This window comes from Amia ocellicauda, chromosome 20 (assembly GCF_036373705.1).
Source record: "Amia ocellicauda isolate fAmiCal2 chromosome 20, fAmiCal2.hap1, whole genome shotgun sequence".
Classification (NCBI taxonomy): domain Eukaryota; kingdom Metazoa; phylum Chordata; class Actinopteri; order Amiiformes; family Amiidae; genus Amia; species Amia ocellicauda.
In genome coordinates, this window is record NC_089869.1 from 4,380,459 (window position 1) to 4,501,562 (window position 121,104).

Sequence of the window (121,104 nt, forward strand, 5' to 3'; positions counted from 1 at the left end):
GTTGCTATGCTCTTCCTGTCCACTTTCAGAAATGGAGGTTACAACACAATTATGCTCTCTCTCTCGAAAACTCCAGTGAAATGAGGCAGAGTGTTTGTGAAAGCACGGGTTAAGGCTGCACTGTGCAAAAGAGGAATGTAAAGAATTTATAGGCTGCAGCTCATCCCACCACAGGTATGCATTTGAACTTCAGTGCAGGGATCATTGCCACTCCAGTAAAATATCCCCAGAACTAACGTTGAAAGACCACTGATAAACTACTTGGAAATGCATGCGTGAATTATTCAACACACAGAAAGGCAGCCTTTGGGTTGCCGTTTCGTTAAGCGACACGGAAGCTTGTCACTTGCGTACAGACTAGATGGTTTGTCCTCTGGCAGGGAGCTGTGCAGAGAAGATGTCAGACACGGGGAGATTTAGGAAGATGTATGATTCAGGGGGCCTGGCGCATGGAGCAGATGTTACTGCACATCCAATTGAGCCGTTAATTTAACGGGGGTTTATTGAATAGTAATTAGGAGGAGCTCTCTTACCATAATAGAAGAAGGCCTGCCTGTCTCGGTGGCTTTCAGGAGCTAGGGAGTGTTGTTTCCACTTGAGCTGAGTCTGCTACCTCCCCCTTTCTGCTAAGAATAGGGCCGGCCTGGTGTGGACAGAGGTGGGCAAGGCAAAGAGCAGATGTTGGCCTGAAAATACTATTTCTGCTACCGCTGTGGGGTAAAATCAGTGACCAACATCACATCAGGCTGACCAGCATACCAAACCTTTTGTGTTCTTTGTTCCTATCATCACTTAATTTTTGCTGCAGCCTATCATCTAGGCCTTAGTGTAGTAATCAGTGAAAAAAAATCTATGACAATACAAAGATCCACATATTTTTGAGATATGTACATGACCGTTTATCATGTGTTATAAATATCCCATACAGAAATCTTACTGATATCCTGCGTTTGAAATATAAGTATAGAATTTTATGCACATAAACTGTGTCCCCCAATCTAAATGAATATGTGAAGAAAACAACAAGAAATCATATTGTTTTTGCCTGTACAATGCCTGCTCAATCTGCCAGACAAGACATTTAGAGGATTTAAATTGGTTTATGAGCATTGGAATTGTCAGCATACTTTTTTCTTGTTTCTATGTGTCAGTGTCTAGTTTGTCAGCATTTTACTAATATGTATCTTACACTTTTAGTCATTTTCTGCTCATTTATTATTTTAATAGAAGTGATTAAATGTTTAAAATGTATATTTGAATGACATTTCATGCTGAATATTAACAATGTCATATGGGTATATTGTAGTATAATAATTATAATGTAGTACATTGATAATAATATTAATAATAATAATTATTATTATTATAATTAATTCTGTAGGAAAAAACACACCACTTATACATTAAGTCAAATGTTGATAGCTGATCCCTCCTTTTTTGTAACATAGGTGTTGTATTGTTGCAATTTAGTCTGTTTCTGTGAGTGATAAAATAAATCCTTAACCATGGTGAGCTTAAATCTGTGATCTAAAAAGCTTTTGGAAATAGTACTGTAATCAAAATGCTTTAACAATGTCAAAATGTAATTTCATAACATCTATAACTCTTTCTTAGAAGAACAAAAAGGTAGATGGATTAAATGACTTTAACTGATCCATCATTGCCACAACTAACCACAGTGTCTCCACATCCCAAACACATTGTTTTTGTCTGAAAATAATTGCAATAAAGATCTGATATGTTTTTGTATTTAAAAATATTATAGGACCAAAATGTATAGTGGACCCTCAGACAGTTTTAACTGATCATTTCAATGTCCAAATCAATAATAAATTGTAATTGTGCACAAAAACAAAACCTATCAAGTCCAATAAAGAGGATTTCCAGACTTTATTTATGTGCCAAAATCATATAAACACTATAGATTCTCTAGCCCAACAGATCAGTCATTTCTGTCTGGAAGTGATTTGTGGTCACTCCATGGGTTTGATATGAAGCACCTGGCTTTCCCGCTCTGAGGAATATGGCTGCTGCCACCCCTACAGACTTAAGCATACGCAAGCATATGCTGCTATTATTGTGAAAATTAGTTCTGTAGACATGAGCCCCTCTTCAATGAACTGGCATTCTGAACCCCTGGGGAGGGGCCCGGGTCAAATGGAGAACATTGTGATCTTCTTCCCCAGTGAGCCAACCTCAGGAAACATGAATTAGCTCAATCAATGAAGGGTTAACACGGGGCAAAAACAATATTGACCTCTCATGTATTCTTAACTTGATGGCTTTATTCATCAGCCACATGCTAATGAATAATAATAAGAAAACAAATATCACTTGTCACAAAGCTTTGACAAAAAGATTGTTTAACTGCATCAAAGTTTAGGGCTCTATATATACTAAGCTCTGTTTCTTTGTTTGTTTGTTTATGTATTTTGTATTATGGTGTGTATATTTTTTAATAAGAATAAGAAATGTGTTTTTTAAAACAAATTGTCAGTTACTAAGTTCCTCATCCTTGTCAATGCATTTTCATTCTCTGACAAAAACGGAGTTAGTATTACAAAAAATATTTGAAATGGCTAAATTATTGAAAACAGTGGATAAATAATCACTGTATGTGTTTATGTGTTTATGTGTTTATTAATGTTATTAATTGTATAATATATTTTGAAATTCTTTAAATAATATTGTCAACCTAAGATGTGTTTAACACCGAAACTAAATATATATGCTGTAAAAAATATTTTGCATCCACCAAAACAATCGTTCTGCAGTCTCAGAATTATTATTTTAGGTTTACAAATGAATAACCTGTTACAAAATTGATGTGATAGTATTTGAAAATGTAATTGTGATGTTGATAATTATGATTGTGATACTATCAGCCTCGAAGCAGCCTTACACACATGATGAACAATGTGTTGTATTGAAATCATGGACTTTTTAGTTTTTTCTTTGAATGCACAAAACCATTTTTACTTCACTACTAGTAATTCTGAAGGTTGAACGATGAAAGGTGTTCCCCAAATTTTCCATATGATGTATGAAGACCCCAGTGATTTCTTGTGCCTAACCCTCTGAAACACATAGGCCACAGTGGGTCCCTAGATGAAATCAAGTAGCTCACTAGGCTGAGACTGGTATTGGATTTATCCTGGACAAACTGTGCACCTTTTACATTACTTGTTGTGCCGGTGTAGCACAGAACACCACTGGGGACTCACATTCGGCTTGTCATAATAATTGAACTGTATTGCTTATAATCCAGCCATGGTACACTATATGTAACTGGCCAATTACACAAAAATACATAAATAAGATTCTTGTGGTGGGGGAGGGACAGACAGCAGAATTGCATTTTGGAATATTCAGAAACAAATAATCTTTTGTATCTGCTGCTTTGTTGTTGTTTTTTGTGAAATAAAAGTATAATCTTTCACTTCAAAAACTTTTTAAAGGCTTTTTTCATGGGGTCATGCATGTACACATTAGAAATATATGAAAGGTATTTCGTTCTTGGAATTTGCACTTATTGTGTCTCAAAGGGTATCCTTTTAAAAATATTACATAATACATTCTGATTCAGTCTAGTTTAAAAGACAATATCATAATGTTACACAAATTTGGGAAATAAGAGACAAATAAATTGCAAATTTGTTAGCATCCTTGCACAGTCTGTCTGTAAAGAAAAAAAGGCACACCAAATTGATTACACACTTGATAAATTCTAGGTGCCACACTTTCTTTGTGCCACACAAGTAACTGCATGCCAGGGAGAATTCAGCTCTGTAATTACAGCAATAAGTTCCCAAGTTAAAACAGCAGCATGTTTTCAGTGAAAACAGATTTGTTTTTAGTTCTGGCTGTACCAGTCACTTCAAGTCATTTCATGGCAACTTCACCCTTTCTCTCTTCTTCAATTATATACCGTGGTCATTGCAGAAATAACAGGACACTAGAGGCTAAAATGGAAAAAATCGAAGGTTGTGACCTTTAACCTTGATATAATTGAAAGAAAAGGTCAATGTTTGCTTGGTCAGTTGGCTATTTTGGTATGTTACTCAATGCTGCCTCTTTCTCTATCATTCAGTTACCCTGTTTTTGAATTAGACTATATTTTATTTCATGCTGATTAGTGCCCCCACCTCCCCCCAAATCCAGTTTAAAAGCATGAGCATTAAATAAGGTATAAAAAATATTGTCTACTTTCCACACAATATATATATTGGAATATGTAAATTATTTCATTAAATTAAAAATACTAAAAATAATATATATTTACATACATACACATTCTTATCTCCCTCAGTTCTAAGTGTATATTATTACTGAAATCCATTAGTGGTGGTGTGTTTGCTCCACAAATTCAAATACTCCTGCTATGAAAATCTGCAAACAGAAAAACAAAAAACTTCAAATTCTGACTTCAAAAAGTGTCATTTATCCTACCAACATTTTTCAGTTCCTGTGTTTATGACCAGTATAGTTCTAGTCTGCTAACAAGCAGGCAGAGGGAGTTGTAAGATATACAAATGTGCTTTGAATAGAGGCCATGGGCAGGGAATGAATGGAGAGGAGAAGTGCTGCTTTCAGTAGAGCCCTGTGGGTGTCATTTCCTGTGCAACATCACAGAGCGCCAGCACTCCAAGATGCCTGCTGCCCCCTAGTGGTAGGCTGCAAAACCTACGGAGAATATTGTTACTCTCACTTACGTGGGCTAATTCTGTGGGTGCACTGGCTGAAGAGGAAAGATTTTCTAGTTTTGTAGTTCATTACTATCTACTATTGGCAGTGATTCTTGAGCTTGTAGGTCCTTGAAGTGTGAAGGAAATTCTGTTTTTGTACTGCAAAGACCTCGGACTAGTTATTTAACACTTAACGTGATGTAAAAGTATACTAAATAGTTTAGTAAGATGGTCTTATGGGGCAAGGGGACTGGAGGAAATTATGGCATGTCATTCAATGCTTTTTGTTTGCTCTATCTTTCATCACAAAATGAGAAAAAAAATGTAATTCGCCAAAATGCAGAAAGGTTTTTAGTGTAGCTGGCGATCACATTCGAGATACAGCACCTCCTGCTTGAGAAATGTTAATTGCTGTTCCACAGTGTGTTTTCTCTTCATGCCAGTGAGATGTGTGAGGGTATTAACCTCCAACAGTGTCTCCTGCTTCCACTCAATCCTCCAGTATACAGCGAGAAAGAGAAACGGAAAGGTCACCATGCTTCCCTGTAATTCCTCTGTTTATAGTCCACCACCACTGTTTTCAGTCCTTAGCATCAAAGCAATTTCTCTGCAAAGATAAAACTTTGAAGGTTACACATACAGAAGGGCAGGCATTTCAGTTTCAGTCTTAATAGCCACATTTCCAGGTGCTAAAACCATTCCTTTGTCTCCACATTAGTCAGCCGCATATCAGTCTATTTCCATCTCTTTTGCATCCGCAGAAGATTCGATATCTGCATCCGCATTTGTTGGAAAGCTGATCAAAAAGTCGACATCTGTAATTAAAGAGAAACACCCTTAGGAATCGCGCGCGTTAAGTACAGGATCGTGTCTCTCCACTCACACACGGGGAAAGCTTTTCAAAACGTGACATCTTTCCCTGATGTTCTAACGAGAATCTCTTACACAGTCCTAAACCAGACAGTTGGTAAGTGGGCTACTAAGTGGAAAGCGAATTTGATGGTCTACACGCCAACAGGCCATTTTAAACCCACTCAAGCCTGTGGTCTGTATAATAGAAGAGCTTACTCACTCGTGAGAGAAACCCAGTGGCCCAATACAACCGATCCCCTTTTCTCCCTCAACCCCATTATTATAATATTCATTTGTGTATTTATTCTGAATTATAATTCACCATTGGGCAGAACAACATCCCACTCCCCTGAAAGCAGAGGGGCCCTTGAGCGGTGAAGCAGGTTCCACACGGATATAAGTCTCCCTCTGCCGTTTAAGCCAGAGCAGGCAGAGTAAAACAAATGCGGTGGGCCGGCACCGCAAGCCTGGCTTAAGGGGAGCTGCTTTACATTCCTCTCTGATGGAGCCCAGGCTGGAAATCATTCCCATTCAGCCGAGGACACAAATGCGCGCACTCTCTATATAAATATCTCCGGTTCTCTGGATAGCTCTGAGATTTATTCCGCTGCCAAGCCGGCAGAAAATTGACTTGTTTCATGGAGGCAGGCTATTGACACATTACTGTGAGGAGGGTTAAGAGAGAGAGAGGCAAGACCAGCTCCCCTCTATTATACGATAATGTAATCAGCAGTGTGGGAAATAGCTATGAGTAAAATGGCACAGCTGACATTTATATTAGAGGATATTGATGACAGGAGCTGAGACGGCATCCATCCTGCCTCCCGTTTCCATAGATTGACATAGAAGCTCTTGTCGACTCCTTAGTTTAGTCTTTTTTTTTTAAAAGGGGGGAAGAAAGAAAGAAAGCAAGCAGCCAAGCAATACCACAAGCGCTGGCTGTCAGACACAGATAGGTAATTGAAAAATAGATCTGGCTTTTGCCTCTACCTTCTCATCTTTTAAACCAAATCAACTAAACAATACTGGGCTTATTTCAGGTAATTACTAGCCAAATTAGGGGCAGGGAGCCCAAATGAGAGGTTGGGAGAAAATTGAATTGTGCCATGCCTCCTTTATTCTGCCAGGCTCGTCTGTAATAGTAGTAGGGTTTTGCTCTTCTCTCTCCAAGCTCAACGAGGGGGAATAGTGAGCAACGGGGAGAGGAAAAGATGGTGATGTGTGCAGGAATTTGTGCTTGAATCAGCACTTGGGCCTTGACTAGTGAGAGATGGGGGGGGTGGGTGGAGGAGGGGCGCCGGTTATAACTTAGCCTCAGCAAAGCCCAGGGCCCATATCAATCTTAAATAGAGGCCCTGGGTGTTTATTAAAGGGGAATTCGCTGGCGCAACCGTTTCTATACACTTGCCTCATGCTCTAGGGTTATCAGTTCTGTGAATATCCAGTGGTGAATTAAAAACGGACGAGGGAATGTGCTGTCCACCACAAACCAATGCGGAGTGTGAAGGGGCGGCCAACGCATCCATTCCTCTCCTGAATTCCCCACACAGATAGGAGTTTGTTCATTTGTTTGTTGGGTTGGCACGGCTTAGATGGTTTGTCGTGTTGTGTGTGTCACGAGTGGGGCGTGACTGGCCTTATTATTTAATTATTGTTTTTTCGCTGTATTTGAGCATCTCTGGGAGAGAGACGCCTCTAAATCTGTTGCTGCTTAGTGTGAATGTTTACAGTATGGAAAGATTAGTTTTATATCAATAGATATTGTGTTTTATTAGGTTGTTTTATTATTATTTATTTATGTTCTTTGGGTTAGGGTATTTTTGTCTTTTATGCTCCCTGAATATTAAAGGCGGGTTTTAGTTTTAGCTAGTGCATTTATTGCCTGTTATCTTCCCTGATTGTGTGTAATTGCCATTTGTCTTGCACAGCCTATGTGCCTTGTGCATGTTACATCAAACCTGCTTAAATAAAATATTGTTATTATTACTTACCTCCTGCTGTTGTGTCTTGGGGTCTGATCGAGCCTGCCTGGGGAGAGAATTCGAAGGGGGTTGCGAGTTCCTCTCTCGCCCCACAATTGAGGTGGCGTAGTTGGTCACGTGTTTCACACTGAGCCCACCAACTGTTGACAATGTTTTCCATGTTGTGCCAAAGGCAACTGTGTATATATCCTGTATACAATCCTTTATGCACAGCAAGATAAAATTAAATAATAAATGTACATTTCTGTGTAGGGAAAAGAAACCAAGCCAGCCGAATCGGCTTTTATATGTCCCTATTAGATCAGATAATGTAACAGTCCTGCCAATAGATGGAACAACGTTCTGTGGTTCTATGAAAACTGAAAACTAGACACTTTGTGTTCTCAGAGCAGCAATCTTTGAAGTTGTTTGAATGTGACTGTGGACACGTGAATAGCTACTCTGCATTACCGTTGATTATTGTATTGTATGTGGCTTTTCCAGCACATGGAGCGCATTCCCGTTGGCCAGGAATCCGTGTTGCGGCCCGCTTGCTCGCGCCTACAGGGCACATGATCTCCAGTGTGATCCTGGACCTTCCTCAGCACTCGCTGGATGGGCCAATCAGAAAGTTGTGCTCCAGCTAGGGCGTCAGGATTGAAGAAATTCTATGAAGCATCTGGTGGGCCTGTGATCCCTTTAATATAAAACACAACACCACCTTCAACACAGGCTCAACTTTCAGCAACCACCTGTACTCACTGCAGCACTGTGCTTAATCCTGGCACCAAACAAAATATATCACAACTGTTCTGGTCAGCCTTGTGTTCGTCTCCAGAGCTCATGAAATGTAACCCCAACACTTCCCGTTAGTAGATTGCCAAGAGTGTGTAAGTGAGACAAAACTGGACCCTTGTTGTCTCTGTTTATCATCTTCTTTGCTTGTCAGACCCTAGTTGGAAGCAAGGAAATGAAAGTTGTGGATGTACAAAATGAAATATTTGCCTATAATTGAATAAAGCAGGTTGTTATTCTTACATTTGTACATTTCTTTAAGGCCCTTTAAGAAGTTGTTGTCAGGGTTTTTCAGCTGTTTCAACCAAAATGTTGGTCATAGCATGTAACCACAGTCTTATAAAAGGTTAAATTATGGCATGTGCCACCAAGGCCCAGACAGTATATCTATGTTGATCTTAAAAGCATGGGCTCATTTTGTCACTTTTTCTTGTTTTTGTCTTGTTTTTGTCCTGTTTTATTTTTATTTTGTTTTATTTTTTAGCCAAATACCTGTATTTTGCTATATAAAACTCTACAACCCAGTTCACTTTCTATATTATTCACTGCTTTCTTGTTCAGTTTGTTTGTACTATTATATTTCAGTATTGTGCTTTTACATTTCATTCTAATTAGGAAATTACATCAACAACAAAAGGTCTAAGAACAATACACATTTGAGGCAGTTAAACAGAGCATACAGTATTCATATTGTTTGTTGCAGGGCGTGCAATACAGTGCATTTCTTTTGATTTAAAAAGTGGCAGGGGATCATTCAACTTCCAGTTTGGCAGAGCTTCACAATACATAATTGCAATAATGAGTACAACCTGCTCTTTTTTCTAAGCAATTATTGATGAATAGCTTAGTCTGAATATAGTATTGTACCAATAGGTTGTTCTTTGTTTCTTTGACTGTGTATAAACATTTGTACATGAATCTGTAAAACAGGTTTACTTACATTGTTGCTGGCTAAATCATAGTTAAAAAATATGTTCTTTTGATTGTCAGACAAATGTTGCCAATGTGCTGTTTTCAAGGACCTCGGCTTTCCTTGAAAGTGGCCGATGCATGGCAATATGAATGGCAGAGAGGCTTGACCTTTAGCTTTGTCTATTGTAATTCAATCAGTGCTTGAGCCGTGACACTCTAACCCTGTGTGGCAGGAACAAGCCGGACACTGCTGAAATACAAATACGCCTCTAACAGGCGTGACGAGACCTTTCTCATATCCCGCAGCTGATTTTTATAGAGATAATGCAGATTTATTGCTGCCATTTCCAAATGTTTGTCTAAATAATTTTCATAGGGCGGGCGTCTGACATGTTACATTAAGAGAATTAATGACTTGATGTCTACAAGCCTTCGTTTAAAGGGTAATGTGTATCCAGGTTGGGAGTTTTATTACCAGGGACTTAAAGATTTGTGTAAGGAGGAGTAAATCAAAAAGAAAAAAAAAGAAAAAAGAAAAGTATTTTTTTCTTTCCCTTTCCATGCATTTCATCAGAGGAGAGGGAATATTTATGATCGCAAAAGGTACACTGCTTTGAAACTGTTGTCGCTCCTAATTGGAAATGGAATCCGTGAATCATTGCTCGGGTAATTTAAAGCAAAAATAAATGTGCTTCCGTGCTGAGTTGTAATGATGTGGAGATATTAAACACGAGAAAGAGTTGGATAGTGTGATCTGTAAATATCCAATCAATTTGGAGTCGTTCATTCATTCATTTACTCGATCAACTGTGTAAAGAGCGGGGGCTAGACGGTCTTGAGTGTAAAGGGGTCAACTCAAGTTAAATATGTTGTTTTTGTGTTTTTTGCTCCATTCCAATACGCTACCTTGTTCTGACACAGTCCAGTGTATATAGTGGCTTACATTACAGGGAGTTGTTACAAGGTACAAACAGAAACCACCAGAAGATATATATATATATATTTTTATTTATTTTTTCATTTATTTATTTGTTACGTGATATCTCTTTCACAACAAAACTTTCCATTAATAATGTCATAAGATCATTCAGGGAGCATGTAAAATATATGAATTTGAACTATTTTGTGTGATTCTAGGTTCTACATTATGGGGGTTTGGTTGGTGTTTATTGTGAATTGCAGTTTTATTAATTGGATCATAGTTAACTCATGTTGTATATTTATTGTATTTTTGTTGTATTTTACACCATGTTTGTTCCTGTTTTTAATTGTTATGTCTATATTTTTTGTTGTTCCACTCTACAGGATTTGTAACAATGCAACATTTACAATTTTCTAGTTGAATAGGATTTTCCGTGGGATAAATACAATCAACCAAAACCATAAATACAATTTAAAAAATAAGAGAAAAAAATAGGCTTGGTAGTATAACCCAATACATTTTTAGGCCTTAGGTAAATCCTGACAATCCTAACAATCCTGTTCAGTTCCACACAATTTTTCAATCTAACATTTTCACTGTATTGTTAAAGTTGTACTGTCGACCAAGCTTCTTCTGGCACCATTCTTAGCAAATCACCAATTCCTTGAACCCTTGCATTGTTTAGTAAAAGCAGTTGAAGACATAAACACCTAACAGTACTGAGCCTGGCTGTGTCTCTTAGTTAACCAGCCAAATAAACAATAAAACACTTGTATTTACCTTTGGTCAGAAAAGGTCTAGTGAATGCTGTGGTAATGGTGGCCTTCATTGACTGTAATTTCAGTTGGGCAGTTATGGTGTTTGCCTAAATGGATTGTCATTCTTATCTTAGTGTCATCTTTCCCATTCTATGATACTCAACAGTATGATCTGGTTGTAAATAAAGTCAAATAAAATATAGATTTTGTGTTTGAAACTAAACCTTTCAAGCTGTTTAAATCAGCCTCCAAGCGCAGGTTAGCGAATCAACTTGGAAAAATGGCCGTGGATTCTGCATTTGTAGTGGAGTCAGCAGACTGTTCAGCAGAAGAAGAGAAAAATACCCATTTCATGTTTCTAAACTGGTTGTGGTAATATTTCCATCTGTAACATGAAGCCGGCCTTTCAAAACCCCATTACATTTCTCCACAATATTAAACTGGGCAGAGTGGCCTGTTCTGTCTGCTCTTAACAATCCATTCCGATCCCCGGGTCAAAGTTTAACCTCTCCTCATCAATGTAGATCATCCTTCACCTATCAGTCATGTTCAGGTCTCCTCCTGCAGTTCCGCAAGTCTGCACTCCAGCGCATTCTTTCAAAATATTTCAATGTCCGTCTGTCACATTCACTTTCTCCCTTTATAATCTTTTCTGCTCTCTAGTTCCTTTTTCATAGTTTTTGTCCCCGCACTGACACATTTTTCGAACATTCCCCATTCCTCCTACAACTCTTGAAATCTTGCTGTTATGGATTTTAGGGATCTATTTAATCAAAATCAAACTTCGGCACCTGGCCTTTGAAAGTTCACACTGTGTGCCTATATTTCTAGATTCCAAAATTGTGTGAGAGTGACCACCAGTAATTGGGAGCATTTTCATGTGAAATCTAGCTGTAACCTCTTTCTTGGGGAGATGTTCTCCTTGTAGCTGCAGCTGCCACTGAGAGAGATACATTCCAGACTCACAGCTTAACCTCATCTGCTCTGAGGGACACCTGCACCAAGGTGACAATCCCAGACTCATATCACTAAATCCCTCCTCAGTTTTGTTGTGAGCAGGTCCCAAGGCCCCATGCTGAGTTCCACCGTCCGATGAAGCATCCAGATGGAACGGACTGACTGGAGGGCATAGTAATGGCTGTCTAGACTATCACCTTCGGTAAAGACTCTCTGGTGTGGCCCTCACTCTAGGTCTAGACTCTAGAGCATGGTAATGTAATTAGTAGGGGTAATTGGACACTGGCTTTGTTCAACTGACCCCGTGTACCTTTGCCCAGCTCTTTGATTTGTGGACCACGTTCGGCACACCTGTGACCTTTGGGGTTTTCATCGATTTGGAAAGGTTGTCCCCCCTACAGACAGTTTCAGAAGACTCCCTCTCACAAGCAGACAGATTTATTTGGAATAGTTGGCAATCAGCGGAACGCCATTAGCTTGTGATGTGTATGAGTTGTGATTGCTGTGGGAAATCCCTTTCTTGATATGGCACGAGTAGCAGCTTCTCCCGAAACTTGAATCTTCAATTCAGGGAGTGAAAGAAAAAGTTTGTTATAGTAGTGTGGCATAGCAGTGTTAAAAGTTTGACTATGAGTACTTGGCACAGCCAGCCGATGTTAACAGTAAAAAAGATTTGCAGGGAAAACATCCATTTGCTCTTTGGTGTAGATTTATAGTGAAATTTAACGATGGACACTAAAGATTTGTCATTGTCCTGTCATTAGAATCTACTGTGTTTGAATAGTCAACAAAGGAAACTACTTTGACAGGTCAATATTAGCTTTTTTTAGAACTATTACCACAAGAGTTAGGTACCATTTCCATATGATGTCATTTCAAAGGGAAATTAATGTCACATTTGGTTTGCAGCAGTCATCCAAACAGTCAGAATGTCATTGTAAAGATCATTTTGAAGTCAGATTTATCTTACAGACTATATACATAAAGAAACAAATGGTAGAACAAATTCATTTCTCCTGACATTGAGCTTGCATTAATGACAGAGTGGCCCAGACAGTGGAGCTACAGTTTATGAATTTGAGTTCTAAGAGCGAATGGGTAAACAGCAGTAAAAATAGATTACAGTGACGTCACATGAAAATAAAAACTCTGAATTCCTTCTTAGCAACCGTTAAGTAATTCTGCATCCCTGCAGAGGCTTTTTAGGTGCCTGCAGATGACAATTACTCATTCCTGAGGGGAAATCAACAATAAAATAATCCCTTTGACTGTGGAAAAAAAGTTATTGTCAATCTGGTGGCAGATGTTAAAAAAGGGGGAGTTATTATTTATTCTAATAAAGCAGATTTTAAATTATGCTTATTTATTGTTGAAAGCACTGTTTATGATGTCAGCATATTGTCAGCAAGCTGTGTGCTCCACATTTATGACTTACAGTATCATCATCTGTCCCCAGAAATCCTGCCTGCCTCACTCTCTTTTTCTCACGCATCCCCTTTCTCTCTTTCCCTTCAAGCTTTCTCTCTGTTTCAAACAAGGTGAGAAGTAAAGTCCACAATAAAATAAATCAAATATATATATAAATATATATCTTAATTCTGATCCAGGGTTTTAGGATGGTAGAAAGCAATATCCAGGTTTCAGTTACTTACCACTGACATCTAGCAGCAGAGAGAAGCACAGCAAAATGGGCAAAGCTACTACATTCCACTGGAAAAGGTTTATAAAGAAGCTCACTATTGGTGCTGACTCCTGTGGCGATCCTTACAACTCTATAAAGGCAAGATTTATTTAGGTTTATTTCAGAAAAAATGAAATTTTATTTGACGAATAACATTTATTTTGGTTCCTATTGAGTTTGATGGTGCCAAATCAAAAGACATATTCTGCAGTTGTTTCTGGGTACAGCTTCTGGAAGACACTATAAGAAAAACTATAAAGAAGAAATTTGGGGGGAAGAGAGAAATGATTTGGAATACATATGGCAGTCAGATAATAGGAATTATATTGTTATATTAAATTCCTTGTTCCAATTAGAATATTTCTGCAATTCACTATAATATTATACAGTCAAGAATGGACCACATACATAAATGTGCTAAATAAGATTCAACTTACTTTCTTTTTTTGACAATTAAAAATAATAAGAATATAAATAAATAAACAAAAACACATATTGCAACACAAAAAAACAGTATTGGGCTTATCTGAAGAATAGCTGTTACAGCTGGTCACATGACAGAGGGGCACTCGTGTGACACCAAAAAATTTGGATTGTTGTGTGTTTTTGCACCTGTATCGGACAGCAGGTGTGGGACTTTAAAACGTGTGAAGAAAAAAAGGTCACGCATGGCGGATCAACATTCCCCAAGCACCATCTCAGAGGTCTCAGATGTGGCAAAGCTGTTTTGAAGGAGAACATTTCGCATGTGGAGTCCTAGGGACCATGAATCGCCAGGTTTGAACTGTACAGACATGTAAAATTCCTTTCCGGTGTGTTTCTGAATTATGGGGCAGGGGTGTCCAAATCCAGTCGTTAAAAGCCGCGGGCTCGTCTGATTTCCGTTCCACCTGAGCATTTGATTGCTTAATCCGTCCTCTTATTTGAAAAATGCACAAATTCAATCATTTGTGTCAGGCCTCAAGTACTATATTCAATTGATACTTTGTCTTTCTTGAGTTCTGTCTTTTAATTTAAATCATTAACGGCATAAGACCGGGAAAAGAAATAAATGTGTCCGAGAGAGCAAATGATTAGATCAATTAAATAACTGAGGGGTAAAGACAGAATGAAAGTCGAAAGACCCTGTGGCTCTCCCATGCTGCCATATATGACCTTATATAATTTCTGTGTACTAATGTGTCTGCTACATTACAGATTGAAATGTGTCCATTATTAGTGCAATTTTGCATAGAATGGTTGCTGATGCATTAAATATATTTCTGTCATGTTGGCCCAGTGATTGTTATCCTTATAAAATAGTGGTGTTAATACATTCATAAATAAAATATATCAGTCCTGAATGTAACATACATCATATTACCAGTAAATTGATAAGTCTCACTCACTCAGCCAGTCATGAATTATGCCAGAGATGAGATGCTCTATGTAATGGTATTTTGAATATATTTTTTTAAAGGCACCTTGACTGTACTGCCAATAGTTACTTTTATGTTAGTTAAAACAGCTTATTTCTAGCTTTAATTGGACTTTGTTAAGTCTGAGATAAACTAAACAGGAACAGAATTCAGAGACCAACCTCTGTTACTTTAGTTGAAAGTGTACTACAGATGCATTGTCACAATTTTCCTCAGGCCAACTATCAAAGGGATTTAAGCAGTCATTTAGGACAATGATGGATCTATACCTAACAAAAAACCCATTGGTATTATCTGTTGACACATCACTTCTGGTAATGTAGTGCAGATTCAGAAAATGAATCACTTGTAAATATCAGGCACAGACTATCAAACCTGTTCCCTTCACTATCTGGCTTTTCTCGCTCTGTCTTTCACACACACACATTTGTCTGTGGTTGCCCTATCACTCCTTCTTAAGCGAAGGAACCCCATGCCACCCCTGAAGGGAAAGAGATTTGTTGAGGGTCAAAGTTCATTGACATGAGACTCCAATGATAACACTGTGTCCAGGCCCCATGGTGGGATCACATCAGTGAGGTGCAGGAGAAGGCCAGGAAAACACACCAGTGCTACTCTCCAAAGCAGACAATACCCCAGAAGCTGGACAACTGAGTCCACAAGGTCGATATGTATACCACTTTTTACTGCTGGCTCTTTTACACTTCACTCTTTTTGTATAAGATTCCCAGCAAATTTCAACATAGATGGAGAATTGAGAGAGACCAATCCATCCACAAATACAGCTTTTTTGGGAAGGGATGCAGTTACCGTTTCTCCAGGATCTTGGAGTGGAGAAGGCTTTTTAAATAAAGCTGTGAACTACAAAAATCTTTTAACAGCAATTAGGCTGATTATGTTTTCGGTGTGTAGTGACCTCATTATCCACAAATGATTCATTTAGTTTGTTTTTGTTTTTTAATTGTCTATCTAAGGTATTTGTATTCCTTCAGTTATTTCCTGAAACCCATTTTAGATTTCTCCGACTATTTACCATAACCACAAAAAGAGCACCTGCTGAACTCCTGAGTTAAAACCTTGTGCATGTACTCATTATTGCACTTCATCAATATAAACTATTCATACGCAGTGATCAATTATTATAATACATGTTGGCCTCCATTTTCTTTCCATTTCCTGCCTTAAGAGAATCCATATCTTTCCCAAACATTTATAAAACCCCATGTATATCGTTTATACATAAAGACTTTGCCCCCCCGTTCACAGAATGTTAGATTGTGCACTCTGTCTTCCTCGCGCTTCTTGACGGTACATTTCTCAAGACATTTCACCATTAGCCTTTCTGTAGCACTGCATTTTTCAAAAGTGCGCCATAAAGGAGCTAAACCATTCAACATCAGTTATCACAGTTTTGTTGGTCATAAAAGGTGAACTAGCCAGTGCTAATCCCCATGGAACTGACATTTTGTCAGGGTCTAGAGTCTGTGATTTACATGCAAGTAAAACTTTTAACAAATCTTCCTGTATAAATTATAGTGGCCACTAAGCATACTTTATATCTGTATGTTTTTTTTTCTTACCTTCTATGTGCTAGGTAATAGAGTTCCCATTCCTGTTAGTTTTAAGGGCTGTTTGAATTCTATTAGAATATTAAATTACCCTCTGCCTCGCTCCAGGCAAGAGCCTGTATGTTACTCTGACAGATAAGCTGTCATTGGCTGTCCAAGTTAGCCACATTTTAAAGCAAACGTCTTAGTTTTATTGTCGAGGTGAGAATTGACTCCTCTCTTTACAGAGCCCCATGATCCAACATGAATTAGAGAAGTAGTGACAAGCTAATCCACACCGGGCTGAAAAATGGCTCCAAAGCTGGTATTGCTCTTCATGAGTATGCTCCTTATTAAATTTACCCTTGCAAACTGGAACCAAGCAGTTGGCAAAAGTATAAAAAAAAAATAATAATCACGACCGTCAATGAATGGTAAAACATTGCCAGTCATATTCCACACCAGGCTGGCAATATATTAGGAGCCATGATTAAAAGAAAGGGCAAGAGGCTTTGTCTAGTGTGCATTTTTTATGCCGACAAAAGAGACTGTTCAAATCCACTGGGCTACCTATTCTTGCATCATTGTGGCTGGGGTGAACCTTTACCCTGGGTAAATAGTTATTTTAATTATAACCCCCCTACCTTCATGTTTACCACTCAGTTAAACCCTGCCTTAATTGGATAATGTTAAAAGGGTGGCATGGTTCCAAAACAAGGCCTGTTGATGCCAGGGATAATGGTTGTTTATGGTTGTAGCTTGTTCCAACACTATTTGTAAACCTCACAGATGAAAGAAAATAAAACCACTTAAAATACATTATTATAGTTTTGTTTTTCTTATTGGAATGTAAAATCATTTTAAAAACCTTTGCTATAATTATTATTACAGTATTGTCACAGCACCACATTTTCAGTTTCATCTATGGTATATTCAAAACCGCTCCACACCATTTCACGGTATTTATCCAGAAAACGCTGAAATCTCTGGAAGATTTGTGTATTAGAGGATGCATTTCAGAAAAGCTTAACAGGTCTGATCTTTTAAGGTGCTGACAGCTCTCCCTGAATCACACAATGGGGAAATGTAATGGATGTCTGTGCAGAAACATACAGTGCTGGTATTTTGTAATTGTATCAGTGTCTCAACACCAAATATTGTTAAAACAATCATGCGCGTCTCTCCGCAGTTATTCTAGCAGCCACAATGATGACAGTATGTAAATTTCTTGAAATATCACCCTACTTTCCTGTTGCCACACAGTTCAGGGACGCAGTTCCTCAGGCTCCCTCGCACATTCATAACATTCAAATTTATAATGTAATTTCGCCTCCTTAACATATTTATGAGAGAACTTGATGGGTGTTTTTTTCTGCCATAATCCGGAGACAAGAGTCAGCGCATTGCCCCAAACCACTGTAAAGCCGCTTTCGTTACGTAATTGACAAGAGTGCTTTGCTTTCATTACAAAAGATTTAGCGCCAAAAGTCACAGCAGAACTCTGGGATAAACGACTTTCCTGGACCTCTTCATTAACTATTCAGATTGGCTGCTCTGTGTTCATTCCTGCAGCTATGTTGCCCCCTTTCTTTCCCTTCTTTCTTCCGTTCTTCGTGTTTGACGCCATAAAAAAATGCCGCTCGCCATAATGATGGTTTTGAATTATTCAGGCCTAGTTAAGCTGAGATCTCTCGTGACATACAGAGAGGAGATTATAAAATCTGGCCAACTTTGCCATTGAATTATGGCCTTGCCAGCTGCCATCGGTCCGGCAGTCTTTAATCATGGACCCAGTTCTGTCAGCTTGGAGGACATCCATTGTTGATAGTGTAATTGGGTTCAGACAGGGGCTAAACAATGGAAACCTGGCTGGTGTGGCATTTAAGGCCTACTGGATATCAGTTAAGATGTTTTCGTTGATGTTGTTGATGTTGTTATTGTGTTGTAATCAATCATGGCTATACCTTTTTATCATGCCATTTTTTTAAGTTATGAATGAAACCTATTCTGCTGCACTTCACTAAATCTAACTTGAGTCAAATTTTATTTCTGCAATTTACACTGATATGTTTGCACCATGCAGAAGTGTATTTTTTTTTTGTTTTTTTTGTCAAAGCACTTCATATACCAATGCATTATACTCTTGGTCATAGCTTCTCCCGAGTTGACATCCAGTCCTTGAGTTTTAATGAGGATTGAGAAAGAGAATTATTCTAATACTACTGTCTTGTATTTTATTGCACTGTTGTGACATGATTTCTATTCTTTTATGGTCTCTGGGCTGTTGGGGAAATAAGTAAGGATAGGGGGAAGAGGCCGTGTCGCTCATTTTTCCTGAGCGAGACTCTTTTCTCAACATCTTCGAATATTTTACGCATTTCTCTTTTTTCGCCGTACATCTGAAATGTCAAATTTCCTATTTCCTGCTGTTTTCTCTCCCATGTTAAGACTGCTGAATTAATTGTCTCACCCCACCACTTCAACCCCCAGTTGAGAGTAAAGAATTGATGGATGCGGATTCACAGGGATCTGTTTGCAGATTCTCTAAATACGGCTTGATGCAGCGGTGGAAATCAATGCCACACTAAGAAATGGACAAGAATGATGGGTGGAATGATAGTTTTTTTTGTGTGTGTTATTTCTTTAGGTTGTTTTGAAAGGTGTCCTCATACCTCACCGTCAACCAGACACTTTTGTAAGCAGAGGACATTAATCAGTGGAGGTTTTCGAGTTACTGAAAATGTCAAAACAATACGATTATCTTTGGTATGACTCTTCTGCCTCAGTGGGGCTAGCTATGGTGGGGTGAATAAACCCCAGACACCCCCTCACCAGTACAAGTTAAATTTGACAGCAGCTGACAGCTACATGAGCAAGACACAAGATGTGACCCCACTGATACTGAATTCAGGTGGTCCAGCTTCTTACCTGAGATTTGATTTGTTTTAGGGCAAGAAAATGTATTGAAATGGCTGAAAGGAAACTGATCCAGTGTGGCCAAGTTACAGATGTAAATATTTGTTGTAATCTTCAGTCAGATATCAAAGCGTTGGATCAATTAATTTAGAGAATGGATGGTACGACAATGCTGCAGTCCCATAGTATGACTTTTAATTTGCAAAGAAGGTGTTCTGCCATAATTCGCAGTGCCGGGGCTGCTACTCATGCAAACCACATTTCTTCACTTTTGTAATTAAGGAAACTAAGTTAATTAAAACAGGGGTCTTTGGTTGAATCACTCCCGACTGCTAATAACCCCAGGGTTTAAAACCGGCCTACATTAACAACTGCCTCTGCAAGGGTAACATTGTTATGTGTTGCATTTGCGTTTCTTATTCAATATGTCAGAAATGACAAATCGCTTACAGTAAACCTGGAAACCTGAAAACCAGTGCCTGAGCCGCAACGTCCTGCTTCAAATCTCTGTACAGGAGCAGTGATCAGTTACAGCAGCTTCCCAGTCCCTAGCAGGTAGACAGATATGAGGAAAATTGTTGGCGGCCTACTGGAAAGAAATACAATTGTCAGTTTCCTGGGAGGTATGAACAATCCTCTTTCTTGCTCTCTCCTTATTTGTCATTTTAATAATCAATGCATTTCTTGTCACATTTGCTTGTAATTATGTTATATATATATATATATATATATATATATATATATATATATATATATATATCTGTTTAGGAAGAGTGCCCAGGAAAATAACCGATTAAAAAGGTGTGAAAAAAAAAGATCACTGAGATTTGGATATGCTTATGTGCATATATTTTATACATTAAGAAAAAATTGTTTTAATCATTGTATCTAAAATTACCCTAACATTGAATATAAATTACATGAAGCCAAGTTTTGTGACAGGCGGATGTTTTGGGATCAGGTGGTGGCCTACGTCTGCGGGGGATGTTTGTGAGCATACTATACGTGCTTGTTCACAGTGGAACTCAAGGCTGGTGAAAATGTCACTCTCACAAGTGTTTACTTGCATGCGCAAACATGTGGTCACCATCAAGGTAACCCAGAAACTAGATCTCCGTGCTGCAGAAAAGCTTGGAATTCTCATAGACCGCTGGAGGGGGGGAAGAGTCCATATTGGGTAACGCTGCGGCTCCCAAACACAAAGTGGACCTTCATAGGGCTCCAGGCTGATTTTATTTACAATGCGTGATGGTGTGAAATTGCTGCCCAGATCTTCTCTGTGTGGTTCCGCCTGATTTATGACGAGATCGGACGCAATTTTCAGGATGCTTGGGAATTAGCGCAATGTGACTCTGACCGCCTGGTTCGTTACGGGTTGTCAGAGTACAGCCCAGAAGTCAGGTGGTGCTCACATTTAATTTAACTATTTTAAACCAGCATACTAAATCATGTGTAAGCTAAGTCTGCTCTTTTGGCAGGAAGGGGTTTGGAGTATGCAGATACAAAATTTCCTTTGCATAAAAATAAAGTACTGATGGAAAGAACTGAACAAAATGCCAAGAATGTAATGTTCCACGTGGGGTGAGCGTGCCTTGTTTATTATCTATGTGAATGATCTAAGTATTACAGATCAAGTGAGTGGCACTTAATTTAAATGAAAATTGACATTATGTAAGAAGGCTCAATGTGTGCATGACTATATTACAGTGACGCCTGTCCCTTTGTCTGTCTGACATGACGGTCATACGCTATTCCTCCAAAACTGAATTCCCTCAATCAGATCAAGTAAAATGTCACCTACCAATTGTGGGATCAAAGAGCTTGTTATCCGGACATTCACTTGTGTTATTCACATGTTATGCATGTTTATCTTGGGCCTGATCGAGCAATGCCTGAAAAAGTAGTAGTAGAAAGTAGGAGCAGGGAGCCCAACTTTGATTCTGCTATCAATAAGATACATTAATAAAACAGAACATCAAATGATCTGTGCAATTGGAGTACAACCCACAGTATAGTAGGACTCTAGTAATAATCTTTTTTTTTTGTGTCAGCAGGAAAAAAATAACAATTTCATTGAGCTTCAAGGTTTAATAAAAGTGCAATAATACCTTGTTAATGCTGTTTTTTTGCAGAAGGGCAGAGAGCATTTTTCAGTATATTGGAAGGGAATAATGCCACCAAAGTAGGATGCAGTTATTCTGTTTATTCATATGGAGGTCATGAAAGACCACAATCAGCACACAACATTAAACCCTACAAATCAATGCTAGAAAATGATATTTTAAACATCTCTGTTAGATTTTATACAATGATAATATTAGCCTGCAAAAATGCCGAGCACATGTTTGCACTTTTAGAATGTAATGCAGGTGACCGAAAGGTTACCCTATTCGATTTCACCAAATGAAATGTGAAAATTGACATTGCTGTCATTCTTTTTTTTGTCCATTCTGTACATTATTCAGTTTGGCGTGCTCTGCAACAGAAAAATTAAGGGGTTAAGCCAGAACCATACAGACCATCAGTCTTGGTCTTGTTCCAATGAGAGACTGACTATGTGTCAAACTGTGAAGTGTCTTTTGCTTTGACTGCCACCTTCTACCGCAGGCCTCTCATAGTCTGCCAGGTTCATTTCATTCCTGGCTTTAGGCAATGGAAGACTTAAAAGGATAGTGAATGCCCTGCTGGGTCACCTAGACCTTCTGTTGTGAAACCTGAACGGAAATATTAACCTCTAAAGTGTCAGTGTGTGTGTCTGCGTGTGTGTGTGTGTGTGTGTGAATATTACTAGATGTGTTTTAATATTTTCAAAGCCAGTGCCTGCTTATATATAGTAGTTAAAAGCCAACCCATAAAAAAATGATCTAGCAAAAGGACATACCACTGACTGAGAGGGCAAAGACAAGAGGAATGCTTAATAAATCCGTCATCCTCAATCAAATCTGCAGATCGGACACCAAAAAAAAGAAAACATAAACCAGAAACCATAATTGTAATCAAATACGAGACGTTTTCTGCAGCCTCTGCCAAAGTGTGAGGGAGAGAATTATGAGATGCCAAAATCCATCTCACAGTGAACAAAACTGGCAAATTAAGGAGCTGCCATTTAATCCCTTTTATGTAGCAACTGCAGTAGGGACATCAAAGACAGTTCGAGGGTATGCGCTGTGAGCAGTCATGAAAGGTTTAAGTGGAAACCTTGTGGAAAATATATTTTCATTAGGCTTTGGGCACTGTAGTAATTATACTCTAATTCAATCTAATTAACAGGCTCAATTACTCCTGAAGAAAGCTCATTAAGATTACTAGTGGGCACGCAGAGATTAGAAGGAGTTTTTTTAACTCAACGAATAGAGTTGAAGAACAGCCATGAAATTGTGCTTTATTCCCCCTATCTTTCTTTTGTATAAATTGTAATTTTGTTTTTGTATAAACAGGAGCCCCAGAGCCAGATTTATCAAGGTAGGTGACTTTTTCTGGGTCCACTTCTGAAAATCACACTGTTGATGTTATCTTTTTTAAACATGTAACTTTTTCCCAAATATAATGCACTTTTTATTTTTACTGTCAATTTTTTCAGACAAATGCCTACTTGTTCTCCTTGACTGCAACATGTTGCAAAAGCAAGCACAATGCTGTAAAGTAAAGCTATCAGTTGACAATCATTTTTGTATGGCAAAGAAATAGTCAAGCTTTAATCTTTGTGTAGTTGAAAATAAAGCATGCTTTAAAGTTCGTGAAGGACACGCTGAAAACCTTCAAGCAAGTCTTCAATAAAATTCCCTGCATGGGTTAAAAATTGCCAACTTGTTATATTTTACAGCTGGGATGGAGAGCTGTTTTCAGGGAAATTAAAAGCTCGTCTGTTATTGCACCGCAAGGTGTGCTGTGTTCAGCATCTTTGTACAGGCCTTCAGGGATCCTCAGGGTGATGTCAGGGTGATCAGATTGGTCCAAAGAAGTATGGCATTAAATATAGGATCTTATTAAACAAATTTAAAGAACAATTATACTTTAGGAATATTATATTTTATAATTTAGTAAAGCAGTACAAATTAAGATTGTATTAAAATGTGATGTATGTGCTAAGAGAGTAAAAACAGTCAATTCAAAAACAGATGACACAGCAACCCAAACTTTACCCAGGTAATCCCAAAGAAAGAATGTAAATGTCAATATGTTCCCATTTTGTATGTGCCTTAAATTTAGGATATTACTGTCTTCCAATCAAACTCACATACAGTGACATCAATTACAAGAAATTCCACTGAATCTATATAGACAAGCAGCTTTGAAAACGTGTTTCATACATTAAAATACATATTCATTGGGTGTTTTCCTATCTGCTCCTCACCACACTAATAAAGACACTTGATTGGTTGGGTACAGGGTCAGCAGGGAAATGCTGAAATCATCTTAAAAACTTTAGCAACCTATTAAAAACATCACAGCACATCAGGGCATTGCAATAAAAAACATTAAAGTCATCACCCATAACAAGCTGTCCTCTTAAGTAAAACCGTTTTTTCAAACTTACTTGCTGTGTTGTTTTTGTTGTTTGGTTTGGTTTATAACACTGCAACAGTTACGAATTGTTGATGGGAAAAGCTAGCCTTTCACTGCTTAGAAGGATATAACAGTTTGGGGCTTGATCCTGGACCCACTGCAACCACCTGGACAGAAAAGTCCATAACTAGGCATATCCACAGGGTGTACATTAAAGACATAAACTGACTCCCCTAATTGAAGGCTTGCAGAATGGGAGAAAAGGGGCCTGATCAGGAATATAGCAGCCTGTCAGTGTGGGTCCCTGACAAGTCACAGGAGGGGAAATGCCTCAAGACAAATAGAAGAGGAGTGGCACACATTTTCTGAAGAACCGAGGGGGAGCGTTGAGGAGCCCCAAGAGGCAGGAGCAGTCGGCCATGGGTAGGCCAGTCCAGGTGCACAGCCTGGCAGCCAGCCACGGCAGCAGAGACAGCACTCTCTGCTCCCTCTCGCCGCCTTTAATTACACATCTGCGCCACTCACGGAAACTTAATGACAACAAAAACTCAGGTACAAACAGGTGACAAAAAGCGCTGATTCTGTTTAAAGGATAAAGAACGACTCCGGAGAGACTCTCGCCTCAGACAGAGCGAGGATGATAATTGTTGTTCTTGTTGGTACTTTTTTTTTTAAACTTATTTCGGAGCATGATTCACCAATTCCAGGTGTGTGCCTGGGTTGACATCATGGTCTCTCTTTGTCGTCAATGATGTCTAACATCTGGGAGGACTGTTAAGTGCAATGTGTTCATAGTCTCTTGATTCTCAGCAGAGGGGGCAAACATAGAATTTTAAAGCTGTTAATGGTGTAGAGTTGTAGGGGGGAGGCACTGTAAAATATGTGAGTGATTTGGTATGATAAAACATATGATACAATGAAAACTAGATTGATTGTTGTCCCAGGAAGGAGACAAGTCTCATTACTTTTTACTCTCTAAGCCACAGGCACACTACGAACTCTTCACTTTTTGTACATTACAAGCATTTTAAATGAAGAGCTGCATCCTTAATTTTTAAAACCAACCCTTCCTATGGGCTCCAGCAATGCAGAGAAATAGTTTCTTGAGCACTGTACACTCACAGAAAATAACAAAATGAAAAATGAAACTCAGTGCTTGTATTTTCGTGTCGTTTTCCTCTGCCTTGTATTATTATTACTTCTGTCATATCCCTCTAATTGCTTTTCGGCATTGTAACACATGAGCTGTCATCCTTCATTCTCTAAAGAGTGTAAATCTATAACTCAGAGGAACACAGAGGCCTGGTAGCTGTAGCAGTGCACAGAGCAATCCCAGCACTCATCTGGCCCAAGGTGGTTTCGATGTCCATCTTTGCAACCCTATTGGGGGAGACAAAGGGAACCCTGCGTTCTTACCTAGAAAGAGACACAGGCCTTCTCTCACCACAGACCTTGAGCCAAAGTCTGCCTGGCTGCCTGCACTCCTTTGTAATGAGGATAATCGATGGAACAGCCTCCGACAGGAGCTGGGTGAAACGGTCAAGCAGGCGTTACCAGCCTGATAAGAAACATAATGAGGCGTTGCAGATGATAATTTTCCTTTTCTATGTCTCCCGTTCTCTCTCTCTCTCTCTCTCTCTCTCTCTCTCTCTCTCTCTCTCTCTCTCTCTCTCTCGCTATCGCGCTCTCCCTGCAGAGGTAGCACTTGTTTACCATGTCATTTCGACTGTTTTCCTTCACTGGGATCCTAACGTACAGAATGTCACTCCAGGGTGGATCTGGGAGTTATTTCCTTGCACTGTGATTGCAGGAGGAAAGTATGATGGCTCTGTAAAAGATGCCATGCTCTGTTTAGTAGGAATGCAATCATCACGCTCTGGCACTCCCAAAGGCTTGGAGTCATAAAAATGGCAGAGTCAGGCCGGCTTATCATCTCAAAAGCTTAGTGGTGGAGTTTGGTGTCTTAGAGTCCCCCTCCCAGATGCCCAAACTCTGGTTCCTTGCAATAAACACTTACAAATACAATAATATTCAGTAATACAAAATTCTATTATTCATTCTATAAGTACACTTTAACAAGGGGAAAAACTGCCAATTACCTTTTTTTTCCTTGCTGTTGTAGGAGTTCATTCTATATTAGATACAGAATATTGATTTTAATGCTTCTGTCAATTATGGCTTGATCAAAACAATGACTGAAGATGTTAAGTCACTACTCTGAATACAAAGTTATAGTTCCTTATTTTATTGATTTACTGAGTGCAAAAACACTCAAGGAATTGATAGTTGTTTTGTTGTAAGTGTCATCTTTGAGAGTTATATCTTTGAGTTTTAGTAATGAATTTACATCATTTAGTAGGTAAAAAACATTATAATTAAGGTTTTTAACAGGAACAAGGAGGCCCAACGTCATTTAAAAAGTAATTATCTCTCTCTATATATCAGTATATAAGTAGTAAAGTAGTTTTCAGTTTTTTATCTTTATGTATCAACTTAAAAATGTCAAAAGACAAGATATTTAATAAGACCCACACTGGGCCTTAATTAACGCTGCAATCCTTTTTCATCCAAAGGAGGATTGTTTCATTCCTCAGCACATCACAGGAGTTGTCAGTTATCTCCTGATTTGTTGATCCAGTTTCTCCCAGATGTGTTCGGTTGCACGCAGGATTCTGAGCAGGCAATGAAACCTTTTCAATTCTCCTTGCCCCCACTATGTTACACTCCCCGCTTTGTGACATGCTTCTGCTTCCCCAGGTTTACAAGCCGAATATATTGATCACCTGTTCGTGTGGCTCACATAATAAACAAGCCTCTTTCGTTACACATGGTCAGTGGCCAAAGATAAATGCTAGGGAAGAAAAAAAAAAAAAAAACATTCTTGATTGCCTTCAAATCGCTTCTCTGCTGTTGAAGAATTACCCGGCATTAAGCCAGGCTCTTCTCTGAACTAGCAATGAACTTTGCTTTCTACATATAAATACAGCAAGCACTCAGGAGCCAATCAGTGGGCTGGCTCGGGGGCATCATCTCAGAGCGCTGACTTTCACATTACGATAATGCGAATCTCTCTCTCAGCTCCATAATACCGGCAGCCGTGAATAAAATACTGTCTTTCCTTCACTCGTTCGCTCTCCTGGCAGTGACATCCTTTGCATACTAATGAACCCAGAGTGTAGGCCGCCTGGGGAGGGGAGCGCTGGGTTGTGGCGTCCGGCTATGTGCAGGATTGCTCTGACAGGGGTATTTCCGAGCGTAGGGCGCGGCACAGGGTGCTTTCTCATCTGCCCATAGACCTGTCACTCTATGCTCTACCTCAAGGTGTCACAGTTAAGGGGATACCTGAGGAGCAGCTGTCCATTGCTAGTGCTAAAGAGCCCCCTGTGTATTAGCGTGTATGAGAGAAAGAGGGATATCCCAAGCAAGCTGAGTCAGGGCCCTGCTTCTGGGGTTGCCCTTGCCAGTAGCAGACCTCACCCATGGGGCTTTTCAGAGTGCTTACTGATCCACTCTGTTGCAAAACTGTATATGCCTCTTTCCCAAGTTCACCCTTGTATTTTCAAACTGTAAACACATTTTTAAAAAGTTGCTAAATGGACAAAGTTGATAATGAGGAAGTGATGACAGTCTTTTCTCTAATGTAAGAATCTATCATTGCAGTACTTAGAGTTTTCATGACTTTTGTTGACACTGACCAAAATTTTTAGAAGATTTGGGCTTCAAGGCATTCAAGACAGAAAACAGAGGAGACACCTCTTCACACAGAGAGGAACAAACTCCCCAGCGATGTGGTTGAAGCGGCAATTTGGGAACATTCAGAAATAGACTGGATAGGATCCTTGGATCACTCAGTTATTAATGGACACCAAACGAGCACAATGGGGTGAATGGCCTCCTCTCGATTGTAAACTTTCATATGTTCTTATGTTCTTCTGTAGTTTATTGAATCTTCTTTTTCAACACCAGCTGTGCTGCGTGTGCAGGTGATTTCCTTTTGCATATCAGACCTGCTTTCAAATCAAACTGGTAGCATCTGTTTGAGACCTGCTGAAGTCCAGCTCTTTGGCTTGAGGAATTTCCCAAACCCAGCATAATCTAAAATCAATTTGAAGCTGTTCTCTGGTGTGAAGAGCTTTTTTATTTTATTTTGTATCTTTCATGCATGAATTCAATGTGTTTATGTGATACTGCGTTCCATAACATAATTCCCAACTCTAGCATGTGGTCCCTACTAACACTTAATAACCAGGCTGCCCTGCTGGTTGATCACAGGTAGAATATCTGACTCATATGTACAATCAAGCCTGGAATTAATGATGACACGTTTCGTCCATGGTTGCATCATTTTTGAGTCATTCCATCTCAATCACTTGTCCTTTGATTTCAATTGAAGTAAATGTCACTGTGTGAAGTGTCCCTCCATGCATCCTCACCGACATGGCACAGTTACATAAAATACATATTTTCATATGAACTTTGAAACTGTACGTCTTATAACACCCACTGTATGGACACTGAACATTTTTTACACCATGGAGGACTGAGTCGTTGAAATGGACAAAACGTAAGTATGGGTGTGTCCTAAAAACACACAGGGATCTTCATGTTGTGAACGTGCCAGATCCTTATTAATATGTTTTCTTTTTTTTTATAACAAAAAAGAGAAATTGGCAAAGTGCCGTATCACTTCTGCGGGCCTGTCAACCTATCAGAAATGTTATGTGTAACCTTCACTGTGCAGTCTAATCTCACCGCAGTGCCAGAGGCAATGTTTTGACATTTTAAACCCCACACACGACAACAGCACTTAAAGTCACTGGGAATCGGAAACAGTCGGTTCCCGGAAAAATAAAAACAGCATGTTGTTCTTAAATTTAACAGCTTTGGCATGGACAGTTCAGGAACAGGAAACTTTCTCTTGTCTCGATCTCTTATGATTTTTTTTTTTGAGTCAAGGGTGTTACTTTTTTATTAGATGTTCTTATGAAATCTTTATGTTCGTGTGGGGCAGGAGAAGGGCTTTGCTATTTATCTATGGTTATTTGATATATAAGCTCTGCATTGTGATGAGGGCCCACATCTAGAAACAAATTATACCCAGAATCTTAAAAATATATTTTAGAGTGTGTGTATATTGGTAGCATAAATGGGACAACAACAAACAATTCGTTTAGTTTATAAAATGCGATCCATTTATCACCATTGTAGATCAGAGACATTTATTTTTTAATTTTAACCCTACAAAGATTTTTCTTGTTCAGAGGGTGCTGCTTTAAGTCATATAACATTAAAATCTCTGTTACTCAGGACACTATTTGCCTTTGCATTACTGTTGAGAGCAGAATAAAGAATAAATGTCATTTAATAGAATTGATGTCACTGTATCGAAGAGACAATTTATTAAAACTTTTAACAGCACGTGCAAAAGGAAGCATTCATCTTTTCAAAGAAACCAACCAATTCCATGTAAAAACAGCCAACGTTAATATAGCCTTATAGCAGGAAAGACACATCCTGCTCTTCACATTCAATGTAATATATCAGAAACACCTATCAACTTTCCATTGCCAGTTTTTGTTGGCTACAGCTGAAACTGTTGCAATAGTATCCGCACCAAAACAAAAAGTGAGTTAAGAGAAATATCAAATTTGTATCATATGATAAAGCTCTCAAACATTGTTTTCAACTATAAACAGCAAACATGGCGATATGAAACGTCAGGCTACCAAGGTATTTAGCACAAGCCTCTGTGAAATGTAATACTGTTATTAGATCATGCAGTCCTATTATATCCTATGCCTGATTGCACTTCTTTGATTACCAGAAAGTAAGCAATGAAACCCGACACTCACATTATACTTGTTTTGCCACCTTTCTCAGTTTTGTCTTTGCTACGTAATGTTTTGACAAGCTCTCTACCAGTGTTTTTGCACGGGCTGTTGGTTTCCCTCTGAAAGATGGAGTATTATTGTTTCCACATTAAAAAGGCAGAGCAAAAGCAGTGGTGGAATGGCACCGTTCGTTTTGTTCAACTGCAGTCGAGCTTCATTGTCAATCTAGAAGGAATTGACTACCTTCTGCCTGCAGTGGAGTCCTGCCTATACTATAGTAAATTATACATATTCCATTTCCACACAAAGGGACTGTTTTACTGAAGATCCTATTCTGACGAGTAAAATTCTTAATAATAGTAGTACAATTTCAGACCTTCAGGAGGCTTAATTCTGTCCAAGTTAGATGGGAGCCATACCATAACTTATTAATTGTAAACAGCTAGGCCTTCTAGGACTGAAGATAGCAATTTTTGTTTTTGAATTGATTTGTTGGCCCACTCAGTAGTGTAGAAAAATGTATATATTGTCCCCATCACCAGTAACAGTGCTGTACTGGGGCTCCAAAATAGTCTGTCCAGGAAAAGATCCAAATGGAGTGTAGAATGAGCCCTAATTCAAGGAGCTCAGGGGGTTAAAATGCACTATGCTATTCTCTATGACAACAGGACTGGGTATATATTTTTATATCCACATATCCCAGAGAATTATTAGAAAAGCATCAGTCCTTTATCGATAAAACTGGAAACTCACTACCAGAACTTTTTATTCAACCTTTGCTGTGGAAATTGTTCCTGGAGAACTTTGTAATGACATAAACATTTCAAATGTCACACAGGCCGTCTTTACACCTGCAATGCTTTGATTTTGAAAAGGAAAAAAAACAAAAAAACATGTTATAAGAGAATGCATGCACTTTAAAGCAGTTCACATACTCTTGAGAAGAGGGAGGCAATTTAACATTTGGAATGGGAATCCTCATATAGAGACTGGAAAACATAACAAAAAAAGAAAAATCCATTGTGTTGCATATTACCAGCAAATAGGACTTAGTATGGCTTCTAAAGGGGTGATAAAAAATGAAAAACAAGTATTGAAAAGGACATATTCACCAAAAATACAGGGTGCTCATTACAACAGTTACAGTCCTGGAAAGGAGATTGCAAACTTCAATATTTTAAAATGGAGAAAAAAATATATGTTTTAAAAACTGGTTTGTGTTGACTGTATACATTTGTGTTTTCATTGCTATGTAAATCATTGCATTGTGAAATTATGAAGAATGAAAAGTTTCTTAAAAATATACTAATAATCATAATTTAGATTTAGAATTTATAAATCAGATGTTATACAATTATTTAGTACCATTGTGTATGAATCGTGCCCTTTTTTAAGAGAGAGATAGCCATAGAGTTGTTTCTGCAAGACCGAACTGGTGAGAAAGTTAGATAGGTACTCAACATCTCACCATGAAGCATTTGAATGTACTGCTGGTTGGTAAACTATTTGAATTAAAGAGCCTATCTGTGTGTGTGCACCTGTTACATTTCTATCTAGCTGGACAATTAAGGTTCCTCTCCATGGACTCCTCATGAGCTGCCATTAACAAATTGTTGCCCCATCACCTCCAACTATGACAACACATTTGGCTATCGTAGTGGTGGGGGTCTCTGGGCCTTTTGTTTTCTTCAAACAGCCATTTAAAAGGGCACAATTGAAGAAATGCAAGTTCTGGACACTCTTTTACTATTTCTTATAGAGATGGATGAGACCCAGTGTCATATGATCACAGCGTGATTCATATTAAAACTCAATTGGCCTTCAAATTTCCTGGCTCTCCCAAAGTAACGGCTGATGTTAAAGCAATGACTGTTAATAGAAGCCACCTCTGCAGTAAGAGGTCTGAAATTGAATCTGACCACGAAAAGGCATGGCGATATGAAACACTAATGGAACCTGTAAAGAGAGAATGATCCTGAGGTAGCGCATGGTGTGTGTTTTTCAAAGCAGATTTACCAACATCTGGACAGTTGTGTGACTTCAATACAGATTATGTTCACCTTATTTGTTTTGCTGCAAGACAAGAATATGGTAGTTTGAACTTCCTGCTCTTCCTTACCTGTAGCATGCCTCCCTATTCATGTTTATATTCTGTATTGTGTTATCATCTTACTAAACTGAATAAAAATATAAGCACAACATGTAAAGTGTTGATCCCATGTTCATGAGCTGAACTTAAAGATCCCAGAAATTTTCCAAACGCCAAAAAGCTTATTTCTCAAAATGTGTGTGCACTAATTAATGTACATCTCTGATCTCAGCATGATCATTACACAGGTGCACCTTGTGCTGGGGACTATGAAAGGCCACTCTAAAATGTGCAGTTTTGTCACACAATGAGGCAAATGGTGGTCACACCAGATATTGACAGGTTTTCTGATGCACGCCCCTACCTTTTTTGTTTTTAAAGTATCTGTGACCAAAAGATGCATATCTGTATTCCCAATCATGTGAAATCCATAATCCTAATTAATTTATTGCAATTGACTGATTTCTTTAGATTAACTGTAACTCAGTAAATCTGTGAAAATTATGCAAGTTCCATTTATATTTTTGTTCAATGTACTTACCTTCTATTCCGGAACACATGTTCTGTAACAAAAATATCGAAATGTGTTGAGGAGGCAAATTAGACACTAGATTCTGGTCAATTATGCCACACTGATACACTTATCATCTCCTCACAGTCAGGCTTTAGGAATCTTTTCAGGTTCTTTTCTTCCATAGTTATTGATAACAGTGCACTTGTTGGTGCCCTAGGGATTGGAGATTACACCCCAACCAAGTGGTGGTGGCACCTAGCGTGGTCTTTAACCAAGGCTTTATCCAGGCGAGCCTCTTGGGAGCTTTGTATTGTGTGCTACTGGGTTCAGCTGGTGGATTTATATTTTGTGGTGAGTTCTGATTGAAGAGGAGTAAAAAAAAAATGCACTAAATCATTTGTGCAGGTCTCTGTACATTCTGACCAACAACTCCTAAAGCAAGCTTTTATTCCAGGTAGCCTTATAATATAGCTCTCCCCTCCCTCTCTTCACCTCTCTTTTCTTTCTTTCTGTCTCTTCGTCTCCCGCTACCCCTCTTCTCTCTCCCTCTCCCTCTCCCTCTCCCTCTCTATGACAGATGCCTGGAAGCCTGAGGCTGCAGTTAAGGTGACGAGATGCAGAGATTCTTTATTAACATTTCATTCCCATTCCCTACACGACATAAATTAGATGGGGTGTTAAATTCGGCCGATTGGAGAGATATGTCACCGAGATGGCAGCCGATTGGATGGGCTGGGTAATCCTGCGGTGAATTCCATTACCACTTTTATATCGTCCGAATTAGCGGGTTGACAGGGATTCTGATTGCCTTTTGCTGGGGGTGGAAGTGAGATCCAGGAGCAGCGCGGATTGTTATTAACACAGACAATGAGCACGTGACTGTTGAAATCAATACAAACAAAGATTGGCTCTCAGCTGTTGTTATTTTTTTTTAATTCTTTCTTTATTTTTTTTGCTTCATGTTGTCTTTTCATTCTCTCTCTCTCGCTCTCTCTCTCTCTCTCCCCCATTCTTTCCTCTCTTGATGTGCATTGAGTGGAAATCCCATTAAATGTTTAGCTGTCACTATTTAAAGCGGCTTCCAATCAGAGAAACTCCACGGGCCATTTGCTTGTTTTTAAAACAGTTTAAATAGGTTTTTAAAGAGGCAGCCCAAGCAGCCCTGTGTGACTCACTGGCTACAGTTTAGGAACTGGCTAATGAACGGCTCCTTCAGGCAGCTAACCACAGCTGAGGACACCTAACATCACCTACTGCTAGAGAATCAGAAAAAACAATGAACTCCCAGTAGATTGACAGCTAGTGGGGACGAATTTCACATTCATCTTGGATGCCAAAACCCACAGCTCCAAAAATGTTTTCAGAAATGTAGGGAAAAGTAAAGAGATCCTTTGACCTGATCCAACTGTGGGCACAGTTTGTTTCATGCATGTCTCAGTTGGGTTTGGCTTCCCTCAAACAGGAAAGAGAGAGTCCCAACTGAAAGCATACTGCTCTGATTGGAGGCTGGTTTTGACGTTTGTTTTGTCATTCTGGCCCATTTTAGTTTTTTGTTACACCTGTTTTTCATGTATTATTATTATTATTATTATTATTATTATTATTATTATTATTATTATTATTATTATTATTATTATTATTGTTTACTAAAAAGTAGTTAACGGTCTGTATAGCTTGTGATTGATGTTTTTGTAGAAGGTAGAAACTAGAAATTAAGTTGTAATTATTGAAATGATATGTGAAATAACTATGTGTTTCCCCACAAAACTTCTGTTATATTGAGGTTGGGAGCAGTTTAAAGACTTGCTCCAGAAGGTCAATTGCTATAAAATTACAGTAAGTGAATTTTTCTGTTTTCCCCGCATGTTTCACAGGGCATCACCATATGTGCTAAAAATCACTTTATGGTTGAGCTTAAAATAGGTTTTTGCATTATTCTCTCCTTGCCTAATAAGTAACCATGGTAACCCAGTAACTGAAATTTCACAGTAACAGAAGTCCTAATTATGTACTCTCTGAATCATCGCCTATTTTCTACAGCCGATGCTGCTGCTTCACAACAGTGAATGACAATAATGTCACAGTGCATGCATTTCAATCATTTGTGCAGTAGATGCCAAATGAACACTTCTACAATGCATACATGTCTGGCTAATTGTGGAGCTTGTGCGTATATTTCAAGCAGACAGGGAGTTTATTAAATGATATATGGTGAATGATATATAGTGTGATTTCTTATTAATTGAATCTGTGTGTTGTAGAGAAAAAGTGACTTGTAATTATTATAGATTAAGGAAAAAAATTAAAGCTTATAATTTTTTTAACATAGAGTTTACAGCAGATGTACACTGTATACTGACCTTTAACTTGGTTGTAACTGACCCTAAAACTTTAGGTTATGAATAAGCATCTGGGCAATCATGCTGCCATGAAAATGTTAACATTGTAAGTTCTTAAATCAAAGCCATGTTCGGTGACATGGGTGGTCGTGGAAAGAGAGAAATGTTCTGACTCTGAATGCACTGTCCACAATCCAAGGCGCTTGAAATACATGCACATCGGCCCTTCGATGCTGAGCTACAGCAGTCCGCACCATCACACTTGCTCCACCCATCTCTCTAGGAGTGTCAACTCTAATTTGCTTCCCCTACAGGCTTTCTGGCAATAAACTTTAAGAATGCTTTTCAGAAGCTGTTTTTAATTGCCAAGAAACGAACAAAAGAAAAGAGAGAGTATGACAGAAATGCATCGACCACATACAGTAAGCTGATGTATGCAAGGGCTATACTGATGCTGTACGTTATTGCTTTAAGGAAGTTCACAGACTGTCTTTGACTAATAGACATGGACAATTATAAGCAAATGAATCTGTTAATGAGGCCTCAACATGTGAGTGTGTGGCAATATTGTCAAAAGCCTCTGCCTGAGGAAGGAACTCATTTATGGCATTGAGGAATTGTGGACAGGTTGTAGGTAATGCATTAAGTGCTCCTGTGTCTTTAAGCGCTTAATGTATAAAGTAATGAACTGAGATCTATGTTCTCTTGTCTTTGCAGGGGCTAGGAATTATTAATAGAGGAGACCGTTTCAAAGGAAGCCAAGATATTAAGTAGCATAAGGGACTTTCAAAAGTATTAACTATCAGAAATAAAAGACAAAAGGGAAAGCAGAACGACGATAATAGTGTAATTAAATTGAGGCAACATGGTTTCTCTCATCATCTGCTATTTTAATTATTGGTATCATGTTGTCTTTGTCAGGTTGTGTTTACCCCTCTTCTTTGTCTGTTTTCTTTTTAATATTTTAAATATTGTTAATAAAGTACAATTTGCCTTCTGTCTAGTGATAATGCAAGCATTTGTGTAAGCAGTTTTACAGGACAAACTCAAGTAATCTTTAGAGAGAACAACATTTTGTAGGACCAAGAGTATGTCAATCTTTACACACACTCAACCGATTTCATTTTTTTCTTACTCATGCACTCTGAGGCCAAGCCAAAGATCACTAATATACTTTATTTGTGGCCTGCCTTGGGTTCGAGCCTTCAAGATTAATCAGTTAATCTATCTATGGGTATGAGTACATTTGCCTGTGGATTGGTAATCCCCAATAAAATACTCTCAACACATTCTTTCATTTTAACATTGTGGAAACGTTGTTTGTATTGTTTGTGGGCATTTCCTGCAAACCGAAGAAAAGAAAATGCTAGCAAATGAAGAGCTTTCAGGATTTTGTTTTGTCTAAACTGTATATGTAGGTATATCATTTACAATATTCATCTTTAATCTAAAGCTTGCTATAACACTCTATTATGTTAAATTATGCAAAACATAGCCCATGTAAAATTAGTTGAAAGGCTCATTTTCTGCTGCCTCCTGCGGTGAGGTGATTGCCTAACAAATTACATTTCAGCTCAAATTTACAATTCAACCATGAGAGCAAGAGAAAGATATTCTGAGCAACGCAACTAGACATATGCCAAGAAGCTCCGCATTGCCAGGGTTTAATCCCTCATGGAAATGTACACCCCATTTTTCTGCATGTGTGAAGGGCTCTCTGAGTTGAAGCAGTAGATTATGTCCTCCACTTTTCCTCACTTCATTTCTTTCCTTCTGCGTAGCCTATATTTTATGTCCTTTTATGTGAACCCCTGTTGCTGTTTCTGCTTAGGTTGCTGCTTCCAATGCTTATTAACATTTACAACAAAACTAGCTTCTCCCAGGACTTCTTTAACCTGAATGAGAGACAAATCGAATTCAATCCAATCCTGCATTAAAACAGCAACCTTTCTGTAACCGTCTCAAGATGTTTTATAATCAAATTGATCTAATTAAGACTAATTGAATTTTGTTCAATGCCACCACCTGATAACCAAGTCAAAATATCAGTATAGAAAAGTTTAGCACTCTTCATTCAATTTTAGAAGCAAAGAAAACACGTTTTTCATGGTTCTATAATTTATTGGGGCCACTTCAAAGGCGCCAGGTTTTCAGATAGTCAGTTTACATGACATAAAACTATTTAAAACTATAGCTAAGCAGAATCACTGACAAGAAATCACAGAGAAGCCCCTGTCTCATAGGGCATGAATCAATAATTGAAACGATAAGAGGAGGCAGAGTATAGCAACTGGTCCTTTAAGGAATGTAAGTTTTTTTCTGCCAGCACAGAATAACCTCAAGCTATGCTTTGCTGCACTCTAAAATAGACTGATAAGTTGGAAGGGAAATAATGCATATTTTATGCATGGTGTTCAGTGTGTTAAAAAAAAGCAGTGAAAAAAACCCGTCAGTATTTGTCTGTTAAAAATTAATAGGCTGCTTGCCTATGCATATGATAAAGAGATCAGCTGTCAATTGAGTTATTGTATTTTTACAGTTCCTGGTCCATGAGTTCTCATTTCTATGCAAAGGAGCCATTAGTCATAGCTGTGTTCCTGCATGCTGTCTGATGTACAATCGGATTCTTACAGAGGATGAATCTTCCAGTCCAGCTGCTTGGCTATAAATAATCCTCTCTTCTTCTGGCATAAATCAAGAAAAATCATACACCTCATTTTGTTGATTCTTCCATAAATTCATTGATTTTTCACATGGGCTTTCGATACATATTCATGAGCCTTCCAAGCATATTCATAATTTATTATTATTATTATTATTATTATTATTATTATTATTATTATTATTATTATTATAATAAAAAAATAACATTTAAAGCTTGCATAGATTTCTCTATAATAATAGTTTTGAACTGGAATAGCACAATATTTGTAACCAGCCATAATGATGAAAGGCAATGAGGAGAAATGGTCCTCAATATCATTATTTCAGTTATTAATGTAATTTAGCCATTTACTCTCCTGTAAGATAGCACTTATACAACGTTTTATCATACTTGTCTTGCATTACTAGTACTCGTATTATTTTGATTCCCCCTTTGCTCCCTTTCCCTTGGCCCTTGACTGTGACCTAACATCTTGTCTGCACTCATCAGCTTTTACAATCCAGGATGTAAGACCCCATATATTGTATACACTTGTGTAAATTGGAATTTGAAAAATGTATTATGCTTTGAATTGCACTTTATTATGTAAATTGGAATTTGGAATTTGTTTTATGCCTTGAACTGCACTTTGTATTGTAAGTTACCCTGGATAAGGGCATCTACTAATAAATAAATAAATAAATAAATAAATAAATAAATAATAATAATAATAATAATAATAATAATAATAATAATAATAATAATTAATTATATGATATGAAAAAGAAAGAATAATATAGTGAGAATGTAATATTATTATTGTTGTTATCTATGAAATAATAGATTTTAAAAGCTACTTAAACAACTGAACTACTACATTCAGTACTACATTTACCACTACTACTACTACTACTACTACTACTACTACAGGGGTGGAGCCGGGGGTGGCACTGGCCATTTAACCTTGTTTAACCCTTCAGCTCCGGCAGCACTACAGTTCGATCATAGAATATTGATGTGTAAGGTGATAGTGTTAGTGACAAGCCTTTTTAAACAACTATTGGTTGTTAATAAATGACTGATGGCTGTAAAGCTTTCAACCAATCAGGAAGGTTTTATTTCTTTGGGCATTAACAATTAAAAAAGCTAATTTAGGTTGAGATGAGAAGGCAGAGTGTGAGTGAGAGGACAGAATTGACAGGGCAGTGAAAAGACATGACTGCGGGGGGCGATTAATAACAGAAAATCAAGAGGGTGTTTTAGACATTTTCTTTGAAGAAACGGTGACAGCAGAGACGGGCACGGGTCACAGCAGACTGGACATATTCTCACACCTTCTCAAATCACTAGTGTTTAGTTGTTGTTACTGTTTCTTCATAGTTTTATATTTGTACTATATTACCTTGTTATAGTGTTAATATGCATTTTCATATAATCGTGTTTTGTTTATGAAAAGTGAATACTAAACTAAAAACAAGCATGATTTTTTTTTGTGTGTGAAAAAATAATACCAATCGTTCATGTTATTGATTGTTATAAGCTATGTTTTAGCACACCATTGTTTGTGTTTTTTTCTCTGTAAAGCTTTTTTCACCCCCCGACCAGATGTCTGTTCATGTTAATTGCATTGAGTTATTATTATGCACATTATTTAAATAAAACTAAGAAAGAACTTCTATTTTTCTTGATGGGTGTCTCACAGTGTTGTTTGTCCTCTATAATTTCAATTGACGCAGTTGAAAGTATGTGTTCTAATCTTTTACTCTGCCCAATTAAATATAAATGTTCTAGTGTATTAAACAAGTGTAGCATGGCGAAGACACTGTCAGACTAAGCCACTCTATTAATTTGCTTGGGGGGGTCTGGGTCCCCTAAATTCACTTCTATAATACCTTCCACAGGTTCTTTAAATCAGTTACATGGGCACAGAAATGTAATAGTTTTTCTTGAAATTAAATACTTAAATAAGTGTATTTAAAAGAAGCAGTTGTCTCAGTATCCAATATCATATTCATATAAAAGCAATCAATAAAATATATTCAGAAAAGAGTCCAAGTGCTTTTATTTCTTTCTTTTAAATACCTTATTTATCCATAACACTACCAGCTAAAGTATATATTTGTTAATTTAAATATCTCCTTAGTTTTAATTTTCTTTATTTTAATTTGGCACAGGCACAGGCACAGAATCACTCCAGGATGGCCTGCAACAAGCAAAAACAGGAGTTTTATACCAGAGCAAAAAGCTGTTCACAATTATCCAATTTACAATTAATTAAAAGGTTTACTAATTCGAGCAGACTTGAGAGGGGAGTTCACCTAGCGAAATAACATTAAATTGAAAAAAACCTGCAATACACTAAAGTGAATGAAATATAAAACCATTAACTGTGAAACTATGCAAACATAATAAAGATCCCAATTGTAACCCTATTAAACTTGCTTATCTAAACAATGTATATTTTACATTTAATGTGTCTGTCTGTGCGTGTGTTCCAATGAATTCGTAGTTATCCTGGACATATATATAAAACTACAAATCCCAAAATAAACTGAAGCATTATTTTCTGCAGTGGGAGTTGGAGTGTAGTCCGTTGATGTCAGGAAGCTAAGAAAACACAACAAAACTACAACCACTACCATGCATGACTACGTTCGTGTGCCACCCTGGGGGATGTAGTGTGTGACACTGGCAAACACGCGATATTCGTTGTTGCTAAAACTTCATATCCCACAATCCTGTGCAGCTTGGGCCGCTAGGGGTGACGGCAGGGGAACGGATTTTCCTGTCTGCGGCTGCGGTTGTAATGAGACGCAGGTCCCGGGGCTGAGAGAGTAACAGTCCCGGCTTGACTGACGATGGAACCGGAGACGGTTTTGCAAGAGAAGGCTTTGAAGTTTATGGTGAGGAGATGACGGAGTTATGTGTTTTCCAGCACCAGTTAAGACACAGAGACAAGACAGAGGTTTGGGCTGGTCTGTCTCGATCTGTACTGGAAAAAAGGTATACCGGTTGAGATTGACCCACTGCCGCCATCTTGGATTGTGAGGGAGAAATACACTGAGAGAATCAAAATAAATGTGTTTATTTTACCTAATTATTTAGAGTAATTTATGAAAATATGAAATGACATTGAAACATTAAACAATGATGATTTATTAACCGAATCAAATAGCTAAGGATATTGCTACGTTACATTCCTATCTCTAGCCTCGGCCTGTGTTTACATTATCTATTTGAATGATTCGTTACGCTGGACTAATCATCACGTAAACACTCTTATTCTGGCTCTTGAATATTGTTCATTGAAAGATAACCTGAGATAATTTCCTTTTAAATAGCACCTTCAACGGATTGTAACAGTTTGTTTAACCTAATTTTGTCATTCTAATGTTATGATTCTGGTGGTCGTGTTGCAGGTTATGAAATTAAATTGACTAGTGTTGTTTTTTGTGATTCAGTTCGTTTTAACACTGTACTTTAACTAACATAATGACAAGTGATTCTATAGTAAACCACGATAAACCAGAATCAGCATTTTAACTCGCTTTGTTATGATCCTGACATGATGCACAGTTTGTTTTGGACGTAATCTTATTTGTTAAGTGTCACCTGTCAGGTTAGATTGTAGCTTCCTAAAGACTTGTGTGGATACCCTGTACATTTCAGTGCTTTTATGCTTAGTTTGCATGTTGAAACTTTCGTCGGACCCTTTTCTATATCTTTGATCTGTAATTATTTTAGTGGCATGACAACCTCACAGTGATCATCACATAAGACTATGTGTTGCAGTAGCCTACAATTTACTTAATGACGCTGACAGATCGATCAATAGAATGATAGATGATATTCAGTAAGGTATCCTTTGGCTGAGCCAGCACTTTTGAATAATGTTTTCTCTAGGCCACTTATTGTTTTTGTAGCCTATCTAATGACAGTCTTTAAGATAGTCTACTGTGCAGATGCTTGGCTACTATTGTCTGTCGCCACTGGATGATAGTGAGTCTATAATAGTTTAAATCTATATTTTAAAAAGTAATAATTTAAGTGGTGTTGTCAACAGAAGATTTCAATGTGTGCTGTTCGTCTAATTCCTGTGCCTTAATGTGTGATGCTGCTCACTACAGTTTGAAGTTGCCAACAGTATTGGGTCCACATCTTTCTAGGGCCGTCCAGTAGATTTCTGATAAACTGTGGTTTGGGAGGATCAGTGTATGCAACACGTTGGTGGACACGGGAATGACCCCCTCTTAGAAAATGTACATTCATGAATGTAAATGCAGCCGGCCTTGGGAGGCATGCTTTCTTTAACAGTGCTGATAACAATAAGTTATAGATGAGGTAAGGGGATTGTAATTAATAGTGGCAATAAAACATCAATTTCTCACTGTGGTATTTTTCTTAACTCTGCTTTATTAGTGGTGAGAGATGGGGTTGATGAAACCTGTACTGTAGTGAAACTTATTTTTTTGTATATTTGCGGCCTCATCTTTTGGGAATCTGTACTGATTGGCCGTCCTATTTGCCACCTTTCCTCGCTCAATCCCATCTCATGCTTGTCCTCTCTCTGCAGTGCTCTGTGCCCAGGTCACTGTGGTTGGGTTGCTCCAGCCTGGCGGACAGCATGCCTTCGCTGCGATGCCTGCACACCCCAGGGACTGGCACATTGAACTCTTTCCAGGTACTCTATCCCACACCCATCACACTCGCATAACCACTTTCACCAGCAGTTCAGTACCAGCTAAGGCCAACATTAACTCATGGCTGTTTGTTTTCCTAGACAAATAGCCTTGTGCCTTCAGGGAAGCATGAGACCTGACTGCACTCCACTAGTGGGGGGAGGGGGACTTTGATCCCCTGGTGTTTTGTAGACCAGTGTACACTACTTGACATGATTGACATCCCAATAAAGGAGTCAGGTTACCAAAAAGGATCCTACAAAGCCACTGCAGTAATGAGAGGGCATTCACCAATGCTTCTGAACATCATTGTGTACTGAAAGCCTCCTTTTGTGGAGTGCTGTGAACAATACCTTGTGTTCTATGTACATTTTGGCAATGCTGGTAGATGAAGAAGCGTGTTCTATTGGTAGTTATGCCGACATTCCAAGACTCTTCAAAACGCTTTATGCCTTGACCTTTATTTCTGTGCCTCTGAAATGTGTTTTGGTATCTACACGCATCTCCTCCACCATTGGACAAGTACATCTGTTGTCAAGCTGGTCTAATTGTTACAATATGACTGAATGCTATGCAGTTATTGATTTCTGAGACTTGAGTGGGAATGATATGGACTTCAATGACATGAGAGAATTGCTTAACAAAATATAAAAATGCATTGAAACTGCAAAAACAATCTTAGATTGATCGTTCAATCCCCTGGAAGCTCATTGCAAGGTGTCATGCTTTGTCCCCCGTGATGGATTGTGACACATCGGTCACATCAGCCATTGTGAGGAGGACTGTCAGTGCTATCTAGGCATTGTACAACTTGTAACCCAAAGAGCCTCGTTTGATAAGGTTTTGGGTAGCAACTGCTGGAGATCACAAACCAGTCTTTGCACCTGTCCCTAAGGTAATCTCATCTCCTTGCAAGTGCCTGTCAGTTATTAACATTGGAACTGGACACATGCTCCAGCTCAAATACTCCCCGCAAACGCCACCTGTACCATCATTTTATTGTATTCTAGCTTTTTTTATTCCCCCACTCATTTCCTGACCTGTAATTACTCTGAGATTGAATTTACTCAAGACACAACTATAACTGGAGACGTGGGTGTTTAGAACTCAGAAGCAATATGTTGTTTTGAGATGCAGGCTACTTAGTTCTTTAATTTTTTTTCCCCATATATTATGTTTAATCTATATTGTGATGGAGTGAAAGTAGTTTCTTAGATCAGGTTTATTCTGTACGTATTAATCGGAAAATATTTTATTCACAGAATTTTCTAGGTGTCCATACACAAGCATTTCCCTTGTAGCCTACTTTGTGTGCTAGTTATTAAAAAGTTTAAATTAATACATCATTTTACATTTTACCCCATATACATAAGTTCCTCTGTTGTTTTTGATACAAGTTTTTAAATGTTTTATATTGTGTCTGAATATAACTTTTTGTCACAAATAAAATAAGGAATAGTCCTAAACATCCCATATGATGATGCAAATGTAACTACCTATAACTATAACTTACTTTACATCTTATACAGATTATCTTACTTAAAAGTTTTTCTCAGCAACCCTGGCTTTTCCTCACGTGCAAAGTGCAGCTTAATTTTAGTGTGCACACACAAAAACAAAAAACAGTTACACAAGAGTTTCATCTTGATAATGGCATCAATCACCACTTAGTAAGTGTTTTAACATTCTTCAGAATGGCTCTGAATGTTAATTATATGTACATTTAGAAAACACCTGGGCTGATGCACATTAAGTTCCATAAACATAGGCTTTTTCATCATTCATTACTCTGATTTGTTTTATTATCGGTTTTTAAATGGTGTTTCTGTGTCAGTCATAGTGATAGTATTTATACTACTCCTGTGGTACATTGACCTTCTAACAGGGATGTGAAGTATGAGCATATGGGAGAAAAAAAAAAGTTTTTTTTATAACAATAAGTTTTCTTATAAATTACATTGCCTTACATAGAGACCTTGTTGCATTTTGTTATTCCCTTATTTAGATATTAGATTAGTTTTGCTACCTGTTTGTCACATTCAGCTTGGATCAGTTTTTAACATTTATATCTGTTTAGTATTTAACTGCCATCCATGTATTATTTAAGTAGGATCACAATTCGGTACACTAAAATTTTACCTAAATATTGAAGTGGGACCATTATAAGTCATACTACCAAATGGTTGCTGTTATTCCTTATGGTTTTACATTTGTAGTATATATTTTCTTAAGAACTTGTGGATGTGTTTTGTGGAAATGGTAATTTATACTGTTCAGCAGCTAGATTGGATTTCACCTGCAGTACAAGTTTTGGATTGCCTTTCATTAAAATAATTATTTTAAACAATGAGAATAAATGCTAGGAGCTAGTTGTAGTAAGAAGTATTGGAATTGCTTCTCAGTGATCGTTTGCTTTTTGAAATGGTAACGTAGGATTGTGATTTAAGTAATACAAATATTTGTGGTATATTACCAATTTACCAAATTTGTTATATTTAGCTTTATATATGTTATGTATTTATATTGTATACATATTGTTGCATTTGGAACCTGGCCACCCTGTCTTTGAAAACATTGATTTTGATATATCATTTTTTATTTTATTTTAACAAAGTTAATTTTTTTTGTTGTTGTTGTAGAGGTAGATATTTCATTACCAGGAAGTATTAGCCTCAGTCTGTTGACAGAAGATGCATTTCTAATAAAACACAGAGAAGGTAAAATAGCATGTGTAGTTACTTTGATGTGTTGATATCTAAAACCTTGTAAGATGCCAGTTTTATAGCTTGAGTTTGAGTGAATAAGCCCTGAAAAAATAATATAGTATAATTTAAGTTCTTCTCCTGAACCTGCCTGTGCAATCATATAGGCTTTAAACTGCTGAGAAAAAGCTGACAGAGCCATTTCATTTTTCTCTGCACTGAGAAACAAAAAGCAAGCATTAGGACATTAATAACTACATTTTATAAATTGAAAGTCAAAGATTCTCACTGAATTATGAAAGGGCACATTTATTATTTGAGCTTGATACTTCATAGTAAACATAGTGCCAGTAGACTATAGAAATCCCTCCAAACGGTGAGACTGAAAAGTTATAGCAATAAGTACTGTAGTTGTATACCATGGCCAAAGTCAGGGATTTAATTAGCCTAATGCACTTAATTTACTCCATCTCTTCATGCTATAAAGTGCTAGGCATAAGAGAATGTCATTTCTATAAACTATCTTTCAATAAATCTTTCAGCTTGTCAGAAAGTTTGACCATTTCTAAATTGCAAGGAGCATTTTTTGTGAAGGAGGGAGGACATTCTTATGTGTCAATTACTTTAGAAACCTTTCCAATAGATTGTTTTGTAAACACAGAGTGCAAGATCCTCCTTAGTTAACCATTACCTCAGATGACTAGTCTGCCAAGAAACAAAAATGATAATAATAAAGAACATAAAATAAATTGTCAAGAGTTGTTTACTAACCATATGTGTTGTATGGAGAGAACATGTACATTATAAATTCACTCTGATGTCTTACAGTGGTGTTGCTGTAAGAGAATGCATATTGGTGCATCATCATTGGAAGCAGTTGATTTCTTCGTTAGAGGCAGTGTAAACTATGACATACCAAGATTACATCCTTCTACCTGTCGCTCAAATTTCATAATGGCTTTTAATGGATGATACTGCTCACTTTTACCCAGGCAGCCCGAGTAATGTTTTCTTTGGGGACAAAGGAATCGCCAAGGGTGGATAACCCCATTAAAAATGTCTGACATGCTTGCAGGAGATGTTGCATCCCAGTCATTCCACGGCTGGTCACTGCTGTGAAAAAAAGAGAAGAGGTAATTCCTGCAAGAGACAATCAGTTACTTGATTGGAAGCATTCCTTTTGTTTGGTCAGACATAGTATATTGAGCAGTTTTCTCAACTTGTGATGCTTTTATTTGAAGGGTGGGAGGTTCATTCTTTTATGTTTTTGTAGTGGTGTTGTGCAGTCTGTCGTTGTGTTTGTATTGGTTTGTATGTATGCTGAAGATCTTGAAGGTGCTTGTTTCTGTTGTCACCTTCATATAATGACTGAATATCAAGCAAATCTACAGCTTGTATAAAATGAAAAGCTTGTAGCCCTAGTTTGGAATTTAGTTCATAAATATAAAAGGTCATACTGCACAGTTTTCTTTCATAGATTTTAAAACTGACAATAGTATGACTGCAGATGACAAAGGAGTTTAAAGTGTTCTGTAGGTACATTTGATCTGCACTGGTACTAGTCTAGCATGTTGTCAAATTGTCCAGTTACCTTTTCAAGTGTTGAAGACAGCTTGGTAGAGCCTAAGATCAGAGTACTGTGCTTATTTAATTTGTGACCAGTATTGGAACCTGTTTCTCCAGAAAGATCTCTGTTGATTGATAACAAAAGAGAACCTGTTGTAGCATATCCGAAAAGCACTATTTGAACATACTCAAGTGTCAAATAAATATACATCTTATTCCGTGATGCACAATATAGATTCGATATGCAACTGGAAGTTCTATAAAGTTTAGAATGGAGATAAATTTTATTGTTTATGGTGACCTATAGTTATCTTAGTTCTTTAATTAATGTGTGTGTGTTGGGGGGGTGACTCCATATATAGCTGATTTCCTCCCTTTGTGTGTAACTTGTATATAGGGAGAAGAATGGAAATGTACTTTATTGCATTTTGTTTAAACAATTTCTTTCCTAGATGTGTAAGACTTGAAATCAACACCATGCTTTCCCTCAGTTCTGTGGTTTATTTCCACATTTGAAGCAAGTGGGAGTGATTGATCACTGCAGCTGCCTGTGAGAATCGGTGGGACTGGTTCAAAACATTTGAACCTCATGGTATCTTAAACAGATTTTTAAATATATTTAAAAATCTTTCTCTTGGTTGACAGATAAATACAGGGTGCTATATGATCGAATGGATGGATATTAAGTTACTGTCGATTGTTTCTGCATCATATTTTTTCATTTTTACTTCACTGCATCCTTTAAAAAGAAAATGTACATCCTATGTCGTAATGTACTCAGACTTGGGAATTGTGAAGATCAATCCTCAATTTGATGATACTGATGGATTTCATACAACTTCCATCGTACCTGCTCTAATTAATATTGTGCACCTTACACCGGTGGAGTTATAATCTTATCTTGCTCATGTCTTCTCAACCCAAGAAGTATGTACTGTAGTGGTGCACTGTGCGTTTGATTGACGTGACCGGGCAGAGCTTGTATCAGATCATTCTGTCCAGCACGCTCCCTGGTAAAAATGTCAGGACTCTGGGAGCTGAAATGACGGCCCCAGGGCTTCAGTGAAGGCTTTTGTTTTCCGAGATGAAAACACAAATTGGATCTGGGCTTCAATCGCTCAGTCCAAGTGTTTAATTTCATTTCTCCACCACAGTAGCCAAGAAGAGAGGGGGCGGGGGTGAGGGAGAAGAAAAAGGCTAACGTGTCCAAGATTGCCTATAAATGACAATACAGAAGGGAGCAAGGTCATGTTGGCTCTGTGTTTATCCTTTACGAAGGACTGACCTCTATCACTTTCAGCATCTCCCAGTGCTCAGCGCTTCCCCCATGGCATTTTATTGGGGAAGATGGACTTATCTTGGCAGAAGGAGGTGCTGTCAGTCTCCTGGCTATAATACTGTGAACAACAGCTATAGGATCTAATATTTCAATGTGTAAACAGAATGAATTCAAGGCAGAAGTTCATCCAGATAAAATATTGAAATTTGCATAATTCTAGTAGCCATTTTCTGTAATCAAGTTGAATTATTTTATAATAACATTTACAAATCTAAGCATAGTTTTACACCCAAACACTAGCATACTTGCCTGTGGTTGAGATATGGTATATCAGATGAACTTAACAACAGAAAAACTAAAAATGCTGCACCATAAGCTACTTATGGAGGTGTGATTAGTTTGGAAATTCGTATCACTGGACATGCTTAAAATTTGATTCAAGTTATACATTTTTCTTTTGTAGGTATTTCAAGTTTAGCTGTTGCTTACATGAATGTGTTTTTTTTTTTCTGTACATTTTTTTGTTTGTTTGTTTTTGTTTTTTGTTTAAAAAAAAAAAAATGCTTCTGCGTTCTTGGGGCTGTGCCAGACTTCCAGTTTGGGTTGATCCCTGAAGCATGAGCTTCACACTTTCAAGCTGTTCCAACAGCCTGTCAGCTAATGGGATTTGAGAAAGGTACAGTAAGCCTGTCTGAAAGAGCCTGTAGACTGACATCAGTGTGCCATACTAAAGCTGTGAAGTGGTCTAGTATTTAACACTTCACAAAATGTTAGGCCAGTTTAGCTAAAAAGACCTAGCTGTAAGAGCAAAACAATCCTTGCATATGTAGGAAATGTGTAGGTGGGTTAGGGGTCTAAAATGATATGATTAATGTAAATGTATTTTATACATAAAGGTTATTTAATCAAAATTACTAGACGACAAATTCTTAAAGTTCGATATTTACTTTCTATATGTTTGGAGAGTGCCAAGCAAAACACTTTTTCCCTGTGCTTGGATTTTCTTTGGCAGCTTTTCTGTCTCTGTCTCTTTCTCTCTCTTTCTCCCCCCCCCCTTCCCTCTTCTGTCTTTGTGTGCCTGTGTCCTCCTGTTCCCTGTCACTAGAAGTAATTGGTCTTTGGAGATGCAGTCAGCATTATATGTACTGAAGTGACATCCAAGGGCAGGAGTGGTAGATTTTGCTCTGTAGTGCACTGCTATCTAGTGGCCTCTGGAGCAATTGCACAATCTCTTGGGAGTCATACCAAGTTAAAAATCTTCAAATGTACACATCTTTTTCATTAATGGAAACTGTTTTTGTCTTTTCCATCTCTTATTTAGTATTTCACAGCATTTCCCAACTTTCAGCTTGTTAGGCCATATGATCACAAATCAAGTGTTACTGTGTATTGGTTCTTCAGTCACATTGCTGAATGATACAGTTGGCTTTGCTAATTAAATTTTTTCAGCCATCAGATTTGTTCTTAACTGGACATTTAAACTGTTGAATTGTTTGAATTGTATTGATACATCTTCTGCCAATGTGTTTTTTAATTTTGTTCTCACACCCTTCATTGAAAACACTTCCAGAGAGAATAGTTTAATTAATTAGTATTGTTTATTAAACAATGTGTTCTTAGTTTGTTGAACACTAATTCAGCCTAGAGAAATCTAATGATTTTGTTGACTGAAATCAGAGATGGTGGGATGTGTAAATATCCACCTGCCACTTCAATACATAGTTTAACAGTCAATTGTTTACACACCCTTAAATCAATTTTAACTGAGTCCCAGAATAACATTGTCTCAAAGACTACAACTTTATTCCATGAGACCTAACCTTTATGCTTGTGGTTAAATGAAAGCACTTCTAACTCCCTTTAATTTGTTTTAGGGTGACCGATGTGTGCTTGATATGCTCTTTGTTTCCTGTAAAAACAAGGTTTAGTAGTAGTGCACTATTGTGAATTGAATTCGAGAGTGTTCTTAGTCATTGTAGTTGAGAAATAACTTTTATTTTTGTACGCTCAATTGTGAGGAACTGCATGACTTCATAAATCATATGAACTGGGTGACAGTTATTTTTGGCAATAACCACATGCTAATCCTTCAATGTGATTATACTGATGTTTAGAAACTAATGTGTTATGAATATATGTGAAGTTTTATTTATTTATTTATTTTTAAATCCATATTTATGCTGCTGGCTTGAGTGTTTTCACTGGTGTTAGAGCAGCATAAAGAAGTCCATGTCAATATATATCAGTGCTGTAGTGTAATTGTATAGTGAGCAATACTAGGTCCCTGGTATATGAGAGTGTTCACGCAGAACCCTTCCATGTTCCTCACCTCATCTGCTTTAGAGGACTATTTTTGTTTCCTTAAGATTTGTGTGTGTGAAGATGTATTTTGGTAGACATTCACAGAAGAGGTTTTACCCAGAAGAGTGTTCAGCCATGCTGCATACCATATCCGGCCCTGATGTACTATAGGGATCTGTGGATCTATGCAGTGTCTTAGATTATTACCCTAGCACAACAGCTTAAGAATTCACAGCAGTCGAGTTGTTCTGTGTAAATTAAATACTGACAGGTACCCTGAGGGAAACGGCCAGCGTATTTATGGTGGTGTGCTGATCACACAAAATACTCTGCGAGTTGAAAACAGCTGCGGAGAACTAACTCTTTACAATGAATACAATTACAAATACCACATTTCCTAGAGGGGAGTGCACAAATATATTCACTTTACCCACACAGCCTGCAGGACAAAGAAAATCAACCTCTCCTGTAGTGTCTTTGAATAGCAGTTACGAGAAATGCCCGTGCTGCAGAATAGAAAAAAGAATCACTCCTTTAACCCAAATAGGAATACTTTTCCAAGTTGCATGTTTATATTGGTATATGTTGATCTTCTACATAGATAGGAAGAATAAGAACTGCAAGTATAAGAAATTGTCAAACTTCATATTTTAAATGCTCCTTCTTAGTGAATACTGTGAGTTGAATTTTGTAAAATTTCAATACATTGTTAATGGGTGTAAAGCATTGATTAATTCCATTTACTGACCACATCATTTTGCAGCATTTTCTGTTATGTTTCAGAGAATCTAAAAGACATATTAACCCTTGTGGTCCCAAAGTCTAAAATTGAAAATAAGTGTAGGATTACTACAGTAATTTGAGCGATGACAATTAAATACACTATAGGCCTTTTATTGTCCTGTGCTGCATTCAATAAATATACAGACTAAGCAAGTATATTCAAGTTAGATTAGAATGACCGGGAATAATGCCACAAAAGCATTACAGTGACATCCAGAGCATATCATAAGATTTGTTGAAGTATCTAAAATTCCCAGAAAATGTATTTTGTATTGTGTATTTATATATAGATGGCTAGATTGATTTTTAAATGTAAGTCACCAGATTTCAGTAAATATTGATATTTTACTACTCAATTAGTAACAGTACTTTAATAATCTATTTCACCCAATAAGTAGCTTTTGATTTTATGCATAAATACCTATTTGCTACATGCTTCCTGGAGTAATTTGTTAATGAATAAGTCAACCTAGAAATATGACTTCTCTAGATTCACATTAAGAAAATTGCTTTATCACAACTGTAAGCAGCTGTTTAATTTCTGAAAGGATATGTGTATTTTTTTCTGCACTTTAAATGTGAATTGGGTTATAAATTTGAGTGATGCTTTAGGTCATGAGTAATCTCTGCAGGTAATCACTGGAATAATTGATAAACCAGATAAGATTTAAACTCATTGTAGCCACCAGGGACCAGGCACCCCTCGTCAGAATGACATGTGTATAGTGTATCCCGAGATGAAGTGTGGCTTGAATGATCTGTTTTTGTTTGGTTAATGATAGGAAGGGTGTTAAACTCAAGTGTTTAATTAACCCTACCATGGGCTGCCTGTCACAAATGCCCATTCTCTGCTGATTGAGATCTCCCTGTATGTGCGAGGAGGCAGGGGAAAGTGATAATGTGGAGCCACAACGCAAGATTGCTTTTTTATTCCATTTGATGGGTCACTGCTTTGAATTCATTATTGGCTGGAAAGACATTCAGTGGTAAGATGAATGCTTTCTTCTGCTGCAGCTGAGAATCATGTGTGCCGTGGTGATGGAAATTAATACGGAACATCTCTGGCTAGTTTTAATTTCGGCAATAAAATACAGTGCGCTTTACTCCCCAGTCCTGCAGAAGACAGATTTTTCTTCTGGATTTTGCTCAGGTAACATCTCAAGCCTTACAGTGTATTTATTTTATACATCTGTGTTAGTCCTAAATAATTATTTACTGGTTTTATCATATTTAATTCACTTTTTCAATTAACAACGAATACTTAAGCATTGTGTGTTCCAAGCAGTTAATTTGTTTTTTGTTAACAAAGGTTATTGTATGTGTTCTGATTGCATCTGTGTTTTATAAGCAATACAAAACGGGCATAACCTCCAGCAAGATAAAGAGAAAAGCCCACGCGTCTTCAGGATTGGATCTCACCCTCTATCCATCTTGCATATTGATGACTGCAAATATTCCCTGTAAAGGATAATACATTTTCCCTCCTGCCTGGAATTCTATTAGACTCATCTGCTTCGTCAGGTTAATCAATAGGTACCGTATGGCGGTGGGTCAGCAGTCAGTGTCACCGTGCCTTTAGATGGCGTTGGAAATTTGCTTAAAGCCCACACCAATTAACTTCAGGATGATGAATGCCTGGGCGGGCGAGCGAAAGCCTGCCTCTCAGAGGGGGCTTTGTGTACGGGAGAAGCTCAGCTGTCGAGCAGGGGGATCCCGGCGAATAAAACTGACGAGCCGCAGGCCCGCCCACCCTTAATGATAATGTCAATCTCTGCAAATACACACACATTGGAGCTGTCAGGAGTTAATCAATCAAAGAGGGGTTTGTCAAAGGCTTTCGGCGAGATTAACGAGCCTGGAACAATAACAAGTCAGATTTGCATAGAGAATTGCCCTAATCTTTGAGAACTGATGGCGCTAAGGTCGTATTTTTTATTTTTTATTTTTTATTTTTTTTGTGGTGGTGTTGCGGTTGTCGTTCGTGAAAGCAGGCATTTGCCATGTTAGGAAAATGGAGTTACATTTCCTGGAAAGATTTCAGATATGAAGGGATTGTAAGGTTTGTAGGTATAGCTAAATCTGATAAAGCCTTGTTCATTTATGTGTGGAATATTTTAATATTAACATATAGGACACATTCTAGTATTAGCAGAAATTAACTATGAATGACCATTGTTCTCTTGAGTTCAGTGTTCACTTTAGTCTGGGACATGACTGTGATTACAGTAGAGTGTAAATGGCTGTGGACTTATGGTTGAACACTGGTCATTCTAGATTAGGAAGGTGATTTATAAAATGTCCAGAGATGCTGAATAGGGTGTACCCTAAATATGTAAATCTGCCTCGTAAAGGGTTTCCGAATGAAAGCATATGATCATTTGAGATCCAGACTTGCCTCCATAAATATGATGTGTCCCCAATACACAAATGGAGCAACATGTTTGTGTAAGAGGTGGTTCCTCTGCTGTCCAATGCATTTTTTTATATATATATGTATATGTAATATCTGCATCCTGGAATCAATACATTTTAAGTAAAGTTATGTTTATCTATGATTGCGGTATAAAATATAACAAATACTATTTTTTTTCCCCTACAGCCACTTCAAAGGACACCCCCACCCAACTCTTATATTATTTTTAATTAGATTTTATTTTAACTGCTTTCAAGTCAGAGATCAATTGATGAAACCATTTTAAATGGTACTTGCAAGAAGTAATAAGAAATACAATTCCTATTAGGATTTGCCAAGGCTTTCTTGCACTGCTATATTCATGAATGTGGTAATTGTTTGTGCATAACATTGTAAGCGTTCTAATTGTAAACAAATTGGAGAAATCGAGAATGAAGCATAGCTGGCTAGACAGAACCAACAATTATTCTGGTTTCTAATTGGGGAAAGAGCTCAGTACCAAACTGTTTTATTCTGTTGCATTTACTACTTCCTCTTCCATTCCTAATGCAGCTCTTTAGCATCTAACTACTAGGGCTCTATTTGCAACTTTCATAGCCTGTGGGTCACTTTAATGGAACAATATACAACCTCCTTGAAAATAAGACACACTTTAAAAACTAGGAATTAATGTCTGAATTAGCATAGTGATTATGTACTCAAGGCTTGGGAATTGTTAATGAATTTTTAAGTGATCGGCCCATTCATTTACATTGCAAGGTTACTTAATTACAACATTTTCTAATCAATGTGAAAATGGCCATTTTCCATTCCTTCCCTCTGGAAAACAGGGTGCTCTGTATGTTTCTTTAACTGTTTTCCTCTTGGAATTTCAAATAACAATAGGGGAGAAAAGTCCCTACATGTTTTTAATTGTTTTTCTGTGTAGAGTACATTTATATGTACTTGATTGAATGCTTTAAAAATGACCATTTCCACAATACAAATGCAAAATGTATTGTAAATTGGAAGATCATCCTTATCTGTTGCTCTTTATCGTGATGAGATATTCAAGTATACAGCACAGTAGTTTCAGACAGTAGCTAATGTTATAATGCCTTTTACTTTGAAACAGACTTCTGCCGAAAGAGAAGACTGTCATAATGAAGAGCCCCCACGCAAGATTATCCCAGAGAAGAATGCCTTTCGACAGGTATGTTAAAGATGCCTGTTGTCCATTGTTTGGCTGCAACATGCCAGCATGTGTGTCAACATTCATCCAGTCTGCTCCAGAAGGGACACCTCTCATGCCTTTCGACTGCTCTTTCCAAACACATTTCTGAATCATAGCCTTTTCATTGTAATCTTCACAGGCTGCTCATTCACTTTTTAGTGTTTTGGGGTTTGTAAACACAGGTATTTGGTTGAGGGTTTAAACAGTGGCTTTGTTAACATTTCTCCCTGGAGTAAAGGCTGATACAGGGGGTCCTCGCAATTATGCGACTCGTTTTTCGACGTTTCCGCATAATGAATATAGGATGTTTTGTTGATAATCTTGCTTTTTCATCATCTGTCCTCAGAGAGGTCAGCTTTCGTTGTCTGTGCTACAAAGTCACTCCGTGGTCATTGTATCAGCCCAGGATGGTGGCCAGCAAATATTATAAACTGATGTGATTACACTATGAAAATAATAAAAGAAAAACCGGAGCTGCTCCTCATTACATTTCCATCTCTGAACTACTCCTATTGTCTCTTCCCATTCTTATAACTTTCTCCAACTTCATCTAAGCATCTAAGGATATTCCCATCCATGTTTCTTAAGGATATTAATTCCCCATTTTTTGTTGTTGTGCAATTTGTTGCGATCTTCAAGAACACATCCCCTGTGATTTTTGAGGACCACCTGTATCTTTTTGACCATTGCCAAATAAGCAATTTTCAACAAATCACACGCAACTACAACATAATCTCAGGCGTATGCTAATTATTATGCATATTTAATTGTATTTGTACTGGATTTCTAGAAGGTGTAGTCATTTTTGATAGGTTAAGACTGCAACCTGTTGTCCACCTCCATAGATACAGAAAGGGGTCTCCAAGTCACAATTGTAGACTCCTTTCTCCACTTCTTTAGAGGGGACCTTCAGATTGTATTTATTCCAAGGAATTGAAATACCTAAATGTGTTTGAGTATTATTACATCTCCATAGATTTTCTCATACTGTCTAAGGCAGTGGTTCTCAAACCTGTCCTGGAGTACCACCTGCCCTGCTGGTTTTTGTTCCAATCGAGCTCTCAATTACTTAATTGACCCCTTAATTGAACTAATTTCCTAAATCAGAGCCTTTTATTTATTTTTAACAGTAGGGGTTTTAAGTTAAGTGTAACATTTTGTAAGGAAATTATCCTTAAGGAACCAACTTTTTATCACTTACTCAATATAAACAGTCAAATGTAATCAACTTACTTAAATTAAATGTTCAATTAAGTAATTGAGAGCTCGGTTGGAACAAAAACACAGCAGCGTAGGTGATACTTCAGGACCAGGGTTGAGAACCACTGGTCTAGAGTGTTTGATCTTTAAGAGATGACATTGCAGCCCACCCAACACCATAATGAATTTTGATTTGTACATTTAAAATGGGGCCATCTGTTTTCTTTCCTGTTTTTTGTTAGAGGACGAGGTATGGGGGGTGCAGAAGGGCTCCATTGTTTTGATCTGGACATGGACTTATTCTAAAGTGAGTGCTCTCCAGAAGTGTGGTGTTCATCCACACAGGAAGATGGTGTAGTACGGAGGGCCAGTGCTGGGGGGGCCATCTTCAAAAAGGTGAAGGGTGGCTGTGTCCAGGTTGACCCGGTCACAGGGCAGCTGTCCAGAGCTGTGCTGAACTTGATTACTCGGCATGCTCTTAAGTGAAAGACAATGCACACTCCTTTTCCAGCTCCTCCCTTTCTCTTTAATAGCTGACAAAAGAATAAGTCTCTTTTTCTGTCAGTCTTGTCATCTGAATAGATACAAAAAAAAGAAAAGGAGGTCATCGGCGAGGTGACAGGTTAAATGACTGAGGAGTTAAATATTCTCAATCTTGTTGTAATAAATAATTAAAAAAAGAAAGTGATTAATAGTCAAAGTGCTGTATAAACCAAAGAGGAGGTTCTAGGTATACTTGTAGTAAATTATTTTTTTCTTTTCACTTTACGTAGTGTTAAGACGGCTCATCAGTATTAATCCACGAGATGAAGCTGAAAGTGTATTTTTTATTATTATTATAATAGTAGTAAAAGTTAAATTTTCGTAATTTAAAGCAGAATTGGATTTAGAGTAATTAAGACTAATGTCATTATTTTAAATAAACAAAGTAGCAAGTTGAAGGCTAAGTAAAATGCTTGTCACACTTTCCCCAACAAAATCTTCAGTTAACCTACAGCATCTTCAAAATGGTGTCCTTGCTGTATGGGGTATTGTTTTATAATGAGCCTGCTCAGTATGAGAAGTGTCTCGTGTTATTAATATGATTTAAGGTTACAGTTTTTGCTGATTAAATGGTTCCAAAACACCAATTTCATAACCATGGTACTTGCGGTCCACTGTGCTCTACCTTTTCCTTAAAATCCTTCTTTGGGGAATGGAGATGTAATAGTCATTGATATTTTCTGCTGAGACTGCATCCATAGTAACAATCCTATCATACATTCAGTACAGGCCTCAACATAGCAAGGTCTTGACATTCAGGGAACTTCAGGAATTTGGCTGCAACAGAAAAGCTATATCAGCTTTGAAGTAAGATTTTTTTTTTAGCCAGATTTAATTTCCCATCTCAACAGAAACTGTGTGCATTTAGTCACCTTTCCTCAAGTGGATTTCTGAAACGGGGTATTTGAATTATAATATAAAACTGAACATTCCTAATGATGTTGGACATACTTCAGTTATCTTTAAAGCACAGATTTCAGCAATGATCAACTATTTTTCTTATCAACACCAACAGTTTTCTTCAAAGGATTGAGAGGAAAGGATTCTAAGAGCTGTAAGCAACTATGTGAGACTGTTATTGAAAGTTGATGCGTGCGTACCAGCCTTATTATCCATCACTTCCCAAGTTGGACTGTCAAAATAAGTAGGTAATGTCATAAAGACAACTTTAGAGTTTCAGTGTATGTGTTGCTAAGCCTCCTACTGAAAGGGAAATGATAAACAGCATGAGGAAGTCGCCAGATCAAAGCAATGCAGTGGGGTGGCCTTAATGTTGTTAACAGCAAGGAAAGAAAAGCAGTTTAAAATCTTTTGAAATCAAGAAACAGAATAGGTATTCTCTGCCTTTGACAGCATTCATAGTGTTCCCTTCTTTAAAACGGCTTCCTCAATGGCTCCTCTTTAGTGACGCAGAGAGCTTGAACTCCCTCTGGGACCGAAGAATTCTTAAAGATCAGCTCATTTCTTAAGCTAATAATTGCTCTAGCTTTTGTCCGCTTTGAGTCTTTGTGTGCACTCCAGTGTGCACCCTTGCCAAGTGGACAGTGATGGATAAAGTGTCAAGAGTTCTTTCCAGTGCCCTTTTTTATGAAGTGAAGTCCCTGGATTTATCTCTATAGCTTCCAGACCCCCAACCCCATTGATTGTCGTAAAAGCTCCTAGGACCCTGATGATTTGGAAGGCATGGGGGAGGCCAGGGACTATATTAAGCCCAAGACTACTTTTTAACACATCCTCCTGTCTGCACTATGCTACATGGAAACCATCTGCTTTAAGACATAACTCTTCTTTATTCCCTGATGGCAACATTGCTAGGGCACTTCACCTGCAGAGAAGGGGTCAGACTTATTAGAAGAAGTGTTGCCTCCCCAGCAGTTTGGAGGTGCTGACCCACAGAGATACTTAAAACATCACAACATGATAAAAAAAAGTTGCTGCACTGCAGGTGGTAACAGCTGCCAGATTTTCAGCAGCTTGTTTCCAGATTTTATTTTATTGTTTAACATTGTTTTGCATACATAATAACGGTCTAAGAAATAAGTTGCAAATAAACAGCCCACATCTTTGACCACTGTAAGATTTACAAATAAATAACATTGTCTTGTCTCTGGCCAGGTTCCTGTATGACTCACTAGTCTATCCTTTGACTGCAACCTGCAGTTTTCTCCTAAATTGACACTGTCAATTACATCAAAATCAAAATCTAATTTTTCCTTTTAAGGAACTTATGATGACATCAGTAATACACATTCAAAACATGCATGGAATAAATCTCATACTAGTAAAGACAGTCAATATACTTTATATACCAAAACATAAATACTCACATTATATTCAATTCTGTTCCACAATCCGGACAATACCTTACGCTAAGAATCAGGCATGGTAAGTGTTGAGTAAGAGGAGAATCAGTTTGTAAAGATAATGAAAACATTGTTAAAGATAATTAAATTGGTGGTGATCCTCAAGCTGTCCAAAAGAAATGTGCACTAAAAATCGAAAGGGGTAATGTTTATGTGGAAAGTAGTTATATGCTATATTTTTTATCATTATGTATATAATAGGCTACAAGATATAATTTAACGTTATCAGATGTAATGGTGTAATAGGCCTAGTGTAATTATTCAACTAATTGCTGCTTAATAAACCACAATCTAGCCTTTTTGTCTAATTGTTTAGATTGGTTTTGTAAACTCAGTGTGGATAAAGTTAATCAGCAATAAATCTGCCCCTTCAAAGACAAACAGCCACTTTAGTCGTAAATGTAATGAATTATAAGGTTAAAGGGTGATGTCGCAAAAAATATTTTGTTATCAATAAAGACATCATTTTATATATTTACTCCATGGTTCTCTACCAACTTTTTCTGCCTTCATTAGAAGTACATGAAGTGTTTAATAATAATTTCTATCGATTTGCACCAACAGTTTGTCATTTAAAAAAATTGTGATATCAGGAGTGTAGTTTACATCAGACAAGTTCATTTACTTTCCATTTTGAAATGACTGAGGAGCACATAGGTGTTTTGAGTTTGTGCTGAATTTGTGAAAATGAAGCTGAAACCCTCTTCCTCTAACATGGGTGTGTAAATTAGTTTCCTTAACATAAACCAAAATAGTGTCTGTATTAGAGGAATCATGGATTCATGCAATCAAAAAAAACTCCCTATTAGTGGTCTCCCGAATGACTGTTTAGAGAATGCTTTGCTGTCTTGCCAAAAACAACCAGTGTTGACTGCAGAGATGACTGAACTCGGCAACATAAGTAATGAGTTTATTACAGGCATTTATTACATCTTGCTCTGCAATGCATCAATAAAGGAGTCATGGATTATGGATTGGAGTATGATATTTTCTGTCTGCTTTGCTTATGAAAAAGAAACTCAAGGCGTTCCTGGAGCTTGTGGAGGCTAGACATACAAGTTATCCCTTCAATCTAAAACATTTGATTAAGTATCTGTTATAATAGTCTATGTAGAAAAATCACAGCTGTTATCTTGGGGTGGGAAAAATGTCCCTGATACTTTCATATTACACAAGATGTATTCCACACACACTTGCACACAAGTCAACCTAACTGTTTTAATCAGGTCTGTCTGGAAAGAGAAATGGAGGTCAGCATTCCCATTTACTTTTTTTTGTTTTGTTTTTTCTTCGATCTAACAGACTGCCTGTCTCAACTTTGTTTGCCTTTAATGTGCTTTAGTGAATGGTCTCTGCAAGATTATAGGAGCCTTCTCCTTAACAAGCTTTGCTGTCATTATAAATATATACTTTCTAGTAAAGTAGGTAAATGCCTGCAATCAATCCCTTTTAGTGTGTTATATGTTTCACCTGACAACTTAAGTCGCTATCGATTAACCATTACTTTGTTAGATAATCTCGTCACTGGGGCATTGTAAAAAATTAACCTGTTTTTAAAATGCTCTTACCCTTGCAGTGCAGTCGATTCAAAAACCACTTTCGCATAAGAGGGTGGGTTTCATAAGGATGATTGGTCTTGTATTTTCTCTTTTATTGCTGCATAATATACCATCTCTGAAGAAAAGCAATCATTGCATATTTTTGATTATAGTGTCTTTCTACATTAATGTGTAAGGTTGCTTCCATTTCGGGTTACTGGCATTCTGATGAATTTCAGACTACTTGTTCAGAATTAAAATATTGCCATTTTAAACTTCCATGTCCGCACTATATTTAATGTACTTAAGGATGAAGAAAGGATTTTCTGTTGGAGCAGTCATCCAAAAGTCATTAAGGGAAAATGATCTTCATGTTAAGGTTGAACATGACTTGTTGTTGTAGACACTATCTTTTAATTAGGTATTTGTAAACCATGCAGTTTGCATAGATTAATAATGTGAAAGATAAATTGGGAGCTATTTTTTCCATTGATTGTGATTCATGAAGTCGAAGACATTTGACACATCTGAGATTAATCAGTTTACACCTGTGGAATACACTTTTCTCTATCCTTTGGAATGAACACACACTCTTAAATGTGGAAGTAAACTGACATAATGGAAAAGATTAGTTCCCTAGAACCAAAAAAAACTTTTTTTCTCTGCCCCTATTTGATAACTGACAGACAAGCAGGCAGGCAGACAGCTTCTCCCCAGAGTACATAGTCTGGGTCTTGGCTGACTTGGAGAGCTGCTAGCACTTCTTAATTTCACTCACTGTTCCCTTCCAACCTAACCTGTAGCCATGCAGTAGTGTACAGAAGGAAAATGAGTGTGAAATGAGCACTGCGGCTCTGCCCGGCCATGCATGTCGGATAGCCTGCTTGAAGAAACCTCAGTGGCTTGGAAGGGCCAGCGATCAATCCGCCTCGTTCTGGCGCGGTACTTAATGCGCAGACAGTGCAATTGGCGGGGCTGTAATTGCGTTGTTAGGGGCCAAAAAACAAGCCTGCCTCTCCAAGAGACAGCTGGCAAGGAGAGAGAGCGAGGCATGTTGTTAGGAGAGAGAGAGTGAGGCAAGGCAAATAAAATTACTGCTAGGGTTGTGAGATCGGCGGGAGCCCTGCCTGCCTAATCTCACCGATGGGAGCAAGCGGCTGTTGTAATCCAATTATAGCAGCATAAGCAATTTGTTAGACACTCCGCATAATGTAACAATTTACCAATAAACTCTGACTTGTAATAACGTTGTTGAGTGTGCGCATAAATCTAGGGGAATGGAAGTGGGGTTGGAGCATGCAGCTGGGGGCATGTAATTGGCAGCATCAGCGGATTCTGTGTTTTAGTTTGGCCTTTCCAGTGCAGGAATTTTAAGTGGCTTCTGCATACTATTTCATGCAAAGCTGCAGTAAAAATATATGTAAATATGCACTTAACCTGACCTGTTATTTCCCAGTGACTTGGCTAAACTTCAATTCTTAATTGGCCTTTAACCTAATTTTTTTTTTTTAAAAGGTGTAGAGTTTTTTTTTAATTAAAGACTTTGAATTTAAATTCAATCTAAAAAAAAAATAAACAGTTTAAGCCACTAAGTATTTAACCCTACCATTCTCCAAAAAGTATTTTGGGCATGGGCGGGGTTTTAATTCTGCCATCTATTTAATGAAACATCTGTTCCAAATTTGTAATTTAATGCTAATGTGATTACGGGGTTAGAAATGATCACTGCTTTCAATTTAGTAGTATCTCATCCGTTATTAAACAAACAAACAAACAAAAAACTTAACTTTTGAGCAAAAGTATCAGACTGGGGACTTAGGCCTGCCAGTTGCAGATTGAGTTATGGAGAGCATTAAGGGAGAGACCATTACGGAGCATTCGAAGGGAAAATATTTTGGCTTTTTTTTTTTTCACGTCAATAGATTAAGATTGAAGAACCTACTTTTCCTTTATTTATTTATTTTTAGCTTATAGCAGCTTGACTAGTTTCTTATAAATGTTTGGAAAAAAATCAATGGTTCCCAGGGACTAGGTGCTGCAGTGTGTTAATGTGATGCATTGATGTGCGGATCTGGGACTGGAATTCAGCACAGCTTAACCAGACTTTTGAAATCATTTGGATCCGGCAGCTGCGTAGGTACCATGTGAAACAGACATATGGAATAGGCTGATCTTAAAAGAAAAAATAACCTTATTTCCTTTTGGAAAAATGAGCAACCAGCATGCAAGGTCACAGGAACCAGGATGGGGTTAATGAAATGGTACCAGCAGGGGTGTAAAGGAAAGGGGGCGGGGGGGTGTTAAAGTGGTGGCCCAGTTTGCAGCACACTTTCCTCCAGGGCAGAAGGTCACGTGTTTAAATCCTGCTGAGGGAGTAAGTGTGAATGGATAGATTCCATATACCAAAACCCTGGAAAGTGTAAATCCATTAGATGCACTGCAAAACTCCTACCCTCTACAGAGTTTAAAGATCTAATGGTGTCCGAGCTTCTCCAAAACACTTTTATTCCCTTGCCTGCACAATAAAGCACCAGCCGTATTAGTATAATTATGTTTGTTGCGTTTTCTCCCCCCCCCCCCCCTCTTAGTACCTTTGCTAAAATAAGCCAAAATACAGCATGATCCTCAAGGAAGCGAATGTAGTAGCCCTGGAGAACGTGCAGCTTCCTTCCAATTTGAAGTCAACTTCCTTTCTCCCCACTAGTCCTGCTGTGCTGACCTTGCTAAAATATTTCACCCTTATGGAGCCACAGGGACCAAAATAAAGTTGTAAGGATGTGATCCGGATCTTCGATTGATTAAACTGTTAATCCCACACCGCCATTCTCTCCTCGTTCTTGTTAATGAAACGAGCAGTACCGATGCTAATGGGCAGGCCGCCCGTAACGGGGATCCATCATTATTACCCCTCTCCGATCATTTGCAAATATTTTAGCCATGCTTTGCAATCAGCTTTCCACTCCTGAGTTTTAAATTGTGCAGGATAAGCAGAATAACTTACTGCTTGTAGTGGGATACTGTTTTTATCTGACTCATGAGACAGGGCTTTTATAATGTTCTCCTATTTGGTGCTGCTCAAAGTAAGGATTTCTCTCAGGGCTGGAGTGGGGTTCTATCCCACAGGAGGTCATTAAATATTAACTACTTATTTGTTTAAAGGCAATATCTGTATCAACTGCAGACGGTCTGACCATTAAAAAGGAGTGGTAGCTGTTTTGGCCAAGTAAAAGGTATGGACAGCAAAGGTTAGAATATAGTTCTATAGAAATATAAGGTTTTGTGCTGGTTAGAATTGGAAAATGTATTTATTTAGAAATCTACTGTATCTTTGAAGGTTTTCAAAAGCTATGAAATAAAGTGATTTAAACCAGTACGTATTCCTCATTGAGGGTCTTGAATAAAGAAAAGCTAACTTAGCTGAATAGCTGAATTTTAAATAACGCTGAATTGGCAATACCCTGAACTTGTTAAACAATACTGTGAAATTGTAATTAACAAAGCCTGAAATACTCATCTAAGTTGTAAAAGAAAATGTTTAGCTACATGTATATTTAACCCGTTTTTTTTTTTTTTTTTAAACATATATTTTTTTTAAATTTTAGTTAGAAAATATTGAATATCCAGAAGCAGAAAAAGAAATTAATTAGAAGGCATTTTATTTTCTGACCCTTTAAAGTGAAAATAATGAGATGGTATATCAACACAATGGAGGAGAAGACTGCAAACCTGATTAGGATGTTTGCATTTGATGTTTCAACTCACTGCGATACTCTTCATAAAAAGCACTCAGTGTCTGTTTATAACTAATGGCTGATTTTCATCGCCTTGACAGTGAGCTGTGTGTGTTATTTTGTCCTGATATTGTAATAATAATGAGAGCAAATTAGAACAATCAATTTACACGGATAGTTCTTGATTGGAGAAGATGGGCAATATGGCAGTGGGTAATCCATCTTCAGACTCCTGTCACATTAATGTAAGTGCTTCAGACAGGGTGGGCCGGGCAAGGGTGGCAGCAGCCAATCGTAAGGCAGCAAAAACAAACACATGGGGGTATCATTCTGTGATCAACCGTTTAATTAGCAGAACCAGAGACAGATAGAGTGATGTATGCGGGTTCACAGCTGCTCCCTGTTTTAACCCCTTCAGAGACCTACCTTTTTGGATGTTGTTATTTCACAGCACTGAAATGAGTGTTCGTGTACCACAAATGTGAACATTCCTTTGCCCCACCTTTAATTTTTGGAGAGCTACATCCATCCAATTTAAATTTTAAATTAAGGATTGAAAAAGTCATACCCACTTTTGTGCTTGAAATACATTTTTGGTAGGATTTTTGTTTTAGCATGATTTTGCTGCCAGTATGGAAGATCAGCTTATTTTTTGGAGATGTATTATAATTTATTTGCTGACGCCCTGATCCAGGGCAACTTAGTTTACACAGGAGGCATTTTAAACCATGATTACAAAAGTGCAGTAATAAAAATACAAATACAAAATTTGCAGTAGTACAATCAATTCAAAATACAATAAGCATTCATCTTAGTACAATGAGGTAACAAGTGTAGACATGATACTGTACTGTCAATACATAAGTACATTGGAGGATAAGAAAGTATAGTTAAATAAAGTGCTCAGGAGAATAGGCTGCAGTAATTTAGATAAGTTATCTTAGTAGCTTGAAAAACAAATATTTTATTACTTTAGAAATTAGTCCTTCATACATCTTTTAAATAAAACTACCCTGTTCAATGTCCTTTTTTAAATACATATTTTGTTTGTTTTTAAAGACCAGGAATATATGAATTCGATCATTCGAACATTGTTAGTAGGACTTTTTTTTTACTCCCCCAATCCTCTCATCACCCATTTGATTTTTTTAAATGATTAATTCCACCAGATTTGCAATGCTTGGTTTTTGAATTTAGAAGTTTGAGAAGCTGACTGGGGACCACTGTGCTTTGCTGCAAACAGTGTATTTATTGTTAACCTCATTACAGAATTTGCATTCTGTCCTTTGTAGTTTACAGCTAATTTCAAAAATAAACTGGACTTCACAGTTTTGTTACTAGCTGTCTGTCATTCCCAATCTGCGCAAGACTGAGCAAAGCAACATTAATTTGTGATTCTGCATATTATTATAAAAAGTGTACCCACTTCCCAAACTTCTATCAGAAGAATGGTACTCTAAGAACGTGGTCCAACTGCAGTAGTTTTTCTTGTTTTTACACATATTCAGTTCAGCTGCTAGGGGGAGCCCATGTCTTGCAAACGGAGATAATTCAATTATCCCCTAAGAAATGTGTTGTGCTATATTGTCCAGAGGTGGATTCAGTTATGACATGGTGTTGGAATGAACTGGAGATGTTGGTATAGTACTCACCAACCAGAACTAATTGAGGATATGTGTCACTTGCTTCACCCAGATATTACCAATGCAAACATAAAAGGTAAAGCAGTTCAGTGAGCATATTTCAGTGCCCTGAAATGCATTCAGCGTCTGACAGACACCCAATTATGACACATTAGATTGTTTTTGTTAGTTTGTTTAGTATTTTTTTCAGTCAGGAAAGGGAGGGGGCAAGGAGGCAGGGGCTGGACTTGGGCAGGGGTGGGGGTGGAGGGGGTCTAAGAAAAACAGCCTTTCTGTTTTGTCAGGTTTTTACTGTCAGATGCTCTCCTATTATATTTATCTTACAATTTGCCATGGGGTGAAGTTATTAAGTTTCAGCAGTACCCATCGATCATATTCGCACTTAACGCGATAAAGTATCCGCCACTCTCTTTACAATCACAGGGAGAAGATGATCTCTTTCGGTAATTAACTAAATGAGGAAGTTAAATCTTGCTCAGGAGGTTTGAGAGATGAGGTGAGAGAAGAGATTGTCAGCGTCTCCTTGGAAATGAGAAGCTGTTTTCCACGCTCCCAAAGCTCCTGCTCTGTCATATTTTACACAAGCACAGGGAAAAACGTCTTGTAATTAGTGCTGTCATTGAGGCTTTTTTTTCCTCCCCACCTCCTTCCTTCTCCTTGCTCCTTTTCAAATAATTCATCACATTAGGCAGTTTGGTTTGTTTCTAAAATGATTAACAAAATTATATCAGGGAATTAAAACGGAAGCAGTTGAATACTTCCAACCCTGACTAGTGAAATACAGCAGTGTCACCAGATGGGGATTATGTTCCTAGAAGTGGGGGGTAGGCCTACATTTCAAAATATTTTACTATGTTTACAACAACAACAAATTTTTTTTGCAGCCACTGTGTGTAAATATGCTGGTCAGCTAGGTTAGCGCTTCTCGGGTAAAGTTATATGTATCTTTAGTTTGTATTGCTCAATTATTTTGTGCAGTGATGTTTGATAAGTGAAAATGAATGATTGCTGATGTCCAAATGTATAAAATGACAAAACAAATTCTATGCGCCACTTTGAAAATTGTCAAATGGAAGTATCACGTTGAAGTTAATCTTGCAGTACTTTTACTTGAAGCAAAAACCTATGTATAATGAGGATTATTTACCTGTCCAGGCTCTTTTATACTATGGTTATAGTTATCAGTATATGAAAACTAAAGACTTGTTTAGAAGAAGCTTAAACATACTATGAGATGCATTTCATCCCCATTAAAAGTGATGTGCTATGAAGGGTTACGCTTTAGAACTCTTTATTTTATAAATCTGATTCTCTCTGTCTCCTTGTGAACTACTAAGGATATGGGCATTACTGCACTCACTGCTTCCCCAGTCTCTTATCCCAAACCTTACTTGGTAAAGGCATGTGGGGGTAACAGACTTGATGGATTATTTAGATTATGATTTGCATTCGTTTTTCTGTTTTATAATGTCTCTGTGCTTTTGTTTTTTTGTTTTTCTGTTATCAGACTTTAATTTTGTATTCCAGACTAAACTTGCCAACGGTACTTCAAGCATGATCGTCCCAAAACAGAGGAAACTCTCCGCCAACTATGAGAAGGAGAAGGAGCTGTGTGTCAAGTATTTTGACCAGTGGTCTGAATCAGACCAGGTGGAGTTTGTGGAGCACCTCATTTCCCGGATGTGTCACTACCAGCATGGCCACATCAACTCCTACTTGAAGCCAATGCTCCAGAGGGACTTCATCACTGCACTGCCAGGTATTATGCAATCCCAAGTGGAAAGATCCAGAACAGTTTGTATTTTGGGCCTCTTTTAATTTAATTTTTCCAATTCTGTTGAAAAAACACTATGTGGTTCACTCACAGCCTTCCTTAATGATTGGCTAATCATTCAGAGGTTTTAATTAATTGGAAAGATCTGTCTGACACCCCTTGGCTCAGGACACAGTTGTGGTATTGATTAGGAAATTCATTCTCACAGTGGAGGCTTGTTAAGCACTAAAGGATTTGATTTTGCGAAATACAGTATCAATGCCTTTAATAAGTAAATGTAGGATAGTCTTATGTCATTCAGACACATCATATTCTTGGCTGGATTGTACGTTACACCTCATGCAGCCTCCTTTATTGACCTTTTGTTCCGGTTTCACCAACAACCATTCTCTTGCCTTTGTTCTTTTATAAATGTTTGCTCTTTTTTTTGTTTTTTTACAAACCGTAGAAAAGCCACCATTTTACCAGCTTATACAATTACTAGATCTGTAGTACAGCAATCTACTCAGAGAAGTGATAGAACATAAAAGGTAGTAGAATGAAGGATCATCAAGGAAATGTGAAGAGGAGGCGAATAATAGACTGCTGACACAAAGAAAGTTAAAGGAAATGAAGGGAGGCCCAAGGTCAGCCCTGTAGAAACCTTTCATTTGTAGTGTCGGAAAATGTTCAGGAATAGGAGAAATGCTGTGTGCCTTTGTCTAATGAGAGCCATTTGTGAAATGAGTGGCCTTTAAAAAGCACACTGTCACGTGTTTGTGAAGGAGTATCTAATCTATATGAATGATTGTCTTTTTGTTTGTCCATGTGTCTGTAGAAGGAGAAAGGCTATAAGTTAAAATGTTCCCTCTGGATTTGTATTGATTTTTCTGGTTGTTTCTTGCTTTTATTTATTTATTTATTTATTTATTTGTTAAACTGCTTTCTCTTATATTGGAAAAAAAAAATGTGGGAACTATTAAAGTGTCACATCTCAGGTTAGGGTCTATAAATAACCCAACTTTCATTACCATGTGACCCAGACTAACTTCATTTTCCCCTTAAGCTGCAAATGAAATAAGTAGGAACATGATGTTCATTACAAGTGTAAGGGGTCTTTTGTCATTTTTATCCTGATTCACAACATTTCTGTAAAGTGTATTTAGTAGACCGTTATTTTTAAAAACGGAAAGTGAATTAGTTGTTAATATCATCATAAGTTGTATTATTATTAAAAAAAAATATTTCCACAATGGAAATACAATTTTGTCTATGAAAAAACTGAATAACAGCCTGACATTACTTTTAACAAAAGTGTAGATGGTCTTGTTATAGCTTACAAATAATTTACAATTCACGGTTTGTCCATCAAGAAGTATTTTGAATGTGAACAGTTATGTTTAATAAATATTAATCCAATCAACTGATGGTCATTAGAGTAAGTAAACATATGTGACTCGTGGAGTTTTTATTCTTAAATTCATATTTTGAAGGTTTGTATTAGTCAAAACTAAACACATATGGGCTAATATTTAGCATTTCCATGCTACAAAGATTAACCCTGATTCTTGTTGCAGGTAGCCTAAAACAATGTGTGATTTGTGACTTCAACAAATTCTAAAATGTCAATTTTGTAATACACTGAAATGACCTTAGAATGTTTTTCAAACTTGCTGTGACACCTAACATTGTTCCAGCTGCATTTCACAATAAATGCTTTTCTATACTAAGGAAGCACAGATTGATGGTATTATATATTGGATAAGATATGAGTACACATGTTTGCTTGGAGAAGTAATACAGTTGGAGTGCATATCATATTAGTGGTCTTTTTCTGCATGAGTAATATATTGTGTGAACTGTAATAGATTTTTTACAAAGACACATGGTGCCACAGACCATTCCATTGATAAAAGTCAGATGATGGCTCCTTTGACCTGAGTGACTCCTCCAGTGAACACGTGATTGAGAGCAGTCAAGGCTAGTCTAATTAATCCTCATAAGAACTACTGTTGATGCACTGCTGCTACTATCAGAGCACTGAAGAAAATTAGGTTTTCTGAATCACATCTAAGTGTGAAATGTTCTCAGTCTTGTGTAACACTTTGGTTTCATAATGTTCTACTGGAGGAAGAAAGCAGCCTCTTCTCCCTTCTTCTGGAATAAAATTAGACTGAACCACTTATCTGATAAAGTAGTACACAAATCCTTTAAACAAACTGTTTAGTACACCTTTATTATCCATTACAATGAAAGGGAGGCCTCTACAGTTCCATAATAAATGTATACAAAACATAACACTCCTGTAACTGACCTAAAACTTTAATATCTACCTGTAGTATTTGTCATGACTAGGGGTGGGTTTTTTAAATTTTGGATTATTATATATTGCTTAAGTTCAATTAAAAAAGGAGCATGTATTGTTCAGTAGTTCTTTCATATCAGTGTGTAATACCCATATTAAATATGTGGTTACACATTATAGATCAAGGGGAGGTGAAGAGTGCTCGTGTTCTGTGTAGCCGTATGAATCCTTTGCCTTTTGTTTGGTGTTGGCTCTTATTGTTTTATATTGCTACAGGTTCTGTCTTTCCCCTGGCATTTTTGTGAGCTATTCAATTTGTGAAGTATGCCATATAAAATCTTAAGGTTTTCTAAAGTGTGATATGAAAGACCTAAAATGCCTGAAGCATGGTAGTAGATGTAGCTTTGTATTTGTTCCCCATTGTGTCAGACTGTCTCTTACTCTATAATCAGATAGTATGCAGTTTTAATATTGATTTGTCTGTTCTAGATGGATCACGAACTTTATGCCTTTATGAATGGTCTAGGAATGCTTTCACTATCATAAATTTGGTTCTCCCCAGAGTTCAACTGGCAGATAACCCAAATGGAAAGGACTGATCTGAAATGAAGGTGGATTTCAGAAATTTTGAATTTTCCTTCCCCTTGCTTCAGGCTAGGGTTTAACTTTAATTTCCCTTTTCAGCCCGGGGCCTGGATCACATTGCGGAGAATATCTTATCCTATCTTGATGCCAAATCGTTATGTGCAGCGGAGCTGGTGTGCAAGGAATGGTACAGGGTAACCTCTGATGGCATGTTGTGGAAGAAACTCATAGAGAGGATGGTCAGAACAGACTCCCTATGGAGAGGATTGGCAGAGAGAAGAGGATGGTAAGGCAGAGGATTAGCCCTAGACCAAAACTGGGGGGAGGTGGAATGTATCTTTACAGCACTTCTTGAAGTATATCCATCTTTCCCTAGCTTTGCACATTACTGTACTGAGTCAAGCTGAATATCAATTTGTCATTCCAAATATATTTTAAATGATAATTTCATGTAGAGAATGAAAAAAAATGCTAGCTAGCTATTAAGTTAGAACAAGGGGGAGGTGGGCTTGGCTTTGTCTTTGTTATTCAAAAATTACAATGAGTGTCATGTGTTTGGACCCCTGCTTCCACGTTTTATAATGGTTGTTCCCCATGACATTAGACATTATTAATGCCTAGGAGCTCCTAGGAGTATTCCTAAATACAGATGTTACATTTCAGATGTTAAAGGAACACCTTTTTGTGTAATACTGGAAGTGACAATCTTCAAATTAGTTTTTGTTAAGGGAATCAAAAGCATCCTTTATAAATAACAAAAATGTGACTCTCTAAAGTCGTTGATATTGGCTAAATTTTAAATTGAAATTGGAAACTATTTTCCTTCATGCTCAATTGAATATTAGGCTACAGGAATAACTGAAATGAGATGAGATTGTATTTCCACTGAAAGAAACAGTAATTAGCATTTTATTATTTCTTGTGTCTATGTAGGGGCCAGTATCTTTTTAAAAACAAGCCTCCAGATGGGACAACACCACCCAATTCCTTTTATAGAGCACTTTATCCTAAAATCATACAGGACATTGAGGTAAGGATCCAGGAAAATGTATATGTCTTATTGTATACACTATATTACCAAAATGAAGTGGAAAAATCTCCCTTGGTCAGTAAAGGAACTGTATTGTTTCCAGGGCATATATTTACATCCGTCTGGCAATGCACCAATGTATCTGCCTACATGCTAATGCACCTTGTCTAAAAGCCGTGAACAAAAGGAAGATTAGAATTGAAAATATTGAATGCCCTCAGAACACCTGAGATTAACTGGAATTGCAACCAAGAAGAGGATACAGAATCCAGCAACTACTAGAAACTACTATTTGACTGGAATGGCATGGAATTATTGCCTTTTGGAAATATAGTTCAGTTTTTCTCCAATTTATTTTATGTATATATATTCATGTGTAGGTGCCTGTGTGTGTATATGTGTATGTCGATGTATATATGAGTGTGTGTGTATAAATGTGTACATGTATATTAGGGGTGTAATGATTCACAGATTGGAATTGATGCACCGGTTCAGCTGTTTGAGATACGACAAATTCCGATCTGCTCAAATATCAATCTGCTTGTCACAAACTGGCCAACAAACCAATATAGCAATTGCAGATTGGATCATAATGTGTATCTTTTCACTTACAAGTTGTTTTCTCCTATAATGATACTTTTGACCCAGCAGCAATACTGTGTGGGGGTTGGTTTAGCCGTGTGATTTGTGCAGATCAAAGAACATGCTGTGCATGTGTATGATTGGCAGATGAAAAAGTACAAGGCGGTTTACAAAGAAATAGCACAGTGTTGTCAAAAACAAGTCTAAGCTAGTCTTGGGATCTTCATACGGATGTATTGCGCACTAAATAACGATTTGCAACATATAGCAACTTTATAAATGTGCATTTAGTAAGTTTATATTTATGCAAAATAACAGTCGGAACCATCTCCATTTATATTGTAAAACGTTTGTAACTGGGATTACAACACACCAAAAAATCCCATCTTAATCAGTCTCTCCACTGGAAACTTGACAGTGATTTCGCATTAATTTGTATCTAACTTTTTTGCAACGTCTGCTATTCACCCCCAAAACATTAAAAATAAATCCCTACATCCCTCGCACGCGTGCGCGCACACACACACACACACACGCACACATACTTACCTCTATTAATTATACAGTACTCTGAATTGAAACTAGTTGAGGGTTTAATATTCTGCGGTTTTATTTAAAACACACACGTGTTCAATAATAATTGCAAACATTATTACTAATCTGAGAAGAAGCAACAAAAATTAATTGATTAAGCCAAAGTTTGATTGTTATAATTCGTCAATTCCACATTAAATCTTCAGGGTTGAAATCTTCTAGTCCTTCAGTCTTTTTTTCCCTGTCTTTTATATTCACAGAATATAAGTTTGTGGACTTTTAAATGCATTTCTAAATCCAACCACTTTAAATTGAACCGAATCGTATTGTATTGTGCTGTATTGTATCGTTAATTATTCTAAACGTATCTTTCCTGTATTGTATCAGTGTCAGTGTATTTAGATATGTATCGAATCGCCAGAGAGGGAAAGGTACACAGCCCTAATGTGTGTCTGTGTATACATAGAACGAGTTCTCGGTTTCCCATACAGTGGTGTAGAGAAGGATATCAAAGCTGCTTAGTTAAATGGCTTTCTCTATAAGGAAAGGATGCAAACCTAGGGTCAACTCTTAGCAGCACTCTCACACCTGAGGTTAAGTTCCTGTTGTGTTCAGTCATAAGTTGAAGAATAGAACTGGATGGATGATGGTTCCCTTCAGGGTATGGTTACTACAAGAGACATCTGTAGTATCATTCTCTGAACTGACAACAGGCAAGCAGTTAGTGTGTTAACGGTGAAATGTGGTCTAACTCTGCTCAACTATCACCACTTTATCAAATGTAACCTGTAACATATTTTGTTGTTTCTTAATCTTAAACCAAGTGAATCAGTCATTAAAAACCAAGCCAAATTAAAACTTACATGACAAAAGTATGAGCACTGAGAACACAGCTCTAACATTTGAGTTTTATTTAGTATATATTTAAAAACAAGGCTATTTATTGATATATTTATTTATTTCAGACAATAGAGTCCAACTGGAGATGTGGAAGGCACAGTTTACAGCGCATCCACTGCCGCAGTGAAACCAGCAAAGGTGTCTATTGCCTTCAGTACGACGATCAGAAGATAGTGAGCGGTCTCCGTGACAACACCATTAAGGCAAGTCTGCATGCATTAGTGTTGTGGATGTGCCCTTTGTGAACTTTTATTAGCATTTTTGTTGTTCTTCTTAACCATTGTCTCCATTTGTAAGTTGTATTCTGTCTTCCAGATTTGGGATAAGAACACACTGGAATGTAAGCGAGTTCTTACAGGACATACGGGCTCAGTGCTGTGTCTTCAGTATGATGAAAGGGTCATCATCACTGGATCCTCAGACTCCACTGTCAGGTATGGGATATGCATCTCTTTTCTCACCAATAAGTGTCCACTTGTTTGTTTAAGGGTTATGATGCCAAGAGGGTCCATTTTAAAATCTGTTGAGTAACTTAAAAATCAGATTTCGTTTATTTTTGCTTAGCAGAGTTTAATTTTATTTAGATAATTTATAAAACTACAATCAGTTACAATCACAAAGAACACACAGTTTCAGACCATAGCATCTTATGTTGGGTGTTCATCTTAATATCAACATTATTTAAGACTTACTGCTCAGCATAAAATATCCAAGCAATTATGAACAAATTAATCGTAAACCAGAGTTGATATTTTGCCGTTTGTTCCAGAGTGTGGGATGTGAACACTGGTGAGATGCTGAACACATTAATCCATCACTGTGAGGCAGTACTGCATCTGCGCTTCAATAATGGCATGATGGTGACTTGTTCAAAGGACCGTTCCATCGCAGTGTGGGATATGGCCTCCCCCACTGATATCACCCTGAGAAGGGTGTTAGTTGGGCATCGCGCAGCAGTTAACGTGGTGGATTTTGATGATAAATACATTGTCTCTGCCTCGGGAGACAGAACCATAAAGGTAAGGCTGCTTATTCAGATTATATAGATTCAATGAAATATCAGAAATATCATGATGCCAAAGACAATACTTTGTATTTAAAAAGTTTTTATTTTTTTTCTAAAAACTTAGGTTAGCCTTTTCTGATGGCCTGGCTAATTCTTTGCATAATTGTTTTATTGATTGTATTTTATTTGATCAGATCAGACACTTTGGATTGTCCTGCATAAATCATTCTTATAAAATAAACAAATAGAAGCACCAGGCTGGTGTTTAATTAGCCAAATGTGATTATTTGTATTTCAGGTGATATTCATACAGTGTATATATTTACTTAATCTTGTCAGAGACTTCTTAAAAAAAAAAAAAAAAAAAAAAAAAATTGAAATATTCGCCATTTAATTGTTTCTGTTGTTGTCATGCAGGTATGGAACACCAGTACTTGTGAGTTTGTGCGAACTCTTAACGGACACAAACGGGGCATCGCTTGTTTACAATACAGAGACAGACTTGTAGTTAGTGGATCCTCGGACAACACTATCAGGTGAGAAATGCATGCATTTCAAATGTTTTTACAGAAGAGTTTCAATCGAGACATAAAACTTTAGATATTTATCCTGTCTTCCATTTCTCCCTTTAATGTGAATTATTTCCAATTTATTTTTAATTCATTACATGAAAGAACTTGTATCTGTTTAGCTTGAATCCTAGTTCCTGGTGTTTTAAAGCACTGTTCTGTGAATGCTGTTTCTTGTGTAATTGTACTCATGGGGGCTTCATTTGAGAAAATGTGGTCTTCTAATGTCTGAGCTATTATGTATAATTGAATAATTGTTTGTGTGCATGTACATGTTTCTCAGCAATTCCTCAGGGAATAGCACTGGAACAATTATGCAGAAAAACATTAATTGAATACATATTAAACTGTCTGTCTGCCTTTAGACTGTGGGATATTGAATGTGGAGCATGTTTAAGAGTACTTGAAGGACATGAAGAACTGGTACGATGTATTCGCTTCGACAACAAAAGAATAGTCAGTGGAGCTTATGATGGGTGAGTTGAAACTTTTTAAATTTTATTTACAACGACTAGTTATTTTCCAGCTTGCCACTGCCCCCCAGCAGTGAAATAGGACAGCTATAGAGAGAGGGTTTTAGACACGCCGCTGCTTTCTTGCTGCCTTTCCACAGTGCACACAGCTGTGCTTACCTGCTAGCAGGAGGTTTTTATTGTTGTTTGCATGGACAGATTTTGGGTTTAATAAGAGAATGTGGAATTAATTTGTTTATAGATGCACAATATTGGTGTATTTAATGTAGAGGTGTTTCTATTGTGAAGTGTTATCTGTATACCTACTCTTGTTTGTTTTTTCTCTTTTTCACACCCTTCAGCTGATAAAAAGCAGCTTATATCTAAATTTAGGTACAGTACATCTCAAAACATGTACATGGGCCCTGTCAAATACATGTATAAATAAGACATTTCAGTCAAATACCCTGCAGCCCTGGAGGCACACAGCCAGCGCCAAAGTCCCTGTTGCACGGCAAGCCAAAACTCCCCCAGCCAGCTCTCTTACCTTGTTTTAGCAGCATTTAATCAATTTATTACAAACACTGGGGATTTACAACCACGTGCAATCTGCAAGCTCCCAAACTGGATTCAGCATTTAATGGTGTTGGCATACAGATTAGGCCTAGACCTCTACTTGATAAAGAGACTAGGGAAGCCCCTCCCTGAATTTCAAACATTTTCAGATGGTGCTCTTAGTACTCATAGCATCTGTCATCCATTTTCCAGCATCAGTGCACAGGCTGTGTCTTGTATAGTACCATAAAGGTCAAGCTCTCGAAGTCCCAGTGAATGAAAAATACAAACTTACAGACATAGCTTGTCACATTTTTATATTAATGTAATTGTGAATTCTGAATAAAAAAAAAAAAACTGTTTAGTAAATCATGGAGGTTGCAGGTTTTCATTTAAGACTATTGGGCTACTCCCTCTGTGATACTGATACTATGTTATAAGACAGCTTGCACACCACACAGCAAGCTTCTATAGGTGATGTGAAATCATGAAAGAAGTAATTGTTACAATAATGACAAGTGAAGGTTAGTAGGCTTAGGCAGGCACTACACTGCCTACAGCAAAGTAAAAAAAGAATATGGAATTCCATCTGTACACAAGTTCTTTCATACTACATAGTTCAACCCAGGGCGACCTCAGGTTCACTGTCAAGTGCTTTCACATTGTCATTTTCAACCTGACACAAAACTCTGAAGGCGGTGTGAAGTCGCCCTGCTGGAGACCAGGGTTGAGATTTCCAGTGCTCGACTTGGGGTGAAATGTGATCACGTGAATCATAACCCGTGTATTGTAGCATAAGGCCAGTGTGAATGCAAGCAGGGCTGAACTCAGGGGCAATCAACATGGGATCACATAGTGTTGTTAAATCAGCTCTAAATACATTTAGGAATATTCAAATGTTTAGAATGACTGACTATCCTGTCTAGTGAATAAACCTTTCAAATTTCAGACTTTAGACCTTATCCCTAATTGTTTAAGAAACCTGAAGCCTTTGTCAATATTGTCAAAAAATATTCCAGTCCATTAAATACGAGAGATTCTTGTAGCCTCAGACTGGTGGAATAAAATATTATAAATGGTGTAGGAATTAACCTCATAATATATACATTTATGTATAAGCCTGTTAACACTGATATGGCTGTTTCAGCCATATGTTTTGTCCCATTAAGGTCTGGATCCACAGAAAGACAATTCAAGTGACAGATCACTAGAAAAAGGTTTATATATTTATATATTACCATAAGTTATTTTATTTTTTAATATATATTGTTCATTCAGTTCATCGGCAATTTTTTTTTATTTTTTTATTTTTTATTGACAAATATATTCACAAAACACGCGGTAACAACCAAATCGTTTTCTATTTTGGAACGGCAGAAAAATCAAAGTTTGGGATCTAGTAGCTGCACTGGACCCCCGGGCACCGGCAGGAACACTGTGCCTGCGGACTCTAGTGGTGAGTAGAATCCAGGGTGCCCTCCTTCTAACTAATGACCTTGTGTATCGTAGTTTTATGCAATTTTTTAAAATCTAGCCTTTGTATACTAGTAAAAATATTTCTTGTGACATATGTATATATATTTTTGTATTAGTTTTTCTTCCTGCTCAACCATTTGAATAGTTTCCTAACAATATATATTGATCAGCTGTCAAGACCTCCCAATTTTTTAAGTGGTAAATAATATGTAACCTTTCTGAGAGCCATTCTGGTAAGGGAATTATTTCTTCCATCTGAAACAAAACAAAAAAAGAAAGGCTTTGTTATTCTGTGCTCAACAGGAACATTCTGGAAGGGTTTTTAGATTGCAGTTTGACGAGTTTCAGATTGTTAGCAGCTCTCACGATGACACTATCCTCATTTGGGATTTCTTGAACGACCCGACCACACAAGCAGAGTCTTCACGGTCCCCCTCGCGGACATACACCTACATCTCAAGATAAACTATCAATGCTGATCCATACCTCACACTCGCAGAGGTAAGCACAGCACTTTGGGCATAACAGCAGATTAGCCAGCTGTTGAGCAGAATGAGAAAAATTGCACAAAGACACTGCAGAGCTTAGAAAGTTCGAAATCTGGGCCCATAATTGTACAAAATGATTATTCATCAGCAACCCTCAAATTGTCCTTATTGTCACAAGGCATAGGATTTAGAGAACCACAACATAAATAAGTAACCCACTGTATAAAGCAGTGAGTCTAGTTAATCATAGTTGTTATTGGCTTGTATTTAGAGAAATGTCCCAGCAGCTTGCATCTTTTGGATCATAAAATTGCTCTTTATTTTGGTGAACACTAAAAGTTAAACACAAAGAAAACAAAAAAGCAGCATATGATCTGATACCATTCAGATATCCTGCTGGAGAAAGTACTGCATCTGACTGCAATACAGTGCCATGACAAAATAAAGAAACTAAAGATACAGTACAAAAAGTATAAAGATGCTAACAACAAACATGGTATCTTTTATAACTATATACAGTTGGTATGCAAGTTATTTGCCATCTTACATACAGTATGTCATTCAAATGAAAGGGCTACTTTTCTTTGACCTATGATTTAATTTGCCCTTGTGTAATTTTTGTGCTTATGCCTTGTTCTTAGTTTATCATGCCTTACAGTTACATGACAGTGCATAAAATAATATCCCAAGGTTCATACAGTAAGAATAACGGGATTATCATTTTATATAATAAGCATATTTTCTAGGCATGATTTATGAACGATTGCCAAACTTTTTACGCTGGAAGTTCTTTGTAAGATTTAAGAGAACACAATGAATTTTACAATTTCATGTTTAGAATTATGATGTTGATATTTTAGTTAACCTTCTCATTTATTTATGTTTTGTCATTTAAAGTACAGAGGGTTATAACAATAATATGATTGATTATGGAAATCATAATAGATGACGGATGTAAAGATTTAAGATTTATTAGATTTACATCACCCTAGATTTCTTTTCTGTAGTTCCTGATGCATGTGGGAAAACTTTTTTTTTATGTTCACTATGTCCCTTTGATCCTAATTTTCAAGTTCATGGTCAATTGTGAGCATCATCCAATCAGGATAATGCTGTCTATCCTGTGCTCCCTCACATTTAAACCCTCAGTTGTCATTATCAGTGAACATTATAGCCCATCTGATGTCCAAATACATTACCATGTGATTAGTTTAGTTACATGTCAAGAAAAGGATCATGTCTGAGGCACATGATTCCACGTCGGTCTGCTTTAGAAAGCAGACTGTTCATCCGATTCTGCGCTTCAGACTTCTGCATACTGTAGTATTGTTCCAGGACTCTCAGGCATTCCACGGGTATTAACAAGATTTATTTATTTTCCTTTAAATAGCCTTTTCACTCCAAATGTAAATCTGTTCAATTATGGTTAAGACTGCATTTGAACTCAATCACTAGCATTAAAACCAGCTTGTACAATTTCATGACCTGATTTCATTTTTTTTTTTTTTTTTTTTTGCTTTTTACTTTATTCCAGGATTCCTGAAGATACAGTATTTATATAATATTTTGAAGCCAGAAACTCTTGACTCAACGTGGTCTAACTGAAGAAGAGGCTTTATCTCCTGACGAAGGATGGAGAATCTGCTTGCCTTGGGAAGAGCATGGTGTTGACGATCATTAAAGTGCTGCTACTGAGAAATATATATGTATCGTTAAAAAATATGTATATGGACAAAAAGGTCTTTAACATGACCAGTACCCAACCCCAACTCCTTTTATCAAGTATGTAAAAAAACAAACAAAAAAAAACAACATATGAATCGACATTAATTGTTGCTGCTTTTGCATAACGGAGAAGCCTGGTTGTACTTGGATTTGCTTCAAGGGTGAGGTTACAGAATTACGGTCAAGTTATTTTCTGGAAACCATATTTTTCAGGAGTTTTGTTTTGTTTCTGTTTTCAGATCTTTATCAGCAACATTTTTGTTGCCATATATATATAAATATATATTTTATTTTGTAAAGAAAAGTTTAGAATACATGTCTTAAAGTACTGGAAATGAGGATCCCGCAGATACTACCAAACATTTATGTTGTAGTATATGTAAATCTGTATTGTGCAGCTACTGCTTAGTTACGCTTGACCCTTTTAACCGATTAAGCAGATTTGGAAAAGGATTGACAATACTAACGATTCCCCATTGGATATAATCACACATAGCAAAAGAAACATGGATTGCATTGCTGTTTTGCATATGCTTCATACAAGCACATGTGGCTCACTGGGGAATGAAAATAAAGCAGGTGATTTTGCACTTTTAATTTTTAAGCTGGCTGTCAGTGTACAGGTACACAACATATTCAGTCACTCAAAGCATTTTACAGCCAGGCACACTCACACACTACTCCTCCTCCGCACTACAACCAATACACTATTACACACTTGTAAAATTTGCACACCAGCATTAACTTAGTCAGATGTCTTGTGTTCACCCTTATGCCAAATTTCACAGCAATTCTGTTTGTCTGCTGGTTTGGACTACAGTAGAAGAAATAAAACATGAAAAGAGCATCTCTTCAATATTTTGGACACAGCCTTTCTAAGTTCTATTGCCCTGCCCTTATCCACAGGCTGACGATGAGACTGTCTCTCAAAGAGTGTTGATCACTTTGCTGCAGAGATTTGACTTTTTATTTCTATTCTCCGTCGAAAGGTAATTTTCCTGCAAAACTGTTCGTGTTCGTGCTTGTTGTGTGGTCAAGTTGCCAAAATTAACAATTATTGTGAGTGGTTGATTGCTGGCATGCTTTTCTGTCGTTGGACTTGGTATTTACCTTTGGAAAGTGAACTGGAGCTATTGATATCATTTAAACCACGCTGCATGGAAAGGTGAACCTTGTTATCTTGAGTTGTAGGTGTTTCTTAAGATGTTAACTTATTTCCCCCAGCATTTCACCCCCCCCCCCCCCCAAATAATGGCCAAAACTAATTCTTCAGAACCCCATAGTTCAAAAGATGTCATGAATTTTCTGTTTATCTTTAGAATGAAATTTTGAATTAGTGGCATTTCCTTTGTTGGTGCTGTAATATGAAAGGGATAAACAAACTAGTTTTAAGGAGTATCTATGACTTAATGTTCTTGTGGAATGGGAACCAAATATGTTAGTTTTGAAACTGTCATCTGAATATGTTATTGCCTTGTGAGAACCACAAGTTCCGGGGTTCTAATGCTGGAAATCTCAAAGCACATTTATTTTCTTTAGCCTGTTAGGGCCGTTTAAAGAAACCTTGTTTTGCAGTGTAGGACAAATATATTACCACACAAGATGTCAAATTCTTTCTTCTTTTTTGTAGTTTATGTAGCACACAAAATGTATATTCAAAGCAAAGCACCTACAGATTATAAGCTTAAACATTGATCACAGACGTTATAAATTGACCCTTAAGGTCCAAAGTACTTGAGAAATAAATTTTATTAGAAGGTGTATCTTGTGTATTTAATTCCATAAATTTAAAACGTAATATTCCTGTATAAAATATCCACTTGGTTTTGAAATGTAATTTATGATGATGTATAAAATCTTGTGCAACATGTTTATACCAGAGCATACAAATGTGTACTGTATTTACTGTTGAAGTTGTCATTTCTGCAGAAAACTGACATGTGACCCTGCGTTTTGTTCACCATGCTTTGGAAATGTCCACAGATGGTTAGAGCTGAAGTGATGTTTTGAAAACATTTGAAACTGGCTATCCACCCCCCCCCTCTCAAATTGTTCAGTTTTGCAACTGTATTTTTGGGGGATGTGCCCAACATTTTATTTGGCTTGCATAAGTGACTTTGTACAGTTAAAATATTTATACTAGTCTTAAGAGAGAGTAATCTTTATATGTATTTAATTGATCTGTGAAGTACTAAATCCTTGGAATTATTATTTTTAAAATTTACAATCCTTGTTGGTTGGGCTTTTATTCCCAATAAATTCATGATTTTATTATTAAAATCTTTTATTTTTTTTGTAATGTTTTGTTTTTTAGGTTTTATAAACATAAAGCATCCTTTAAGTATGAAAAATCAAGTCAAAATCAAGACAAATATATATACAGCACAATTCATGCTTTCAGATATCTATGCTATACAAATTGGGAGACCTAAGCATGACAATTTCACTGAACTATTACCTTAAGAATTTAGTCTCTTTCCATTCAGTTGTATGCAGTCCTGCCTTGTTCAATATGAATATGGGTAGGGCATGTGGAGATTACTTTACATTTTAGCTACATATTGCCTTAGTAGATCTTTGAAACCTAAGAGAAAGTGAAAACACTCATGAGGATGCACCAATTCAGGTCATCTGTTCATGCTTAATATATTGCTGAAACAAATCAATTCTGAGGATTTATCTTTTCAAATTCCCACTCTTGACCCCACTTCTTTTTTTATTCTGGTTACTCTCTCTGTTTTTTTTTTTTCCCCAAATTCCTGTATTTGTTCTGTAGATTCTCCAGTAAATGAGTGAATATCCATTTTTGTCATTTTGTTCCAAGTAAAGTGATGTGTAGTTAACGTACTAATATGTTCACATCAGATAAGATTATCTTCATATAGTGTTTTTTAACTGTCAAGAAAGAATAACTTAAAATACAACTATGAAATTAAACTTGTCTTGGTGGTGCAAGGTGTTCTGAAATTATGAGGTACTGTTAATTTATTAAAATATTTTATAAATGTAGCTCTTTGAGAATCATCATTTTCTGTAGTTTCTTTGACTTTTCATACATATTAGTAATGACATTCACATTTCACTGCCAAATATTGTTTAAGCAGGAGGGAGCTTTGAAATAATCACTTACACATGACCCTTCATCATTGCTTAGTGCTGTATGTTGTATCCCATAGAGCACGAGAGAAGCATAATGCATATCCACATTCCAAATGTTCTATTCAGTTGTCCGAGGTTTGAGAAAGAATGAAATGTATCAAACGGCTATTTCTTCCAAGCTGTTGGAGCTTCTTCGTCCAAGAGTTCAGTGTGTTGATAGCACCAAGTAACAGCTTGTTGATTTCCTCTCTGCACAATTTTGGATGATGATGCAGCCAGCAGTTGGAAGGATGTCAACCATTAGATGAATATGGCCCTGATTAAATTCCATTGCAAACCTTTTGGGAACCATTATTCTCCATTAATGGGGTACTTGTGTTGTAAGCAATATATCGGTAAACTGTATAAACAATGCTATTTTGAATTTCTATTGTTTTTTCCAAGTACAGTGATTTATGTCAATTAAATTGTGTTGTGTTCTAGTGACAGGGAATAGGCTCCCAAAAGTGACACACGAGAAAATGCTGTTCCCGGAATATGGCATTTACTGATGCTGAAATGTCTGCTAGGATGTTGGTGATATCAACACAGTGGTAAGTGTGTCAGCCTATATGTTTTATCCACATGTTAGATTGTTACTTAACCGTCACATGTGAAGTACGTGATATGGTTGAAACGCGTGATTCTGGTAAGTCGGACCTCTAGCAGCTTGAAATATGGCATGGAGTCAGAATGAGTTGGCTGCTGTTTCAATTATACACACTGTCATGGTAGGATTCTTAGTGTGCTTATATTGGGCAATGAAGTAATCTAATGCACTTAATGTATTTCTACAAGAGGTGATTTAATCTCAAAATGGGTTCAAGTCTCTTCCAAGTATCCAATGCATATTAAAAAGTAGAAAAATGAACTCTGGGAGTGAATTTAAGGGAAGGAGCATCCCATGACAACAAGATAACATTTAAAGTTTTTTGTACGCTGGAAATATTAAGCATTTTTGATAACAAGGTAATGTGGTGTAAAGGCGATCAGCACAAAGCTGGCTAGATTTCCCCTCAAGGGTCATCTGAACACAGCTGATGATCACAGAAAATGAATGGAGAAAATCTCAATTTAACCTCTAAGCTGGGAGGGGGTGATGGCCCAAGAGTGTTAACCCAGCAGCACTCAGTATATAAGAGAGAAATGTGATCTTTGCATTCCTTACCTTGTGGCATAAGGAACAAAATGCCAGAACTGTATAGTTTTTTTATAAAGGTGGGAAAAGGAAAACTGCATTTGTAAAATGAAAAAATACCACTTAATTTTTGCCTGTTGATTTGTCCCTTTGTGTGTGATGTTACTGTAGTCTGTTTAGATTAGTTTATGTGTTGCAAAGATTGTCTAAAACATGCAGTGCCTTCCAGAATACAATTACATGAAAATGATAATCACGTGCAGCAGTGATACAGCATACCAGGAAACTTCAGATGATACAAACTACGTCTTTGAAACTATTTGCGCCAGATTCAACTAGAACTGTAAAACACTGGACCTGGACTACCATACACAGAATAACACTGGGTAGTCCACGATTGGAGACTTTATTACCTTGGAGGTGTTTATTTAATCTGTCAGTGATTGTGGAAGGGTGTCCAATTATGGGTTATGGATTTCCCTGTAGTAGATCACAATATCAGATTAGCTTTTGTTAACTATGTTCTTGCAGGAGAATATGACACAAATTGACACACATGTATTGATTCAGCAGGCTTTTGTGTTTTGAGCTCTTTCCTGTAACAAAACCCTTTGTTTTTAGAGAAAAAGCAAACACTTTAATCAATGTTCACTGATGCTTTCTCCAAAGAAAGTTAATGCAATGGATTTTCTGTTGTAGATTATAATCAGAGTAGGGTACATGTTTTGTAATGGCATAATCTTGTTTTTAAAATACGTTTAACAGTTTTTCAATGTTGCACAAGAAAGCATGGATGTAATAAACAAAAATAGTTGTGTACTTATCTTAACATTATGTGTACTTGGCCCAGCATTAAGGGTTATTCAGTTCAGATCATTGATAAAGCTGATGTTTCTAATAGTACAGTGTCGACTTTATAATATGATCAGTCCATATGATGTATCTGTTCACCGAAGGCAACAAACATTGTATGACATGTTTACAACTTTGTAATACTTTATGCATAAAAAGTTGTATGTTAAGTATATATATTAGTTTAAAAAACAGTTGGGTTGTATAAGAAGTATTACTTTATGAAGTATACATAGGGTTAATCCGGTAGACATTTCCCCCCCTCTGCTAATTCCAGAAGCCCTGTCTAACTAACCGGAGTAAAGGCTTCCAAATTCAGTTAAACTAATTGATTTGACCCCCTTCTCTCTCAAAAATCACATTGCCTGCCATCATGTGATTCAGTTCGCCTTTCAACTTGGTAATCGGAAGGGACGACGAGGGCAACCAGCCAGCTACTGCTAGGAGGAGACTCTGTGGAGTGGGAGAGCTGGTCCCTGCAGGCACCTCTCTTTGCTCTCATCTGTGTCAATCTCATGTGATCCCGCCCCCTTTGGTTGTGGAATAGATGTATATAAAAGTTTTTTTTGGAAGTCTTTGTCTTGAATTAAACTAACTCTAATCGAGGCCGGGGACCTCTTTTCATGAACAGATTTATAAATGGCAGAAGAACTGTTGATATTGTCGCATGGGAAAATTACAGGGGTAAGTTAAGCCTTTTTCTTAAAGCAGTTTTTGTTGCTTACTGGTACAGCTTTGCTAAATGCGTAAAGCCATTGCATTTCTCTGCTTTAAAACGTATGTACTGGATTTGTGCAAGTAAAATCTTCATTTAACGATTGTGATAGTGTGGTGCACCTTAACCTTTATGTCTCGGTAAAGAGTTACCTTAGAGAACATTGCCCAAACACTGAATATGTTGTCTAACAGGTGTAAGAATTTACAAATAAATACCAATCGGCTCCCAACAAATCATCAGTAGCTCCAGCAGTTTTAGTTTTATGTGTCTGTTTTTATCTTTCATTTCACTTATGCCTATAGTTGAATACACTTTGTCTTCGATTTCTTTTAAATTACTTTTGTTCTCCTAAAGGTTTCGAAAATAATGCATTCATGACATTTTGCATTTGAAATCCTTTGCGACAGCAATGCTTTATTTGCAGGAAACATGCATATGGTTTTAGGGTTATTGCAAAAATGGAGAACATAAATTAAGATATTTAAGATTCACATTTTTTGTGTAGTTTAAATGCACAGCAAACGTATACCCAAGTAACAATTGAACGTTGTAGCAACGTTGTTTGTTACTAGGGTATCTATAATTATTTAACGGTAACTTCTTATTCTGCACCGAGGGATATTACAGTATTTTAATCTCTACAGTTATTTTTGTATAATTTATTGTCAGTCTCTTCGGATTTGCTAGCTTGCCTAATAAATAAATATATGAAATAAGTAAATTCTGGACTAGAGATGTTTTGTTCCTAGTCTTCAAACTGTATACTCTGTGGCTTCATTGTAGGTTGCCCTTTATTTTTTTTGTATTGTGCATCCAGTACCACAATTCAGAAGACATATACTACTGAGTATGTATTCTAGTGTTTTAATGAGTTATGTATGTATATATGTTCACTTAATTTAACGCCAGTTATGTGTAATATGTGTATATGTGTCACAAAATATGATAAACTCTTACAAATATTGGGTATTAAATGCCTTTCACTACTGTAGAGTACTGTATTTATCAATACTCTTAACGTTATACAAACTGTAGGGGGAAAAAGACAAAGCCTGTCTACAATTTTCTACAATTTTACAATTTACGCTTATTAAAATTCAACATGACTGCTATTAACTTTACCAAATTAATGATATACAAAAACATTTTATCAAACAAAGTTTATTGATTACAATAAAAGCATTAAGCCTAATTTAGACATTGTCCATTTAGCAAAACATTTCCCCCTTTTTCACATCAGATGTTACATATCGTTAAAATACATAAAAACATACATTGTTTAAAATATTTTTTCTTAAAAAATGTAACAATGTCAGAGGGGTGGTATCAAGGGGGCCTGTCTGTGTCAAAAGTCGAAACGGATGTGTTCGTGTGGAGTTATTTAACAGAGTTGCCGGATTGGGGGGAACCCCCCATTTATGGGGGAAATTGAAGCCATGGGGGGAAACGTGAGGGGAAAAAAGATATGAATCACAGGGCAAAATTAAAAAAACGGGGGATTCATTTCCTCATTGTAAAATCCCCATAGTGTTCCCATTAAGAGTTCACTTCAACACTACCCCCAAACCAGTCCCAGACTAATCACAGACTAATTTTCATATGTTAAAGATTGATAGGTTTGATTGTAAGTTTTAATGATATGTTTTACTGACTACGTGAAGTAATATTGATTCAATATGGTAGCCTATGTACATGTTTTTAATTACTTTTTTTTATATATAAATTTTATTTTATATATATACTGTTCGTTTTGATCTCCCATTGTGTTAAAATTAAGCCCAAAATGGCATTCCAAAGGTTAACAAACACAAAGGATATGTAGCCTATACTTCAGTGCCACCAAATATACCTGCAAAAATTCAGAATAAGCAAGATCAACTAAATTATAAAACATGTTGTTTTTTAATGGCAACAATCAGCATACTTAGAGAAGTACCTTTGCCAGCTTTTTTTTTAATTAACTCAACTTCAACTGAAACACTGGCAGATATACATTATATGTGTGATTTAAGGGCTCTTCGTTAAAATATGTATTTGAACACAGTGAGCGAACATTTCATTTACTGAAATGTATGTACGTAGACTTGGGATAAAAATATTAATTGTAAACACACCACGTGTAAAATGTACTTTGGAGGGATTATAGGCAGAGGTCGCCCAGATCTTCTATTTTTTCCTTGATTGATTATGCAAGTGACGGAAGTGTTTGTAGGAAATGCATGTAATGTGAGAGCATGTTATTCTGCATTCTTGTTTTTGACTTCCTCTAAAATTGCTGTCCAGTCATAGCACAGTGCCGAATATGAGCTTATAAACCCAAACTACTTATTGTATGAACCAGTTGGATCCAGCTGCAGTGACAGTAGTTACTGATAGAAAGTTTCCTCTGTGATACAGACCATGTATACAGACATCCCAAGAGCTAGAAATGCCCAACAGGTTCCAATTGCTGGACACCGAGTTGGACAGTGACAGCTCTGAGGGTGACAGGAAGGTAGTTGAGCACCAGAGCACCATGGTGCCCACTTTTCCCCCAGAAGATGGAGGTAGTTATAGTAGGAGACTTGATTCTTAGAGGTGTAGATCACAAAGTGTGTTCTAGTGACAAGGAGACCCACATGGTATCTTGCCTGCCTGGTGCTCAGGTTGCAGATCTCCCTAAACTAGTAGACGGGCTACTGGCCAAAGCCGGGGGGAATCCACTGGTCATGGTCCACATTGGAACCAATGACATAGGAAAAGGTAGGACAGAGGTTCCGCAAGACAAATATAAAGAGTTAGGAACGAAACTAAAGAGCAGAACCTCCACAGTAGTTTTCTCTGAAATATTTCTGGTAACTCGTGCATGGCCAGGGAGACAGGCAGAGATTAGAAAGTTTAACACGTGGTTGAAATCTTGTTGTAGGGAAGAAGGGTTTAGATTTATAGAGCATTGGTCTTTCTTCTGGGATAGATGGGACCTGTACAAACCGAACAGTCTACATCTAAACAGAAGGGGGGCTAATGCATTGGGAGAGCGTATGTGCAGAGTACTTGAGAATCTTTTAAACTAGGGACCAGGGGGGCAGGGAGCTCTGACAATGGGAGATGTTTCACTAAGGAAAGAAAACCAAGGGAAACTGCTGGTAGGAAAGTCCTGAAGTGTTTGTACCTCAATGCCAGGAGTATAAGGAACAAGATGTTAGAACTAGAAGCCACAGTAATGACAGGTGACTATGATGTTGTAGGAGTGATGGAAACCTGGCTTATAGAAAATGATGGGGATGAATTCAAGTTGAAAGGATACACACAGTTTAGGAGAGAGCTGGTGGGGTAGCATTATATGTCAGAAATGACATTGAGGCAGAAGAACTCAAATTAGATCCTAGTAACGAAACAATCTTTGTGGGTCAAACTTTTGAACAAGAGATCTGGAGGATTAGTGGTAGGAGTGTGTTAAAGACCACCTAACTCAGATATTCAGAAAGATGTTGCACTGTACAGTGTAATCAGGACTTCATGTAGCAAGGATGTGGCTGTTATAATGGAGGATTTCAGTTTCCCAAACATAGACTGGGACAGCCCAGTGGGGCCTACAGAAGCAGAAATAGACATGGTTGAGATGGTAAATGACTGCTTTCTAACTTAATTTGTCAGGGAACCAACCAGGAAGAGCACATGCATTGATTTGATATTTTCAAATAACCAAGATAGAGTCAGAGAGACACTAGTTAGAGAACCAATGGCAAACTGTGATCACAATATGGTTAGCTTTGAGGCATGATTTAAAAAAACAAGGACCAAGTCTAAAACAATGGTCTACAATTTTAGAAAAGCAAACCTTGAATGTATGAGGCGGCACTTAGAATAGGTAGACTGGAGCACACTGGATACAGATTCAGTTGAAAATGGATGGGTATATTTTAAGAATATACTACTTGAGGCTCAGGAGAAATTTGTACCAAAACTTAGTAAATTGAAGTCCAAAAAACAGTGGCCAAAATGGTTTAATAGAGGTATGCAAAAAAATATCAAGAGAAAGAAAATGTTGTATAGAGCATACAAAAGGGACGGAGACGAAACAAAATACATAGAATATGTTGAGCTGCAAAGAGATCTTAAGAAAGGCTTCAGGAAAGCAAAGAGGGAAAACATAAGAAACATGTTTTCTCTTGGAGCTAAAACTAATGCAAAGAGCTTTTTTCAATACTACAACAGCAAAAGGTCAATAAAGGAGGAAGTGAAACAGATAAAGGGCAAAAATGGAAGTATCATGGAAAACAAACAAGATGTGGCAAATGTTCTAAATGAGTATTTCACAGAGGGTTTTACAAAAGAAAAAACTGATAACATGCCACAGGTTAACAATCAGTCCAGTCAAATCCTAAGGGAGATCAGGATAAATGAGGAGGAGGTACTAAAGGGACTAGCAGAATTAAAAACCAACAAATCACCTGGGCCAGATGGGATATTTCCAACAGTACTTAAAGAAATGAGGGAAATTATTTATAGGCCGCTAACTCAAATATTCCGAAAGACACAAATGAACAGGGGATGTGCCAACTGACTGGAAGACAGCAAATGTCATACCAATCCACAAGAAAGGGGACAAAACTGAGCCAGGAAATTACAGACCAATCAGTGTCACCTGCATCACTTGTAAAATGTTGGAAAAAATTATTAGACAGAAAATAGAGGAGCATCTTAATGAAAACCATATTCTTGGAGATAGTCAACATGGGTTTAGACGAGGCAGATCATGTCTTACTAATTTATTAGAATTTTTTGAACATGCAACTGCAGCTGTAGATCATGTGAAAGCATATGATATGATATACTTAGATTTTCAAAAAGCTTTTGACAAGGTTCCACACCAAAGACTGATCCTCAAATTGGAAGCTGTAGGCATTCAGGGTAATGTAAGTAGATGGATTATGAACTGGTTGATGTATAGGAAACAGAGGGTGTCGATTAGAGGAGTCTCTTCTAACTGGAGTGAGGTTGTTAATGGAGTTTCACAGGGATCAGTATTAGGGCCTTTGCTTTTTCTAATCTATATTAATGATCTGGACTCTGGGATAGTTAGCAAACTTGTCAAATTTGCAGATGATACTAAAATAGGTGGCTCAGCAGATACAATCTCTGCAGCACAGGCTATTCAAAGGGACTTAGATAATATTCAGTTGTGGGCCAACACCTGGCAAATGAAATTCAATGTGGACAAGTGCAAGGTAATACATGCAGGTAACAAAAATGTCCACTATAATTACACTATGGGAGGAATAGAACTAGATGAAGTAACGCATGAGAAAGACCTAGGAGTCTATGTTGACTCCTCACTTTCTCCATCTAAACAATGTGGGGAAGCAATAAAAAGGCAAACAAAATGTTAGGGTATATTGTCAAAAGTGTAGAATTTAAAACAAGGGAAGTAATGTTAAGACTGTTAAGAGCTCATCTGGAATACTGCGGACAGTTCTGGGCTCCACACTTCAAGAAAGATATCGCTGCTCTAGAGGCAGTTCAGAGGAGAGCAACCAGACTTATTCCAGGTCTGAAGGGAATGTCCTACTGAGAGACTGAGGGAACTGAACCTTTTCACCCTGGAACAGAGGAGACTACGTGGGGACTCATAACAGATCATTGTCCAATTCAGTCCAGCATCCTTCATTTGTTATTCAAGTTTTGCATTAAACAGTTTAATCCATTAAATTGATGAATGTAAGTTAGCAAGGTATTGGTTTTCATTTTGCATTTCTTCTATGTTGTTATATGTCCCCATTCCTCACCTTCAGGGGCCTGTTCTACTGCCACCATGCCCCAGCTCTCTCATTGTCAGAGACCAAGTATTAGGTTTTTCTCACAAGCAGTTGCTGCAATTGAAGGATATTCTGATAAAACTCAAGAGTGCTGAGCTTCAGTAGTGATAGCCTGTCTTCTATAAACTTCTTTGCAATATTCTATGGGATTTACTGTCTTAAGGCTAGCTTTAGTGTATACCACTGATGTGTTGATAATGTTATGTGGAAAATTGACCGTGTAATTATGATTACAACACAATGTAGTGATTTAATATTGCACTAGCATAGTTTTCTTTTTATAAAATCTGTGGAAATGGAAAGCTACAGTATTGTACTAAATGTTTGAGTGCAACATTTGAGTTCATTATTTTTTGTTTCCATAAAATGTACCCATCATTCCAGATTTAATTTAGTTACAATTCCAGAAGGGTAAACACTGTCTGATTAAAAGAGATGTAGGTTATTTGTTTTCAGGCAGCAATGTTAAAATCAATAATTCAAACAAAGGTGGACGTTAAAAATGTAAAATAAATGTATAATAACTGAGCTACAAAGTGACTTTTAATCAGTTAACATTTTTATTAGTTATGGAGTGATAGAAAGGGAATGAATACATTTTTGTTATGCATAATGTAGTGCAATTCTGGGCACAATTGTGATCCCTGCAGGTCACCAGAAGTCCATTTCATAATGACAGCAACATGACATTTGTCAGCATTGAACTGTTCCCTTTACCCATGATTCATTTTAAAGTTCTGGCAAAAGTATTTATTTTATTATAATTTCTAGTTGATTTTTAGACTATGCTATGCAGAATCTGAGAGGGAAATCAGTGACTGACTATACTGGCCAGTTTTATTTTTATTTTGTGTTTGCTACCTGTTAAAACCCCAGCATTAAGACCACAGAGTCTGAAACTGCATTTTAATACAGTACAACAGCATACTGTAGTTTTATGACGCCCCAGTAGGAATGATAAATCATTTTGAATTATCCAGTTTGAGTCACAGAATTATGTAAAAGGAGTGCGGGCATTTCTTTGCTCCATCTTCACAATCGGATTAAAGCTGTTCTGGAGAGAGTTGATCGGTGACCACCAGTGAACTCCCTCTATGAAGACATTCTCCGAGGGTGAAGCTAAGATTGACTACATGTCACAAGACCACAGTGTCTTAATGTCCGGTCTCATGTGTGCATGCATAAGTAACCATATCTAACCATGTAACCATCTAAACAAAGTTTTCAGCTCATGTTCCTGTATGCCCTGATTTGTCCCCCGGCCTTGGGAAAATCTGTATTTATTTTTTATTAATCTTTTTTTCTCAGTTGGAGCACAAGCAAAGCCTCCATTCAGTTATTCCTGGGAGTGGCAGTCAGAGCTTTAAGCACACACGTCCTTATAAAACACACCGAGATAAATGCGGAATGAGTATTTCAGTGCACTGGTCGGTCAGTGTTTTTCCCATTTCACTGTGTGGATTTGTTTTATCCATGCTGCCATTCCGTTTCATTATACGAGGAGTTCAAGGCAACCAGCAACCCCTTTTAACTGGTTGACTGTAAAGCTGCCTGTAAACTCCCATTTATAGTCACAGCAGGTGATTTATATCCTACACATTAATTTGCAGTTTGATCTACTATTTGATCCGATTGTGACAGGACCTTCCGGATCACCTGTGGCAGTAGTCTGCTTGGCAATAAGAGAAGTCGAGCTGAGTTATTTGTTGCTGTCACCAATATACTGTGTTTTGTGTGCCCTCAGTGCACTGGTATGTTATAATCTAGTGCAGTCCAGCTTTCTGCAGATAATGTATACGTGCATTGTCTTACATAGTACCAGTCCATTTTGGGTTTGCTGCTTTTGTGCCCTTGTGTCTACCACAGAGCCCTGACTGCCACTTGATTATTAAAAATGTGCAGCAGTCCAATCACTTTTTGTGTCTATTCCCCCACTCAATATCATATTGTTAGCAGTGAACAAATAACAATTGAATCTACTCTAATCTCCAAAACTGCTGGCACAGTAATGTTTCCTGCCAAAAAGGATGGTACATATCTTTGGCCTAATACTTAATTTGCAGCAATTGCACAAACTCTGTCGAAATATCAAATAGCAATAGAAAATAACACTGACAGAATATGTTATTGTTTGAAACCATTTATTAGCAATTTGTTTCTGTTTGCTTCTGATTTACAGCTGAGTGTGTTTTTATTCTTTGCAAGCCTGAAGTAATTTGAGATGTTTTTGTCTTCCATCCCAAACCATTTAATTCCAACACCAGTCCACTCTAAACTCTTTTGATGATGTTATTTATATGATTTTTCTTTCCTCTATTTCTTTTACATTTTTAAAGAAAGTGGACATGAAGGCTGTCATCACTCACCTTTCAGCACAGCCCTGTGAAGCCCCTCTAAGATAAATTGGAAAGAAATATCCTGTTCGTCCTGACAGAGTTAAGCAATATCATTTTCTTCCCTTTTTATGTCATCCATGTGACTGACTACAGTAGGCTTTAATTGAAGCAATTTTGAGGAAGTTGAGGAACTCTGGTTCAGAATTAATTATCAATTTTCTGTCCTTCAGTCAATTTTAAAATTATATTATCCACATCAGTTTATCATTTAGGACAAGCAGGAATCTTTAATGTGGGATTAAATTAGACAATTCTGTGGGAAAGAACATTTGAAGTTTAAGGTTTAAATGAGCACCCAACAGGTTTTTCCAAGATTTCACTCTTCCTTTGCTTTCCGATCTTCATTCCACCACTGATCTGAGAGAAGCAGGAAGGCAGGCAATGTGGTTGGTCTCCTTTACTTTCATTGTCTCTTCATTTGGAAGCAATTGAGTCCCAAGTTTGATGTGAGGAGGTCTCTCCAGTTGCCTTAAAGTGCTGTCCAATGACTTTGACTCCTAATGACTTTTAATATCAGGATTCCATTTTATACATTTTTTTCGACTTTTAGAACAAAGTGCAACTCAAAATGCCTCAATATGGACAAAACGCTGGTGCTCACTCATTCCGTTTGCTGTCCTCCTCCAATATAAGTGTGCAGACTGGATTCAAAAACTGGAAGACATACAATTTTTTTTCTGATCAGCGCTCCCTTCTGTAAAAGTGTTAGAAACACTAATAGAAAACAACTGACAATTTTATGTGCCTGGTCTCCGCAGCCAAATTAGATTATACAAATGTTCGGCAGCACAATGGACCATCTCTTTTTAAGCTATTACGGAGCTACCTTAAGCATTCCCGTTTAAATTTACATTTCAAGACTGACTACAGGACAGAGTCTGTGGTCATGTACGGTGCTAGTTACTCCCTGCCATGGATCTGTAGAGTGGAGCACGAATTTCTGAAGAGTTGTCTAGTATTTTAAAGGAAATGGAAATTTTTCAAGAGGTGAGTATATTAATGTTCTTTGTGAATTGAAAGGCTAATGTATTGTGGCATTTGTATTTTATTTTTGTGATTTCATGCTGATTGCTAAACTCTTAAATTGTTGGTTAGGAATGCAGGGATTTGACTAGAATACTGTTCTTTGTTACAAAATAATTAAAACCTCTTTTAATATGAAAACATGATTGAATCCATTTGAAAGTATACAACAGAACATGTGAGAAGTAGGACAACTGGCCAAGTCAGAAATGTTTTGTGAAATTTAAAAAATGTAATAAAATGTAAAAAATCAACAGCTGCTGAAGACTTGTTTATTAACTGATGTTGAAGTGATATGGAAAGGTCTTTGTTCAAACTTATATAAATGAATGAAAGCTGTTAGTGCTTCAGTAACCACACAAAGGGGACAGTGTCGACTTAAATAGTTGAATCATTAATGTTATTCCATTTGGGGTTTTATTCCTTTTTAATTTTTTCTTCACATTTTATTAAAGGTTAAGGATGTTTGAGGCTGAGCAAATGCTCTGTGATGTGAGTCTGGGGACGTCTCAGTTGCAAACTGTCACAGTCCTCCTTTAATTTGAATGTAATTTTGTGGTATATGGTAGAAGCAAGCACTTGACTGTAAGCTCTTGGATGGTTCAGCCAGTGTTTATCGGGTTGGCAGTTGTAAAGGGATGAGGCCTCACCCAGGCTTTTTTTGGTAGGCTGGGACTATTGCTTGTAGAAATCTTAATGGGTATCAGGAGCCTTTAATTTTCTTTAATGATAAATCTCACTTCAGCTGCACTTATATGAATGATTTGTTTTTGGTCATCTTTGTCTTGTTGTGCAACATTTTCTGTCACTTTTAGGAGAGGGAGGTCAGTGATGCAGACAGGACAGTTATAAGGTGGTTGTTATAGCTTTGGTTTAACAAGACCACATTGTTAGATATCCCTGTGTTGTTTCTTGATTTGGTAACCAATTGGTTTATGTATTGAGTGATGTATTTATTTTCAAAACTAAGTAAATATATGAATTGTATGCAACAGCAGGTGCACCAAAATGTGTGCAAATGCTAAAGCAGCTTCAGTTGCACTGTAGTGTGCTGGAATTTTTATAATCTGTGAGTTTTTCCTCGGCCCATGTGCTGTTTGTGACAGTAAAGCCATGGAAAGACCACAGAATGACTGGACTTCCCCCTCTGTTTTCAGCACCTGACCTCCTCCCTGCTTGCTGTGGCCCTGCTCACCTCGTTTGGCTCCTCGATGCTCTATGGCTATAACCTGGCTGTGGTCAATTCCCCTGCTGAGGTAAGTTATAATGATTGTGTTGTACTGTCTCCTAAAATAAGCAATGACTTATATTCGAGCAGCACTGTATAAATAGGGTGTGTACTATATCCTGACTTTTTTCACTTTTAACTGAGCTGCCCAGAAACTCATTAAGTGAGCAGTTTGGTCAATGTTGTTTTGCTCACTGACTCGAATGAGCTTTGATTTCTTTGATTCTGAATGAAGTTGTGTACAGAAGGTTTCTCCTCACTATTACAATCCTGTTAATGAGCGCAGTTTTATGCAAATGTCTAATTAATCCACCCACTAATGTCTTGTTTTGTAAAAGCCATTTAGACCCTTAATGAGTAATAAGCAGTACATTGCCTCTGCTTTCTGTTTCCTTTTTACTGAAGTCATTTCATACTACTATATATGCTCTATTTTGCTCTGTTATTGTTTCGTATTTCTCATGTAAATGCACAATTACACTAAGAATTAAGAGGGAAAAAAGGCTGAGGCTCCGGACCCCCTCACTGTAGGGGTCAGCAGTACTATTCTCTTGGTGTCACCACACATGCACTCATCCACTTATTGAGAACACAAGCCAGTTGAGCAGTCTTTGCGACTGAAGCTCCTGCCATTTGTGCCCCAATAATGACCCCTCTTTCAAAGTCACGTAGATCTTTTCCTCTTGCCATCTTGATCCAAAATCGAGGTCGTCTAGGCCTGCTCAACATTTATATGCATGCCACAGAGCATGATAGGATGTTAATTGCTTAATTGTGTCATGCAATACACCTGTTTGGAGGCATCTGTATTCATTATGTTCCTCCACTCATTTTTCAGGTTTTTCCTTTAATTTGTCACCTGTCTGTATATTATGTGTTAGGCAGTGTCATCATCAGAGTTCATTTTGTGTCTGTTTTCCAAGGGGGGTTGTCGGCCAGAAATGGGGTTTAGCTCTCTCTTCTCATGGTTTTCTCATTTGCACTCCTTTTTTACACTCCTCGCTTTTCCTCTCAGCACAGTGTTGTTGGCCTTTGGATGGCTCCGTATCATAATTAGAAAGTCCTTTCGCCATCACTTTTACTGGAATCGCTCCTCATTGTAGAAGAAAAATAAATCCTAGAAAACGAGTAATAGGATGCATGCTCCTACCTGAACCAACAAGAGCAGTATTGTTTAGCTGCCTATAGTTTCTCACAGTCTATTGGTAATTTGAAGTCTTAGTGGCACATGTTATAGTCACTATGCTGATTCATCCTAACTGAATTAGCAACATGTATAAAAAGAACAACGTCGCGGAATTAGATTATCCGTATCCTGGGAGAAACGCTGGAGTCACACGCACTGGACCCACCCCTGACAAATCTTCGGCTCCATTACGCCATTTTCTTTGACATGAGAGGAGAGAAGCATGCCTTCTAATACACATCTATGGACTGAACGCTGGCAGTGTTCATCCTCCTTTCCACAGCAGTGTGGTACTAAAGATATAATCTATTAAATGATATACAATTTTAAATCACATCTTTATAAAAGACTTCCAGCTACTATTGTACAAGTGCATTTTATCTGTTTCCTACTTCTGACATCGGCTTCCACTGAGGAGTCTTATTAAGCACGAAAAGTGTCCTAAATCATTAATATATATATATATATATATATTAGCATGTCTTTTTTTTCCACCTTTCTCTTTCTTTAATATGATTGTACAATATTGATGTAAAATTAATCTTTGCTTAGTGACTCAAATGCCATCTCTGAATGTATTCATGTAATCCATACAGTTCTTGCCTATTAGGTTTGCTCAGGAATGCATTGATTGTTTTTCATTTCTCTTTTTTTAGTTTTGCGTTCATTTGCATGCATGCATTCCTGTAATCTTGGAGAAGGATCTGAAGCATGCCCATGTCAAAGATAATGTATTTATCTCTGACATAAAGAAAGACAAATATTGGGGGAGGGGACTGGTGTTCGCATGGGGTGCAAGTAATTCTCTCTGAGTCAGCAGATTGTAATGAAAAATCCTCTCCTAATACAGGGGCAAACCCAAGAGTGTATCGCTTATCACACTCATGAAAGCATCGATTTAATGTTCTTTGATGAAGGTTCCAGCTAGCCATATAGATACAGAAAAGTACCCTTCCCTGCCCATAAAAAGACACTGCTTATTGTCTAACTTTTTATTTTACTGCATTAACTGTCTAATGTATTTCTGTCTGGATTTCGGCTTGCCAGTGAAGTTTAATCGACTTGTCCTTTGATTTACCTTTCTTCTAGTACATTAAAGACTTCTACAACCGCTCGGCTGTGAGTCGCAACAACACAGGCCTAAATCAGGAGTCCCTGACGCTGATGTACTCGTTAACGGTGTCTGTGTTCGCCATCGGAGGGCTGGTGGGCTCCTTGCTGGTGGGCACTCTGGTCACCAGGTTTGGGAGGTGAGCTCAAAAATAAAATAAACCATAAACAATGCAGTTCCTGTCCAGAACTAGACTCTCACCCTTGACTAACTAGTACACTGCGGTCAAAAGCCAGTAAGTAGTGTTTATACAGTGTGTGTTCCCTGCTGACGGATTCTTTTTGCAGGAAAGGGACTTTGGTGAAGTCCACGGTGCTGGTGTTCATTTCTGGGGCTCTGATGGGATTCAGTCGGATCTGCGGATCCCCAGAGATGGTGATCATAGGGCGCTTCATCACTGGGATACACTCAGGTACTATCACCTCTCTGGAAGGCCATCGACATAAGCAACGTCCATATGCAAGTTTGTTAGAATGTTTTTGTCTTCAGAAAGCCCCGGGCAGACATCAAACTACAGCAGCACTATGTTCACTTTTATTCGAAAGTTTCAGAGGTTGTTTGCGGAAGTGGCTTGAATGAAATGTTTGTGTTCTGTGTAGGGATTGCTCTCAGTGTGGTGCCCATGTACTTGGGAGAGATTGCCCCGAAGAATCTGCGCGGCTTCCTGGGTCTCATGCCCAGCATCTTCATCTGCGTTGGGGTCTTCCTGGCTCAGATCTTGGGTCTCCATGAGCTGCTGGGGAAGGTGAGTCTAGGACACTCCTCCCTGCAGGTCCCTGATTTATCTAATGCAACTTCTCCATCCTTACGGTGGCTTTTGTTCTCTTCAGCTTTACCCTAACTGTATAAACTTTCAAGCCACTCAGCAGGTTGCATTTTCAATATACTGTTAGAGCAAAGGTGTGACTAGGCCCTGGGTGTCTTTACAGGAAGAGCACTGGCCCCTGTTCCTCTCGCTCGTGGTGGTGCCCACCTTCATCCAGTTGCTGCTGCTGCCCTGGTTCCCGGAGAGCCCTCGCTACCTCCTGATTGAGAAACGTAACGTCCATGCCACCATCACAGGTACGGGCCAGCTGAGGAGAGAGCCCTAAGTTTGCATTATGTTCAAGGTTTACTTAAAAGTCTGTTTCAAGTCCTTTGAGATAAGTTCAATCCATCATTTCATATTTCACTGACAGCTGTTGATTCAAATGAGTGCAGTGATTGAACCACTGTATTGATCCATCGTGGTTTGCATTTATTTAGCCTGTATTACTGATTGAAAAAGGATTTTTTTTAAGGCTGGGTATTCACTGTAATTTATGTACAACTGCATGATAAATAACATTGTTGGAGAGCTTGCAGGAGGAAGTAAAGTTCCCCTAATTTTGCAATCCTTACAGCAAATATAGAGATGTCCTGAGGTGCACAGTCCATACAGAGTTAAGCAATAACAGGGATAATGCAAAACCACCCCTTAAAATATTTTTCATGGGTAATGTTTAATTAATCATTGTATAATTAATATGCATTTCATATGGTTGTCATGCTGTGATTTGAAACTAGGGTTCCTGTTTTTTTCATGCTAAGAAAATAACAAAATCTGCATTTTTCTAGTTTAATTTTATTTTTTAATTATGACTTTCAGTTCTTCACCAAGGTCGTAGCACTAAATGTAATTGGTATTGTTCCAAGCTATCTCCACAATAGGCTTTACTAGTGGCTTTAAAATCGGTCGACCTCAACAATCATTGTGGAGTAAGTCTGGTAACAGCTCAGTAATGCTGGGAGAAAGGAGGGGGAAAAAATGAAACGAGACTCTTAATTGACTTTGTAATAAATCATTGTGCAAACCCATTGAGCAATACATTCTCTGGCTGTTAAGCGAATTAAGCTTTTAAATGAGTGTGGGGATGGAATTGTAAAATCTTTCCATTAATATAAAAAAAAAAAAAAAATACTCCATTTGTGCCATTTTGCTGTTTCTTTGGTAATGCTCTCTTACAACAGAGCTGTAACAATCAGGTCTTGGCAAGAAAAATGTTATGGAAATATGTTTAACATTTATGGTGATCCACAACCCCCCACCCATCCGATACAGAAACCATTTTCTACTACTCCTGTTCCATTACAGCATTTATTTATGTATTGTATTGTTAATGGAGACAGTTAGATGGACAGTGCTTCCTGATGTTGCAGTCCACTTTTCAGTGTGGTGTGTGTCACCCCACTGCAGCCCTAAAGTGGTACCGGGCCAAGTGTAACATCCAGGCGGAGGTTGAGGAAATGCAGGAGGAGCAGCGCTCTCTGTCCACCGTGGAGACGCTCTCTGTGCCCAGACTGCTGCTGGACTCCTCCGTGCGCTGGCAGGTCCTCTCCATCATCGTCATCAACATCGGCATGCAGCTGTCCGGCATTGACGCGGTAAGACACTGGGCAGCCGGGCCAAAGGCAATTAACTGGATGCTTTAGGCCTGAAATGCATAATTATTTAATTTGGAGAACGTGGCTTTAGATGGTGGATTATGGATGGTCATGTGTTGTGGGCATCTTTTCTGGTGAATAATGTGGGGGGGGATTGTTTAAGCTGAGAAGGCAGCTGCTTTTACTGTTCATTTGCATTGGGTCCCGTTTCAGATCTGGTTCTACACCAACACCATTTTTGAGAACGCCGGGATTGCCAAACCCCAGATCCAATACACAACGGTGGGAACGGGAGCTATAGAGGTCATTGCGGGTCTCATAGGGGTGAGTGTGGAGCAAGGATGCTGCATCTTGGCCAAGTTGGCCTGTCTTTTACCAAACCATTACCTGCAATACTGACAGAGAATTTAATTGAGAATGGGGTCTATTCTAATTGAAGTTGTGGCCCACTGTAGAACTGTATGTTTGAACTTATTTTTTATCTTTGCTTTTTCACCTAAAACCTAAAACCTTGGAAAGATTGTTAAAAGGTATAATACAAGGCTTGGGGTTTTGAGAAGAAATAAAGCTGTAATTTCAAATACAAATATTAGACGGTGGGAGAAGCTATAAAGGACAGGTGGCCGTTCAGCCCTTTGCAATCCTAACTTATCGATCCAGGCGCCTCATCGAGGTCTGCGGTTAATCTAAAACTTTGCAGCCCTTCAATAACCGGAGACCGACCTCAAAAGTGGTATTTAAACAGAATGTAACAAGAGACATATATAAATATGATTCTCCAGAACTGTCACAGAGAGACATGTAGGCCTGTATGGGCACTGTTTAATGCAGTGCACCCCATCCTCTGTGTATTGCACTTTGTGGACTTGCTGGCCAAAGCTATACAGCCCTGAATTAGATTAGACAACTATTAGGGAGAGTTATGTGTCTCGTTTCATCCCAGGAGTGAATGCCCCCCCGCCACACACACACACAAACTGCCTCTCTCTCATAAACAAGCTTGAGGAGCAGTCTATATTTTCTTTTTCTTCCCTTCTTTGTCAGACCCCGGGAGTGTGTGTTTGTTAGCTGGTGTTTAGCGCTGCGTTAGGAAAGGATAAAGTAGCGGCCCTGCAGTTAGTCATGAGAACTCATAGCTCTGTCAGTGTCGATTGGCCCTCAGTGGGCAGGTAAACGGCACCCCAAGGAGGCTGGGAGATTGGTTATAAAATTACAGCGATTCGTTCTGCTGTCAACTTTTTGCTTCCTTTAAGTCATCACATTGCTTTTGGTTTTCCATTCTTACTTTTTCTTTTTTTTCATTTTCTGATTCCATTAGAAAAATAGTTTAAGAGAAAATGCAACTTGTTTTCTTGTTATCATCGGACAGACGTTTCTGTGTATCCAATGGCTACATGGAAATTCCCAATTCCATTCCAGTACTAACCGTAAGATGTCTCCTTTTAGATAAGAATCAAATGGGAAAGCATGCCTATCCCACACTCATATGTGTAACCACTTGTGTTTAATTGTTGGAGCCAATGCAGGTTTTCCATGCACAAATGACTTCAGATCACGTGTTTCTTCAGAGATGAGGATTGAACACTTGTGAGGTTACATCGTCATTGGTGTTAGATAAACAGGACAGGATGGCGTCTGTCCTGGGATTTCCAGTCTAATGTTGTGACCTGCTCCTCCTATCCCACAGTGCTTCACCATTGAGCGGCTCGGGAGACGGCCACTCATGATTGGTGGATTCAGCTTCATGGGAATCTGTTGTGCAGGGATCACGCTTTCTCTGGTCTTACAGGTATGTTTCTGTAAGATGGGAAGACTGTTGCCTTTACATCATCAAAATAGCTCATTGAGCAGATTTCCTTAGCCAAAGCAATTTACGGAGACAGTGGGGGAACGACAACAATAAACAACAGTTGCTGTGCAGTCACTGCCAAAACCTAGCTTCTCTGTCTCAACTAAGTGACACCATTTTATTTAATATCCTTCGCTGTTGTTTGGAGAAGCTCATTTCATGTGGAATCATCACACCATTTGATCTTCCCCTGTAAAGAGTAACCCAATTGTGGCTCTAAGATTAGAGGCTGTACTCTAGGGAGGTACCAGTTTGAAGAATGGGCATCCTTTTCATAATAATGGTAATCTTAAAGAATCAATACTTCAGTTTGGTGCACAGTTATGTGTCCAAGGTGATGGACCCATCCCAGACACTGCAGAAATAGACAAAAGGAGACATCATAAAAGGATCTCTTCCAAGTACACCTACATTATGTTCCAGTGGGTCATGTTTATGACAACTGGTGTGCAGCTTAGAGAGAGAGCCATGCATTCTATTGTTTTAAATTGTATTAGTAGTATCATTATTATTTTTAGAAGTTTGTTACTTAGTGTTTTTCTTTGTTTCCCCTGTTCCCAGAGCCGTGTTTCCTTCATGCGGTACGTCAGTGTGGCCTGTGTGGTGGGAATCATCGCAGGGTTCTGCATTGGCCCAGGTAGGTGACACATTCTGAGATTGGGAACACCTTACCCTGCACTGGAAATGGTATCTGGCTTTATTACGATGAGAGAATCCCAAAATGTGTGGGACAATACAATTCTGTACAGAAAGCCTGTTTTAACTAATCCGTTCTGTTGTCATCACTGTTTGATGTTGATATCCATCATTATAATGGCAGAACAACAGCTGGTTCTGATGTGCTGAGCCCATTCATACAGCTCCAGTAGTTAATAAGAGGTGTTGAGTCTTCTACTCAATGAATAGACACACAGCATGACACGAGGCAATGCCCATTTCAGAAGGAATGACAAGCCAGTTATTTGGGCATGAAAGAAGGTATTTTTCTTTATTTTTAGGCCAATTTATTCTGCTTTATAGCTGGGTTAAACTATTTTCTGTTTCCGTCAATGTGATTTCTAAAAGTCTGCAGGAGATCGAGAACAGAGTATTTCTCATGAAGCTTTTCTGTCTTTGCCATGTTGTATAAAATTAGTTTAGTCCAAAAAAGGCATACTTGTCACCCAGCCATCATTGGTTTACCAATGACCTGAGGGGCTGAAGTCCGGCTCCATTGTTGGCTAGGATTAGGGCTCTCCCTTTTTCCAAGTTTTGGAGGACAAATTACATCAAATACTTTCTCTATCCAGAAGCAAAATCTGCCGTTTTAAACATTTCCTATGGGGGAAAAAGTTGGAAATTAAAGACTAGCTGAAGTGCATTAGCTCTGTTGTAAAAATGATAAATGGGAGCCTGAGTGGTTTACACAATTGATGTATTATCAGACCCTCCAACAAATCTATAATTCATTCTCAGTCGAGAATTTCTATCGCTGTAATTACATCTTTAATTAGGATTTTTATGGCTCATTGTTCATAAACAATGATGAATATGACTTTTTAAGACAAAATCCTGCATGAACAATGAATATCGGACTGGGTTCCTTATAAATTTGACTACATTAAGCTTTGTCTCTCAATTATCATGCACAAATAATGAAGTGGCAGCTTCGCTTGTTCCTAAACTCATTAGGTTTGAAAAAACACCTCGTATCTGCTTATTTTTCAGTTGTAACCAAAAGGGATTAGAAGTTAAGCATTGGAACCATCCATACTTTCAGCATACAGAGAAAACAAGAACCTCATTAAGCTGTTTTTATTATTATTATTATTATTTTATTCCTGTTCACTGATGAATTCATGTATAATCTTTCTGAAATGTAGTGTAACAGTGCATGTTTTTCATAGATGCATTATGTTTCCTATATATTTATCTTTATATATTCCAGTATGATGTATGTTTGAAGTTCATGTCTCTGCTATGTATGCAGTGTGATACAGGCATGTCTCTCCGTTATTCAGGAAAACCCTCTCCATTCCAGAAAAATGCTTTCATGTATTTCAGTTTTTTCAATGACTACAAATGTGCCCACTGTATTCTTATAAAACAGGAGACACTGCAGCTCCAGCCAGTGAGATTTGCAAATGTTTTCCAACACCACAAAAAGCAAAAATGGAGGCTTTGTACTCTCCAGTTTTAAAATCAAACGGGGCAATGTTTGCTCAGTGTTTCTGCTCCCTGGGTTGAGGCTGTCTGTCTCTGGCCACTCTGTGCAGCCGGTGTCCCGTTCCTGATGACGGCAGAGCTGTTCAAGCAGTCGCACCGGCCTGCAGCCTACACGGTGGGTGGCTCCCTCAACTGGATCTCCAACTTCACTGTGGGCTTCGTCTTCCCCTTCCTGCAGGTGAGAACTGTTCCTCAAAGCTCAGATTGGCTGAGCTGTGGTGTTTTTCACCAGCAGACTGATAGTTGATGAGTAGTTGTTTTCTTTCTGTATAAACTTATATGCAGGTAGACCTACCAAGCTTTAAATCCAAGCTTTTTTCTTTTCCTTTCTAGAGATTTTAGGACTGGTAGGCAGAAGGGCTGTAATTCATATTTAAGTTGTTTGTACCTAGTTCTTAGGAATCAGCAAGTTTCAATTCCCAAGGCAAAGTTTGCTCCAGGTGCAGTGCTATGAAAATGTGGTTGCTGTTTATTTTAAAGAGGTTGTTTACATCACTGTTTATTATCCCGCTTGCCATCTATCCCCTTTTAAAATACTATTCTGTGCCATGCTTCTAGACAGATAAAAGATCATTGTGATTGGTTGTGGGGACAGTAGACGAGGCAGTATGTCATGACTCTAAAGCACAATGCTTCCCCTTTGCTTTCAGGATAGTTTCCTGCCTCACCAGACATAGTTAATCGAAAAGAGGCCTCCAGTCAGATGAGCCATTTTGATTTAATACATAGCATGGAAATGTGGGTAGAATAGGAACAAAAAAACAGATTGTGCAATTTGTCTCCTATAATAAAGGGACAAACATTAATTTTCTGAACATACTCAGATTAATACAAAATAATACGTGCCAAGTATTTGTGTAAGTTTGTTTTTATTGCATTCACACAACCACGTTTTTCTTCTTTGTGACATCATACCAAATATTTTGTTCAGGTTAAAAGTTGTACTGTAATATATATTACAGTTTTTTTGTCGTATAGTATAAATATGCTTTGTTTGGGTCATTTAACTGTTAACAAAACCTGCCATATTACATATTTTATAAAGAGGTTAAACCTTATTACACAGCACTAGCAGTTCTCATTTTGTAGTCTAGACTGTGCAGTGCCATCTAGTGGAATTAATCAAAATGTCCTTGAGAGGTCTTATAGTGCGCTTTCCTGGGTTGTCCCCTAAGTTTCAGACTGTTTGCCCCCTCTCTAATGTAGATGTCGGCGGGGGCCTTTTGCTACCTAGTGTTCTGTGGCATCTGTCTAACGGTGGCGGGCTACGTCTACTTCATCATCCCCGAGACCAAGAACAAGACCTTTGTGGAGATCAGCCAGATGTTCTCCTCCAAAGAACCAGTCATCCAGCCCCTGGTGCCCAGCAGCCCTGACCAGCTCAAGCTGAAGAAGATGAACAGCTATGGAACGCTAGAAAATGACTCCCTGGAGTTTGACAGCTCTGTGTCTTACCCCTGAACACAGGGCGATGGGGTGAGAGGGAAAGAGAGAGACGAGCAAGGGATTCAACAGCATGCCAGCGCACAACCTGGCCAGACTACATTTGGGTTAGATAGCACTTTATTCGTTTTCTTTGACCCTTTATATGCTGTATGCTCTTTAGCAGACTCTCAAAGTAAATACTCCCATTGTTGTTAATGAAATAAATTAAAAAAATCTCCCTGCCAACTCATTGCTGCTCCTACTACATCCTTCCTTCGATATCGATACTGACCAGTGTCACTGAATCCAATTTCTTGGAGATCTAAAGTAGATAAAAAGCTGCGCAGACAAACTGGGTGTCTTTTTTTTAATGTTTTAATTGTGCTAAACACAATTTGATCAAAGTTGGATCCTAGTATGTACTTTCTGTTTTAAACACTGTACTGTATCCAATCGAGAGAAAACAAATCATTTAATAAGTGGATAATCATAAATATGAAATATAACCATACATAGTCCATATTTTCAGCTATTGTAGACTTCATAAATGTAATGCTGGTATATTTTCCAACTACTGAGTTTGTCTAGCATTAGTTTCCATATGGGAAAGGGATTTGTGTGCCTTCACCTGAAAACATTTGGACTGTAAACTAGGCCAGGAAAGAACACCAGTAGGTGTGAATAATGTTGTAAGTCTAGATAAAAGATACATATATTTTAGAGTAATGGCAGATTGGGGATCCTGGAATATACTGCTTTTATCCTGTGGCTCAACCTTGAGGTATCCCAATGTGGGAGTCAAATTGAGGATGTTTTAAAATAGGAATCATAAATATTTAGTGCTATAGTATGTGCTTCCTCTTTCTGATTTCCCATTACAGGACTGAATTATGACAATATAATTATGACAAATGTTTGGTAAACAAGTATAGCAGTTTGTGTCAATTATAGCATTCCCAACTTCCAAACAATATTATTTTATGATTTTATGGCTGTTTTTTCCATTGAATATTGTTGTTCAGATTAGACTATGGACTACAGTTGCTTATAGGCAGATAATAATGGGGAATAACCTTAGACAGTAAATCCAGTCATTTTACAGTAATGTATGTAAATATGTGTGTATGTATTATAAAAATTACAGATGATAAAGATTGTATTTCTTAGCATAAAGAATCTGTGGCTCAGTGATGAAAAGCCACTGTCTGCAGTCAGATTCACACAGGTCCATTCACAGTTTAGCCTGGGATTTGTCTTCAATGAAATGTGTGTGCTTAGAAGTCTCAAACCTGCCCTCTGCTGTCGTTGATTATATGACACTTCTCCCAATGCAAAACTTTAGGGCAAATTATATATAGGAAAGAATTACAGAATATCCGATTCATAAAATCCCTTCTTTGATGTCTAGTTGTGCATTATGTTAGTATAACTCTCAAACATGTTGTGGAAGCTGCTCCATGGAAATCGATTAGATACAGTTAAGTTGAGGATGAGGTTGAGGATGTTTACTGGTGTTATTTGAATGTGAGGGACTAATGATCTGATACAGAACGCAACTGAACTGGCATGGCCGCTTGTGAAACTCTGAAATATGCCACTGTTTTAATGGAGGAATATTAAGAGTTTTGTGGGAGTGACTGCTTTTCGGAACATGAGAACTCAATGAGGTGTTTATTGAGGAGCCTAGTTTAAAACTGACTCTGAACTAGAGCTGTGTGGATTGGTAATTGGATCATTTGGATGTCTTTTTTGTGGGATTCAAATGTGCTAAACTGAGGTTTTAAGCTTCTTCAAACGAGTCAGCTGTGTGTGTGGAGGCCCTGTCAATTAGATGTCTATTCTTCACTGGTCCTAGTCAAACACAAAAACTAGAACAATATTTATTCACATGATTAGAATAACATGCCACTAACAGGACTGGGCCGTGAACACAAACTGTAGCTTTATTTATATCGAGGGGCTCCCAAGTGTACTTATTGAAAACCGTACAGTCAAAACTACTACCAAAGTGAATGTGGACTCAACCCTGTAGGAAACTCCTCTGCGTTACAGTTTGTTTTACATTTCTTCACTTATTTGTATTTCTACAGTTCTGGAGATTTGAGCAATCAAGGTCCAGTATGAGCACGAGCAGAGTTTAATGCCTGGGTTTTATATATACTGCATGTATACAAACAATCAAAATAAATGAAAAAATTAAAATACCAAAAAAAAGTGTGTGTGTGTGTATATATATATATATATATATATATATATATATATATATATATATTGTGTTACAAGATATGTCAAACTGTTTTCAATGTGAATGAGAAATAAAATTGTTTTAACACTTCTACACTCACCTAAAGGATTATTAGGAACACCTGTTCAATTTCTCATTAATGCAATTATCTAACCAACCAATCACATGGCAGTTGCTTCAATGCATTTAGGGGTGTGGTCCTGGTCAAGACAATCTCCTGAACTCCAAACTGAATGTCTGAATGGGAAAGAAAGGTGATTTAAGCAATTTTGAGCGTGGCATGGCTGTTGGTGCCAGACGGGCCGGTCTGAGTATTTCACAATCTGCTCAGTTACTGGGATTTTCACGCACAACCATTTCTAGGGTTTACAAAGAATGGTGTGAAAAGGGAAAAACATCCAGTATGCGGCAGTCCTGTGGGCGAAAATGCCTTGTTGATGCTAGAGGTCAGAGGAGAATGGGCCGACTGATTCAAGCTGATAGAAGAGCAACTTTGACTGAAATAACCACTCGTTACAACCGAGGTATGCAGCAAAGCATTTGTGAAGCCACAACATGTACAACCTTGAGGCAGATGGGCTACAACAGCAGAAGACCCCACCGGGTACCACTCATCTCCACTACAAATAGGAAAAAGAGGCTACAATTTGCACAAGCTCACCAAAATTGGACAGTTGAAGACTGGAAAAATGTTGCCTGGTCTGATGAGTCTCGATTTCTGTTGAGACATTCAGATGGTAGAGTCAGAATTTGGCGTAAACAGGATCATGGATCCATCATGCCTTGTTACCACTGTGCAGGCTGGTGGTGGTGGTGTAATGGTGTGGGGGATGTTTTCTTGGCACACTTTAGGCCCCTTAGTGCCAATTGGGCATCGTTTAAATGCCACGGCCTACCTGAGCATTGTTTCTGACCATGTCCATCCCTTTATGACCACCATGTACCCATCCTCTGATGGCTACTTCCAGCAGGATAATGCACCATGTCACAAAGGTCGAATCATTTCAAATTGGTTTCTTGAACATGACAATGAGTTCACTGTACTAAACTGGCCCCCACAGTCACCAAATCTCAACCCAATAGAGCATCTTTGGGATGTGGTGGAACGGGAGCTTCGTGCCCTGGATGTGCATCCCACAAATCTCCATCAACTGCAAGATGCTATCCTATCAATATGGGCCAACATTTCTAAAGAATGCTTTCAGCACCTTGTTGAATCAATGCCACGTAGAATTAAGGCAGTTCTGAAGGCGAAAGGGGGTCAAACACAGTATTAGTATGGTGTTCCTAATAATCCTTTAGGTGAGTGTATAAGCCTGTGGTTTCTGAAATGCAGATTTTGAACAAAGTGGTTGCCAGTGTCTGAGAACAAATTCATGGTTGACTCAAAAGTACTGGATGCGAGATTAGTGTGCACCTCAAAGCCTTGTGGGAGATTTACAGCTACCTATCAATGCTAAGTCTGCATTTCAGAGTTTAAACATTTGTTTCTGGCTCCATCCCTTCTTACCTGGGTTGTCCCACTTTATTCTGACAAATGCTACAGTCTAGTGCTTCAACACAGAATCGCTCATGTGTCATACAAGGTCGGAATAAAATAATCTCTTCTTCTTGCCTGAAGCAAACGCTTAGTTCAGGGAGATTTGGCGGAGGTCTTCAAAGTCCTTAAGACAGAGCTGCCATTTTAACCCTGACATGTACTTCCAACACACCACAGAGATGGGCTGCTTTTCAGAATCGTGTGTGTGTGTTGGGGGTGTTGCCGATGATGCTCAACCAACATCCGAATGAGCATCCAGAATCTATAAAAGCCAAAATGCACTTGTATTCAGTGGGGTAGAGTTCTGCTCCGTTGTGAGAAAAATGGGAAGCTTTGATGATGTTAATTAAGCAAACGGTTTGGCTGAAAAGGCTGATCGTGTTTTAATGTGGGAGCTGAAGGGTTTGCAAACAAGTTAATTGTGGGATATAGATGAAATTACCGATGTGTGTTTAACGAAAACAAAAAAATGGAAAGAAAAACCCTGACTACATCATCCACTTTTATAACATGAGAAAATGAGGGTTTCTAGTGTGCACGGGGGTGGGGGGCAGACGGCGTACTGGCGTGTGTTCCAGGATAAATATGCAAGCATGTGGGTCTTCAGTGTCTCCCCAAGGTTGTGTACAAACAAACTGCGGAGAGACTTTACAGCATCAGCAAGCCGCTTCTTCCAGCCTATTCATGCAGTCAATGTCCTATTATACGGGCAGTTGAGTTTAATAGTCCTGCCATACTTAACACATAACGGCAACAGACGAAAAATAACTCCACACTTTGAAAAGAAACCGACAAAGCAAAACAAACAAACAAACAACCCCCTGCCTTCCCCACATACCCTTCCCCCCTCTTCCTCACATTAGCTGGACACATTTCTCCAGCTAAATTAAAAAGTATGAATCACATTTTAATCCCTCACGCCCCCCTCCCCTCCTAGTTTTCTCTCCATACGGCGGCGTTGTCATGTTCATTGTTCTCGTCATTTGTATGATCTTAATTTACTGTTAATTATGATCTCTATTACCGCAGAACGAGCGTTAGGGTCCCTGTGTGGGGACAAGTGAAAGCCAGAGTGGGAGAGCTGGGAAGGAGGTGTTTTTGCCCGAGGCCTGTCTGAGCCCTGGCTGTGGGGAGTCGAGGAGTGGCTATAATACAGCATAAGGTATTATAGCACAGGATAATAAGATTTTTCAACACAGCGGCTGGTAAGTAAACTGTGTTGTTTCCGACCCCCTAGGCTGCCTGTTCCATCTGTGCATGCTTTGGTAAAAAACCCCGACTGAGACTAGGATAGATAAATGTTGTCAACTGCCTGCCTCTCCTGGTACAAGAAGAAGAATTGCAGAGTAAATCATATCTGCCTTTTTTTTCCCCTCCGTGCTTCCTGTTACACATTTTCCAAGGTCACTGTTTTTTGTGTTTGTATGTGTGTGTGTTTGTGTAGAAATAATACAGATTTAAAATCCATAAGGTGGCTTTAAAGTAGTTATAACTGGAGAGGACTAACATCCAAATAGAACATATAGCATTATGAATCTGCCATATGTTGTTTCAGCTGCTGAAGTAACATCCCTGTGTTTCTTGCTCATTTGTTTTGTTTTACGTTTCGTTTTTTCATTGTTTCCATCCTGGCATTTATTTTTGTGTCCACTCACATCCCTTTCAAGATGTCTGCTTGCATTTGTGCAGAGGGCCATGTCCTCTAGGCTGCTGTCTGTCTGAGGTCTGTCCAAGACTGCCGCAGAAACACCACCTGGAGGTGTGTCTATCAAGTCACATCTCAGAGAAAGAAGTTCTCTAGCAACTATGAGAGATGTCGGACTGTAGCAGCCTTGAGGACACAGTAAAAGGTATGTTGGACATGAACAATGAATACAGAAGTGACAGACATCTCGCTTTAAAAGCTGAGCACCATGTAAATGAATATGTACAGACGGGTGACAAATGAATGGAAAAACTAACACAAAGTATCTCAGTAAGCCAGAATAGCTTCAATGCTCTTGGCACAGATTCTACGAGTCTCTGAACTCTACTGGAGGGATGGAACACCATTCTTCCAAAAGATATTCCCTCATTTGGGGTTTTGATGATGGTGGTAGAGAGCGCTGTCTAACACGTTGGTCCACAATCTCCCATAGGTGTTCAATTGGATTGAGATCTGGACCAGCTCTGGATTTTTATACATGAAAGGATGTTAAGTGCTTAATTGTATCATGCAGTACACCTGTTTGGAGGCATCCGCATTTGTTATGTTCCTTCACTCATTTATTCAGGTTTTTCCTTTAATTTGTCACCTGTCTGTATACAGTGAGGGAAAATAGTATTTGATCCCCTGCTGATTTTGTACATTTGCCCACTGGCAAAGAAATGATCAGTCTATAATTTTAATGGTATGTGTATTTTAACAGTGAGAGACAGAATAACAACAAAAAAATCCAGAAAAACGCATTTCAAAAAAGTTATAAATTGATTTGCATGTTAATGAGGGAAATAAGTATTTGACCCCTTCGACTTAGTACTTGGTGGCAAAACCCTTGTTGGCTATCACAGAGGTCAGACGTTTCTTGTAGTTGGCCTCCAGGTTTGCACACATCTCAGGAGGGATTTTGTCCCACTCCTCTTTGCAGATCCTCTCCAAGTCATTAAGGTTTCGAGGCTGACGTTTGGCAACTCGAACCTTCAGCTCCCTCCACAGATTTTCTATGGGATTAAGGTCTGGAGACTGGCTAGGCCACTCCAGGACCTTAATGTGCTTCTTCTTGAGCCCCTCCTTTGTTGCCTTGGCTGTGTGTTTTGGGTCATTGTCATGCTGGAATACCCATCCACGACCCATTTTCAATGCCCTGGCTGAGTGAAGGAGGTTCTCACCCAATGACGGTACATGGCTCCGTCCATCGTCCCTTTGATGTAGTGCAGTTGTCCTGTCCCCTTAGCAGAAAAACACCCCCAAAGCATATTTCCACTTCCACGTTTGACGGTGGGGATGGTGTTCTTGGGGTCATCCTCCTCCTCCAAACACAGTGAGTTGAGTTGATGCCAAAGAGCTCGATTTTGGTCTCATCTGACCACAATACTTTCACCCAGTTCTCCTCTGAATCATTCAGATGTTCATTGGCAAACTTCAGACGGGCCTGTACATGTGCTTTCTTGAGCAAGGGCACCTTGCGGGCGCTGCATAATTTCAGTCCTTCACGGTGTAGTGTGTTACCAATTGTTTTCTTGGTGACTATGGTCCCAGCTGCCTTGAGATCATTAACAAGATCCTCCCGTGTAGTTCTGGGCTGATTCCTCACCGTTCTCATGATCATTGAAACTCCACGAGGTGAGATCTTGCATGGAGCCCCAGACCGAGGGAGACTGACAGTTATTTTGTGTTTCTTCCATTTGCGAATAATCGCACCAACTGTTGTCACCTACTCACCAAGCTGCTTGGCGATGGTCTTGTAGCCCAATCCAGCCTTGTGTAGGTCTACAATCTTGTCCCTGACATCCTTGGGCAGCTCTTTGGTCTTGGCCATGGTGGAGAGTTTGGAATCTGATTGATTGATTGATTCTGTGGACAGGTGTCTTTTATACAGGTAACGAGCTGAGATTAGGAGCACTACCTTTAAGAGAGTGCTCCTAATCTCAGCACGTTACCTGTATAAAAGACACCTGGGAGCCAGAAATCTTGCTGATTGATAGGGGATCAAATACTTATTTTCCTCATTAACCTGAGGCAAACGTCAGTGGGAAAACGTACAAAATCAGCAGGGGATCAAATACTTTTTTCCCCTCACTGTATGTATATACAGCACTCGGACAGTCTAGCTTTAACGTCTCACCATTCAAAATCTTCACATAAGATTAAATTACATTTCATTCTACAATGATGAAGCTGTTGACACCAATGTGTTGAAAGAGCTCAGTATCATGAATGCTCATTTTTGTATTATCTATTCATGATTAATCACCTTCACAGCTACTGTATTGACAGAGTAACGAGATCCGCCCAGCAAAACATCCATAATTTCAAACACAGCCAAGAGGTTCTGCATAGCAATAATGTGATTAGACTTCTCAAACCCTAATTAGCAGCTCAGATCACGCTCACATTGCAGTAGGCCCCAATCAGTGCTAGTCAGGTCTGTGTAACCTGCCACACTGGTACACTTTGCCTAGGAATATAAGAGGAGGAGGGAAATTCAGAGTTATGGCTCAGCAAGAGTGAAATAATACATTATGAATGAAGGTCATGCTGAGACATGAATGTAATTCTGAAATATGATGTGTAACCTCTTTAGTTGCCTTAATGTTTGATATGCATTTAATTATAGAAACTTGGATTTGGCCACAAATTAATAAATATGGATGCAATGCAATGAAGTCTGTCTGATCACAACCTTTTTTGGTAGACCTGATCTCCATTGTTCATTTGTTTGTAATATTTGCTTCTCTGCCTTACACATTAATCTAACTGGATGCATGGTACAATGTGTTAGCAACCCTAGCCAGTTAGACAGGTGACCGCCCCACTGTCAACACCGCCATGCCTGTTTTTACCTGCACACTGCTGTCCCTGAGCCACACAGCCACAGATCTGTAATGCAAGTTTAGCCCAGCTTTGGTCTGCAGGGAGCCCATGCTAATTAGGGCACTGTGCTGATGGCAGTAAATATTTCACTGTGAATTGCCACTCTTGAGGGAATTAATGCCTTTCAGTAGGTCAGGACTAGTCAGGCTTCCCTGCTCAATCAGCAGTCGTCGACTCTGCTATCTCATTGACCCTCTGCAGGGACTGTCTATGGTGGGATACAGGCAGGTGGCAGGTGCCCGCTTCCCTTGGAGACTCACAGCGCCCACATCGGCAGAGAAGCAAGGCTTTGTGAGTGGTCGGTTCCCTTGCAAAATTTTAACGATTCTGTATTAACTCAGTTTGGCTGCCACCTTTAACCAAGGCGACTTTCAGTTAATAATAACGTACTATAAATAACTATAAATAAATGATACAGTCCAATACTAAGTACAGCAGGCTAACAAACTAGGGGCAAAACATAAAACTACTGCAATATAATTTACTCAGTGAAACAAGACATAGTAGGAATCACAGCAGATAAAGTGCAGGACTGGACTATGGTAAAGAATGTTTCCATTTTATGTATTTATTTGTGTATTTAATTGCATATAATATGATGTATATGCTGGGTGGGTTCCTGTTGTTGTTCTACAATGTCATAACACATTAACATGCATATATATTTGCAGATACTACAGATATATACCATACATTTTGAGTGTGTATAGATGCATGATAATTATCCTGGATGGTGACCTATGCTTTTAAAAGTGCAGTAGAAAAGGGCTGACCTGACTCCACAATCTGTCCAGAACTACCTATGTATCTAACAAGACCAGACTGGGGGTAGGTCATATCCAGCAATGTCCTGGATAGCCTGATTTGTATAAAAAGTATCTTCCAAGAAGTAGATTAGACACCTGTCTTGTTGGTGCTTACGCTGAATGCTGAAGGCTATTTTGAATAATTTACCTTTTTTTTTTTTTTTTTTTTTTTTAAGCCTTCCATAAAAATTTATTATTAAGAACAGAGACATGTTGGAAGAATAAAAATCCTACGAAAATCGATTCATGAGTTGGTTGGTTGGACAGCTGTGCAGAAAGGCTCATTATTGAGCTAAATGCATGTCCCATATGAGATGTAGTTGTGTAGTCAGGCTTGCCGCGGGGCCACAGTGATGTTTTCAGTCAGGAGGGACTGCATGAGAACCCTACACAAAAGCACAATGAGGCGCTAGTCAGTGTAAGGCATTTGCTGCCTCTCTCCCTCTCCATCAAAGATCTGGATCTATGCTGGTGTGTAATGTTGCTGAGACTACTTCAGCATTCTTACATAATATTTCATACTTAGAGAAATGCCTTTGGAATCCCTGTAGTCAACACCTGGTTGTGTCTGGTCCATCACTGGAAACAAGACCACATTATTCCCCCCACCACCACCACCGGCTCTCCATCACTGAAAGTCCCTGGTGTCTAACTGTTGACAGCCGACATTTATTGGGAAATTCCTTAGAGGCCCCTCTTCACACACATCCAAAGAGGGGAAAATGGACATATCAGATCTAATGACCATGGGCCAAAAATCATGGGATGGAGGTCACTTCTCCAAGGCCTCTTGCTCTTGGCTGATAATGTTGTGAACTGAATGAAAGCCTTTGCACCTGCCAGCTCCTCTCCTAGGAGTCAGAAACCCTTAAATAAACAAATTACGGGCCAATGTTTATCTAATAGTGCACCAAGCCTCCTTGATACATTCCATTGTTCTGTTATGAAAGCTGGCGGGAGAAAGTTCAGGCAGATAGGAGAGCAGACTATGAAAAAGCTTCCTTCGGTACTCCATGTGTGACTGCAGTGGCATTTTATATCCTGACAAAAATAAAGCTAGGAGCATCACTTGAGAAAACTTCCTGAATCTGTAACAAGAGCCTTCCTGCTATGGTGGGTCTTTAATTGTAGTAATTGTTTAAATCAGTGAGTCCCTTTCCTTTTGCCGTCTCTCATGTTTTAATAAGGTTTCCTGGCATGACGCCTTTCTTCTTCTTTTTGCTCCCCCTGGCCCAGGAATGCAGTCATTCAGCTAACAGTGACTCGGAAACTGAAACGCAGAGACGTCACAAGCTGTGCCAGGAGCACGCGGACAGACACACTCTCCTCACGCAAAACAGACGCGGCGCACGCACTAACATTTTAATTAATGACAACAGATTTTCTCCTCATAAGTGCTTTAATGTGCGCTTATTGCCGTGCCAGTCCCCTTGGCCGCGGAAATATTATGTTGACGGATGTGCTCTGTCGCTGACGCTCCCTCGACGGAGCCAGCTGTCAGCCCGAGATGATGACATTAACACGGAAAGAAAGTGATGACAAATGCCCGTTATCAGCGAACGAGGCCGGTGACAAATCGAATCTCAGCTCCCAAGCAGCCCCATTACACTGTAATAAAAAAAGATGGATGGGTTTCTCTGGCGGGGCCCCTGTTAATGCGATTTCGGCTGGTCTCTCTGGCTTCCAATTAAGGCAGGAGAGAGAAAGGGAGAAGGAGCTTGGAAACAGCTACGCAAGCTGCACTAATTGTATCTGAAGAGCCAAAGGCGCTCGCTCTCTCTCTCTCTCACTCTCTCTCCTCTCTTTTGCTCTCCTACACTCTCTCTCTCATCCTATCTGTTGTGTCTATTAAAATGCAGTCTGGAAGGCTGAAAGAAGACTTCTAATATGTGCTGTTATTACACAATTTAAGGATTGATGGAGGATAGACAGATTGTGCCAGCAGTGATAAATACCCCTCCCCCTTTCGCCGATAGACAGATAAATAGATGCACAGATGGAAAGAAACGCAGGGAGGTACCACATACAATGAAGTATGGAGACAGGCTGCTTGATGGGCCCAGTGACAGATAATGCAACATGAAGATGAGCTGTGCTACCAAAAGTATTCGGACACTTGATGCTCTGGTATTTTACATTGTCATGCTTGACTCAGGCTGGCATCTTCATACATGCAAGTCAACAACTGCCTGATTAGATACAATAGTGAAGCAAAGGCCATTTAGTTCCATCGTGAGGATCTGATTTTTACAAGCCATGTCTTAGAGGAAGTGATTCTTGGATGAACTTTGGAAAAAGTACACCGCTCCCTCCATCAAACCCATCACAGGGGCTGGGGGCACCCTTGAAAGCTGCTTAGTCCTGGACCAAATGGACCAAAAAGCTTCTGTTGGACTCAAGAATGGCATGAAGAAGGAAAGTAGGCATGTCAAACCTACTGACTATCAGAATTCAGTTGCACGATCTATTCAGGGGGGAGATAGAGGCCTGTTGCCAACAGTGGGCCTAAATCTTAACTTTCTCGGAATCTACAAACTGGGCTAAAACCTAGCACTCTAAAATAATATGAATATTCTCATGTCTTGTGTTAAGAGGTGCTTGATTCTGGTTGACAACCTCAGCTGAACAGTTAGTATTTTTTTTATCTGACAACCACCACCAACACCACAAAATACAACTACATTCGCCATCACTCAATTCAAAACGAACTGTCAGTGAAGCAACAATACTAATGTTACCTGCAGCTTACTTTGTGAAAACTATTTTTTGTGCTGGCATTTATATGAATGCTGGGGGTCTTTGTACTCTTTGTAGCAACTCACTTGTTCCATACTTTATATAGTGCTGGAAGGTAAAGCATGTTATTGCTCTGCTAGACAGAAGCCCCCACCCCTACCCCTCACACATGATGGGAGATCTCCTGTAGATGGATTGTATAAAGGGTAAGGCAGTGCTGTAGTTGACCTCTTGTCCAGTGCTAGAGGCAAGTGCAACTACCTACTAAGCCCTCAATGCCCAAAGGAGGAATGAAGGTGCTGTAGTGTATATTAAAGTTTCTTTGCAATTCCTAAAGGTCCCGAGGTTAAGCACCAGTGACACATAAAATACTGCTTACCATAAGCCAGGGCCTTGCAGGAATCACTCTCTGACTATAAGCAGTGTGCTCTAGTTAACGGTAATATATACTGCAAGGGCATCTTTTTTTCCCTTTCAGTTGTAGATCCAAAATACTTCGAGCACAGCTGAGACTAAAATGACACAACTGTTACACAAGCAATACAAAACCTGTACATGTGCTGTGGCCTTTGTATAAGTAAGTTAATGTATCCCAATAGTGTAATTAGCAAGTTCAAATATAACAGATAATGCATCCCTTTGTCTAAATACAGTGAAGATATTTTAACCTCTATGATACAGTTGTGTTGTGATGCTGTAGGAGTACAATTTATTTGACAGTGGCATTTGAGCTCACAGCGCACAATTAAAAAACTAATTCTGTCCAAGTGGTACAGTAAGTACTTACCCTGAAATGTGGAAAATGGTCTGTTCTGTTCTCAAATTTGTCAAACCAAGTTAAAGATAATTTGTTTCAATGTGCAACTCATTGAACGCATGACTTTTCTAATTACTGTTTTGCACCCTCTCAACACCAGTGTCCCCTTCTTCTGTTGCTGCTAAACAAGTCATCCACATGAGCCCATTGGCCACAGTGGTCTGAGGAGAAAATGAATATGCTGAATCAATGCAATCAATATGTAATTTGAGTAAATTAATGAAGGATATCCCACCCTGTCATTCAGCACCTCGAGCACTGAAAACCAGGCATCTAAATCACTTGGGTTCCCGGAGTGCCGTTTTCAGTCATTTTATTTCACTTAGTGTGTGTGCAATACAGCGATGTGATTCTGATTTGAAGGGAAAGCATTCGCTGAAGACCTCAAGCAGAGTGTCCACTCTTTCACCGTTCTGTCTACTGTAAATATACAGCACTTTGCTTGTTGGCTGGGTATGTTTCATACCAACTGACTGACTTACTGCTTTTTAGGGACATCCATCTCTAAGGTGAAATGCTGCTCTGTATTTTTGATTCGCTCTCTTTTGGTTTTATATGAACACAGTAAAACAGATGGATGGACAGGGCCAACATCAGTAGATAGAGAGAGTATATGTGTGTGAGGGATGGTTGCAGAGTTTTACAGTCTGCTGAGAATTACTCTTATCTAACAGAGGTTGAGCTCTCTGTTAGATGTGGTTTTTGAGAACAATGGTGAGGTTAGAGAGAGAAAAAAGGGATATTTTTTTTTCTTTCAAGAGAAATTAGGCATGAAATTAAAGATAACACTGTTGACCGGCACCCAATCCTCCAGTACTTTTATTTCTGCCAAGACGTCTCTATGAAATGTTGGATTGTGCCCCAAGATGACGTCCATTTGGAGAAGATTGGGGGGGGGGGGGGTGCAGTGGTTGCATTTGAAACAAAGGCAACATCTGCCCCTACCCGAGTTCACCCCGTCCCTCAGTGCTGCTGACCTGCCATTATTTATAATGCTTGAGACCAAGTGCAAGGTCAGTGCAAACTGGCCTGGCTATAAATCAACTCAGTACTGGAGGAGCCAAGGTTAGTGGCACTGACAGCCATCAACGTAGGTCATTGCTGGAGAGGGTATTTATAGATCGAAAAAAATACAGCACCACAGCACATAACACTGCAGCGGGAAGTTTTTGGTTTCTTGTTCTTAACAGATGTTCCGCTCGGTGTTATAACAAATAAAGCTAATTGTAGCTTACATTCATATTGTTGTCCTTTTTGTATTTACATCAAGTGCATACCTTTCAATAAACCATCTAAAGGTCACTCATTATGAATATGGCTTCAGTTCACACAAATCGCTTTAAACCACAAACAGGCAACATCTTCACCACAACATTTAGAAGCAAGTTTTGCACAGTTGTCTCCTGTTACTAACAAAACATTACAAAGACAAAACAAAAAACATACTTCATATAACTCTCTTTGAATGTCAATATGTCTATACTCTAACCAAGTGAGAAAAATAATTAAAACCTAAAGTACTTCAGGTGTTTTTTCTTGTGCATAAACTAGATTTAATTTACAAAACACTAATACCTGATCAGCACCAATTTAATTAATCCCTAGATGAGTGAAAAACACTTGTATGAACAAGGCAAGGACATCCCAATATATGTATACAGCTTGCTTCTGTGCATGTGTGATTAAAGTCACTTTAGGGCCTATATATTCCACAATATTTATCAACTCTCCCATTTTAAAAGGTGTGGACCTTTGGTTTCAACAAGTATTCATCTCCCATTTGATATGTTCAGCAAGCACATTATTGCAGTCTATGGGTCTCCTTTAAACACCAAAGCCAATGTACTGCATTGGTGTGGCAGATACTGCAAAGAAAATAAATGCGACTAAGAAACAGTTAAGTTAGAGGGCCATGCAACGCTGTCTCCTCTAATTATCATTTCTCTAAAATATTGTATATTCTAGTAATATTTGACCTATAGAAGAGTACAGAAGGCAAGCACAGACGGTGGAGTTATTAATCATTGATGTGCTGACAGTAATTTTTATTGAATTATATTTTCTGTCTTTACCCAGTTAGCCAGGGTGCTGTGACAGGGACTTTGAAGACATGAGAGTTTTACTACCTCTGGAGCTCTGAATATACACCACTGACCTTCCCAAATGAGAAACGCAGTGAGGAAAAGAATTAGAAGCTGTGCACTGGAAACTTGAAGCACTAAATCATGCGCTGAGATTCCTTCACTGAGGCCAGTTAAAGGTGATAACAGGGCAGATCCAGGCCTTGGTATTTCTGAAAGAGATACCATACAAACTTGAGCTCCATCCACTTTAACTCCCAATTTCTATTGTCCTTTGCCTGATGTGTAGCATAGTAAATTGGCATCCTCAGTTGTTTGTTATGATTTCAAGTTCAAAGTTGTTGTTCTCTTCTTAGCAGATGCCCTTATCCAGGGCAACTTACAGTTTTCACAAGAAACAAAGTCGTTTATTAATGACACTATATTCAAGGGGGAAAGTTGTTTAATTGATTCCCACATACACAGAAATGTCTCAGACAAGAAAGGATCTCCTCTGTGGGGAGGCCAACCAGATCATATTAAGGAACTTGTGATGCCATGTTTAAGGCTTGGTCTCAGGCAATGTGCCCTTTAGCTTTGCATTTTGTGAAATACC

The 121,104-nt window shown here is 38.2% G+C and overlaps 2 protein-coding genes across 6 annotated transcripts; both read left to right on the plus strand.

The window, feature by feature from the left end:
- The first annotated feature begins 40,120 nt into the window (after positions 1-40,120).
- On the plus strand, positions 40,121-82,250 carry LOC136716295 (F-box/WD repeat-containing protein 1A). Of its 4 annotated transcripts, none has more exons than XM_066693893.1 (14): positions 40,121-40,230; positions 41,901-42,008; positions 54,165-54,242; positions 66,809-67,040; positions 70,024-70,210; positions 70,858-70,954; positions 73,036-73,173; positions 73,286-73,404; positions 73,740-73,989; positions 74,394-74,512; positions 74,911-75,021; positions 76,930-77,008; positions 77,332-77,529; positions 79,051-82,250. In XM_066693893.1, the coding sequence occupies exons 1-13, from the start codon at positions 40,186-40,188 to the stop codon at positions 77,491-77,493; spliced, it is 1,725 nt and encodes a 574-aa protein (XP_066549990.1). In that variant the 5' UTR covers positions 40,121-40,185; the 3' UTR covers positions 77,494-77,529; positions 79,051-82,250. The 4 variants fall into 4 exon arrangements, with proteins under 4 accessions (XP_066549990.1, XP_066549991.1, XP_066549989.1 ...); XM_066693892.1 differs by lacking the exon at positions 40,121-40,230 and adding an exon at positions 40,243-40,330; XM_066693894.1 differs by lacking the exon at positions 41,901-42,008.
- A 2,533-nt stretch (positions 82,251-84,783) lies between these two features.
- On the plus strand, positions 84,784-107,954 carry slc2a15a (solute carrier family 2 member 15a). 2 transcript variants are annotated; one of them, XM_066693896.1, is made up of 12 exons: positions 84,784-85,053; positions 95,462-95,560; positions 97,808-97,968; positions 98,117-98,241; positions 98,429-98,574; positions 98,759-98,891; positions 100,045-100,232; positions 100,446-100,556; positions 101,920-102,021; positions 102,643-102,718; positions 104,337-104,464; positions 105,493-107,954. In XM_066693896.1, exons 1-12 carry the CDS (start codon positions 85,009-85,011, stop codon positions 105,745-105,747), a joined length of 1,569 nt encoding a protein of 522 aa, XP_066549993.1. In that variant the 5' UTR covers positions 84,784-85,008; the 3' UTR covers positions 105,748-107,954. The 2 variants fall into 2 exon arrangements, with proteins under 2 accessions (XP_066549993.1, XP_066549994.1); XM_066693897.1 differs by lacking the exon at positions 84,784-85,053 and adding an exon at positions 93,237-94,268.
- Positions 107,955-121,104: the final 13,150 nt, after the last annotated feature.

What these genes read in the sequence shown, in the direction of transcription:
- LOC136716295 (XM_066693892.1), top strand. Translation starts at nt 40,250, where the DNA reads ATGTGTTTTCCAGCACCAGTTAAGACACAGAGACAAGACAGAGGTTTG. An exon ending in GTCAGTGGAGCTTATGATGG is followed by an intron (nt 75,022 to 76,929) that starts GTGAGTTGAAAC and finishes TTGGAACGGCAG; the next exon opens with AAAAATCAAAGTTTGGGATC. An exon ending in TGTGCCTGCGGACTCTAGTG is followed by an intron (nt 77,009 to 77,331) that starts GTGAGTAGAATC and finishes TGTGCTCAACAG; the next exon opens with GAACATTCTGGAAGGGTTTT.
- slc2a15a (XM_066693896.1), top strand. Translation starts at nt 85,009, where the DNA reads ATGGCAGAAGAACTGTTGATATTGTCGCATGGGAAAATTACAGGG. An exon ending in TCCATGAGCTGCTGGGGAAG is followed by an intron (nt 98,575 to 98,758) that starts GTGAGTCTAGGA and finishes GTGTCTTTACAG; the next exon opens with GAAGAGCACTGGCCCCTGTT. An exon ending in TCGTCTTCCCCTTCCTGCAG is followed by an intron (nt 104,465 to 105,492) that starts GTGAGAACTGTT and finishes TCTCTAATGTAG; the next exon opens with ATGTCGGCGGGGGCCTTTTG.